The sequence below is a fragment of the Astyanax mexicanus genome, chromosome 1, assembly GCF_023375975.1.
Source record: "Astyanax mexicanus isolate ESR-SI-001 chromosome 1, AstMex3_surface, whole genome shotgun sequence".
Classification (NCBI taxonomy): domain Eukaryota; kingdom Metazoa; phylum Chordata; class Actinopteri; order Characiformes; family Acestrorhamphidae; genus Astyanax; species Astyanax mexicanus.
In genome coordinates, this window is record NC_064408.1 from 48,916,072 (window position 1) to 49,060,250 (window position 144,179).

Below are 144,179 nucleotides of genomic sequence, written 5' to 3' on the forward strand. Positions count from 1 at the left end.
TGTGTGTTTTGCCTACTTGTCTTGATCTTTGTTTTCTGGTCTCCTGTCTCAGCCTTTGCTCTTTTGGCTGGTTTGTTTGGATTCTCTGGCTCTCTTACTCTTTTATTTGATTGGCTAATATATGTTTTGTCCAGGGTGCAAATTATACAGTGACTAATTGGGGTCTTAAAATCCTTATAGGGTCTTGCTTGCTTCCTGTAATGTATACACTATGCACATGATAAATCAATTACACCAGCTAATGTAGCACACATTACACACTATAACCTTTATATTGAGTGGTCATAAACAATATATTATAGAGCAAATTCACCAGCTAGTCAATCCCGAAAAACACACACAATGATATTGGTTGTTAAAACAAAAACAACATTTTAACTTCATGGTTATACATCATTCTATTGATTCACAGCAATAATATATTTGACAGGTGTATCTGCAAATCCTTAAAAAACCTTAAAATGTCTTAAATGCAGCCACTGAGGGTTTTAATTTTTTTTCTTTTATTTATGCGTTTACTTTTGCGAAATTAATTCTGAAGAACTGCATTAATTTTCTGGAGATATTTTTAGCAACAGTTGGAAATCATGCATTACCACTAAATTAACTCTGCAACCGGTTTTCCTATCCTTACTATTCGTTTATCCTCATCGGTAGACATATTGTGACTTTATTGGTAGCCTGCAGAGAACTACCTGAGGGTACTGTATGTATAAGAAGTGTTTTACAGTTTTTTCCCAAATGTTTAAACCCATTTCTAGGTTCAGTTTCTCAAAACTCTAAACACAAACTGAAAATGATTAACTGCTTTGTTAAAACTCTACAAATCTCTAGCAAATCCGATTCCTTCCACCAAAACAACACACACAGTTATTTATATGCTTATCTCTTCCAGAGCATCCGAAACACTGACAAGATCAATTCAAAGCACTGTAATCAGAGGTATATGGTTATGTTTTTATGACTTCATATATCATTACAGTATCATGTATTTTGTTGCAAAACTGTAATTGTCACTATGTACTGTAAGTACAATGAGAAACATGACGAGGAAAATCAGTTCACATGCAAAGAGGTAACAGAAATTTATTTATAATTTATCTATTGGAAGGTCAGTGATTCTTAGGTGACCAAGGTGTACTAAATGATGCAATTTGTGTTTAGTGATTTGCAAAGCTGTGATTTAGAATGATGTTTTTGGATCTGTGTGCATAGTTCCACATTTTGTGTGTATACAATGTGGATACAATGCATACAAGTCAATGGAAATTTGTTGTCTTTCTGTTTTTTTTATATTTATTTGGTGCAGTGTAGGATGTTAATGTTGTAAAAATAGCTATGCCCCTATTGCTAGCATTGTAAGCCTGTTGGGAGCATCGGCTAAAAGCCGAATGAAGGAATGGAGGTGAGTTATTCAACAAACATTTGTACTAATGTTCTATCCTGCCAGCCCAGAAGCATTACAGACATTCTTAGACCCTTTCAAAGAAATAAGAGCAACTTGCGAAGGTTGCATATTGGAAGAGATGACACTTCTTTAAAGAGGTGATATAGGTTCAGTGAAAATTGTGACACTGACACCATCCGTCCAGTGGATAATTTCTTGTAATTGGATCATATTTGGCCTTTAGTCTTGCCACAAGCGAGGTGAACCTACAGCTTTAAGTTGTATCACAGTTCAAAAGCTAATAGCGCTCCATGCTTGAAAGCATGTATCGCTCCGATCGCTGTGTTTCCAGAACAAGACTAATGAAACCCATTTCTGATTATGAGGAAGACGTCTGGGGACGTTTCCAGGCCAGAGTCTCTCCAGCGCTCGCTGCGTTGTCTTTTGCGCAGCGGGAACGCTGTAATGTTCCCTGACCCCAATTTCATCTCCACACTACGATGCTCTTTGTGGGCGGCTTCGGCAGCTGATCGACTGCTCATCCTGAATAACTTATCTCCCTCCTACACCTTCCTACCCTGCAGCCCACAGCTTGCCACATGCTGCAGTCAGAAAGAGAGAGAGAGAGAGAGAAAGTGAGAGAGAACTACAGACAGTGTCATAAAACAAGACTGAGATTCTCCATCTCTATTCTAAAAGCAGTATCAGAATGTTAGAAATGTAAGACATTATATTTTACTTTAACTACTTCAATAATGTAAAAGTTTCTCATGCAAAGTGTGCATTAAAATATATATATATATATATATATATATATATATATATATATATATATATATATATATATATATATATACACAATTCTCTCCTCAAAGAGAGTCTCTCAGTAAAGACTCGTTTGGTGTCCATAAGCATCTTCTTCACACTGAAGGTACAATGCTAATGTAGCTAATAAGAACTGAAAGCTTATACACAACAAATTAGCGCTTAGCAAATTGCACGCCTAGGGCCCCGAGATCAAAGACTGCACAAAATATAAATTGCATGCATGAAATCTGGCATTGTACTTGTTTTCAAATATGATCAAATTGTTTGGACACATGCCTCAGTTTGCCCAGTTAGATTGGAATTTCTTTCATTCATCATTCAGGTCATGACTAGTCTTAAAAACAGTCAAAAGTTTGCATATACTTTCTCATTCAATGTTTTTTCTTTATTTCTTTATTTTATTTATTTTCTAGATTGTAGCTTTTAACTTATATAATGAATATTAAAGACAACAAATAATTGGAGGAACACATGTGGAATTACATAATAACAGTATATCTATCACTATCGCTTGGTCTAAACTGAAATGGTGATTTGAGGTGATGTGGGATGAGCTGGAGTTTCACAGTGTGAAGGAAACACAGGAATTATTGTTCAGCACCTTTAGAAACTCATTCAAGACACTAAGAAATCTATTCCAGGTGATTCTCCCTCATGAAGTCACTAAGATTAAAATACCAAGAGTTTGCAGATCTGTTCTCATAGCTAAATGTGCTACTTAGAAGAAAAATACAAAACATATATTCTGGTTTATTTAACACATAGTTTACAGAATAATTTCATGTGTTTCTGTATGGTCTTCAATATTCAATTTACAATGTAAAAAAATCATTAAAAAGAAACAAAACACATTGAATATGAGGGGATGTGTCCAAATTCTGACTGGTACTGTATAGTATATGTATATATTTGTATTTGCCTTTAAATTGATGCTGTGGTTTATGAAGAAGTGCAGTGCTTATGTGAAACATAGCATGGTAATTCTATATAGTTACAGACTATTAGTAATAGTAGATAAGCTTATGAATATGATAACTTTTACATACATTTTGTTTCTATTTTTAAATGTCATTACTTTGGACATTTGTAACTTGTTAATTTAAGAATCCCTGTATTATAAAACAATTCTACATAATCAAAACCTGGCCTGAAAATTTCTATATTTTTTTAGATAATTTCTAAAAGACTGATCTACTCTGATACATTTGGTGATCAAACTAAAATACTGTTACTTTCATCTGTTAAATGGAGTTTGTCTGTTTTTAGGATATAAAAATGGCCTTATCTGATGCATTTAATTTCAATTTGTGTAAAAAGAGTTTGTAATTTTGATTGATTTATGAAATATTGTTTCTATCTAAGCAGAATCTCAGAGAACAGCCTGTGCTGTAAGCAAAAAAACAAAACAAAAAAAAAACATTCCATGTCAAGTGGTTCTCCTCTGCGTCCCTGGGAGATTTCTGCGGAGTTTAGTGTTCTCCCTGCTCAAACACACCTGATTCGACACATCAGCTAATTAGTAAAGCCCTTCGAGAGGTGAATCAGGTCTGTTAGTGTACGGAAGAAGCTTGAAATCCCATTAGGAATAAAAAGCAAACTGTGCAGTGCTGAGCTCCCCTGAGACAAGGATTGAAACTACTGCTCTGCCAGAGAGAACAGCAAAATGCAAGATGCTGAGGGTTAAGTCCTGTGGGAGTTTCTGCATAACAGTAGTATCTACAACTCAGGCGTCGTTATGCTATGAAGTGTCTTCACTGGAGATGGCATCGGTACCGGGCCGATATCAGCAGAACAAATGAACAAATGTGGTCTGATCCTGTTATAGATCTCGCCAGAAATAGCCTGCACTCTCACTGTACTGTGTCATGTTGTTAAATTGTTCATTTTCAGTGGAGTGGTAGAGTGGTCAAATAGTTAAGAATGTGAGATAGATGTTAAAATGTAATTTAAGGAGCTCTAGAGTGTTAAGAAGGTGTTTAAATTGGCATTGGTGAATATTAAGAGTGTGGTACAGTGATGTGATATAACAAACAATATAAACCTCAAATACAGTTGCCTGCAGCTTTACAGGAATATCCTGCATCCTTCAACTAAAACAGATCCATTAACAGATTCCCCCATCCCCCCCAAATCATTACAGTTATTACCCAAAAATGTACATGCATCCAGGCCACTAGTAAAAATTGGCAAAGCAGTAAAATGCATCAGCATGTAAACGTATGATGTTGTTGATACTGGAGAGCAGAACATCTCCTCAAGACTCAAGACTTCATATACACTATATAAACCAGGTTATGTGTATGAATTCTCCTGTGCCAATGTCCATAGAAGAGGATAACTGCAAATTGTTGTCCAAAGAAAATCAAGTATCTAAATGTTTGTTAAATATTAGTTTACTACATAATTTGACTGTCCCTTACACTGTGTAAAATTTCTTAATGAACGGTCCATCAGAAATTCTTAAAAATTACCTAAAATAAATTTTAGATATTGACTTCCATAGAAAGTGAAGAAGGTTTATCTTTCTCCTGTATTTTTATTTTCATTGGACAGCGATGAAATGCTAATCAAGTGGCTTTTACCATATTCTGCACCTGTTTACTCAAGTGCAGTCGCAAAGAACATCAAACATTATGATGAAACTGGCTCTCATCAGGACTACCCCAAAAAAGGAAGACTAAGAGTTACCTCTGTTTAACAGGATGAGTTCATCAGAGTTACCAGCCTCAGAAGCCGCAAGTTAACAGCCCCCCAGTGTCACGTTCTGGCTCTGTTCCATGTCTGTTCTGTTCTATCTCAGTGTTTTTACAGCCCTCTTGTTTTTTTCTCTCCTCCATGTGCTCTGCTGTGTGTTCTTCCATGTCTCCACCCCATCAGGCACCTTTACCTTTATTTCATTTGTAGCTCCGCCCCCTCGTTACCTTTGCCCAGGTGTTCCTTGTTTTCTTTTCTGCCTTGTTTGTGTATTTGTAGCCCTGTGTTTCCTGTTTCCTTTGTCGGTTCTTGTACGTTGTTTTGCGTCCGTTTATGTTGCATTCATGTTTCTATTTGTACCTAGTGTTTTTTTTTGTTTGTTTCTTTGTTGTAAATAAATATTCCTTGCATTTGCGTCTGCTCTTCACGTCCTTCTCTGCAACAACAGTGACACCCAGATAGGAGCCCCCTAAATGTTTCACAGAGAAATTTGGTTTGTTTTCATAATCTATAACATATATATATATATATATTATATATATATATATATATATATTTTTTTTTAAACCAGTCACATACATACTTTTTTATATAGAAAGTACTTAATAAAACACCCAATAAATACATTTAATGGCACCTTTTACAACAGCTGCTATTAAGGTTTCCATATTGTGTCATGATCTCATACCATCACATTACATTATTATGGTTCTTTGGTGCATAATTGTGATTTAGTGTGAAGAAGAGTGTAATGACTCCTTTTTAAAGAGGTGCTAAGGCAGTTTTCTACAGAAACTGATATGGAGCCTCTTACTCCTGTTTATTTCTTAAGTTAATCTTAATCCACACCTTGTTTTGGATGTGTGAATGCAGAGAGAAAAAAAAAAAACTCAAGCAAATCAATGCTAAGTGATTATACACGCTTTTATGTTATGTGATTTTGTTTCCAGGAGTCACAGTGTTCATTTTCAAATAGCTCAGGAAACACAGCCTCATTTCGTGAAAGACCGCCTGAACATGAAAACGACGAGAGTATGTTTGAGGAGCTGAATAAGATTGGTGAACTCTTGTCCTCCCTCTCGAAGAATGCTGCTCTACTGAGGATGTGTTTTGTTTATCAAGTGTTTACTGTGAAACCCATTGTGCTACTTTAATGTGATGATCGCTGATAAATGCCCTCAGTCCCCTCACATACTTTCATTACAGAGGTCAAGTCTGTAATTTAGAGGTCATTTAAAAATGACTGCTATTTTACAGGTGCAGAATTAATGAAGCAAGAACTGACCTGCGGATATTGAACTGCATACAAACATGAAGTGCATGAAGTTAAACAAGCCTAACTGTATTATTTAAAGGTCTCAATTTGTTGTTTTTACATTAATTTTGCAGTGGCCTATAGTACTGTATGAATGAATCCCCTGTGAGCCAGTTTTAGTTTGGTGGAGGCGTGGCTGGGAAGAACGACAGGATTTTGGCTCTTCCTTATGAATATTTTGACATGCAAATGTCTCGGCTCTGATTGGCTAACAGCCTTGTAATGCTCCCTCCAGAGCCCTGCAGTAGCCTGTCTTAAGCAAAGGTGGGTGTGGCCATGAATCCTAATTTACAGGTTGATGTCAGTCTGTGGTCTTTTCCTGATTTACTTGTTTTCTCTTTTTTTTATTGGATAATATAGGCAATGGGGGTAGAAGAACAATGTCACATACAGCATGCATCTGCAATTCAGTGTTCTCCTGTTTCTCAAAAAGTATTAAATGCTTTCTAGTGAAATGACATCTTTCAAGTTTGAATCAAAATTGTGTATTCTAAAGATGTCCTTAACATTTGTTTTATTCTAAAAACTACGGACAACATTTCTCCCAAATTCCAAATAAAAATTATGTCATTTAGAGCATTTATCTGCAGAAAATGAGAAAAAAAAGATGCAGAGCTTTCAGACCTCAAATAATGCAAAGAAAACAAGTTCATATTCATAAAGTTTTAAGAGTTCAGAAATCAATATTTGGTGGAATAACCCTGTCTTTTAATCACAGTTTTCATGCATCTTGGCATGTTCTCCTCCACCAGTCTTACACACTGCTTTTGGATAACTTTATGCCACTCCTGGTGCAAAAATTCAAGCAGTTCAGTTTGGTTTGATGGCTTGTGATCACCCGTCTTCTTATTGATTACATTCTAGATGTTTTCAATTTGGTACAATCAAAGAAACTCATTGTTTTTAAGTGGTCTCTTATTTTATTTTTATTTTTTTTTTTTGTATATTAGGACAGACACCTTTCTTTTTCTGATTCTTTTTCTTTTATTAGAGAGAATAAAAAGGAAAGGATTTTGTGGCCTTGTCACTTCTCGCTGGCTTTTGATTGATTACAGGCTAATGCACCAATTCTGTATCTTGTACAATAATCCCAGCCCACAACCCATTCAATCTACCACCTATAGTGTAGATGATATCCAAATTAATGGTGATTGGCAAAAGTTGACATGGTAAAAATAGTCCTGACTTGATCTAATGTACCTGTATTATTATCTTCATTAACACTTTGGTGACAAGAGTTTTCCTACTTTCCTAATTTCACAGGTTTACCATCCCTTGCCATCTGGTTAGCAGTCCCAGGATAGAGCACAGTAAGTCTGTCCTATTTAATCACTTGGCTTTGGGATTTGCAAAATGATGTTCCATTCATGGTCATAGTTCTCTTGCTTTGGGAAGCATTCCAATTCCGACAGAGAGTCCACACAATTTTGAGCTGCTTCCAGTCACTGTTTTCAAAGGTGCTCTCCCGAGGCTTTCAGCAGAGTTCTCTCTAGGTGGGCTGAGCACAATGGTGCCTTTTTATTATCCTCAAAATCCACTGTTGGAAAGGTTTAGGGATTGTCCAGATCCTGCCCAAATTAATCCTTTAAAGGTGCCACAAAGGTTTCTATTACTATAGGTATTACTATAGAATTCCACTGTGGTGACTTAAAAAGACATTTACTGGAAGGTTTTAAAAACAGAACCACTTTGGATATGAGAATTTATGACTGAAGAAGGATGGGTTCCTCCTTTGAGTTTTGGACTGGCAATATGTAACACTGCCTAAAAAGTTCAGACTAACGTCTAAATCAGGGTTCATGTGTTTGTTACACTTAATACATTTGGTGTAAATGGTTTTGGTTTCAGACTGCCATGTCAGAACTGTGCTATATCCTGCTATCATCACCTATATGGGCTGCAATTCCCTGTATTTTACATTAATTGGTTTGTATAATGCTATCAGTTCAGTGAGATACCATTCTAGATTTTTTGCCAAATTAAAATTCTGTCTCCCTGCTCGACTGCAATTCGACTGCAATTTGCGTTAACAATCATCACCCTGCAGAACAAGTGTTACAGATTCCGCTCTGTTTATAAATAAAGGTTAATCTACAGTTACAGTAGGCAGGAATCCACAGCACAATCTGCTGTTGTGCCCATACTGCATTGGCACACAAAGGGAGGGGAGTTTAGGCACAATGCTGGCTCTTTCTCCTCCTCTGTTCTGTTGCTAAATGGTTCATGATTGCATGTCCTGTAACTGTTTCAAACCATCTAGACCAAGGGTCAGCAGTTACGTTTGGCCACGGGCCAGATATTTTCCAAGCCATTATGTGGTGGCCACAAAAAAAATAAATGTTTTGTAAAATTAAGTGTAATGGGATGGAGTGCTACAGTTGTTGAACCCAATTACAGAACAGTTGATCTCACAGCAGGTAAACCCAAGAAGAAGGGAAAAAAATAATAAATTAATTAATAAACACACCGCTCCTCACGCGGGATCGAACCTGTGTCGTCAGGGTCGCGTTCCAATACACTATTGCTGCCCCGGCTAGTGAACTGGGACACGGTTATGAAAAAAAAAAAAAACATTCTAAGGAGATTGGGAGCTCAAGAACAGGTGAAAAAACGAGAACCAGCAAAAACTATAGTCCTGCCAAGCGCGACAGAGAGACAATGTAAACAAAAGCTCGCCAGAGAACCATTTTATTTATTATTGTTCATTATAGTTCAAACAACCTCACAGGACATATGTTTGATGCTTGAAACACCTATTGCTGACCTACCCCTGATCTAGACAAGTGTTTTCTCACTGTAAATTAACAGGTCTGAGGTTTATTTGTCCAGGTGGAGAACAAAACTTTCGGTCAGACTAAATTTTGGTTCCTTGGTCTGGATCATGGTTTGAGACGCCTACTATCACACCTGCTATATGATTTGGACCAAACTGGAAGTCTGAAGGTCCTAACCAAACAAGGTAGGTGTGAAAGCACGCTAAGAATGTTCAGAAATATTACCGTGTTGCTATTTGTGCCGCACCAAAATGGGTAGTTTTTGGAGATAAAACAATTAAAAAGGCAAAAAATGCATAGAATTGATAATGGAAGGTAAAATCTGAAGAGACATGCACAAGTAGTCAACAGCAAAGTTGTTCCTGTCCAGGATTGTCTTGGAGCTAAAGTAAAATAAAATCAGTGTCAGGGGTTCATGATTGGAGTACCTGTCAGTGTATATATCTTTCCAATTACAGACTGACTGAAGCCTGTGATCAATAGTCATGACCAGATGCTGAGTACCTGTCTTTTGATGCTTTGCCAGGGCTGTAATACAGACATTTTCACCTCCCGCTTGTTTGGAGTCTTTGTTTCTCCAGTCATGCCTTCAATAAGGGAAAGGGATGCTTATTGGTATTCAGGACGAGTGATTTATTTAGCACTGGAAAACTTTGTTGTTGCTTTATCAGTTTCTTTCATGTTTATCTTCTTATACTGAGATGAAGCTCCATTCAAGTCTTAAAGGGATTTATCATCTTTAAGCATCTGGGTTGTTTTTGGGTCCTTTTTTACCAATGACAATAGTTGAATATACAATCATGACAACTCAAATAGTAATTTATATGGTATGGAATTGGCTCGGTCCTGGTTCATGTGATTGCTAACAAAAATAATTTGCGGTTGGTTCTATATAGAACATTTTTGGGAAAATGTTCTTTGTTCATTTGAGAAGCATTGCTTTGGACAAGGAGAAGTTTAATTTGCCTCCACGCTGTCCTCTTTCTATCACCTTGATACAGATTAGTATTCACCTCATCTATCCAGGTCTTTTCCTTCTGGCTTTTGTACTTTTTACCCAGATGTGGTCTGACCATTCTGTTCTTAAGTCTTAGAGGTTTTCATCTTGTGGAATTTGCTCTAAGAACAATCTACCTTTATGAAGAGGTCAGATCCAACACACCTGGCCCCGGTGTTCAGATACCCCTGAGTACATTGACAGGTGTGTTAGATTAGATGTCAGGATTGTACATCTTCAGAACCACCCAAATCTCATTCGGGTATATTCTTGCCACTATGGATGTATTGAACATACCTATGACTATATCTTGTATGAGGCATCAAGGCATCGTTTGTATGTCATTAACATGCGTCCTGGGCAAAGATGTATAGTAACAAAATAGAACTATTTTGCTACTTTACTTAAGTAGTAAAATGCTGTATCTGTATTATTTTTTCCCCCATACTTCCACTTTTACTTCACTACATATTTTTCATGAGTTTAATACTTTTACTCTGATATATGTTTTGCGCTCTGCATCGTTATTCATTATCAGGGGCGTCACCAGCTATTTTTAGTGGCTTTGGCACCGCCAATGATAATCTACGTTTTCTCTGTTAAGCGCACAGACAACATTAAACAGCGCTCTTTACTCTGTTCTGTTGTCTGACATGATGTCCCACTCCTGATACGTCCTGTGTGTCTGCGTGTGGGCGTATCGTAACAGCTTACCGTTTAGCTTCTCTTTTGGGCACTTTGTTTAGTGAGTTAATTTAAGACTTCATGTAAATGTACTCTATTCTGTTTATTCATGTTATTGTGCTGTTGCTACAGCCAAATGAAGTGTTATTTAGCCTAAATATCTGTGAAGTAATATAGACAGTATGGTACTTTATTCTGTAATAACTACACAACAGAGTACTTGTACTTTTACTTTCAGTTGAGTAGTACATTTTAGAATAAACTACTTGCAATACATACAGTATGTACAAAACATGTTAAGTGTGGAGCTTAAAGAACACTTTAACTACTTCTTAAGTCACTTGTACTTTTACTCAACTCTGGGTCTCTAGTACTTTATACATGTCTGGTCCTGGGTGTGCTGATTAAATGTTTGCCAAAACACATCGATGTTCATACTTGATATTTTAAATGTATCTCCTGTGGCTGCTTATGACGGGATTTCTGACATCATTTCAGTTAGAGGAGGGGCCAGTTACTTAGTTCCCTCTTTAGTAATCTTTCATGCACCACACAACTTGATTTAGGGTGTGTCAGAGTGTGTTTGGTATCGTAAGGGTGCAGAAACATATGCGTTGCGCAACTTGAAAACATGCAAAATCCGTAATTAATTACGGGTGTGTTTTGGGTATAACATGAAATAAACCAATCAGCATTTCACTTGTGATTCCCTTTAAGAGCCAGACGCACTCTGACTTCTGAATATGGAGGACTGGTATTTTAACGGCGCAGTGTTTCTGCTTTTCTCTGCAAAGCAAACTGACCTGCTCATTCACAATGCGAAGGTGTGCGAGCAGGTTATTTAGTGGAACGGCAATGTTATTTTATTATATATTTAGCATTTTGTTTGGGGTTGATGTAAAGTTGGGTTTGTGCACTGCTGCTTCTCCTTGTGTGTGTGTTTGTGTATTGCGTGGGAGTGGGATTGCACGTGTGCTGAGCTTGTACATACATTGCCTACTTAGAAGTGAACACCTGACAGTTGACTGTTGTCAGGGTTCTAATCAGCCAATGGGGCACCTGTGTTTTCCGTAGTCAAGATAGCAATATGCCAGAAATTTACCTGAACACACTTTATATCGACACTGATGGGTGTGGTGGTATGGAAGTATTCACAAATGTCTTTGCTATTTAAATGGCCCAGGTGCAAGGCGTGAATAAATAGACTGTTGGTGGGGTGTGAGCTAGCAATGAGCATTGCTACATTCCTTGCACAGGGTGTAAGATAGGGCCCTTAAACTTTTTTGCACAGTCGTCAGCCCAAATCCAAATGAAGGGACAACTAGTTTTGTTTGTGCGCACAGCCACAAGTATTGCCATCAGCCATTAGCTTGTTTTTGTCGAGTACTCAGCTGGCTTGTTCAGATGGTGAATAGTGTTATTTTGTGTTGTTCTCAAAACATTCTATTCATCTTGGACCACCTCCTAATGAGGTTTGAGTGATTGAATTACGATACATCCTCAAGATGCACTGTATCCTATTCAAACCTGTACTTTGTATCAACCAGGACGCGTTAAAAAGTTACTACTTTCACTGAACTTATGTCGGAATATAGTGAGTAGTGATTCTTTGAGATTGGTCATCCCTTGCTGTGGCCTTCTGTGGTCTGCCAAATGCCTTCTTACTTATAAATAATGCATGAAGCTGTTAATGCGTGTCTATGTCTTTTTATTCTGTATGTCTAATTTCTTCTCATTTTATAGTCTATGATTGCCTCCTTTACTGGTTTTGACAACAGCAACACTCTCCACATGCAAATGCTCCTTCGACTCTAGGTTGTTTGCTCGCTCTAACAATGCAAAAGCAGCTGTCAAATTACTTGTGTTCCCTTAAAATGTAAGGACTACATATAAAAAGGCTGTAATTCCAGCACTGTTCACCTGATACAGATGTATATACCTATAAATTAAAGCTGACAGTTTGCACTTCAGCCGCATGGGTTCAGTTCGAACCACAGTGGTGGAGTATAGAACTCAACAACAAATAATCTCAGTGTAATGCCAGTGTACTTTTTGTTCTTCTGTAATTCATTTAAATAGTGTTTCAAGTTCTCAATAATAGCAGGATAGCATAGCATCTGCGCTCATTTGTATTTCATTGGAATTGTTTTTTTAGTTGAATGCTTCACTGCCACAAAATATGGCAGCTCAGACCTTAAAATAGAGTACAAAAGCATTCAGCGAGTCAGATTGTACTTGGAGACCCTCAGAGAATACAGCAGGTAGGTGAAACGTTGTAATTATCGCCTCAAGGCTCATTCAAAAACACAGTTTATTTTTCCATTAGAACGGCGAGTCGCAGTGGGTCACAGCGACCCTTCACGGAGACCATGCTGATTTATTCACATTCACACATAATACATATTCACATGCACGCATGTTAGCGCTCACACACACACACACACAAGCGTGTGCACACTCGCACACACACACACACTCTAAAAATAATTCCATGGCTGAAAGTTTACAGTAATGTAGACTGGTGTGTGAAGTGTGGAAAGATGGAATTATATATGTATGAATGCATGGATGGATGGATGATGTATGGGCAATATTAATAGATATGTGAAAAAAAATAGATGGATGGATACATAAAATAGGGACAGATGGATGTGGAATTACTGTCTGTGTGCCTGTACTGTGTATGTGAGTGTAACATATGGACTGGTATATAAAGAGCAGACAGAGGGATGGATGGATGGATCAATGGATGGATGGATGGATTAATGGATGGACGTATAAAAAACGGATAGTGGGATGGATATTTAATGCGCAGATGGATGAATAATGGACAGATCAAGAACTCGACTGATTAAGTTGAGGTACAGTATTAAAGCCAGGTGGAAAGAGGTATGAAAAGAATTGGATGGAATTATTATAAAGACTGTACGGATTAATAGGAGCAGGAACTGATATTTACAGCTCTGGAAAAAAATAAGAGACCACTTAAAAATGATGAGTTTCTTTGATTTTACCAAATTGAAAACCTCTGTAATATAATTACGAGGAAGATGGAGGATCAAAAGCCATCAAACCAAGCTGAACTGCTTGAATGTTTGCACCAGGAGTGGCACAAAGCTATCCAAAAGCAGTGTGTAAGACTTGTAGAGGAAAACATGCCAAGATGCATGAAAACAGTGATGAAAAACCAGGGATATTCCACCAAATCTTGATTATTTCCCAGTCTCACATCTGAGGACAAATTCTCGCACCTGAGTTGTGGATTTCTGCAGCTCCTCCAGAGTGACCATGGGCCTTTTGGCTGCTTTTCTGACCAGTGCTCTTATTACTCAATTACTCAATGTTGCAGCTGTAAAATAGATAGGACAGAGGGTAGTCGGAATAAACAAGATCAAAAAACGTATAAAAAAAATAGTCCAAAACTCCAGTCGTAACTGTAGATCAAACACAGGTAAAGAGAAACGCTTAGTACCACAAAAATCCAACAAATCAGCAAGAAGTGAGTGCAGAGGTGGAGTATTTATAGGGAGGTGAACAGGTGAATTTGATGCTCAGGTAATGACTTCTTGGAGGAGTGATGTCGAGGTGAGGTGCATTCTGGGCATTGTAGTACAGAGACTGGAGAACACAGGCAGAGCTGCGTCGGAGAGACAGAAGCGCTTTCAGTGCCAGGTGTGACAAATACATTTAAGTTTGTTGTTATAAGGTGACAAAATGTCAAAAAGTTTTTTCACATTATATATTTTTTTTAATATAAAGAGTAGATAGATTGATAGGTGTTTCATTTCAGATAAGCTCTATCCTAAGTTTCAAAAAATAATATTAAACACTAGCTTTCCCCCAAAATGTATCTTATCAGACAGTTTTATTGTTAAATAAAAGTGATTACAGTAAAATATAGTAAAACTGTGAAGTCAGTAATTGAAACTCTCTGAACAAAGAAATAGGAAACGTCTCGGTTTCTTCAGGAGAGACACCAGCTCAACAACAATACATAATTGTTACATAATTAACTCAGAATGATGAAAGCTGAGAAAAACTCCTTGTCACAGTTTTGGGTTAGAGTGTTAATGTTCTGACCGCCTCCAGCTGTTGGGTGCAGTACACTCAGAGGCCTGCAGAGGGAGACTGATAAAAGCCTGCTGTTCTATAGCTTTTGATGGACAGGTCAAAAAATATAAGCTAAAGGCGGGCTTGCATATAACATTTTACTCCAATCCCATAATAGGAAATGACTGAAAATAAGTATGTGTTGTCAGTAAGAGAGGAAAAACCTAGAGAGAATACATTTATTGGAAGGAAGGAATCAGTTTCATAGTTAAATTGCTTAACACACATTAAAAATACAAATTCCCTACAGACAACCATAAAATAATCATCAAACTTATTTTCACTTATTGTAAAAAACAGCCACAAAATGTAGAGCATTACTAGCCAGCTTTTTGTTTTGCTAAAATATTTACTAAAAAGCAACTAAAAATGCAGACAAAAAAGAATAAATAAAAGTGAATAACATGACTAAACAACTACGCCATATTTATAGCCTATAGTCTTTATTTATAAGAAGTACATTTTATATTATAGTACAAATATCTTACTAATTTCTAATCTCTTACACCTACTTATTGGGAACAAGCCCTGAATCTTGAGCACTAGTTCATTGAAGGTAGCTCTTGGAAATATATGAGAATTGCCACATTTTTAATTGTTATTTAGAATTAGACATAATAAATGAGCTTAAGTCACACTTCTAAAACTAAAACCATAATCTTAAAGTGGTAGAATCAAAATTATTTGATCTACTATGGATGTAGGCCATGTTACTACAGGTATCCAGCATCATGAGAAGATTTAGGTGATATGATCATCTTATATATGGCAACACATACAGTTAGACTGATAACTATTTGTACAGTGACACAACCTTCATGATTTGGGCTCTGTGTGCCATCACGCTGGATTTGAAATGAAATAATTAAGATACCACTGAATATCTTATCAAACATATCTTATAACATGTTTAGGAATTGCAGCCATTTTTTCTACAAAGCCTACTTAATTCAGGGACTCAAAAGTAATTGAACAAATAAAATTGAACATAAAAATGCAATGTAAGCAATGGCTGTCTGAAATCTGGAACCCATGAACCCATCATCAAATTCTGAGTTTCCTCCTTTATGATGCTTTGCCGGACCTTTACTGCAGTCTCTTCAGTTGTTGCTGGTTTGTGTATCTTTCTACCTTTAGTTTTGTTCTAAGTGATTGAAATGCTGCCCAAGCACATTGTATTCCATGGACGTCCAGGACTTTTTGATTTCCTGAGCTCACCGCTGCACTCTTTTTTCCCCAGAAAGTACCAAACTGTTGATTCGGCCTCTTCTAACATTTCTGCTATCTGCTATCTCTCCGATGGATCTTTTTTTCAGACTAATGATGGTCTGTTTCACTTCCATTGAGAGGGTTTATTTTGTGAGTTCACAGCAACAGCCTTTAAATGAAAATGCCATACCTGAAATCAACTCCAGACCTTACACCTGCTTAACTGATGATGGACTAATGAGGGAATAGCCCATGCAGCCCATAAATCTTTTATCTTTTGAGATAATACAGCTCTGGAAAAAATTAAGAGACCACTTCAGTTTCTGAATCAGTTTATCTATTTTGCTATTTATAGGTTTATGTTTAAATAAAATGAACATCGTTGTTTTATTCTATAAACTACAGACAACATTTCTCCCAAATTCCAAATAAATATATTGTCATTTAGAGCATTTATTTGCAGAAAATAAGGAATGGCTGTAATAACAAAAAATATGTAGAGCTTTTAGACCTCAAACAATGCAAAGAAAAGAGCTCAGAAATCAATATTTGGTGGAATAACCCTGGTTTTTAATTCCAGTTTTCATGCATCTTGGCATGTTCTCCTCCACCAGTCTTACAAACTGCTTTTGGATAACTTTATGCCACTCCTGGTGCAAAAATTCAAGCAGTTCAGCTTGGTTTGATGGCTTGTGATCATCCATCTTCCTCTTGATTATTTTCCAGAGGTTTTTCATTTGTTAAAATCAAATCAAAATCAAAGAAACTCATAATTTTTAAGTGATCTCTTACTTTTTTTCCCAGAGCTGTATGTCCAGTTACTGTTGAGCTCATGAAATGAGGTAAAATGGTTGTAGTTCCTAAACACTTTATAGGATATTTTTGTTTAACCCCTAAATTAAACCTGAAAGTCTGCACTTCACAAATTCTCTTATTTGCTTCTATTCAAATCCAGTGTGGTGGCATGCAGAGCCCAGTCTATTTTACAACAGAGTTCTCCTCAAAGGAATTGAAACTCCAAAAACCAACTCCTTCATCCAGTTTGAATGTGTAGCCTGAAATTCAATCTGAGTGTCTACACTTTATGTCCATGTTCATTATATAACTATAATTGGAATATGTGTCTCTAAACAGATAATGATGTATCTTTAGGATTTTGAACCCCCTCACCACCACCAACAACTGGCCAGTGCAGACGGAGGTTTTTCCCTTGTGAAAAGGAAGTATAATATAGTATGTTCAAATTAGGTAAAGAATACTAAAAATGCATTTTCTATTTAAAAAACTTAAACATACATTAAATGTACTTTCTCTGTATTTCCATAAAATGAGTTTGTAAGCAATGTGCTTTAAATTATACATTGTGTTAATGGAGAAAATACATAGCGGCATTAAATACCCTTTTGCAATTAGCACTTCGGTGTTGTTTTTTTTTTTTTTTTTTTTTTGGCCAATAGCATTCAGGTGTACACAATATGTGCATTAATACCATACGCAAAGTATTACATTTACTATTTACTTAAAGGTATTTAAAAAAAAGATTTTTATAAACACATACTTAAATCTACTTTAGTTTGCAGAAGAAAAAAGCACTCAAAAGCACAATTTAATACTTTTATATTGTGTTTAAATAGAGCTTCATTACAACTGTTATATACTTAAGTTGCCATAAGTTGTTCCCAAATCGTACATTTAGTATGTATTTAAGTACATATTTTAATTTAAAAAAGTATGTACTTTTTCATGTTAAGTATACTTAAAATTTAAAAAATGTTACCTTTGGAACCCTATGGATGGATTTTATGTCCAAAATCGCACTTTGTGTTCTCAGCTTAATCACTCAGGAACGCCTTCATGCATCAGCATAAACCATAGGGCGGAACTTACTCTATCAAAAATTACACCCCAGTGCAGTAAATCTGCAAGAAATCCATTGGGAAATCTCCTAAAAAAAATAAGATCTCCTTCAAAGTTCCTTGATTTATTCTTACATTATAACTCTATTTATTTAATTAAAACAAATAATCAGTTGTATTTACATTCACAAACGAGTCTCTGAGTAAATCACATGATGTCAAACCAAATAATATCAGTAAATGACCCAAAAGTGTCCACAGAAAAAGTGTGAAACTAACTGCTTTATTCAAACTACTTTACTTTACTCACTACTTTATATAGTTTTTATTTTACTTGCACATTTTACTAAGTAGTTATTTTGCACTAAACATTTTTATTTATTTAGATTTAAAAGTTTACATTTTTGTATATAGTTTTCTTTGTGTGTCCTAAATAAAAGTGTTTTTCCTCATCATTTTGTGGAATAACTCTTTATTATAATATTTGTTGTTGTTATTATAAGCAGCTGAAAGTAAATATCTAGTATAGGAAATCAGTTTTGCTACTTGTTTTTTTTTAGACTGTAAGGTTTTTAGAAATCTCCATGTTTTCTAAAGGCGTCAAAATCAAGAAAAATAACTCCACCTGATGCTGTTCATGTATTTTATCATTATTAATAATCCATGAAATGAACTCTCATCAATATTCTTATGCTTTTAACTCATATACACTCTAGTTGAACCATTTTTGCACATATATCTTAGGTGTGAATATATTTAAAGTCTACACAAAAAAACAGGCGCTTGGTAAATTTTTGACCAAAACTTGTCCAGTTCCAGGAAAATATAATTCTGCTTCCTTTTACATTTTAAATGATTACATTTTTGAGCAGCCGTATGGCTTCTGGAGTATTTGATATAATTACTGTTTTATAAGACCTGAAAGAGGAACTTACAAAACAGAGAAAAAACACACCAAAACAGCCTAGGCTTCAAAGGGTTAATACACTTTTCTTTTACAAGGGTTCCACAGATTTTTGACAGGTTGAACCAATACACTGGATCTATTGACCAATAAAATTGCTTCAAAATGACTTTGAAAACAGAACAATCTTTGCACATTGACTTTCATTGAAACTTAAAATGTTTTTTTTTTTTTTACTCCTCTTGTTAAGTTGCCATTTTAGAGATACAATATAAAATATTGGGATATAAAAGCACATATTGAGAATCGATATGTTGTCATATCAGTTTTTTTATTGGATTTTTTTTTTTTTTTTTTTTTTTTTTTTTGCAGCTGCAGAATCCTAATGTAAAAATCAAACAGCGAACCGAGTGTCTGTTCCTTTCTCTACAGCAAAGCTATAAAATCTACCTCCCTCTCTCTCTCTCTCCGGCCTGTCTGCTGTCACAGAGCATCCTCTGAAACTCGCCTCGCATTTGATCCACTGCCGGGGTGATGGAGGGACAGGCCTGGAGGAGAGCGATGAAAAGGATCCGAGTGAAAATTAAATGGCTGTGTCTGGCCGTCAGCTCAGCGGGGGCTTGGGGTTAATCAGAGAGGGAGAGGGAGATGGAGGCAGAGAGAGAGAGGGTGGGGGGGGCTGAGGGAGGGAAAGAAATCTATTCATACTGAAGGACACAGGGACATCAGAGCTTGGTAAAGTGGCCTGGTTGCTCGAAGTTCAGAGAGACCTTTTGAACCACAAATCATCTATGAGTCAGCGTCACACAGAAACTGCCAGAACATATGTGTGTGTGTGTGTGTTAATGTGCCCGTGTGTGTGTGACTTTATGTCTTCAGGGCAGAATTCAATACCAATCTCCACTGAACCGAAATCACTACTATGTCAATGAAACCGCAGCATCACAATAAATAAGTAATTAGGTCCTGCCTGCTCTCCAAATCGGCATCCGAAAGGCAGTGTGCACATCTAAAAAACTGAGCCTAAAAAACTTTTTTTTTTTTTTTTTTTAGTAATACTTTATAATAACGTTCATTAATATACCATTAACTAACAATTAATAACTGTTATTTTTCACATTTTGAGAAACTAAAAAGTTGCTATCACATTTGTAAAAATTCTAAAGAACGCATTGGCAACATGATCTGCGACTGATAAACATTTGCCCGGTTTAAAATTTGCATTCACTAGCAATTTATTAAATGTTCAAATTCTGATGAGCTAATGATTTGCTAACATTTTTAATATAAACATCCATGCTGATAAATAAAAGTCATGGGTGAGCATTTATTAATATTCCAATTCTGATGAACTACTGCTTTGTTCACATCTACTGATCATTAGGTAAAAATATATTAATGAAAGTTATTATGAAGTGTTTCCGAATTGTCAGTGTGTGTATGATTTAAATCCATAATAAAGGCTATTGATGTTTTGAGTGATATAAATTATATATTATATTATATTATAAACTTATACTTTACTGCCCTCTTGTGGTCTGAACACATTTATTGCAACCAAGATTGATCAGCAACTCCTAACATGTCTGTTTTATGTCTGGTATTATGGACAATTGACAAGACACCAAAGGTAGACAGTAATTCTGTAATAGTGTAATTAAGTATTTATATATATATATATATATATATATATATATCTTTATTGAAGTATTTTCATTTTAGGATACTTTTTACTTCAGTATTACTGCATTTCTTATTCGTTTTGGTTTATTCAGATCTGAAAAAATGTCCAAACAAAAAAAGCACAAAGCAAGCGCACAAATCAGGGTACAGCACACACTTTATTTTGAATCGGTTTCATAGTAGCTACATAGTGCTGTTAACCCTTTAAAATTGTCTGTATTTCTACATAAATATTGAAAACAAGTCCTGAAAGTAGACAAAGAAAACCCAATTTGCAATATTTGGTAACGCTTTATGTGGACTGTCCATTATTGATGTCCCATAGAGGCTCAACTAACATTTAAATGTATATCTACTAAATACAGATGAACTCTCTATAAAACCTTTAGTTTATTTAGTTAAATAAAAAATATATATTTCTAAGCCTAACTTCAAACATTAATCAACACCTAAACCTAACCTTAACCTAAACCTTAAATCTAACCCTAATATTAAGATTAGAGTTAGGGTTAGATTTTGGTGTGATCGTATATTAAATAGAGATTCATTTACTGTCACCTTAGAATGCAGTTGCATTTAATAGACATCCAGTTCATGTTAGTTGAGCACAGTGAGCTTCAGTAACAGCCTCTACTCTTCAGAAAAAGCTAGGTTTGTGTAACAATTCTTATAAATGGGTTGCTTTCAGCCCCATAAGAACATTAGAAAGGTCACTTAAACGTTAGTTGATTTGTCCTGGCACTTCCGAAGATGTTCCATCATTCTAAAGGACTCAGCCCAATGCTAGGTTGCCATAGCTCACCATGATCCAGCATCATACGAATTTGAACTCCACACCATGACACCCTTCTTACTGGACATTTGTGACAGGTAACAACAAACTGTTAATTTTGGTGCTGATCATGGTGCTTTTAGACACAGTATAGCTGGTCAAACAGCGAGGTGTCAAGTACAAGTACAAAGCACAAATTCTGCTCCCTTATTTGAGTATACATTTTGGTAATATTTACTTTATTATTCATTATTATTCTAGTATCATTATTTAGTATCATTATTTAGTAACATTATTTTGGTATCGCTAACAATGTTGTAAATCTGTGCGTAAAAAAACAGTGTGGAACGCGCTCCACATTTCCTTAGATTTTCACATTTCGATTTTTTATGTTGTACACTACTTAGGGAGCCTAATTCTAAGTGAACAATGGTGTCGCCATGTTTTCCTGACAAAATCAGAGTTTGGATTTCCACACAGGACAAATGCAATGTCATTATACAGCACTGGGAGCTGCTGGATCCTATTGGCACAGTGCAGAAATCCCATGCCTCCAATAGGCGGCGCAGGCAAAGACACAGTCCCACAAATAAATAAACCCGGCGATTCTAAAATATGCATTATTACACACATCAGCCACCAGTACCATGTTAAAGAGGACATGAAACACTAAGTATTTAGTATAATTCACAAGATGTATTTTCACTCTAACAAATCTGATAAGTTTAACAGTTGTCAGCGAAGCGGAATTAAAATAATAAGCAATCTAAATGTCATTTTTTAAGTAAGGGCAGGGCATCTTGTCCCAGTGCTGAAAGTGACCTCACGAGGTTGGTTCCCGAACGCCTCACTACTATAATCTGAGTCTACCGTAAATTAATTCCTCAATAGATAATAAAATCCAAACCAAAACTCAATGCAGAGCGGCGGGGCACTTTTGTATTGCCCCTGGGTGTAGTAATACTGGGAGTAGTGAAATTTAATGAGAAACATTTACTTTCACTTTCATACCTCTTAAGCAGACAGCTGTTCTTCAGCGGGGCTTGCAGCGCTGAAGCGTGAGAATCCTCCGGTTAGCTGCAATGCTAGGGGTTAGGAGTGAGCACTTTCTAAACCAGGACTATATGAAGAAGAGAGGGGTTTGACTCAGGAGCATTAGCACCGGACAAATAAGCTGCAGTCCGAAGCTTTTTTCCTCAGTTCTTTATTTTTCCTCTTATCAGCTGGGGTGTACAGACCGTCCGACTGAGGGTAACGTTACTATGAGAGCAGCAGCGAGAAGTACCGTTATCGAAAGTCTAGATAAGCTGACAATTTAACGATAACATAGCTAGCGTTAGCTATTTTTCTAGCTATCTCACCATAGCTAGCCAACGCTAGCTAACTAACTAACGCTAACTAGATGAAGCTACCCAGTAAGCTTTCTAACTTCTAAACTGAACGGTTTATCAACCAAACAGCGCCTGGGTGTTTCAATATCCACTTAAATCATGTTCGTTTCATTCAGTCTTAATGGACTTTACATGTTAAATAGCTAAATGTATATAAACTAGCTAGTTAACAGGACCGCAGTACCTGCTGTTGACGCGCTGCAGGGTGTCTGCACGGCCCCACGTAGAGAGAGAATAAACACTCCCAAAACGTCTCTCTCTCAGAAAAGCATCTGAAAAGTCCTGCTCAGGTTTCTGCAGGAAAGATCTCTGAGTAAATGCTCCATGTTAGCCTAGTTCAGCTTCGTCTTCATCCATAATCTCCACAAACAATTAGCTCTTTTCCTCTAGCTATATGCCTGGGATCTTAAACCAACCAACCTCGTGACGTCACCAGCGCTGCACGGGCAACATGGCGGCGCCCTAGCTCAAACGTAACAAAAAAAAAAATATTATAATTTAGTGTGTAAACATTTTATATAAAAAATTCCCCCCAAAATAAATTCCATTATATTTAATCCCTTAGAAAACTTGTACAAACTGAAATGTTTCATGTCCCCTTTAAGAGTTATTATTAAAATAAAAGCTTAGGTACATATATTCTTTTTCTCAGTCAATATAGGGTATTTTAAGCTTGAATATAAGGTGGCCGAAAATAGAGGACCCTTGTAATTCCGCAGGTCTTGCTGCTGGGGGGTGCCGAAGTAACCAAAACTTCAGTTAAAAAAATATATATATTTTTTAAGTTAAACAAGCACTGGGTGTTAATCTACACAGATTTCTCTCCTAAAAAAACATTTATTTGGGTGAGTAAAGCTCTTACGTTTATTTACACTATGCTAAGATTTCCACAATATTTACTGAAATGGCCAAAAATAGAGGCCACCATGCTACATGGTCCAACTGTAGCCCAACTAGTGGGCTGATAGCTAATATCTAAATAAGCCCATCAGGTTAATCCAATTACAGTATACCATGTATAAATCAAATCCCACCCACAATAATCAGACGCTAGATAATGAAATCCATCCCACCAGCAATTACTCCTAACAAGATTTCACCATGTCAAAATAAACATATATATATATATATATATATATGTATATATATATATATATATGTATATATATATATATATATATATACATATATATATATATATATATATATATATATATATATATATACATATATATATATATACATATATATATATATATATAAAAACCTGTCTGGTTGAACCACAAATTGTCTGCAACATAATCAACAACACAAACACTCAATTATGAAACCGTCCACCAGTCCTCCCAAACCAAGCAAGTAGAAGCACACATTACTACCACAGCTCCAACATCACAATAAAACACATGGTTCATCTCAAAGTTAATCATACTTAAAGGTAATTAATTTGCAATAGACACTTAATTGGTGGGCATGTACGGCCATGAAGTGTCAGGTAAATCATCTTTTCAGGAGTGTATCTGCTATAAAAGTGTCAGATTGTAATGCTATTTAAAAAGTAAGAATTATTGCAATAAATTATTTAAAAAATAAAACGATATAGGCAATATTTATAGAGCTACACATACACAAGTAGTGGGTAATGCATATGTAACACAGAGCTCTGAGTTGTTTGTGTTTGTAAGCTTTGCTGAAGTGTTAAAAACCGATATATTTCCTCAAAATAACTCAACACACAACTATTAATGCCTAAACAGCTGGCAACAAAAACTAAACCCTACAGAAATATCTACAATAAAGTGAGGAGTGTACTTACTTTTGTGAGATCCTGTATTTTAGAGGGTGTTGCTTCTTTTTAAACTGCTAAGACATTGCGAACAAGTTATTAATTCAATAACTCTGTTAACTCCTGTTATGTTCTGGGTCATATGACCCGTTTTATAGTTTAAAGATCTAGGAAAAGTAGTTAAAAGTTTTTTTTTTTCAGTATGAAACTTCTTCTGCTTGCCTAAATTAGTGTAATCAACATATACTATGAAAATGGTTAATCTCACATATTTGCAACCACCCCATGCAAAAAAAAAATAAATAATAATAAATAAATAAATAAAACAAAATGTTATGTTTTAATGTTATATAAATGTTATCAATTGTGTTTTATATGTTGGTCTTTCAAAAGTAATAAAGTACTGATTTTTTTTTTTTTTTTTTAAGTTTGAACATATTTTTTAAAATAAAGAAAATGAGTAAATTATCCGAATTAAATTATTACCTGTCAGAGGTAAGGAACACCATTGCACTAAACACTGATAGAATAATTAGTAATGGAGTTAGTAAAGACATATTCCCACTGCTTGTTATGATTTTTGTTTCAGACATTTTTTTTGTATAAGTCAAACTGACCCAGGAACACCATTGCTGTTCCTGACAAATGAAAATAACAGGAGGGTTAAATGTCAAATGACATTAGAAAAGTGTTTGCATTACATTATGTTTTCCTCTAAATAGATAATGATTACCTCATTAGCTACTAGTTTACATCTTTCTAATCGTTCTAATATTGATGTAGACAGTTAAGTAACTTTTGTATTTCTGTACATATACTTGTATAAAGACACTGTTTTTGAAAACCTTGCCTCCAGGGAATATCTGCTGTATAGGAGCTATAGGTGATGTAAAAATAAATACTGTCCAGTTAAATAAAGTACAGCATGGGTCAATACACTGAGGGCGTAAAGAAATAAACAAAACATGTGTCTTGACCACTAGGTGGCAGTTATCAACCAGAGGGTATGATAAATGCACTGCAATTTTACAGAACATTTATTTCATTCCCACAGCATAGCATGCGGTCAGTAAAATGTGTTTTTAGTCCTTGAGGAACAACCATGCAGCCTCAGACTGGCAGAGATGCTCTGGATTTGTTAGGCCTATATGATGGTTCCAAGGTTGATGAGCATACCGTGGCTCTTTCACTGCCCCCACAGACAACCTTGACCTCTTCCACTCTCACAGAGGTCAGGAGGACAGTAATAAGGAACCTATTTATTCTGTTTTGTGACAGAGCAAGCGCAAAATTCTATCATCTGAGAACTAAGGATTGGTAGTACTCTTGGAGGAGCAGGGGTTAAGTACCTTACAGAACAGGAGAGTCTAGTATTTAACCCCTTATTTCCATACAGCACGTCCACTTAAAATTCCTCTCCTTTCTCAGGGAACTGTTTCAAGTTTCAAGTATTAGCTTGAAAGAACAGGGGGTTCAACACCCCTCGAGATACTCAGGGTTTAAGGGACTTGGAGGCAAACACAACCCCTTAAATTGTGAGTACTAGGTCAATATCTGTGGTGCACACTATGAAATTAGATCCTAAGATACCCTTTGACCCAGTAAGTTGCAGCTTCTGGTGTGAAGCCCTAACCACCCTAGTGAAAAAAAGCATTATTATGCTATAGTGCACTAAGGTGTGTTTGTAGACACATTGTTGCTAAAATGGAACAACTTTTGTTGTATTTATTATACTTTAATTGTATAAGATAGTTCAAAAGTCCTATTTAAATTGTGTTAACTGCACTTAACGGTACTAAAATGGAACAATTTTAAATATACTTAAATAACATTTTAAACATACTACTTCATGTATGTAACCCCATATTTTAAATATACTTACAGTCAAATTATAATACATGTAATGAGTATTACAACTGTATCACTATTATACACCAGGTATATTAGAAATGTACTCAGAATTTCTGTTAAATATATTTACATAAGAGTACAAATATGCTTATTGATTCTGTCTTTTGTAAGTAGCACACTTCTAGTATACATTGAAGGGTAAAAAAAAACTTTTATTATACTATACTTTTATTATACTGTACAAATTTTTTTCTATTTTTCTAAAATTTTCTATTTGACACTTAAATAATATTTAACACTGTATTATTTTTTTAATTACCAAATGTCATTTTATTTTATTTTCTAAAAAGTTACATGATACATTGTACTTTCAGTGAACTACAGTAACAGTTGTTTTTAACACACTTTGCTTAAAATGTACAAAAGTATAATTGGAAATAAGTATTTTAGAAGTATATTGAATTACATTATACCAAAAGTGTACTTCACAGTAGTCTAATGATTTAAAATACACTATATTGTACTTTTTAAAAAGTATGATCCAATTTTACTGTTAAATTTTTGATGAAAGCATAATATTAATGTAATTTTAATATATTTTAAGTAAGTGCATACATCTGCTATATATTATGTAAATATTAGTATATATTAGTATATATATAGCATACTTAGACACTTCTCAATATGTTTTAAGCACAATAAAAAATATATATATATATATATTTCCTCTCTTTCCGCTTTTTTCCTTGTGGAACTAGGAACAGTTTTAGAGTTTACACTGTTTTTGTATCATTATTAAATGCTTGCTCAAACAGAATTAAATGGCCAATAAAGATTGAAGGCTGAGTTAATTTAGCATTTCACAATAAAGAGACTTTTTTACTTTAGTAAAACACATTTACATGTTGTTAAGCGTTTTAAAAGATCTTAACACACACATCTGTTGCTGTGTTTGTAAAAAGCAATCTTTTTATCTCCTTTATTTGTTAGAAGTGTAACTGATGATCCCAGCAGATCAGTATTAGATACATTTTGAGTCGTTAAGCTTTTCCAATTGAGTTCTTCACAACTTTCTGTCCTTGGTGTGTGTAAAAATTGTGTGTAAAAAGCAACCTTTGTACCTCCTTTATTTTTTAAGAGTGTAACTGATGAGCCAAGCAGATCATTATTAGCTGTTTTGAGTCTTTGAGATTTTTCAATTTAATTCTTCATAACTTTCTGTTCTTAAAAGACTCATTCATTTCCCTGAGCAACGCATAAAAAAACGCATTGGTGAACTACATTTCACCTCCAGAACAGGGTCAAGGCTTTCCTTTCCATCTTAAAGGCTTAGCTGATGTTTTCATAAGCGTAGAGCTCTTTTTTATCCTAAAGAAAAAAGATCATGTCAAAAGCTCTTGACAAATCCGGCGCTGCTTTTGAAAACCTTTTCATTTCTGCATTGAGTACATTTGTTCAGTCATTCAGTCATCATCCACTTAACCTCTCTTTCAAGCATAATAATCACGACAGACGTAGGAGCACAGGGATGTGTCTGCAAAGTCCTGAATATGAATATCTTTATCACCACTGGAAGGGCTAGCGCAGGGCTTCTTAAGTCCAATATTAAAGTGACAGAACATACAGTATCTACAAGCAAGTCATCATGTGTTGATCTGAAAGTATGCAAGCATCAAGCGTAAACAACCTACTCACTGCCCGAAAGCAAGACATGTCCTAACATGACTAATATTCAACCTGACGAGTGAGATTTCCACCAGATTAGCGTCAGTAACATTTAAAATGCTCCACCTTATGTTTACAGTAAGTGAAACTCCACCTAACATATTTTGAATTTAGTTTGTAAGTATACCAGCCAAAAGTATTGTCTTATTCACACACCTCAGCTACACTTATACACTCTATCTTAGTTTTGTGTAACTTTTTTTGTTTGAAATCTGGGGTAAAATGGTTTTGGGGTGTAGTGAAACATGAAAGAGTACTACTGACCTTTTTTCTTTTTTTTTGTCGAAGAGCCCACCTTTGTTTAGAGGTCTGCACTCCCATTACATTACATTACATTACATTACATTACATTTGGCAGACGCTTTTGTCCAAAGTGACTTACAATAGTCAAGTACAAAAGTAATAGAAGTTAAAGGTAAAACATTTTTAGATAGGGCTTAAAGGAGGTCGAAGGGAAATGAGGGGATAGAGGACTGAAGGAGGGGAAGAAGGAAATGAGGTAAGAAGTAGTTAGTGTGTTAGAGGTGTTAAGAGAGTAAGTGCTCTTTGAAGAGCTCTGTCTTCAGGAGTTTCTTGAAGATAGCGAGAGATTCTCCTGATCTGGTAGTGGAAGGTAGTTTGTTCCACCATTGGGGAACTCTGTATGAGAACAGTCTGGATTGCTTTGTGTGAATGTTTGGCAAAGCGAGGCGACGTTCATTGGAGGAGTGCAGCGGCCGGGAGGTAGCGTAAGCCTTCAGGAGTGATTGCAGGTAGGAAGGAGCCTGTTCTGTCATCACCTTGTAGGCGATTGTAAGAGCTTTGAATTTGATACGAGCATCTGGTAGCAAATGGAGCTCAATGAGCAGCGAAGTGACATGTGCCCATTTTGGTTGGTTGAAGATCAGACGTGCTGCTGCGTTCTGCATAATTTGGAGTGGTTTTACTGCACAGGCCGGGAGGCCAGTTAGCAGGGCATTGCAGTAGTCGAGGCGTGAGATGACGACTGCTTGTACCAGGAGTTGGGTGGCCTGTTGCATCAGAAACGGTCTAATTTTTCTGATGTTATAAAGCACAAAGCGGCAGAATCGAGCAACTGAGGCCACATGGTGCGTGAAGGAGAGCTGGTCATCAATCATAACACCCAGGTTCCTAGCAACCTTTGTCGGTGAGAGAGAGAGAGTCGATGCTTATAGAGAAGTTGTGTTGAAAAGATGGGTTTGCACTCCCGCGTCAGAATATGTTGCGGCGCGCTAGAGAACTGAATTGTTATTGGCGGGAGCGGGAGTTTAATCAATCCAGGCAAAGCGGGAGCAGGACCACGTTAACATGTGGTCCCGCTCCCGCAAATTATTAAATCGCTAAGAAAATTATAATAATTAGCGGGCGGTAACGGGACAAAAACACATGGGACCGGGTAAAAAAAGCAGTCCCGCGCAGATCTCTTGTTTACTGTTAACATAAAGCCAGTGTTAAGTCTAGAATGTGTCTCCGTTGTAATAAACTAACAATAATCAGCACTCCACAGCGCTGTCGTTATATTAGTAAGGTACATTAATGTTAATCTCATTGATTTGTTATAAGTTAAATTTACCTGCTTCCTGTGCGTGGGTAACGTAAAGCTAAGCGCTCTGTTTCACATTAAAAGTCCACGCTAAATTCCGTGCTCTGCATTTTAAAAATAATTAAATGACTCCTCAAGACACAGAAAATTAATCGATCAATTTTTTTTTTTTAAATCAAGTAACTCGAATTACTTGAGGAATCATTTCAACCCTAGAAAACTGTAAAATTGAAAGATGGCTCTAGTACCCTGGTGGATGCCTCTAGCCTGGATACAATATGAGATACTGTTGGGCATGACGACAAATAGGTTTCTTTATGGTATCCTGCAGCACAGTTGCCCACAGATTTTGCAGCTGTGCCTGTAGATCCTGCATCCTCAAAGTTTTCTAAGGTCTTTATACTTATTTTCTCGGTTTAGTAATGTGTCTGCTCTTAAAGTCGACTGCTTCGTAGAGGCATCTCCCACCAAGAGGTAAACTGCACAATTGTTTTATAAGGCAGCGAAGGAAGCAACTTTACACTCTTTTGTGGCCAGTACCTAATCAGACCACACCTGAAATCATTTACATACCAGTCTGAGACTACATGCCGAGTTTTGCATCAATCTGAATGGGTTATATTTGCTGCTGTTAATGAGTGTTTTTGACTTAAAAATAAAAAGTTAAACTGGGTGGGTTAGAGTGAACTGAAAAACATTTAAGAGTATGATGGTAATTTTGTGGTTAATCTGGAAACACATGTTCTTTTAGTATTGTTTTTCTCTGCATGTAGTCCTCTTGAATGTTAAAAATACAATTTAGTTATTCTCAGAATAATCATAAAACTATGAAGGGAGCAAAACACATTTATAACCTTTTAAGTTAATTGCTGTGATGTAGCTTATAGCCAATAAATGCTTCTGACATCTGCTTCCTATCACCATCACTGAGAGTACGTTTGACCCGGTATTTTTCCTAGAATAGAGAATTTCACGCCAAACTACTTAGAATGCCATTGTTTGTATCTTGATTATCTTAATGGCATACAGACATTAAAAAATACAAACTAATAGTTAAATAGTTAATCCAAAAAAAAAAAAAGATTTTCTAATTAAGTTTATCTAATCAATGAAAAGTTAAATTTACACTTACACTGGTCCACTATAACCTATATACCTCACTCATTCACTGTCTGGAAAACTGCCCAAAAATGTTTAACTAGTTAAACTAGACCACTAGATCCAAAGCACGACATTTACAGGTCTCTCAGACCCATTCATGTTTTATTTATTTACGTTTAATTTAATTCAAACAAGTTTAACTCGATCCACTAGGTCCACTAAAATATGAGCAACAATTTTGTATGTATCAGTCCCATTCAGTTGTTTAAATATTAATCCATTCAACTGTATAACAAGCTTTAAACTAAGCTTAAAACAAACCACAATAATCCTTTTGACAGTTCAGAAAGTGAAAATTGGTCAAAATAGTCCAGCAGAATGCAATGTAAACTTTTATACTGGGGCACTAGAATCCTTCACTCTAAAATGTTTAGACTAGAATTTCCCCTCGGGATCAATAAAGTATCTATCTATCTATCTATCTATCTATCTATCTATCTATCTATCTATCTATCTATCTATCTATCTATCTATCTATCTATCTATCTATCTATCTATCTATCTATCTATCTATCTATCTATCTATCTATCTATCTATCTATCTATCTATCTATCTATCTAGACTAAGTTCATAATGCTGAAACTGGTTAAATTAGTCCAGCAGAACATATAAATAATAGTGAGGCACTAGAATCCTTTTATTACTCAAATTTTTTTAAGATGTTTTCACACATGACTGGAGTCTGCACCATCTGTTACATTGTGTACAATTGGTCCGGTTAGTTTTGGTTTCACAATGCAGTTTAGTGAGCAGACTATTGAACTTTACTACATGCTGTCATCTAAGTGTAATTACGATACATGGCAGTAGACAATAGCTATTTTATTAAACGCGAGATGACGACCAGAGGACCATGAAGTTCAGTGAAAAACTGTAGGTAATTCAGCCTTCTTAGAGGACGTCTAAAACAAAAAACACATGCACGGTTGTTCCGGACGAGAATAAAATCACAGAGAACCCCCCTGTTAAAGAGAAAATTATCTCAGGACCCCCTGAGAAACTAATCCCGAGATAGGGCTTTAGATTAAGTTTAAGTATATATTAAGCATATCTACAGCATAAAATTGGTTACATTAATTCAACAGAACCTTAAAATGCAAACATTTATATTCGGTCACTACAACATAACTTTTCCATCACTTTAAAACTTTCATTACTCTATAAAGTTTCCCAACAGTTTCTCAGACAGGGATTAAGTCTAGCCTTGGACTTTGTAACAGCACTGTAACTGGAGATTTTTCTTTGAAAGAAAAATACAGTCTATGACTAGGTTTATCCCTGTCCGTTACACTGAAACAAAGAGCCTATACAGTAAATTTACCAGCCAGTGCTAATCAACACTGTTAGAGTTAAATTAAAACTGAGTGGAAGTTTCTCAGACAGGAATTAAGCCTAAATTTGGACTACAAAGCATTTTGATTGGATATTGTCCACTAAAAATCAAATATGGTGCGGCACTTGATTTAACCCCTGTCTGGGAAACTTCCCCTTATAGTTTTAACGTAGCACTATCAGTGTTGATTTAACACTGAGGGAATAATGTACACTGTACTGTTTAAACTGAGGTAAATGTATAGTGTTTGTGGTTTAACGGTCGTTAACGGTCGCTGAGCGCAGGTTCAGTTTAAATTTGAACTTCAAAACACTGGAGATTCGAGGCGCGTGCTGATAGGGTCGTTCGCGCCAAACATCAAAGCAGAAGGTGAAGCGCGCGGCGGTAAACAGCAGAGTAGACCAAAGCAGCGCGAGGGCGAGACACGCGGCTCAACATCAAAGGCATCAAACGCGCAAGTCACAACAGCTCTACCGCCGAGGAGGAAGTGCTGTTTTTCCGTGGCTGCGCGCGCGAGGGGACAGCAGTCTCCTCCGATGCGCTCGTGCGGGCTACACGCGCGGCTTCATGTGGCCAGAGCGCCTCGGACTCCTCTCGCTTTCAGCCCGGACACAACCACGAACTTCCCATAATAACATGCGCGAGACCGGGCTGCCCCGCGCGCTGCTGCTGCTGCTGCACGCGACGCTGCTGAGCGCGGAGAGGTCTCGAGACAGCAGCGGGTTCCAGCACTCCGCCGCGCTGGACGCCGGGGGGAGATACGCGCTGAAGTGGAGCTTTGATGAGACCAGCATCACGTTTGAAGTTGAGGCAGCAACGAGGGGCTACATGGGGCTTGGCTTCTCTCCAAACGGCGCCATGGCTTCAGCTGATCTTGTGATAGGAGGTGTTGCCAACGGGATACCTTACCTCCATGTAAGTTCACTATACTGTCTTACTGACCACTTACTGTCTTACTGCAGGGGCACAGTTGCTTAGTTTTTTTAATGAAAATTTTGTAGATACTCAACTCTGGTAAAGTTTCAAATAGAGTGTGCACCATACTGCACAGTAAAATTGTTAGTTTCAAATTTATGTCATTTGCACATCATGTCAGGACACACAATCATTAAAATGCTTGGGGTGAGGCTCAGATAATCACTTTACAGTAATATTAAACGGTGCAACATAGCAACAATAAAAATACCATACTATACAAAAGGATACTAACTCTTGTGTATAGGCAAATTAATCCAATAAGATATACAGTTCTGGAAAAAGAGAGCACTTAAAAATGCAACAGGAGTGGCATAAAGTTATCCAAAAGCAGTGTGTAAAACTGGTGAAGGAGAACATGACAATATGCATGAAAACTGTGATTAAAACCAGGGTTATTGCACCACCAAATGTTGATTTCTGAACTCTTGAAACTTTATGAATATGAACTTGTTTTCTTTGTATTATTTGAGGACTGAAAGCTCTGCATCTTTTTTATTTCAGACATTTTTCATTTTCTGCAAATAAATGCTCTAAATGACAATACTTTTATTTGGAATATCGGAGAAATGTTGTCAGTAGTTTATAGAATAAAACAACAATGTTCATTTTTACTCAAAAATATACCTATACATAGTAAAAAAAAAAAAAAGAAAAAAAAGAGAAACTGATTCATAAACTGAGTTTTTTCAGAGCTATTTATATTTAAAGTGAATTAGTAGTGATAACCATAGCAGTAATATATAAATAAGTTTTAAACCGACTTCACAAGCTCATTTATGGAATTGGGTTCTCTCAATCCTTAATATTTTTTTCTTTTTAATTAAAAAGCAGTAATGTTAAATAGTGTAAAAATACACAGAAAAAAATAAAACAAATAACTACTATTAACTATTGAGAATGACTCTGCTGTTTTACGAAAGTACAGATGAAGCCAGAGAGTACTATTGCCTACATCTTCAAAAAACTCCTGGAAACTCTTAAAGAAAACTGGTACAGGAAGCATCAGGTCTGGCTGACCCACATGGCAACAACACCTTTAGCTAAGCTTAACACTGGACTAAGTCTCAGTTTCAGCATTGAAGAGAAGAATTATAGGTCTGAAAGGTAAAGTGCAGTAATAAAGTTGAGAAGATTAGAAAATTAAAAAGCAGCTTTAGTGGATCATCATACAGCACTGCATATAGGCAACTAAAAATCTTTGAGCAATAGTGTATATTCATTCTTAAATTTAGGGTGTCTGGTAGATTCCGGGACATTTTTCTGGGTATAAGAGCATTTACTGGTTTCCTGAGCAACCATGGTGCTGCCAATGGTGCTGATACAAGACTTACTGTGAACACATAAATCAGACATGCAAACTCAGTCTTTATCTGTCCATTTACACATCCTTAAACCAAAAAAATGCAGAATTAGAACTGAAGAGAGCTGAGATCAGAGACCTACAGAGTCCTAAAATCACCAGATTCGTCCACTCTGAAAAGAGACTGCACCACACTGCATGTTTTAAAAGTATTTTTTAGGATGCTCAGTGCAATTACAAATTCTCACTTTTATTAAACTCAGTAAGTTTATGAAGTTAATGAAGGTTATGGCCATATAGTAAAGTATAGTGTAATTATTGTGTCAGGTGTTTTCTGGACTGAAATGTAAGTCATACACTGCCTACACTAAATATATACTACACTGCCTGGAAAAAAAAAAAGTCACCACCCCCCAAAAAAAAAGGTCACACTATAATATTTTGTTGGATCGCCTTTAGCTTTGATTGCAGCACGCAGTCACTGTGGCATTGTTTCAGTAAGCTTCTGCAACATCACAAGATTTATTTCAATCCAGTGTTGCATTAATTTTTCACCAAGATCTTGCAGCAGCATTGATGATGGTAGAGTCTGACCACTGCACAAAGTCTTCTCCAGCACATCCCAAAGATTCTCAATGAGGTTAAGATCTGGACTCTGTGGTGAACTCTCAATCCATGTGTGAAAATGATGATCTCATGCTCCCCGAATCCTGAACTCTTTCACAATTTCAGCCCCATGAATCCTGACATTGTTATCTTGGAATATTCTTGTATCATCAGGGAAGAAAAAATCCATTAATGGAATAACCTGATCTATATTCAGTATATTCAGGTAGTCAGCTGACCTCATTCTTTCAGCACGTTCTGTTGCCAAACCTAAACCTGACCACCTGTAGCATCAACCCCACATCATTTACTTACTTAAATCCAATTGGAGACTTTTTTGACCAGGCAGTGTATATATTTTTTATTTTAATAGGAAATCAATATTCAAAATGAGTTGTGGAGGCAGTCCTTGCTTCTTCATTGTGGTTACTTGGGTTAATATATTTTTGCACTGCTTGCACTAACACAAGCTTCATGGGACATAATAAACCCTGGAATTTAACAGGAGAGCAGATTTAGAAATATTTTGACTTATAGTCCAGGTCAATCTGGATCCCCGATTGGTATGGTGAGTGATGGAAGAAAGGGAGGAGCTGGGGTGCATGTGGGTGTTTCATTCAGCTGAGAAGTTGGGGTATACTGTGGGAAAAATAATTATTTGATCCCCTGCTGATTTTGTAAGCTTAACCCCTTACATAGACAGTAGTACCAACCAGCAAGAATTCTGACCCCCATAAACAGTTTATGTGCCCATGAAAGTATTATTAATCTCGCCTTGCTATATTGTATAAAATACACCTGTCACAGAATCAGTACCTTCGATACAAACCAATGGGCAAGACTAAACAGCTGTCAAAAAACACCAGGGATAATATTGTAGACATTTCCAAGGGTATGATAGGCTACAAGACTGCAATCACCCTCACTTTGAAGCTCCATGCAAGATCTCATCTTGTGAGAGAGGGTAAGGATGATTCTTAGGAAGGAACAAGATGCTTGTTAATGATCTCAAGGAGGCTGGAAGCCCATTCACCTAGAAGACCATTAGTAACACACTTCACTGTAATAGATTGAGATCCTGCTGGCCATCTGTTTAAGAAGAATCATGTACAGGCCCATCTAAAGTTTGCCAGTGAACACCTAAACGATTTAGAGAAGGCTTGGCCGCATGTGATGTGGTCAGATGAGACCAAAACTGAGCAAGACTTTATTGCATTAAGGAGCTGATTAACGGGGGTTGTGAACCATAGAATTCTGAGTAAGAAACTGCTGGCTTCAGCCAGAACACTGAAGATAGGTGGTTGTAGATGGGTCTTCCAGCATGACAATGACCCAAACACACAGCCAAGGCAACAAAAGGAGTGATTTAAGAAGAAGCAGATTAAGATCCTGAATAGAAATAGAAAATAAAAAAAATCTGTGGAAGAAACTTAAACTTTCAGTTGCCAAATGACATCGATGAAGTCTTCAATTTGATTTGATTTGGGGATTTTTGCAGTGGGCGAAAATCCCTCATGGATGTGTGAAACCCAATGACCGACTAGACCAAACTAGAGTTTCTGCAACAAGTACTAAGTTATATTTTGCTAAAAGCTCAAATATTTATTGCACTTAATTGAATATACATTAGTTTATAACTTTTATTAATTGTGAATCTTTTTGGGGAAAAAAAGTGGAATTCGAGTCTTACAACTTATTGTTAATAAACTACATGGAAAACAGTGCATTTGTAGACTTGAGTAACAGATGCCTTAACCCTGTCTGTCTGTCTGTCTATCTGTCTGTGTCTGTCTGTCTGTCTCGGTGTCTGTCTGTCTGTCTCGGTGTCTTTCTGTCTGTCTCGGTGTCTTTCTGTCTGTCTCGGTGTCTTTCTGTCTGTCTCGGTGTCTTTCTGTCTCGGTGTCTTTCTGTCTCGGTGTCTTTCTGTCTTTGTCTTTCTGTCTTTGTCTTTCTGTCTTTGTCTTTCTGTCTTTGTCTTTCTGTCTTTGTCTTTCTGTCTGTTTTTAACCACCCCCATAAATACACAATATCTTCCCTTGACATGGTAATACCACAGCTACTTCTATTGAGCACACATGTTCTAATTAAAGAGCATTTTTTTGGTAGTTGATTTGATGGAATTTGACAGTCAAGAACAGTAACAAATAGATCAGCTGTGAAGTACCAGTCATGTCGGCTTGTGCTGCATTAAAGCAAGTCTTTTCACACCCATTACCTTTTCTAAAATCCAATTTTATTACCTTATAAAACTCAAAGGAGCAGACACTTTCTAGACGGCCTTAATTTTCAGTCTCAGCTGTTAATGCCCTCCAGAAATCTGTCAAAGGAGGCTTTTCCTACAGTAGCCTACTTACTGCCGTGATCAAAATGAGGAAGCCAGCCTGTTGTGATCTGGCTTACCATCAAACACTCTCTGCATAGCACTGGAGATCACAGTCAGCGTAAGCTTAAATTACTGCCACTGCATACGGCCTCTGTGTCTTTCTGAACAGAGAGCAGTACATCAGTGAACATGTTGTAATAGTTCTTCCTGAGTTGTCTGTTGGGTTTTTTGAACCAGTCAGATTTGCTAGTTCTAGCACACCAGTTTTAACTAGAGCTCTAATTTCAGATCAGGGTTTTATCAGTATTGATTCTTAGATAATTAACAGTGTTTTAGACTGGGGCACCAGCAGGATACAGGCTCACAACTAGGGCCACAACTACGCCTGTTACAATAATTACATTATCAACTTATTGTACAATAAATGGACTTGAACTCAATAATATATAATAATTGTGAAATTGTATACTGTGTATATTTGTATGTTGGATCACATACAGTGTATAACAGTATTTTACATTGTTGCACAATGACCAGTGATTCAATAACTTTGACTATATACAGACAGTGTGGACTTCAGAAAAAAAAGAAAAAAGCATACATACTGGTTGTTCGGATCAGCAATTTCAGTTAAATATATCGTAAAGCAGACAGTGATATTTGAGAAGTGAAATTAAGTTAATAAGATTTACAGATAGTCTGCAATAATTCTTTAAACAAAATCAGCCAACAGTACTATAAAGAGCACCATCAATAAAAGTCTTTTCTGGTCTATTTTCATACAGAAGGTGCACCTCATTATGCAACACTAGTAAGGAACAGGGGAGTCGCCATGTTTTCCTTTAACTCAGCAGGTCTTGCTGAGTTCAGGTCTTGCTACGGGGAGGCAGTGTTTAGTGTTTAGGGTCATTGTCTTGTTGAAGTATCCAGCCCCGACACAACTTTAACTTTCTCACTGATTCTTAAACATTGTTCTGAAGAATCTGCTGATATTGACTGGAATCCATGAGACCCTCAACTTGAACAAGATTCCCAGTACCTGCACTGAACACATTCCCACAGCATGATAGAAACGCAACCACATTTTACTGTGGGGGGCAGTAAAGCGTTTGTCTTGAAAATATGTGTTATTTTTCGTCCATGCATAAATAACCACCCTCAAAATAACTCAATTTTAATTTCATCAGTCCACAGAACCTTATTCCAAAATGAAGCTGACTTGTTCAAATGGTCTTTAGCATACCTCAAGCGACTCTGTTTGTGGCGTGTGCTCAGAAAAGGCTTCTTCTGCATTTCTCTCCCATACAGCCTCTTTTTGTGTAAAGTGCACTAAATAGCTGAATGATGCACAGTGACTCCATCTGCAGCAGGATGATGTTGTAGGTGTTTGGAGCTGATCTGTGGGTTCACTATTACTGTTCTCTCCATCCTTCTCCTCTGATTATCTGAGATTTTTCATGGTCTGTCACTTCAGGTCTTAACTAGAACTGTGCCTGTGATCTTCCATTTTCTCTCTATGTTAATCACAGTGGAAACTGACAGCTGAAATCTCAGAGAGCTTTACATCCTTCACCTAAACCATTAAGGGATGAACATATTAATGATCTTTTTACTGAATACAATCAGATCCTAACGGCAATGCTTAAGAATGATTAAAAAAACTTCTCTGGAAAGTAAAGACAAAGCAGGGCAAGCTATTCTTAATACCCTTGATTTTTTTGTCTGCAGGTGTCCTATTACTTTGGTTAATATTTATGTATTATAAGACAGTAACTGAACTGTCTGCTTACATAGTCCACACTCTGTGCAGAAGAATGGTCAGACAAGAAGATATGAGTGACTTTTAACAGGAGGCAGATTGTTATAGTTAGAATGCTGGGTCCAAAGCCCAAGGCTTGTGGGGTAGTTAACTACTAGACCGCGCGTTTGGGATCCACTATGTTTATGTACAGTACAGGCCAAAAGTTTGGACACACCTTCTCATTTTCAATGCTTTTTCTTTATTTTCATGACTATTTACATTGTAGATTCTCACTGAAGGCATCAAAACTATGAACACATGTGGAGTTTTATGTACTTAACAAAAAATGGTGAAATAACTGAAAACATGTTTTATATTCTAGTTTCTTCAAAATATCCACCTTTTGCTCTGATTACTGCTTTGCACACTCTTGGCATTCTTTCAATGAGCTTCAAGAGATGGTCACCTAAAATGGTTTTCCAACAGTCTTGAAGGAGTTCCCAGAGGTGTTTAGCACTTGTTGCCCCCCTTTGCCTTCACTCTGTGGTCCAGCTCACCCCAATTCATCTGGATTGGGTTCAGGTCCGGTGACTGTGGAGGCCAGGTCATTTGTTGTTAAGTATAAAACTCCACATGTGTTCATTCATAGTTTTGATGCCTTCAGTGAGAATCTATAATTTAAATAGTCATGAAAATAAAGAAAACACATTGAACGAGAAGGTGTATCCAAACTTTTGGCCTGTAGTGTATATACTGACATTTTAGTTCCTCTTTCCCGGCCCTGTAATCACGTTCATCTCTGGGGACAAAATCACTAAATTAGCAACAGCGCTTCAAAGAGAACACGATCATAATTCCACTATTTACACATTAAATTACTAATTATTAAGTTACAGGTTAATCTACAGCTATTCCGACCACCTGATGCTGCTAGAGCCCTGGCCGCATGTAAGGCTAGGAAACCCGGCTAAAGGAGGATTAGCTTAACCAGTGAAATGGCTAAGCCGCTAAGCTAACGGTGGATTCAGCCATTCAGGTCTTACTTATAAACTTACTAATAAAGTACAGGTGGAAACAACACTGAAACACTACTTAAAACAGTGTTAAATGTACTAGTTTTATAAACACAGGCAGCAGTAAGTGGAAAAAGAGAAAAGAATTACTTACATTTTTTACAGAAACTTCCCTCAGTGCCGACTCCTGTGCTACATCATTCAAATGAAGATCGATGAAAATTATATATTTTTTAAACACACCCCTAGTGTTTAAATAAACATTTTTGCTTTATCTTTTTGTTCTACATAAGATTAGAAATATCATTATAATATACTTACTTTTGTTGCCAGTGGTTTAGACATAAATGGCTGTGTTGAGTAATTTTGATGTTAGCTAATTTATGCTGTTATACAAGCTCTACACTGACTACTTTACATTGTATCATCATAGTGTTAAATCTTCAGTGTTGTCCTGTAAAAATATATATACAGTGAGTCCAAGAAGTATTTGATCCCTTGCTGATTTTCTTTGTTTGCCCACTAATAAAGACACTATCCTTCTGCACTTTTAATGGTAGATATATTCTAACATGGAGATACAGAATATCAAGACAAAAATCAAGAATATAATTTTAAAGAATATATTTTAATTAATTTGTATTTCAATGAGGAAAATAAGTATTTGATCCCTCTTGCCAAACACACTCAATACTTAGTGGCAAAGCCTTTGTTTGCAAGCACAGCGGTGAGACGTTTGTTGTAGTTAACCACAAGTTTAGCACACACACCAGGGGGAATTTTGGCCCATTCTTCTTTGCAGATCCTCTCTAAATCATGAAGGTTGGTGGGCTGTCGCTTGGCAACTCTGACCTTCAGCTCCCTCCATAGATTTTCGATCGGATTGAGGTCTGGCGACTGGCTGGGCCACTCCATGACCTTAATGTGATTTTTCTTGAGCCAATCCTTTGCTGTATGTTTAGGGTCGTTATCATGTTGGAAGACCCAACCACGGCCCATTTTCAGATCCCTGGCAGAGGGGGGGAGGTTGTCCCTCAGGATTGTGCGGTACATGGCTCCATCCATCTTCCCAGTGATGCAGTGAATCAGCCCTGTACCCTTGGCAGAGAAACACCCCCAAAACATTATGCTTCCACCTCCATGCTTGACGGTGGGCACAGTGTTCTTGGGGTCATAGGCAGCATTTTTCTTCCTCCACACATGGCGGGTGGAGTTGAGGCCAAAAAGTTCAATTTTGGTCTCGTCTGACCACAAAACCTTCTCCCAATAACTTGGTTCATCTTTCAAATGATCATTGGCATACTTGAGGCGCGCCTCCACATGTGCTCTCTTCAGCAGGGGTACCTTTTGGGCACTGCAGGATGTGAATCCATTGTTGCGCAAAGTGTTGCCAATTGTTTCCTTGCAAACTGGGGTCCCAGCTGCCTTCAGGTCATTTGCTAACTCCTGCCGAGTGGTTGCAGGACGATTTCTGACCGTTCTCAGCATCATTGCCACCCCACGAGGCGAAATCTTCTTTGGAGCACCGGGCCGAGGTCTGTTGATTGTCATGTTATACTCTTTAAACTTTCTGATAATTGCACCAATAGTTGTTACTTTCACATCCAACACCTTACTAATCTTTTTGTAGCCCATTCCAGCTTTGTGAAGGTCAACAATTCTGACTCTGAGGTCCTGTGACAGCTCTTTGGTTTTACCCATGTTGGAGACTTGAAATCTGTGTGATCTGTCTGATTCTGTGGACAGGTGTTTTTCACACAAGTGGTTAGTGAGAACAGGTGGCTTCAGGTCAGGTAACAAGTTGATTGGGAGTGTCTAACTGGTCTGTAAAAGCCAGAACTGCTAATGAATACTAAGGGATCAAATACTTATTTCACTCCATGAAATACAAATCAATTAATATATATTCCTTAGATTTATTTTCTGGATTTTCTTTTTAATATTCTGTCTCTCCATGTAAGAATACATCTACCATTAAAAGTATAGAATGATCATGTCTTTATTAGTGGGCCAACGAAGAAAATCAGCAAGGGATCAAACACTTCTTGGACTCACTGTATATATATATATAAAAATACATTTACAAACATGTAAGGGATGTGCTTACCTTTGTGAGATACTGTATGTTTAAAAATGTTTTATATACTTTGTGCCATTACTGTTTTTTGTACCATTAAATAGAGTCTATCCCATTGTGATGGCTCTTATAGGGCAGAGCATAACATTTTATACACTGCTTTGGCACTTCTCTGTTAGAGGGGCATAACCAAGTACTTTTTCCATGTTTTCCCACCACAGATTTAGGTGAACAAAGCTTTAAAATTCCTCTGAAATTAGTTTTGGTATCAACCATAATACTAGTCTCTACTCATCAGCTAATGATCATGACATTGAAGAGTCTTCTAAGCAGGGAAGCATGAAGCTGCAGTGATTTAAAATGTGATCACACACATGAAATATTTAGGCTTTTCTCCGCTCTTATTTTGTCAAAAATTGTGTAACTGGTTTATCTATGTATGACTACATATTTAACTCATGGAAATGTGAAGCATTATTTTTTTCAGGGCAGAGTTGAAACTTTCTGAAGAAACAAAGCACACAGGGCATCGATTTAGTGCAGTTGGACCCTGTATGTTTAAGGTGCACTTAGCTCTGTTTGAAAAATGATTCCTTTAATGCTGAGTCTTATAGCCAGGGGAAGTGGATGTTTACTTCCACATCTTGAGACGGACCCTGTTCCTATTCATGTAGAACACAAGTATACACCAGATGTGCTCCTACACAAATAATATGAGACATCTGCTGTATGCAGTGGGGTTTAAAGAATTTGGACAGTAAAGCTCTTTTGTTGTTGAGAAATGGAACTCCTGCACTTTGGGGTTCTGATGCAAATGATATCAATGCCAGTGGTGAAGCTCCAACTTGTAAATACTGTCTTCGTTGCTTTCTTGTCTAAACTAAGCAGCTTAGACCAAACTAAATTGTATTTGACCCTAGATTGCTTTTATTTCTCCCTCCAATTTTGAGATGTTAACAAATTCATGAAGAATAAATGATATTAAAAAGTGTCTTTATAGAAAGTTACCAGCCTGGGTTATCTTGATGGTGATAGGAAGCAGGGCTCGCAATACTAAATTACCTAATTAAACAAACAAACAAAAAAAGAGCAAGTTTCTTTTGTTTTATTTAGAGTTTAAGTGTAACAAATTTATAACATAAGCAGAGTTTATATAAAATTATATTGTATGAATTTTAAAATGTACATTAAAAACTATTATGAGGTTTTAAATATAATAAACTCTTCATTCTTATCAGTAAAACTTTAAGTTAAAGTTTAAGTTTGTGTACTTGTAAAATTTAGTATGCAGACATTTATAATAATTTATGGAACTTCATTTTAGAAAATATATATATATATATATTGAATACAGTTTGTTTTGTAAAGATTGTATTGTAACAGCATGACATTTCACACACATGAAAAGTACTAAAGTTTAGTCAGTTTTGATTTTTTAGAGTTAAAAAAATATATAATTGTGGATCATTTTATTAGTTTACCTTTACTGGTAATAATATTCAGAAATATGTGAAAAGTAGACTCTTTGTAGTTGTTCCACCAGCTTGGGTACGTACAACTAACTTAATACTATAATAATAAATGGAAAAAAAAATCTTTATAATGCTAATCCATGTAAAAGTATGCACACCTTCTGCAGTTCAGTTTGTGCTCTGTGATATACAGTATGTAGATATTAGCACCAGACTACTGTTCCAATTTTAGAACATCCTTAAACAATAATAAAATAGGCTTCAGATTATGTGTGTGTTCTGTTGTGTTTCAGTCCAAAAGACTTCTAGATCTTCCAGAACAAACCGCAGCTGGCACTCTCTGTCTCAGTCTTATTAGAAGCTTTCCATCTCCTGGAGTTTCTGGAAGTGGATTTTTCACATATCCTTGCCTAGACTGTGGAGGGTGTTCATGACTTTTTGGACCATTCCTCAAAAGTGTTTTGGTATAACAGAGATGATTCTTTGATCATTCTCCATACTTCCATAGTCTACCACAGTCTGGAACAAAAATGCTTTGGTTTTGACATGCCTAAAATCCAATGAGCCCTTAATGAATTATCATTTATCATTCAGCCTTTAAATGACTACTTTACTTAAGATGATCTTTAAGTTAGATGCCAACAAAAAAACTAGAATTAAGAATATACTGCATGTTCAATCCTGAAAAACACCTGCCTAATAGAGAACAGATGCAAAGTAATAGGACTTCATGATGCTGTATTCCACTCTAACCATGCCTGGCATTAGATATGGTGACAATAGATTTATGCTTAGCTACTCCCGAGAGTCCTATTCTATTGGCAGTACTTTACCACAAGCTGTGTCAGCAGTGAGTGCAGAATAAATTAACTTAAACATTCATTAAAATGAATTTTCACAAACCTTTGGACATATAGGGCATTTCTGTTTTAATTAATCCTGTAAATCTGTGTGAAAAAAAACAAATTCTGATGAGATTAGCATTTCACCAATTAATCTGAGCCATGCTGTACGAATTCAGCAATATTTTGGAGTCAACATACAATATCATTTAGCATACATTAGTGCTGTGCGAAATGACGATAAATATCGTGGGGGCAATAGAAAAGTGTCTATCTTGCTACTTACCTTCTATCGTCCCTATCGTTTCTACAGTAATTTAATCAATTATTCATGCAAATATATGAAGTAGGCTACGATGAAATGTATTGGCGTGTTCACTTTGCATAAACTCGGTTTATATAAGTGATAATAAAGTAATCTTCGCAAAAAAAGCTTCAGAATGTGGTTTTGCGACATGAAGCTGCTTTACGTTATTTGACGGATACTTTAATAAATGTTAATTGAGTTTATTTTAATAACTCAATGTAAATACTCATATAATTTTGAAAAAATTAGCTACTGCATCTACCTCATCTGTTTTCAATTGATACATATATATTGCTGCACTAAATGGTAGTAATTCTCATTTGTGAAAGTTGGGTTTAATGTCACTTTGAAATAAATTAAGCAATGATATTATTTGGCTTTTTTGTCATATAACTGAAAACATACTCAAATGTGTTATATCATGATATATATCGTTATTGTGGTATAAAAAAATCCCATATTGTGATATATGATTTTTCCCATATCGCCCAGCACTAGCATACATTCATACATAAACTCAATGAGTGCTATACTGTTATACTAACAAAAGTATTCCACTTTTGGAAGCAATTTTCTATCAAATCAAGGGCTTGATTGCTACAATTTAAGAAGTGTGGATCTGCTGGTAGTCCAAAATAGTTGATGCGTGGAAGAGGATTCCAGTGGCAACCTATGAAGCTTTAGTGACTTACACAAGGCACAGCAAATTGTCACTGTTATACAAGCTGTAAACTGACTACTTTACATTGAATCAAAGCATCTTATCTTCAATGCTGTCCTATGAAACTGTATGGGGTGTGCTCATTTTTGTGAGGTACTGTATCCTTACAGAGGGTGCTATAGACTTTAAGCTGTGCCTAAAACTGCTATATTTTTTTCTGAAATTAAAAGGGTGTCCTGTAGTTTGCTGTGCATTCACTGTGGATCTTTAACTCACTGTTGTACCTCATATCCCATTTCACTCGGCCTCCAGCCCAGTTATTTTATGTGAGCACTATGGAGTCACATCAATGTCAAAAATTGAGGGCGCAAAAATATAAGTGGGGTGCGCAAAAATACCAGGTGAAAAAAATTAACCTGCGTGTTTTAACATTTTGCGTGTGTAAATTAACTTCTCGTGAGCACAAATGTGAAACTAGCGAGCAAAAAAAGGAAATCGTGTGCGTGCTGAGGAAAATGTTGCTCTCGAGCTTCATTTTTCTCCTCTCGGTGCTTTTTTTCCTCGTGCCCTGCGTGAATTACCTGCAGCAGCAGTTTGTGCTCGACTGAGTTTATTGCGCTCGAGTTTTGAAAGGGGTGGTTTTGACAGTTTGGGGGCGGGGCCAGGGTTAACTCCCTTAGCGAAAGCTATTGGCTGATATCTCCAGGGTTCGTGACGGACCGCCTAACTCCACGAGGCGGAGGAGGGCGGGGGAAAGAAGGACAGCAGGAGAGTTAGCTAACTGGCTATGCTAACATCCAAACAACCCGCTCTCCGGCGCGACCCGCTCTGTCTGCCCGGGTTTACTGCCCGGAGTGACCCGCTGGGTTAGCGCCTAGAGCAACTAGCTCTCTGGGTGAACAGCAGGCGAGAGCCCGGGCATTAAACTCCAGCACACTGGAGAACGGGCAGTTTGGAGGTTAGCATAGCCAGTTAGCTAACTCTCCTGCCTTCCTTTTTTCCCCCGCCCTCCTCCGCCTCGTCGAGGTAGGCGGTCCGTCACAAACCCCGGAGATATAAGCCAATAGCGTTTGCTGAGGGAGGGGACCCTGACTCCGCCCCCAAACTGTGAAAACCACCCCTTTCAAAACACGAGAGCAAAAAACTCAGTCGAGCACAAACTGCTGCTGCAGGTAATTCATACAGCGCACGAGGAAAAAAGCACAGAAGAGGAAAAAAATTAAGCTCGAGAGCAACATTTTCTTCACGACTCCCTTTTTTTGCTCGCTAGTTTCACATTTGTGCTCACGAGAAGTTAATTTACACACGCAAAATGTTAAAACACGCAGATTAATTTTTTTCACCTGGTATTTTTGCGCCCTCGACTTCTGACATTGATGTGACACCATAGAGCACAGTCTGTAGCCTAAAGAGCTCCTTCTGTTGCTGCACACACATGTAATGCAGCTTGAGTTTGCTGTTAAAGGCGTTACATCTTTTTGACGTGTTTATCATAAACAATAAAACAGTAAAAATACTAATTATTATTAAGCCCTCATTTAAACATAACTCCGTTAGCATACAATTCGGAGTCAAATAGGGCCCATATAACATGTTAGATATGCAAGTATATAGACAAGTGTATTGTGGATCAACATTTTTCAGGGTTTTTCAGGACTAATGTTAAAAATTAGATGTGTAGAATACTCATTGAAAAAGTTCTGAAGCAACAAAATTGTGGGACGGCTTACTATGTTCTTCCACCAAAAGATCAGCACATTTTTTAAATGCCTGAACTGCTTCAACTCATTCCAACCCTTTTCCTTTTTCTGCAGGACTATTATGCAGATAGCAGCAGGGTGGTCCATAAAGACCCAGTGCAGAACTACAGGCTGCTGTATGGCCGAGAGAACCACACACACACTGTGCTGGGCTTCAGCAGAGACCTGGAGACCTGTGACCCCAACGACAGAGCCATCACGGTGGGTGAGAATCAGCCCGCTTAACACACTTTCTATATACAGCTAAGACCACTTAGAAATTATGAGTTTTTGATTTTACTAAATTGAAAACCTCTGGAATATCTTCAAGATGAAGATGGATGATCACAAGCCATTAAACCAAACTGAACTGCTTGAATTTTTTGCACCAGGAGTGATATAAAGTTATCCAAAAGCAGTGTGTAAGACTAGTGGAGGAGAACATGCCAAGATGCATAAAATAGTGATTGAAAACCAGGGATATTCCACCAAATATTGATTTCTAAAAAATGTCTTAAAACTGTATGAATATAAACTTGTTTTCTTTGCATTATTTGAGAGTTTATATAATAAAACAACATTTAAACAATGTTCATTTTACTCAAACATATACCTATAAATAGCAAAATAAGAGAAACTGATTCAGAAACTGAAGTGGTCGCTTAATTTTTTTCTAGAGCTGTATATTGTTAATATACTTGTTGCAAATTCACACAAGCCTATAAATAAGAATGTTTTAATTGAATATGTAAGGGTGAGTTTAAGTGCTAGAAGTAATTTTAAAGATTTTATTACTTCATTATAATTATTAGCTAATATTTAAAGCTTTATTGCTAGATTTGAAGGCTTCATTAGACTGGTAATTTGGCTCAGCTTTAGCCTAATTACAATTAGGAACAATTGTAAAGCTTTTTTTTTTTTTAAGTGAACAGCATCATTTGGCAGTTTGATAATGACAGTATTGGTGTGCAGTACGATTTTATGCGTGGATGTAGTAATGGGGTGTATTTCCTGTCAGCTGAAAAAGCAAGTGTTCCATGAGTTACTGTCATGGGTAACAGCAATACTCTAATGAGAAGTTAATTCAGCGACCCACAGTCTTACAATCACAGATGCTCTGTGTCTCTGAAAGAGAATAAAAAGAATATAAAAAATGATTACATTTACCCTAATTAATGCTGGCCTGAACAGTTTAGCATCATGTTTCTGGTTTCACACATACTGCTATTGCAATCAGAAAGCAAAGCATTTGGCATCTTGTTTTCTGGTTATAAGGTTCAAACAGAATGTCCTGTAAGTATCACAGAAGCAGTGCAGTAAGGGATTAATTTCTAGTTGTTTTTTTTTTGTCTAATGAGCAGGGCTACTAGCAGGAAAAGTTAGATAATAATACAAGGAACAGGAGTGCTTGAAGCTTTGCAAACCTATTAGAACTTTCTGTATTTCTGCATGAATATGACCTAAAACAACATCAGATTTTCATTCAAGTAAAGTCTACTTTCTCTGAAAGTAGATAAAGAGAACCCAGTTAAACAAATTAGGGAAAAAAATATTATATTTGGTCATTTATTTATTGAGGAATATGATCCAATATTATATATTTGAAAGTGACTGAAAAGTATTAGCAGTTAATTATTTATTATTATTTATTACATAAGTTAGGTGTTTTCAACCAATGGGATGATAATCAGGTGTGAGTGGGCGGGGCCTGTTTTATTTAATAAACAAAGATTTATCGGAGTCTGCTCTTCACAACATGTTTGTGGAAATGTATCTTGGAATGAAACAAAGGAGATTTCTGAGGACCTCAGAAAAAGAGATGTTGATGCTCATCGGGCTGGAAAATGTTACAAAATCATCTCTACAGTGTTTAGAGTTCACCAATCCATAGTCGGACAGTACAAACTGTGTACGAATGGAGGTAATTTAAGACCATATGAACAGTTAGGCAATATGACAGGTGATTATGGGAGTTTTTAAGATTGGATGAACTCCACTGTCATTTATTTTATAGCAGGTTTTAATTTTTTTTTCGTAGTTACAAACAGTTTCTTTTAAAATGCCACAGTTAACACAGTATACCCACAGCTCAGCTACACCAGCTAAATTAACTAATACAATCATCTAATGTCAAGGTCAAGTCAGAGCCTGTGTTTAGTACTTAGACTCTTAGACTCTTAGCAGGTTTTCATCAGTTTTTCAATACAAGTATGTGAGGATAATACATGTAACCCACTGGTTTTTATTAAAATGTTTACAGTCTAAAAACTTGCTGCCATCGATTCTGTAACAGTCCACACTGTGTTTATCTCCAGGGCAGTACCATGCGGGTGATCTGGGCGCTCCACAGTGAAGACGTCGGGCCGTCAGGGCCAGTGTATCATGGTATAAACAGAGGAAGAAAGAGTTTACGGTTTCTAAATCCAGGAACCAGCAGAAATGTTCCAGCTGGAATAGCTACAATGGACCTGCGCAACAATAACGTGAGTAATGTGAATAAGATTGGCTATAATGTGTTAGAAAGTGATGGAGAACATCACAAAATGGATGGGGTGCTAGCAATTAAATTAAATCTAAATTAAATTAAGTTTTAAATTAAAACCTTTAAATTTTTTAATGTTTTTCAAAGGTGGTTTGCCTTTTGAAAACTTCATTTCAAGTGATCTGTTTTCCTCCTAAGACAGGTTCCAGTGCCTGACAAGGACACAACCTACTGGTGTCAGATGTATAAAATGCCAGATGTGCAGCAGAAGCATCATATCATCAGAGTGAGTAAGACGTAATCGACGTAATCCTACCTTAAACATGTCATGTGCTGTCAAGCATGGTCATGACAGGTTATTATTACTACTAGCAGTAACTGTTATTACAGATACTGCAGTGTTTAATGTCTTGACAGGTTAAGTTATGGACAGATTTAAAGCCATTCCATGGTTATATCTCGTTTTAACAGTGCTTTGTAACTGGGTTCAGGTAAAATGTCTATGCAAACCTCCTATGTTGTACAAGTTTGTGTATACTTATTAAGAGAAACCTATTAAATCAGTGTCTACTGCTGGAGTCTCGTAGCTCACGGCCCATTTGTGGCCTGCAGAACGATATTTTGTGGCCTGCTGCTTAGAATCAGATTTTAGTGTTAGTGTGACCCTCAAAAAAGAAACACATTAATTTCAGTGGAGAGAGCTGCTGCATGCATGCTGGGTTGTGTTGCACAGCCCCGCCTCCCAGCAAAAAAGTTCAGCAGAGCTCAACTTTATTCAAATAAATCCACCCGCCACCCTGCGTCCAGCCAATCAGGGAACAGCGGACTGCGACTTCACACACATACGAGCCTCACACATACAGAACAGCTGCCTTTCAAACAAGGAGGAGAAACTGAAAAGGCGGAATACAGATTAATAAAACTATAGATCACACTGAGATTGATTAAAAAAGAAGAATCTTAAACTTATGATTGACTACATCTGTTGCTTCATTTGAATTTTAAAATGTCAGGTATACACCCACACGGCGAGCCAAGAGATCCGATGTTCTGTGGAGTTGTGCTACCCTGTCAAACCGTGCTACCCTTTTGTGTATTTTTAAAGGTAAAAATACAAAAGAAGCACAATATTTGATCATGTTTCCAGTAGAAGTTCATGGAATATTTTTGGATAGCCTAAATCACAGTATCAGGGTAAAGGTAACTATTACTAGAAAAACAATTATTTTAAAACCACATAAAAAGTAAAAAATGTAAGTTAATGCATGTGCAGTTAGTCTTTAGAAAGCACTTATCGATGGGTAGCATTACTCGACAGAACACCGGCATGGCAGAATGTGTTGTAAAAAACACTTCCTGATGCGACCCAGACTCTACCTCCAGCAGACCAACGCTCGCTAGAACTGCGACCTACTTTCCGACCTTTAGTTCTAACAGTTCTACAAGGACTACTGGTTCATTCTTTACAAACTAACATACAGACACTCTGGTAGAAGCTGGAAAGAGACCGAATATGTCTGTGAAAGCCAGAAAATGAGAGAGAAACTAATCCGCCTGAAACATTTATTACACTCTGCAACTGTAGGGGGAGCCCACGAGCACAAAATCTCAATCCTACCTAGTGGAGCTTTAAGGTTTATGTGCTATTTAAGCAGAATGTTTATATCATGCTGCATCTTAAAACTAAAATATGAGCATGTTTTTTTGTTCACATTACTACACTTAAATTTATATTCAACTACATTGTAATCCTAATTTTCTACAGTATACAAATATGTATACATCATATTGGCATCAGCAGATATGCCTATTACACATATTTTTAGTTTTTAGTTTATTTTAAGTAAAGAAGTTAAATTCTCCAAACATCTTTCTTTGTGTCTTTCCCACTTCAGCCTGTTTTGCAGCTCACCTGCTTATTATAACTTCTTTGAAGCTGCTATTTATGGATGATGCATCACTTGAATTACATGTTTCCACCATGATTAAGCAGCTTTTCCCAAAAACACTGAGCTTTTAAAAACTTCCTAATTAAAAGAGGACATAAACATGAAAGTTTCAGTGTTGGTGTTTCAGACGTGACTGAATGGGACTGTGTATTTAACAGTGTTTATATATTTTAAAAAAGCACAGGTTGTATGTTCTTTCTTCGTCTTAAATAGTGTGGGATTTGCGTTGGTGGATGATGGAAGAACCATGGCTATATTCATTCTCATTACACAGCACTTTAGCTATGGGCTTAGAACAGAGTACAGTAGTGCACTATTAGAGAGGTCATAAGTGCAGGATATTCAGCGGTTAAAGGACTGAACAAAGACTTCACAGTTCTGACTTTTACTGGGAGAGTGTTTGGTGAGAAAGATGAATCTGTATGAACGTTCGGGTAAATGAATTGTTTAATGTTAGCACCTTGTTTACCCTATAAAACCCTAATGTATGGCTGTTTTGTAGGGTATGTAGGATTTACTGATATCCCTGCTAATCAATTTGTCTTAGATACATTTAACTTCTGATGGAAAATAAATGCAGATATTTTCAATAGAAAATATGCAATACTTTATCATTTAAATTATTTTTTTAGAACTAGCTGACAGTTAATAACATGAATGCCATCATTTGATCTTAGATAACAATGACATCAAGCCTTATTATTCATGCATTTCTAATTTAAAGTTAACATAAGTGAATTAAGAATACCTTTACTTACTACACATGATAAAAATGTATCACTACCTAAATGTATCATGGGCATTATTGTAGTAGTTGCTCAAGACTCTTAATGTTGACTCAAAAATTGGCAGAGGAAGATTATATAAACTTTTTTTTACTAGAGATTATTTTACTTGTTTTACTGGCCTTTTTCTGATTGTGAAACGTGGATGTTTGAACTGTATGACATCAAGATTGACTAATGTCCCTTTCTCTTGCTTTCTCTCTCTTGATCTTTCTTGCTCTCGCTCTCTCACTCCTACTTTCTTACTCTCTCCCTCTCTCTCCCACACTTGCTCTCTTGCTCATTCACTCTTACTTCCTCACTCTCTCCTGCTCTCTCTCTTACACTCTCCCTCACTCTCACTCTTACTTCCTCTCTCACTCTCTGTCTCGCTCTCACTCTCTCCCTCACCCTTTCTCACTCTCTCACTCTCTCCTGCTCTCTCCTGCTCTCTCTTACACTCACTCTCACACTTCCTCACTCACTCTCTCATTCTTTCCTGCTCTCTCTCTCTCTCTCTCTCTCTCTCTCTCTCTCTCTCTCTCTCTCTCCCTCACTCTCTCCCTCACTCTCACTCACTCTCACTCACTCTCACTCACTCTCACTCACTTTCACTCACTTTCACTCACTTTCACTCACTTTCACACTCTCTCCTGCTCTCTTACACTCTCCCTCTCTCTCTCACCCTTTCTTACTCTCTCTCACACTTCCTCACTCACTCTCTCATTCTTTCCTGCTCTTTCGCTCTCTCTCTCACTCTTGCTCTCACTCTCTCCTGCTCTCTCTTACACTCTCCCTCACTCTCACTCTCTCTCTCTCACCCTTTCTCACTTCCTCACTCTCTCCTGCTCTCTCTTACACTCTCCCTCTCTCTCTCTCACCCTTTCTTACTCTCTCTCACTCTCACATTCTTTCCTGCTCTTTCGCTCTCTCTCTCACTCTTGCTCTCACTCTCTGTCTTGCTCTCAATCTCTCCCTCACTCTCACCCTTTCTCACTCTCACCCTCTCACTCTCTCTCTCACTTCCTCACTCTCTCCTGCTCTCTCTTACACTCTCCCTCACTCTCACTCACTTTCACTCACTTTCACTCACTTTCACACTCTCTCCTGCTCTCTTACACTCTCCCTCTCTCTCTCACCCTTTCTTACTCTCTCTCACACTTCCTCACTCACTCTCTCATTCTTTCCTGCTCTTTCGCTCTCTCTCTCACTCTTGCTCTCACTCTCTCCTGCTCTCTCTTACACTCTCCCTCACTCTCACTCTCTCTCTCTCACCCTTTCTCACTTCCTCACTCTCTCCTGCTCTCTCTTACACTCTCCCTCTCTCTCTCTCACCCTTTCTTACTCTCTCTCACTCTCACATTCTTTCCTGCTCTTTCGCTCTCTCTCTCACTCTTGCTCTCACTCTCTGTCTTGCTCTCAATCTCTCCCTCACTCTCACCCTTTCTCACTCTCACCCTCTCACTCTCTCTCTCACTTCCTCACTCTCTCCTGCTCTCTCTTACACTCTCCCTCACTCTCACTCTCTCTCTCACCCTTTCTCACTTCCTCACTCTCTCCTGCTCTCTCTTACACTCTCCCTCTCTCTCACCCTTTCTTACTCTCTCTCTCTCTCTGTCTCGCTCTCTCTCACTCTCACCCTTTCTCACTCTCACCCTCTCACTCTCTCACACTTCCTCACTCTCTCCTGCTCTCTCTTACACTCTCCCTCACTCTCACTCTCTCTCTCACCCTTTCTCACTTCCTCACTCTCTCCTGCTCTCTCTTACACTCTCCCTCTCTCTCTCTCACCCTTTCTTACTCTCTCTCACTCTCACACTTCCTCACTCACTCTCTCATTCTTTCCTGCTCTTTCGCTCTCTCTCTCACTCTTGCTCTCACTCTGTCTTGCTCTCACTCTCTCCCTCACTCTCACTCTTTCTCACTCTCTCTCACTCTCACACTTCCTCACTCTCTCCTGCTCTCTCTTACACTCTCCCTCACTCTCACTCTCACACTTCCTCACTCACTCTCTCATTCTTTCCTGCTCTTTCGCTCTCTCCCTCAGTCTCTCCCTCACTCTCTCCTGCTCTCTCTCTCGCTGTCACACTCTCCCTCACTCTCTCCTGCTCTCTCTCTCGCTGTCACACTCTCCCTCACTCTCTCCTGCTCTCTCTCTCGCTGTCACACTCTCCCTCACTCTCTCCCACTCTTGCTCTCCCACTCTTACTTCCTCACTCTCTCTCTCATTCTTTCCTGCCTTTTCTCTCTCTCTCTCGCTCTCACTCTCACTCTCTCTCTCTCGCTCTCTCCCTCACACACTCTCACTTTGGAGGCTTTGGATACTTACTTTCAATCTTATTTTCTTTCATTTATTTACAATATTAATAACAAATACTAAAATAAATATTTAGTAAATATTTTTTATGAACAGTAACAGTTACATGAGAAAACATCAGCATTACAGTAGCTAATCTAATTAAATAACTTTTAAGTTGTTGTTTAACTGTATCATTTTTTTAAAGCACTTTATAGAGATGATACTTAAGTGAAATATTCTATACACAGTTCCAATATATAAATTATTATTTTTATAGTAATATTTTGAACAGCCACACAAATATGAACAGAAGCACATCCTACTGTTACTGACCATTTTCTACCCACCTCATGTGGCCTGGATATAAATGTGTTATTTATGAATTCAGGGATGTGACCCAACCACACTGACCTAACCCACTGACCCCCTGACCAACCGCAGAGCAGCAGTCCCTGCAGGCAGGCTGGATCCCTACAGCTTTATAAGTCAAAGACTTGCAGCTGGTCCTGTAGCACTCCAGCATGCTGAGAATGTGTGTTCCTGTGTTTCCTGCCATTTGCTGTCCACCACGCATGTGTGGGATGGACGACTGGCTGGAAGTGGAAAATCCCAGCCACAGTGCCCTCGTGGTCTATATTCAGATCATATGGTCATTGTAGCCTCGGACCGTTCCATCCTCGGGTTTTGTACTCATTAAATTTATACTTGGAGAGCTGGTGAAGACATCTGCTTATGTGCTGTAACTTTGAAAACACTTCTTCCCTCAGTGCTGTGAAAAACTGGCTGCTTTTGATGTTTCTGATGACTTAAGCTGTTACGGCAGAGGGGTTTAACAGCATTATAACATTATATATGGAATTCAAATGGCCTGTATGCAGTTTTTTACTACATATCTCACATATGTACAATATATATTTAAATCCTAAAGACCACTGTACTATTTTATATTTTATAAAACATATTTTAGTTAAGTAAGACTCCTGTTTTATGATTAACACTAGGACTGATACTGACACTATTGTCGATTCAGTATTGGGCTAGTAATCAAATAATGTTCTAATTCAGGCCATACCAGGAACAGACAGTCTCGTAGATACTAGGCTTAAAAGGAGTGTGAGGGACAGGCAAGGTCAGTATCAGAGAGTCATCAGGCAAAGTAGTCCTACACTAAAAATTCAACAAAACAAGGGAGAAGGCAAAAGAAAGGTCCAAATTACAAAAAAAACGTTGGCAACAGGTAATAAATAGGCAAAAGACGAAAAACTACAAAAAAAAGGAGGGTCAGTAACGAAGTAGGCAATGAAATAGAACGCTTTGAAGAAATACAAGGAAATTTAGATTCAATACTCAGCACTGAACTGAGCAAACAGAGGGGTATACATACTACGGAGGACAGGTGGAGCCAATTAGACAGACAGACAGACACTTAATTGATCCCTGAGGGGAAATTATAGAAACACTACGTCCCTGGGTTGGCTCAAACCACCCAGCTCTTAGCTAACAGCCAACCGCGCTAACCGATTACACCACAGAGACATAGTAATTTGGAGGGCGAGAACACTATAGTGTCATGTGAAGTGAAGTGAAGTGAAGTGAGTGAAGTCAGGGAAGTCCAATGTGGGTGCATGCTGGGAAGTGGAGTCCTAATAGAACAGTTCAGAGTCTTTAGCAGGCAAACTGACAGCATCAGGACTGACAAAATGTATATTATTATTAATAACATTTAAGCATTTTTTTATCATTAAAAAGGTCCATACTGTGTAAGTGATGTTATATGGAGCACCAAAGGCTATTTGGGTTCTGATTGTCATGCCTACTACAGACCCTGTAGTTCTAAACAGTAACTCTTTCATTCCTGTCTATGGACAAACCCTGGTCCAGAACTACAATCCCCAGCATGTCTCTGCCAAGAGTCACGTGTCCGGACTCAACCAATCCTGTCTCACTTTCACGTTTGTCATCTCCAGGGTTTTAGATTGTGTTCAGGTGTTTGTAATTTACTCATGTATATAAACCCGTCTGTTTGTCATGTATGTTGTGAAGTATTCTCCCTGTTTATCAGCAATATACTGAGTGTTTACTTTCTACTGTCTGTATTTTTCATGTATGATCCGTGTTAGAATTTTTGACTAAGTTTTTGTCTAGCCTAGTTTGTATCTGTGATTTTCTGGTTTGTTGAATGCTGCTTCTGGCTTCTGGTTTCGTTTTTGGTTTGTGATGCGGCTCTAACGTTTTGGTTCATCCTCTCCGGGGGTTTTGATCCACGCTTGCTGTATACGGTCTATAGTGTTGGACTAATAGTGTTAGTTCTAGTTTAATGAATTGAAAGTGCGTTTTAAAAAAAAATTAAAAGTGTCACTCTCCCATGTTTTTCCTCTTCCTTCATTATGTCCACTAACTACAACTCCCATAATTCCCCAATGTATGATGTCAGTCATTAGTCACCAGCCCAGTCAGAGATATGCCATAGTTTGCCAGATATAAATCACTGGACCACTAAACAACCCAAAACTCTATAAACCCACCTCCTTGTTTACCACTTTGTGAAGTATTGCCATTTCTTTTGCATACGTAGTGTGTATCTGTATATTTTTTTCATGCTAACACCTGTTTTGACCCTCTTATCACTCTTTTTGATGTTTTTATTTTTGTTTTCTTAGCCTGCACTCTTAGTAAGTAAGTAAAATGTATCTATAGAGCACATTTAAAACCAAAGTGCTGTACAGTTACAATCCAGGAGAAATAAAATAAAACTAAAAATACATAATAACACAAAACATTAAGAAGCCAAAAAAGCACAACGATAAAAATACGTTTTCAGCCTTGTTTTGAAAACTGAAACTGAGGGGGCGGACCTAACGTCCAATGGTAAGCTATTCCAAAGTCGCGGTGCTGCAACTGCAAAGGCCCGATCAGCCCTGAGCTTTAACCAAGACCGAGGAATGGCCAAGACCAACTGGTCCGAAGACCTCAAAGACCTCGTATGGGAAAGAGGTTCTAATAAGTCGGCAACATAAAAAGCCCGTGCAGTGCCTTAAAAACAAATAAAAGAACTTTAAATTGGACCCTGTAGCAAACTGGGAGCCAGTGGAGGGAGGCTAAAACTGGTGTGATATGGTCCCGCTTCTTATTCCCCGTGAGCAGTCTAGCAGCTGCATTTTGTACTAGCTGTAATCTGGCTAGAGAGGTTTTGCTAATGCCATTATGAAGATAATTACAGTAGTCTAGGCGAGATGAAATTAGGGCATGAATAATCTCCAAATCCTGGGGTGTAAGAAATTATTTAATTTTGGCAATAGACCTGAGCTGATAAAAACTACTTTTTTACAACAGAGTTTATTTAGCTGTCAAACTTAGTCAGAATCGAAAAATCACACAAAGATTTCTAACTTGGGGTTTCACAAAGTCTGAAAGTGCACAGAGATTTTTCTTAATTAAATCACATGACTTGGATGGACCAAGCAGCATGAGTTCAGATTTGTTTTTGTTTAACTGGAGAAGGTTATTAGTCACCCAGAGTTTGGTTTTAAACTCTTAGGTTTTCAACTCTTGGCTGGTTATTTAATTTAATGTTTTGCTTTACATCTAGGATCCTGTTTTTGTTTATGCAGACTGGCTTTAACAGCCTCCATATCCAAGATTTTGGATGGGGAATTTTTGACTTCAGTCAAACAGAACCTTTGTAAAGCCAGGAACTGATATTGGATGAGAAGGTCTGGCTTTCAACCAGAGTTCCAACTCATGCCAAAGGTGTTCAGTGTGGTTGAGCTCAAGGCTCTCTGCAGACCACTGGACTTCCTCCACACCAAACTTGCCAAGCCATGTTTTCATGGACTTCGCTTTGTGCGTTGGGCGAGCATGTTGGAACAGGAAAGGGCAGTGGAAAGTTGGAAGCAAATGATTGTAAATAATGTCTTTGTCTGCTGTAGCATTAAAACCACTGCTGTTCACTGGAAGTAAAGGGGCAAGCGCAGACCCTGAAATACACCACCAGACAGATATAGGTTCTTGACTAAATGGTAAGGTTGGCACTGTTGGAACTAGTCTTTTCTTATTAACCAGCCGATCCAGATTAATCTATCAGACTGCCAGATAGTGAGGCATGGTTTATCATTCCGTACAATTCTCAATTTTGTAATTCAGTGTTTTGTCATATCGCCAAGAGTATCGCTATCGCGAAAATACCATGAAATATTTTTCTTTTTAGCAGGTCATCTGCTGGTATTAGCAATTTTTGTTAAATGCTTTTCAGGTTGTTTGTTTTAAAGCCAAAGACACATTTACATTACAGTACATTTATTCCAGTTATTATCACTGGCAATCTGGTAGATAATTTCTGCTCTTTTAATTACATTATACTGTTCAATCTCTTCCATTAAATCTTTCATTTATGCTCCAGGCATCACGTTGAAGTAATGTAGGAGTGAGCCTTCATGGCATTGTGAACTGGATGGGTGCACTCAGACCCAGCACTGCTTTGATGTGTATTTCTTTTATTAGACTTCAGCTGCATGTTTATCTTCTCCAATTCATCAGGTTTTAAAGCCTCAAAGCTGAAACGGCTCCCCATGCATGAATGAGATGAGAGGAAGAGAAATAAAGAGATGTTTGAATATTTATTCAGCCACTGTTTGGTCCCGTGTCCCGCTGCTCTGAGAGGAAACACTCTGGAGAGAGGCACACAGATCAGCCTGTTGGAAAGGCTTTTATTTAGAATTCCTGCTCTGACAGAAAATAATCCCCGACTGTGAGGAGCAGCTAATTCCAAAATCCCTAATTTCCTATTCCAGTGGGCTCAGGTCTAACTTTAGCTCACACGTCTGGCCCCTGCCTTCCTCACACGCAAACACACACACGCACTTATATGGTCTATGGCCTGTATATGTCTGTATATAGCTACCATTTTTTTGCGTTGCCTGGCCTATACCAAGAAATGTGATGAGACTAGGCCTAATGTATTTTTGTACCAGTTTAGTTTGCAAATAGGATGCATTCCGCTCAGTTGATATTATCAGGATTTTATGTCTCGGTTGGATTTTGGAAGAAAAGGGTAGACCACATGAATTCTGAAATCTTTGTTTGCCTTTACAATTGGAAACACATAATTGATGACTAATATTCTAATTCAACCTTAAAAAAAGAGTAATTTAAATGTTTACGTTTGTTTTAAATAAATACTACTATCTTTATTTCCATTTGTTAAATATCAAAAGTAAAAACTGTCTCATTACAGAATTACCTAAACATATTCATCATTCCAATCAGTTAAACTAGACACACCCAGTCTTAATTAAGCACTCTTGTTAATTACATTAATTGAATATTCCTTAAAATAATTTTTTCCAGGAGTGTGAAGTTCAAGAAGGCTAGAAGGCTAAACAGGTAGAACACTATGCCACAATCAAGTGAGCTGGATCTCAGAAGATGTAAAAACAGGGATTAATCTTCTCAGAGTGCCTGAAGTACCAATATCCCTCTTTGAACATTTCAAAGACTTGTTCAGGAATCTACAAATAAACTGAGAAAAACATCTAAGGCTTGCCTCATATAGGTTCAGTTTTCAAGCTTCCACTATAAGAATGAGCTTGTAAATGTTATCCACAGAGGAGCTGTGAGATGAAAGGAAATACTAAGAAAGGGAAAGAAAAAAATGTGTTTATGGAAGTTCCAATGCATCTTCGAAAAAGCTAATACAGCATTCCACAAAAAGGACATCGTAAAAACAGTCAGATAGAATAAGAGTGGGTTGATTTATGGTTTTCTACTAGGGATGTGTCGTATCATGTCTTACAAAATAATGTCATTGTGTCACGGGAGCCAAACACGGGCAGATATGAAACAAATAGTTTATTAATTACAGGATTAAGCAGATATGGATAGTCAGGGGCAGGCAGGGTCAGTAAAAGAATGGCAGCATGAAAAAATAACATACCGGAGCATGTTTAGGCAAAGGAGGTCATACGCAAGAATAAAAGGACTAGGCGAAAGGATGGTCAGTAAACAGATAAAGGTTAATAACTATAGAGAACAATAAGGAAACAAAGGGCTATGCAAAAGAGTGGTCAAAAAGAACAAAACGGTCGGCAACGAGAAAAACAAAGTACAAAGAAAACGCTAGGTAGAAGAGCTATACGAGACAGATTTAATGCCGGCCGACTAGTGAATAAAAACAGGGGCTATTTATACTAATGAGTCCAGGTGTGAGCAATGTAGAAGCAAGGTGAGCCGGAACGCTGAAGTGTCACGTGATCTGGCAAGTCCAGAGGACTGAGCACAGGTGAATTCTGGGAACTGGAGTCTTTCACAGGAGGACATTGGTAGGCAGTTTTGTTTTTGTTTTGTTGTTTATTGTAAAGCTTTAATATTTTGGTTAGTTACTGTTTACAAAATAATAAAAAGTTCTGATTTCTTTTTTGTTTGTTTGTTTCTATTGAATGTGTTGAACTTGTGTGCTAAATAAAACTTCAAGATTTATTTTGTTGTAGTAGTATAGTCTTGAAATGAGTAAAATATACTGCAGTGTTTAATTACATTGCCAGTCATATTGTTATCACTTTATTCATTAAATAAAGGTTATTGCCTAATAATGAAGGAAAAGTGAAATGTTACTCTTTAAGGTTGGTGCCCACTGGCCAATTAGGAAAAACATATATAATAAGGCTATTACATTGTCACTGTTAAAAATGATATTTTTTATTATTTACTTTTTCTCTTTTATTCTTTAAATTTTCTGTACTTCTAAACCTTTAATGAATGATTTCTGTGAACTGTTGCTCTGTGAAGTTCTGATCTTACAGACCTGTGTGCTGAATTTGCTCTGGTTGCAGATTGAGCCACTGATCCAGAAAGGCCATGAGAATCTGGTGCACCACATTCTGCTGTACCAGTGTGATAGCTCATTGAACGAGAGTGAACTGGACCTGGGACACAACTGCTTCCATCCCAACATGCCTGATTCCTTCACCACCTGTGAAACTGTCATCTTCGCTTGGGCCATTGGTGGAGAGGTAGGATAAAAATGATATCTTACTTGCTTACTAAACAAGTGCAATAGGAATTTTAAAACAATCACTACTCATACCAAATACAGTGCCCTCCAAATGTATTGGAACAGTGAGGACAAAGAAGATGGAAAATCAGTTAGAAACCATTGCATAAATATTGTCCATAGCCAGAAAAAACAGTTTGGAATGTCCTGAAGAAGAAAGTCGTCACTGGTGTACTAAATAACAGTTACTAAACAGATAAACCAAGGAAAACCACAGCTGTTGATGACAAACATTGTGAATTCTGTAAAGAAAGACAATCGTGACATCAGCAACAACCTCCAGAGAGCAGGAGTGAAGGTATCACAATCTACTGTTCACAGAACACTTCATAAAAAAAGTACAGAGGCTTCACCAAAAGATAAAAAACACTAATCACCAAGAAAAATAGGAAGACCAGGATAAACGGATCAGCCTCACTGTTTCAATACTTTTGGAAGGGACTGTATAAGTGTCATTCATAATGCTACTACATACTGCTACTAATGAAGCTATAGATTAGTTAAATTTGAATTTACATTGTTGTAACTCGTATGAGGAATTCTATTCAGTGAGCTGAATAATTCAGAGATTGCAGTACTTATTAAAAGTGGCATTTCTGGTCAAATTTGGAAGCACAGTTTGTTATTTTAGTTACAATGAGCTTTTTTATATTGTTTCTGTCAGATTGGTTTATTGAAAAGAGCAATTTTGTGTATTTTGATATTAAGCCTAATTTGCAGTGGGGGAAAGTCATTTTTATTGCAATTGTATATAATACAAATGTTGTAGCCATAGGAACAATAACTGTTTATATATTCTTTTACAGTGTCTTGCAAAAGTATTCGGCCCCCTTGAACTTAACATTTTGCCACATTTCAGACTTGAAATTGTGTTTTTTTTTGTGAAGAATCAACAACAATATTTTGGATATTTAAAACTTTTTTTTTTTTTAGAAATAAAAAAATAAAAAGTTGGATGTGCAATACTTTTGCAGGGCACTGGATATGCAATATACTATTATAATGACCTTACATAAAAATGTGTATCAGTGTTGGACATTATAATTGCCCAAACCAACCCATTTACAGGTCTCAAATTAATACCTGTAGTAATAATACCTTGTAATTTGTGCATATTTTTTTCTGTTTCAGGGATTCACTTATCCACCACATGTGGGAATGTCAATAGGAACAGATATTGATCCGGTCTATGTGCTGATGGAGATGCACTTTGACAATCCAGCCTTACAGACAGGTACAGCTCTAAGCTTCAGGGTGCAGTCTTTTACAACCAACCTACTTAAACAGTTTAGCAAATAATACTAGTGTCAATCCTGTGGAGTGGAGTGGAGTGCACACAATTTACTTCTGTTCAGTTTCTTCTCTTCTATACATACTCCTTCTCATTACATATACTTTCAAGGATAATGAGAATATCCAATATCCATATATTCGGCTTGCAGCAGTGTTACTATGAACAGCCACATTGGAATTCATGCAACATTTATGTCAAAGAGAAATGAAAGGAAGGCTGTGAGGAGAAGTGAAAATGGAGGTGACCAGATGGGAAAATGGCTGAAAGCAGTAAATGAGTGTTTCATTTCCAAGATAACAAGGCAACAGATCTCACAAATATTAAAAATGATGTATTTGCTCTAATAATATCAAAAGGCTTAGAATTTCGAATGAAATGTTCAAACGCGGCACAGGACGTTGCCATAGAATGCGGCTGCAGAGAAATAAAAAGCTTAAAAAAAAAGTTTAAAGAAATTACACAAACAAAACAGTGTCATGTTTAGTTTTTTGGGATGGGATGTTGTAACGGGGCTCGAGCTCTTTTATTAAATGCTTGAAAGCAGGGTTTTCTCCTACTGTCATCATGAGATACGCCATCTTTTGGATCTTGTTGGAACAAACAAACAGTGAGCCTGATTGTGGCGCTTTATTAAAAACAAAAACAACAGCATTACTTTAACTTATTAAACTACAAATATTTATTCCTAAGCATATTACTGGAGTCAATCACTTAAAAATAAATAAAAATAATTTCCCAGTATTATTGTGAGAGGACAGTAATAAAAGTGTAGTGTGGTTTAAGTCTGGCAGACTTAGGTCATTTTGTGCTGAGAGAGAAAGACAGACAGAGACATGATGTGAGAGAGAGAGAGCGAGAGAGAGAGAGAGAGAGAGAGAGAGAGAGAGAGAGAGAGAGAGAGAGAGCGCCTAACCCTGCGTTTACACTGGAAAGCAACAGACGGCCATTAGGTTCCTATGGCAGGGCGCGATTTCAGTGCAGCGCCGGGTGACGACAATTTGAAATATCTGCATTTCTGCACACGCTCTCTGCGCTCTATAGGGATTGGACAACGAAACTGAAACACCTGGTTTTAGACCACAATAATTTATTGTCCCGACGGACAGTTCTGTTGGAAACAGGAGAGTTGAGGTGCACAATTCTGCCGTAATTTGGGCAGCCGCGGTGTTATGTTTTTTGGATACAATCCGGGTTAGAACCCGAATATCCCTTTTAGTCAGCTTCCTCTTGCGTCCACAGTTAATCCTGTTGGATGTGGTTGGTCCTTCTTGGTGGTATGCTGACATTACTCTGGATACCGTGGCTCTTGATGAATCACAAATGCCCCAGCAAGATTGGCCACCAGGCTGGACCAATTTAGCCATGAAACCTCCCACACTAAATGACAGGTGTTTCAGTTTCATTGTCCAACCCGTGTAGTTACGCATTATGTTTATTATTTCCACAAGTCTCGTACTGTGTATTCTGCATGCTTTTGCACAAACCGAACCATAACCCTCGTACCATGACAGTTGGTAAAGAAAACATGTACAGTTACACCCCTAGTGGATGCAAAACTTTACTTTTTTGTGAGCTTGAGAAAATTCTTGGTGATTAGCTTTTATGTCTTATGTGCTTTTGGCATGGATAAAACAGAAACTTTTGAAACTGCTTGTTTACACGTGTGTCGGTTACACATCGCAAACTTGGATACAAGTTACACATTAAAACGCACATTACACATTAAAAAGTCACATTAAAAAGATGTGAACAGCCTATATTAAAATAGGTTTGGTCCACTTTCACATGTTATGTGAACATAGCCTTAGTGACTTAAATGATTTAATGTCAGGTCAATGCCGAGCTATATAAGGTCAGAGCGAGATTGAATTTTCTGCTACTGGTTATAATACTGCTATTGGATATGTTGTACGTCATCTGTCTGGCTGCTTCTGCTTATTGTTATGGGCAACACCATGTTATTCATTTAATTTGTTCCAAGATCTAACCGTTTTATTGATTAAAGACATTGTTACCATGTGTGTTCTTACACGAGTGAAGTTTCTAACTGGAGTCGCATGCTGAACAGTTGTTTTCGTTCTTTTTTTTCTTTCCGTCTCTCAGATGTGGTGGATAGCTCAGGCTTGCGATTATTCTACACCCCTAAGCTGCGGACCTACGATGCCGGGGTGATTGAGACAGGTGTGTGGGTCAGCCTTTACCACATGTTGCCTCCCGGCATGGAGGACTTCATCACAGAGGGACACTGCACTCAGGAGTGCCTGCAGGAGGTAAAATACGTATAAGATGCTCCCAGATAATACGTCTTTACACCTTTTTTTTTTTTTTTTTTTACAGAAACAGGAAATCTATTGTACACAGGGTTTGTAATTAAAAACCTGGAAAAACCATGGAATTTAAAAATAGCAATTTCCAGGTCTGCATAAGTTTTGGAAAAATACAAATACCCAGAAAGTTTTGGAAAAAATCTGTTTTTATTTATTTTATTTATTATTTATTTATTTATCGAAATCTATTTTGAGCTAACAAATACATCAGCTCAGAGTTATTTCAGTAATTTAACTCTACACAATGGAGCTCTCAGGATCTGAGACATATTTTATTATTAAATATTGTGTGTCAACATTTTATCAAATTAATTTTAGGCCTACTATAATTAATTTTGATTATAATTTTAGTTAATTTTTGTTTGCATTTTCCATGTCTGCACTGATATTTTAAAAATCAAAATGGTCATGAAAATGTGTTTTTGTTAAAAAGTGTATGAACCCTGTGTACACATTTTTTTTCTTGAACTGACATGCACAACAGTTCCCCAACAGGCAGGGGAAGAATTCTGTATACTGCAGCATAGGGTCAGTTGAGAGACTGGCTTAGAAAGAGTCCCTAATTGCACTACTAGTTGGCCAAATATGCCTTTAAGTGAAAAAGCAGGGGCATAAGCTGGATTGCCCAGTAACCCGCCAGAGTTTTTCCACAGCGATTAATAGTCAGGACGGCTGCCTTGACAACAAATGTCCCCCATTTTGACTATGATCCCCCCCACCTCAGAAAAAAGGCTGCATCATGATGAAGAATTACCCCTGTAGGTTCAATATTTCACTGGGCAATCCACTAACATATTTAACATAACTGTAGTTATTATATTTAAAGTGGCAGTCGTAGCCACTTTAAATAGCCATGTGGCATTATATTTAGTTTCTAAACTGAAAGCAGAAGCATTTCTGAGTGGAGAAGTGATAAAACACTGTGTTTAATGGTACCAGTGTGCTGGAACGATCATCCCTGCCTAATATATTCAGTCTTCACTCTAAAAGAAGACCGCATCACACCCGCCCAGTTTAAAATGATTCTTCCACGTGCAATTACCCATTCTCACCAGAGAGGGCCCTAAATCCCAAAACTTACGGACATCAGCTTTAACAAAAATATGTCACTGAACCATCTATCACCTTTTGCTACGTCCCCAGTTAACAAACAAGAACTGGTGAATCACCAGTGAATCATTGCCATCCAACAAAGGCACCACCTTGTGAGCTTTACAGGAGGATAACTAAAAACTATTGGTCTGTCTTAAGCAGACTTTAACATATAATCAGTTAAAAGACTGTCAACAGGAACAAACCACCTCTTAAGCATCATGTGAAACAATGTGTAAAAAAACAAGTTTTACACTCAAGTTACCTCTAGTCTGAATCAGACAATACATCTGCAACCTTGAAGCATTTTCCCTCTTTTCCCTTGCTTAAGCTGGATGGATTTTGACCTCTGCCTTAAACCCATATATGGAGTAAACTTGACATAATTTGACAATTTCATGCAAAACTCCAAAGATGGGCCAGACAAAATGATTAATAATTTTGTTTCAGTTATGTGATGCTCATTCAAACTCACTTGTGGCAAGTAACATGTGTGGGCAATAAGAAAATCACACTTGAAACCAGATAAAAAGGAGAGAAGTTGACTCTTTTACTTTTGCATTGTGTGTCTGTGTGTGCAAAACTAATCATGTAGAACAGAAAGATGGGAAGAGAACTGCCTGAAGACTTGAGAACCAAAATTGTGGAAAAATATCAGTCCATCTACAGAGTTCTTGATTTTCCCTTGTCCATGGTGCTCAACATAATCAAGACATAATCGAGACATATAAAAGCTAGACAGCAGTTCGCTAAGATGTCCTTGAGTAAGCCAAATCCTTTTGGGAAAACGTTGTGTGGACTTTTCAGACGAGACCAAGATTAAGTTTTTTTGGGACGCACTTTATTCTACTGTTTACTGAGAACAGAATGAGGTCTACAAAAAAAAGAACACAGTACCTACAGTCCAAAATGGTGGATGTTTAAAGATGTGTTGGGGTTGTTTTGCTGCATCTGGCACTAGATGTCATGACTGTGTGCAAGGCCTCATGAAATCTGAAGATCACCAAAGGATTTTGGGTCGCAATGTAGGGCCCAGTGTCAGAAAGCTGGGTTTGAGTTCAAGGACAGTCATGGGTCTTCCAGCAGGACAATGACCCCAAACTTACTTTAAAAAGGACCCAGAAATGGATGGAAACAAAGCACTGGAAAGTTTGATAGTGGACAGCAATCCAGATCTAAATCCTATTGAGAAACACCGTTTGAATATGACAGACTTGAAGCAGAATGCAAAAGAAGAGTGGTCTAAAATTGCGTTTGAGAGGTGTAAAAAGCTTTTTGATTGTTCTAGGAAGTGATTTTTGAGTGAAATTACAACACACAGTATATGTATAACAAAACGTGTAATTGCATTTATTTTGGGACGAAATGCTTAATTTTTTGGAAACATTTGAGGGGTGCCAACCAGTGATGTCAGTAACGCATTACTTAGTAACGTGTTACTCTAATCTGACCCTTTTTTCAGTAACGAGTAATCTAACGCGTTACTATTTCCAATCCAGTAATTAGATTAAAGTTACTTATTTAAGTCACTGTGCGTTACTCTCTCTCTCTCTCCACCTCATCTCCTCCACAAACACACACACACACACACCGCTCCCTTACCCATTCCCCCTCCGCTCTTCCCCAATCACACGCGTCTCGCTTTCTCCCCTGTCTCTTTCTCTCGCGCTCGGCGTGTCTTTAGTTTCCGCCCGTTTTCGTTTTTCGCCAGTTCTCGGGTTTCGCCAGTATCTCTTTATAAAGGCGTTTTTTTGCGGCCACGTCCCAATTCACTAGCCAGGGCAGCGGTCTGCCACAAATTTGATTGGCAGAGGAGAGCGTTTAAAGATTTTACACCACACGTGATTGGAAGTTCACTGTGGCGCAGAGCACATATACCGTAAAGACAAGAAAAGTTCCGGTGCTTTAAATGAACGCTGTCAGAATTAAATCCTTCTCAGTAGTTGGGTCCGGTATGGGTCCGTATTGGAGTCTGCATATATGTGATCCCTGGTCTAGACCATATACACGGTTCTGTTTTATAAAACCACTCCTTGCTGCCCTGCAGAGAACAACAAGTTCAATGTTCAGTTTTACAGTGTTAAATATGTCAGGTCAAGAAAGACTTTCTTTATTTTATATATTTTTTATAAAAACAAGTATTTATGTTTAGTAAAATCAAGAAAGACCATATTTTATTTTTTATAAAAAATATATTTATGTTAAGTTAATTTTTTTATTTTTATAAAAAAAAACTTATTTTTTTAGCAAATAGTTCAACTTAGAGATAAATTGTTGCTGTTAAAAATGCATTTTCCAATAAAGGGAGTATTGGCAAAACTGGTTATAATGTTTATGTTAAGGCGGCGCCGCGGCAGGAGGTGGTGTCTGCAGCTGCTGAAAGTAACTAATAAAGTAACTTGTAAAGTAACTTAGTTACTTTTAAAATCAAGTAATCCATAAAGTAACTAAGTTACTTTTTAAAGGAGTAATCAGTAATCAGTAATCGGATTACTTTTTCAAAGTAACTATACCATCACTGGTGCCAACACATTCGGCCATTGCTGTACACACTAGTGACACACAAGACATATGAAGAAGAAAAAAAAGAGTTTTAAAATCACTGCTTTAACCCTCTTACTTTCTCTCCTTCTCTCCTCGTCAGTCTCTGGAGAGTGAAATGCCCAGTGGGGTGTCGGTTTTTGCAGCTCTTCTTCACGCTCATCTGGCAGGCAGGGCCATTAGGACCAGGCATTTCCGTCAACAAGTGGAGCTGCCTCCTATGGCCTTAGATGACCAGTTCGACTTCAACTTCCAGGAGTTCCAGCCTCTCAGTCCTGAGCGACAGATTTTACCTGTTAGTATTGCAATGTCCACACAATCTCAGTATCCTACATTCTCTGCTTATTAAAACACAGGTTATTAAACCTCAGTTAACTGCCCCTGTGGGATCTCAGTGTCTGAGCAGAGAACAGAAAGCATCTCATTACATGTTTTAATGTTCTTACATTATATACCATGCAGAAGCCTAAATCCATTAGAGAAACTGCTTCTAAGTCATTAGAAACATGTGCTGCTACTCAATAATCAAATAACAATTATTTAATCCTAAATTATTTAATTATTGTAGCATAGCAACATTTGTTTAATATTTCAGTTTTTTTTTTGTTAAATAATAGCACAAATGTATTTCTGTCTTGCTTTAAAAAACTATTACAAAACTACACGATTTATTGAACACTCAGTTAACATTTTAAAATACCAACAGAAACAAATAAAGCATAAAACATTTCTGCATTGCTGTTCTAGTTACACAATCTGCTGACGAACAAATAAATATAAAAAAAACTGATTTTACCGGAAATGCTGCAGTATGACAAAAACGAAATTTGGCATTGTTTGATATGAATTATTTAGTCTTTCCAATTATTTTGCAGAGTACTGAAAGTGCTTTTTTTGGTTCCAAATATTCTCTTTATTTTCCGTAGGTTAAATTATATTCTACCATCTTTCGCATTATAGTTTATTTGCTTAGATGTTAAGTTTCATTGAAATGTAACAGCATTTTATGTGATGACTATAACCTGTTAATTTTGGTCTTAGTTTTTGATTTGGGAAAGGAATGAGGTTGTCTCCTTTATCCTATGCATAGACACATTACTTTAATTGTCTGAAGTTTAATTTTCTCTTATGCAAAGACAACAGTGGTGAAGGGAATAGGAGGAAAGTGAATTGGGAAGACAGTTGTGCAGAAACAATAAGGCCGTACACCGGGACTCAACAGAAATGCGCATAGAAACTGTTAAAGTGTAGTGTAAAGCTGTTTAAATACTTTTTTTTTTGTTTGTTTTCTGTACCTAGGGGGACTCGCTAATAACAGAATGTGTATATAACACCAAAGGGAGAAACAACATGACTTGGGTAAGATGTTTTGGTTTTTGACAGGTGTTTGTTAATGGAGTTATACAGTCCAATCAGAATATTATGTACACTCCCTGGTTTCTACTCATACTGTCTATTTTGTCGGCTTCTCTGGACATAATCTGTTTCTCTATATACTTTATTATTCTTCATTTACCCTGTTTTTCAATGGGCAGGACCACCACAGAACAGGCATTACATAGAGGATGGCTCATTCTCAGCACCGCAGTGACACTGCTGTATTAGACACTCCTACCTAGATGCTCCAAACTGCTGCACACAGGTTGCTTTTGACTAAATGTTTGTGTTTATATTGGACTCTTCTCAGTCCGGCAGTGGCACTGGGGTGATTAAGAACTCCAGCAGCACTGCTGTGTCGGATCCACTCATACCAACACAACACGTACTAAACCGCATCCACCATATCAGTGTCACTGCAGTGCTGAGAATGACCCACCACCCAAATAATACCTGCTCTGTTGGATCCTGATTATTGAAGTAATCAGGGTAAAAGGAGGAATTGAAAGTATGCAGAAAAACAGATGGAGCACAGTCCTGGAACATGGAAAATATTCCAATTTAAAGAGCTAAGAAATGTTGTGCATATCAGATCTCTCTCTCTCACTCTCACTTTCTCTCTCTTCCTCTCTCGTTCTTTCTCTTTATTTTTCTTTTGTTTAAAAGTCTGCCATGTCTATGAGCAACAAGAAAATAGGACTATACAGCTCAGTAAATTGAAAACCTCTGGAATATAATCAAGAGGAAGATGGATGATCACAACCATCAAATCAAGCTGAACTGCTTGAATTTTTGCACCAGGAGCGGCATAAAGTTATCCAAAAGCAGTGTGTAAGACTGGTGGAGGAGAACATGATGCCAAGATGCATTAAACTGATTAAAAGCCAGGGTTATTCCACCAAATGTGGATTTCTGAACTATTCTATTCTTTATGAATATAAACATGTTTTCTTTGCATTATTTGAGGTCTGAAAGCTCTGCATCTTTTGTGTTACTGGAGTGGTCTGTAAATTTTTTCTTGAGCTGCATACAATTATAGTTGGTGAGTGGAGTCAATGTTGAAAATGAGGTTCAAACTACAAAATGTCATCACACTAATTGGTTGCTAATTGGCTGTATTCCCAGTTCTCACTGTATGATCAGGGTAAATTACACAGTGCAGTGTTTCATAATAAGAATTCATAATGAATTATTAGTCATGTTGTCCTTTTTGAGACTAATAGAATAGTTTAATGAGAATATCCAAACAGAGATTAGCGTAGGAGTACGCTTGAATAAATTTTCATAAAAAAAAAAAAAAAAAGAGCATTAAAATGGGGGGAGGAGGGGTTGTCTTTCAGACCTGTGTGCTGCTGGCTCTTGGCTGAACAGTGTGTCTGCAAACAGCAGATGGATCAGGCTCCTGGCACCGGCTCATACAGGCACATCAAAACGAGCTGCAGTGCAAAGGAACAGAGCGTAGACTCTGAGCGGCTTTCCCTCTGGAGACCTTCCACCACTCATAAAAGCAGCAGCCAGGACATTGGACACTGTATTGACAAAGCGGCTCAGGCTAGTAGGGCTGCTTTTCAGTTAGCACACAGCTCGCTACATACAGCTGGCAGACACTAAACCTGATCCCAGATCAGCATGCAGAATGTGTCTTTAGTACGTGATATGCAGAGTCACAACAGAGAGTAATTTGCTGTTATGTGTGTACTGACAAGCTCTAAAGAGCATGAAATGTGATATGACATGTTTGTAACTGCTTGAAATAAACAAATTAAAGGTATAGTTCAGTAATAAATCAATCATGCTGTATTCCAAAAGCCCAGAAAAACTGTATTTAAGGGAAAGTGTGAGCATTTTATCAATGTCTCGTTCATTTAAATGTGGAAGTATGAAGCCAAAATGATACTTGGCTGAAAATAGAGCAATACAGTATATATGTATAGTATTTTGCAAATGTTTTAGGCACCTGTGAGAATTTTTTTTTTTTTTTTTGCTTCTTATCGGAGATTAAAGTGTTTATTAGCTCAGTAAAACACCAGCATTACAATAAATACAAACAGCAATTTTACAAAAAGCAGAGTTTTTACAGCCCTGTTTTCCTTAAAACATCTCCTATTATCTCCTCATCTGAGTTTAATAGAGTTAAATTGGTAAATTTGTTAAATCAGGTGAGCTGCTAATGGAACTGAACATATACACATGCTGGCTGAGGAGCATCCAGGAGAAATCTATATCGAAATAGAACTAAACTTTGTTCTACAGCTTGGGTCACAGGATATAACATACTTATAGTTAAAAATGAGAATTCCTTTTTACGTTTTACTGTATGTATGTTTATTTGCACCTATTCAAATCATATCTGGTGCAGGCAAAAACATTCATATTGCTGAGATAAATGGATCAGTGTAATTTGCTTTGGTGCCTAAAACTTTTTCACAGTACTTTATATTAGCATTGGGATGTATTTATTCTTTCAGTACCTTCGAAACACCAGAAATCATTAGCCAACATCAAGTCCTGACTTTACTTATGCATGCTCTCTTGACTGAATACAGTCTGATTCTCACAGCAGCATTCTAACTAGGCGTGTAAATCTCTAGGCACCTTACGATTCGATTCGATTCAATTCAGAGGTCTGTGATGTGATTATAAAGTTAATATTGATGCATCTTGATCAGGGCCGGATTAAAAGAATGGGCTGAAAGGGCTGCAGTCCCGGGCCTCGCCACTAGGGGGGCCTCCGGTCGCTGAATATCAAATGACAAAAATTAATTAAAAAAAACGAAAATTACAAGCAATAAAAAAGGAAAGAGCGACAGAATTATTACAGAAAACACCCAAATTAACCAACGTGGAGTAGTCAGCCTGCTGTAGCAGCTACCACCAGCAAAGACGCGCTGCGCTCTCTCTCTCTCTCTCTCTCTCTCTCTCGCTCTTCCGCAGCGCGGAGCTGAATTCAGCGCGAGGCTACAAATATAAAACTCAGTTTAGTTAAATAAATGAAGATGAGTAAGGACCTGTAAAGTTAATCGAATATTGTCAAATGTAAAGGAAAGGTTGAGGTTGTGATGAGCTGTTTGAAACTTTTATTCTGCGCTCTATCAAAAAGCCTTTGATTGTGTTTTAAATTAGTTTTTATTTCATATGAATTATTGTTTTATTAATTTGAAATAATTTTATTACATTATTGATTAAATTATTTTTTTCTTCATAAGATATACATTCTTTATTTTTTATGTATCCATTTTAATGATCTTTTTAAAGTGTCCTATTTTTCCTTTTTTGCGTATATATTTTATTCGTCTGTAGTAAATGTCAATTTTAATTATTTCTAATCAACCCACACCCCACACGATATCATCGTCCATCGCAATGTTTCCCTGTAAATATCGTCAACTGCCAATTAAAGAGATATCGCCCAACCCTAAATTGAATTGAAATCATGTTACCAGTTCACTTTAAATGGTAGTCTGTTATAGATTGTTACTGTGTACGCTGTCGCTGATGTGTCAGTGTGTTTGTGTGAGGTCATGCATCAGAACATGAAATTAAGGGCCTCATCCTGGTAATTAGCCCCGGGCCTCAGAAAGTGTTAATCTGGCACTGATCTTGATACACCTTTTCTTCTATACAGGATATATTTTACCTTACTGCATGACTTCTTGGTACTTTTAAAGTAAAGTATTTGTAATGATCCATAATGAATTTCAGTATTTCATAGGTTTTTTGACACTATTTATATTTACAGTATTTTTGTAATGATGTATAAACACACAAAATATATATAATATAGGGTTATTAAAAGCAGATAAAATATAAATAAAGTGTAGCAGAGAAATAAGACAGAGACCAAAAATCATGCTGCTTCATTTTTTTTTTATGACTTAGTGAATATCATCTAGCAAAGATCTGAAAGTAAATAATATGCTGTATGCTATATTATTTATTCTGTAGAGAATGACCTTATTGGACTGTAATGTGTTTTCTGCAGGGTGGCCTGAGCACACGGAATGAGATGTGCTTATCTTACCTCCTGTACTACCCCAGAGTCAACCTTGCCAGGTGTGAGAGTCTTCCAGAAATCAGGGGTCAGCTCAAGTTCATCGGAGTTAAACAAATTCAGAGCCCGCTGACGTAAGTGCTAGCCCCTCTGTTTCCTATAGCTAAAGCTGATAGAAGTATTTACCACATTCTTCTTTCTGCAGGTGCACAAGTGTCAAACCTAAAGTAATGGCAGTAATGAAAAGTAAAACAAGTAATGAAATGTCATCCAAAAGTCATCTTTTTGTTCAGTAACATTATCTTGTGGTCAGACACAGACTAGTGATGAATTGAATGGTGGTAAAAAAATTTAGTCTGTAATTGTGCACACCTACAGTGCACCAGTAACATAGATGGAGCTTATTGCCGGATCAAATCCTGTTCATGTAGCTTGCCATCAGCTACTGGAGCCCTGAGAGAGAGCGAAATTGGCCGTGCTCTCTCCCTAAATCACTCCAAAGAGTCGCTGCGCTTTCCTCCGAGTGCACTGTGATGCTACACAGCAATGCTTCATTCATCAGCTCAAAAAGAGGCGGTGGCCGATTTTACATGTATCGGAGGAGGCATGTGCTAGTCTTTACCCTCCTGGTGTTGGAGCATCACTAGTGATGGTGGGAGTCCTAAAATTAATGAAAAAACAATGAAATGAGACCTTTAAAAGAAATTGGGCAAATTATCTTAAAAGCTATTTTTTAGGCTATATTAGCTATTCCTTCATAAATCCATCATTAGCCAAGCAGGTAAAAAGGACATAAAATAAATACTAAAGAAAATAAATAAATAAATGAAATTCTAATAAAGCAGTTGAGAAATGTGGGTGTATGAAAAGATATGATTATGGTACTTTTGTTACTCTTGGACTGTGAGGTATGCAGTATCCAGCAGCAGTGAAGGGTATTGAATAATGTAGCTTCAGAATAAACTAGATGGATCTACGCTCAGAAGAAAATACATTACTCTGCCAGAAGACATAACATTCATAACAGATCAGACACAAAGCTGACCTAATGGTACATAGTTTTGGACCTAATAAAGTAGGGCAGGCAGTAATTATCTAAGATGAAGGGGTGCATTCAGACAAACCATTAACAATGCTGCATTCCGGGCACCAGCCCCTATTAAGGGCTTCGAGTTTGCACGAACCTGTTGGGGAAAAAAAAAAAAAAAAAAAAGCTGCACTGCTGGTTACTTTGAATAGCAGCTGTACTTTGCAGATACTAAAATATGGGATGTGCCAGTCGTAGCTGGTTAAATGCTTTATAAAATCCCTGCACTTTTATCCTTTAAGGATTACACAGCCAAGACGCTTGTGCTTGTGCTACTGGAAAAGAAATAATAAAAGTTCATTTTTTATGAGTGTTAGAGTTCCCGCAGGTCCTTAAAAGTCTTAAAATGTCTAAAATTAAAATCTGGGTAGTTAAGGTCTTAAATTAACTGTGAATTTGCCATAGATATTACATTTTCAGACGGTGCGTTTAATGTCGGAAGGAAAACACAGTGGCCCAACATCTAATCCAGGGAGAGAACTAAGGTTAGCAAAGAGCTATCCAACATTAGCGTCAAGGTAGCTAGCATACTAAATTTAGCTAGCTAGAGTGAGCTAGCTTACGTTACCAGGGATAGAACTAAGGTTAGCAGAGAGCTATGTAACATTAGTGGTGAATTAACTAACATATTAACTTTAGCGGCAGGCTAGCTAACATACTAACTTTAACTAGCTAAAGCAAGCTAGCTAACATTACCAGAGATAGAAGTAAGGTTAGTGAAAAGCTAGCTGTCATTAGAAGCAAGTTAGCTAACATACTAACGTTATCAGGAAGCTAACTAACATTAGCAATGAGCTAGTTAACGTTACTAGGGATAGAACTAAGGTTAGCGGAGAGCTATCTAACATAAGTGGTGAATTAACTAACATATTAACTTTAGCCGCAGGCTAGCTAACATACTAACATTAGCTAGATAAAACAAGCTAGCTAACATTAACAGAGATAGAAGTAAGGTTAGTGTAAAGCTAGCTGTCATTAGAAGAAAGTTAGCTAACATACTTTTTTATTTAGCAGGAAGCTAAATAACGTTAGCAATGAGCTAGCTAATATTACCAGGAATAGAACTAAGGTTAGCGAAGAGCTAGCTAACATTAGTGGCATGTTAGCAAACATACTAACGTCAGCGGAAAGTTACCTAACGTTACCGGGGAGAGAACTAAAATGACTACATTTTTAGGTATTTAGTTAGATTTATTGAAGTGTTAAAAAGGTCTTAAAAAGCATTAAATTTGACTTTGAAATGGTGCAAGAACCCTGTTTTAGCTACATCTTTGAAAGGCAGATTAATGAATTTGGTAACTCAATGTTAGTATACTATTTCAAAAGTCACAGTGTTAACTCTTTGAAGATTATCACAATTTTTTTTTGTTTTATTATTTGTATCAGCACATATGCTGTTGCATATGATTGAACTTCATCACTCCCTAGAAACAGAGGACAAACTGTTTGTCCAAGCACCCGACACATCTGGTCTATTCGTGGAAATCTACCCATGTCTGGTGCTAATAAACCCACAAGAGCAAAAAACAGACATGAAAGATAAAGCCACAAGATGGAATCCCCGCAGTGCACACTCACTTTCGTGATAAATAGAATTACCTACAGACGCGGCCAAAAAATATTTGGACCCCTGAAATTCTTTTTTTTTTTTTTTTTAAATCACCATTTCCCCCAGAAATGTATATATATATTTTTTTGCATGTTTAATTCTTATGTTTGCGTTGGTCTGATGCGTCTGATAGCATCCCACAGCGAAATCAAAAATTTAATTGGATAAAATAATTAACATAAGAAAAAGCATTTGGATTTTATACATCATATGATGTTTTTTTTTTATTTGCTTGTCTGGAAAGTAATAGTTGCTAGCAAGTAGGGCTGCAAGGATTAGTCGATATAAACAACAATATTGATTATTTAAATATGTAGACTACAAATTTCATTGTCGACTAATTGTTAATTTGTAACAGTCTCATATTACACAAAGTGCGGGGTACGATATTGCTTTTTTTTTTTTAAACAAAATTGCTTTTTTTTTTTTTTACACAAAATGAAAGAAAATAAAAGACCCTCAAAAAAATAAATATGCTTTAATACAGTCTTGTGCTTTCTGCCAAAAAGTAGTTCCACAACAAGTGAACTATAACAGACCTGTAACTACAAAACGATGTATGGTTTATACAGGGTAACACCAAAAATGTTAGCTTGAAATCAAAATTGGGGATTAAGGGGGTTGGTAAACATTAGGAGCGTGAAATAATGCTAAAACTCTCCTCTCTTGTTCCGTGGAGTCGTCTTCATGTGAAAGCTGCACGCTTGTGATCATTTCTGTTTGTTTGATTGGTGGTGTCTGTTAGCTAACTGTCAGGCTAGCTGCGCCTGCAGGGCTAGGTTAGGTTAGCATAGCTTACTTTAGCTTAGCTTTAGCTTAACTTAGCTTAGCCTCTCTGGTTACCGTTCCAGCTATCAGACTGCGACCGAGGTAACTGATGAATTGACAAGTCTGCGCTGCAGGCTGCGGGTGAGCATGTCTTGGCTCGGTGCTAGCTTGTGCTAAGCTAATGTTCCTGCTGCGGCTCATGCTGGGGAGGTGATGATACTAAAATGTTGTGTGTGTACATGATGTTACACAGCAACGCGTCTGCGGAGTGATACAGATTTAGTGTGAGAATGTTGTGCTGTTTTCACAAATGTCAACCCCATTAAAACACTTCAGTCTACCAATCAGATTGTGAGGTCGGAACTAACTGTTGTATAATACGTATTTAATCACTAAATATCAGTACTTTCCATGTTTAAACAAAATCTAGATTGCCTAAAATGCCTTTTAAATTTCATATCAGATTTTAATTTGTTGCAGCCCTACTAGCAAGTCTAAAATCCGTATAAAAGTCGTTGCGTCTGTGGTGGAAAATAATGACAGGAAGAAAGAAATTTTCAGAGTCTCTGAGTCTTGATCAGAATGAGTAACAAGATTTATTGAGAAGCCACACGTACCGAATACAGAGTGAACTCCTGCCTTGCAAGAGTGCCATGCTCTCTTTATACCTTTTAGATCCTCCCATCCCTTACTTCCCAATTATGGGCACAGTGCCACCATTGTGACACGTCAACTTCTTCTGACAGGTGGTATGACATAATCCCTTAGTGAGCATATCAGACTGGTTCTCAAAACACCGCAAGCAGAAGGAAAAATGACCCTGGCGCCAGAATTGTAGACAGAACAATCCGTGACGTGCACACATACATAGACACACACAGCTTTCCCCAGATAGAAAAACTCTCACTCAGCATCTTAGATATGCTCCTGAGTACACATTATCATCGCATGGAACAAAAAGTAATATCATTAATAGTCGTCATTGTTTATGAATCATCACACGTCATTGATTATGAATCATTTCAATAAACACCTTCCATCACACTCCCCCCTTTGATTCTGAATCAATAATAATTTTTTACAGATAATTTTCTTTACCTTCATCAAACAAACGGTCCAGCCTAAATGCAGTATCTAACTCCATTGTATCTACTGCAACTTGCAGGAACTGGCCTTTCTTCTGCATATGGCGGAACAAAAATTAATAGATATATATTAGAAAAGAGTAAAAGTACATCAACAAATAAAATCTCGATAGATCAACACATTTGCAACCCATAGAGAGAGAGAGAGAGAGAGAGAGAGAGAGAGAGAGAGAGAGAGAGAGAGAGAGAGAGAAAGAAAGAAATAAACTAAAGCCAGTCGAGGGCCAGAGAGAATTCCTCATACTTCATCCAAGCAGTTATACATTTTGCAAATGACATGTGATTGTACAGAACTTATCAATATGATTACGTCAGCAGAGTCCAGTTAACAGCATGTTGTCCAGTTTTAATGACGTGATCCGCTCCAGCCTGTCTGAGCAACAGGTTCTTATCATGATGTTGTTCAGCACTGTGTCCTTCATGAACACAGCAGACAGTCCTTAAGCGTCCTAAAGTCTGTGAGAAGAGGAAACAGAGGAAAAGAGTGGATGTAAAGATCTTCTGGCTATCTGAGGAGAGGTTTCCAGCACTTCACTCAGATAACTTGTTGTCTCCTAGTTCATATGCACTGGTCCCAGAACAGCAGAACAGCAGTGAAGCTTCTCTGCCACTCAGGGTCACATTCTCCTCACAGCTCTCACTGTTGATGAAAACACTCTGACCTTCCTGATTCCTGAAAAAAGTAAAAAAAAACAACCTCCAAAGCCTTGTCATAGTGACAGTTAAAAAGAGAGCAAAGATCATAAGGTCTTTAAGTGAATTATAAAGTGAACAGTAAAAATAATAACTGTATATATAAATGTATAAAACATTTAAGAATAAGAGTGTGAAGGTGTGGTTATCTCCAATCACACCCTTCACTCCCCCCTTCTAGACCAAATGGAATCATCCAAGATTCCATGATGGTCTACATAACGCCTAAGAAGCCCCGGGAGTCATGACAAGTGTCCGCATACAGAGTATGAGAACAAGTGTTTCTTCATCTCAGCTGTGGACATGCTGGGGCCTATTGCACACCAGTCCCCACGCCGGACTCTCCCTGCCTCGTCATGCCCACCATGGATCTGAGAAGATTCATAAACAAATTTTACTACATTAACTTTCTCTTTTTTTTTTTTTCCAGAATTACAACATGAAGTTTAAAAGTGTTAAAATCAAGTCAATGTTTTTCAACATTGTCACTGTTTTCGCTCTAGACTATAGAATACATAGTCTCAACATTTATTTATCAAATGCCTTCTTATTTTCTTTTAACCTTTCACATTGTCTAATTTAATCTTCAACCACAATAATGTATATATTTTTTATACATTAATTAGACATTTTCTTACACTAGATGCTGAGAAGCTGATCTACACCTTTGTTTTGATTAGAGTATTGTAATGCATTATTCTCTGGATTACAATTATTATTCTCTACAATTTACAAATTACATCGTGGTCAAAATGCTGCAGCTACAGTTCTAACTCACACAAAAAAAGAGAGAAGATTATTTAGATTGGATTTTAATATTCATTTAGTGTGAAAAGTGTAAAAGTCTCTTAATGGCTTAGCAGCTAAGTATATATCAGGACTCCTGACAGATCGACAATTCCAGCTCATTTGTTGAGAACATTTAGCGTTGCATTCTGTATTTATGCACCAAAGATTTGTAACTCTCTATCAGTTTATATCCATCAGGGATCACCCAGTTCTTCCTTTGAAGCACATCTAAAACTTATTGGTGCACTTCAGATTAATCTTAGTTTTATTTATTTTAAAATATTTTGTTATGTGCCAAAATTCTTAATGCCAATCTGTAGACAAACAATCCTCAACTTTACACATACTCAGAAATCCTTAAAGCATTGTTCAGAATATTTAGTCTGATTAGTGCTGTTATTTGAGGGCGAACACACAAAGAGCATAAAACACCCCCTTTTTATTTTAGTTATTGAGTAGAGAGTTCAGTTCTTCCAAAACACTGATGAGTATGATGCAGTCAGTGCATTTCCTCTATATCCTTCGTAAACTTATTTTCCATCTGTTAACTTGAGTCTAAAAACATTTGGCTGATGTTAGAATTTAAATGTGTGTGGAGTTGTGTCCACAAGCTGTTGTAGGCATGGTCCACCTAAGTTTAGACTAACTAGTTCCTATGACAGTGATTTTGAAGCTATGAGCTGCAGTGGTCCTGTTTGAAGTTATTGGCCTAATATTTATTTTCCTTGTTCAGTTCCAATATATATTTTTGCGAACTGTGCTACCTGTAAATTAATTGCAAAAAATAAAAACATATTTAAGTTTCACTTGTTTGGCATAGTTGCAAGACTGTTAGCTGGTGGTTTAGCAAGCTAGTTATTATTATATATATTGAATTAATTTAGCATTAATATTAATGCACATATAAGAGAAAGATTTCTATCTTACCCTATATATATATTTTTTAAAAACTTTTGGAGCAAGCAAAGCTCTTTTTGTAGTTGATAGTCTACATTGATGTATTAATAAGATTTTAAATGGTTGATTTTTATTTAAGCCAGCATGCTTGGTTACTTTAGCTAGTTACAACTACATCTGAGTTTATATGTATTAATTTTGTCAAAAGCCAGTAAACAACTTCCCTTACATAAGCCTTAATGGAGATGATTGTTATTAAAAATGTTTTATACAAATCATAGTCATTAGGCAACATAAATTACATAATGTAAACCTAAAAGAACTTTTCAGTAAAAAAAAATTGAGGGCCAATAAGTGATAGGCCTCTAATGTATTAATCTGCCCAGCAACCATGCTTGGCTACTGTTTACAATGAAATTAAAGATTTTTTTCCTGAACTAGATATTATTATTATTATTAACACTATTTAAAAGAGAAACAAAAATAGCTAAAACCTCCCGTTTTTCCTTAAAAAGAAAGGTAAAACAGTCATAATTTGAGTCACCACCAGATTTAAAGTTTAACCAAACATGTTCTACATGAGGCATAAACATCAAAAATGAAATAAAAATCACTCCTTTTAATAAAAAAAGAAACAGGCATAAAAATAAAAATAAAAAAAATCTGGTCTCACGTCTCTGTTGCTGGCTCAGGCTGAGGTGTGGATCCACTGGGCTGATTGGCTGATGGGGGTGGGTGGTGTTGATGGTTGAGCAGGTGCTGTCTGAAGCGGTCTCTGATCGCTCAGTTCTTCCAGATCTGAAACCAGTTTCCTGGACCAGTGCTGTAACATTTCAATCACAGCAGGTCCGGTGAAGACGCAGTCCAGCCATCGACCGACAGCTGTCTCTCATCTGAGACTCTCCTCATGAAGTGCTCTGGTTCAGATGATGTTCACAGTACTGTTGCAGAGGACCCTGTCTCTGAGGGTCAAAACTCCTGTGATGAGCACCACCCCCGCCTTCTCAAACACCCAGAAAACAGCACTGAGCAACAATCAGTCAAAAGAGAAAAATCCCTCCAAAAAAAACCTTAAAAGAAAAAAATAATAATAAAAAAGAAATCCTGAAAGGAATTCTAACATGGTTAAAAATTGTTTAGCCTCATGAAATAACTAAAACAAAAATTATTTCCAGCCAAACGATGCTTGATATTTCTAAACTGTATAAACATTAACATTATATTGTTGTGCTCTGATGGGGACTCAAAATATAGCCAAGAATATGCAAGCAAGTTCTTCATTGCGAGAAATAGAAAACATATGGAAAGCAAAACAAAAAGCTCCATTTTTTTTTTTTTTTTTTTTAAAACATCTGATGTCTCCTTGTTTAAAAGTCAGAAAGAGAGACCCAATTCACTGCAGCTCGTAATAGATACAATATTAAGTTTGTCAAATTAAAGCTTTCCAAAGAAAGTAAGATCTTTCCTTACTGGTTTCTAAAATCTACCATCCTCATTAAGAGAATCAAAAGATCAGCATAGACTGAGATACATGAGAACCACTAGAGAAATTAGATATGTGTATTCTTTAAATCTCATTCAGCTGAGACTGAGCTGAAATCAGTCTCAATAAGAAAAGAATAATAATAGAAAAGGCCTAAACCACATGAAGACAGAAGCTGTGTTCAGAATGGCTCACTCATTAACTCTTTCACTATGTAGCATTTTCTATTTACTAAACGAATTATGGAACAACCAAACAATAAACCATGTTTGTCCTGCTCTGAGGACGTCTAATACAACAGCACTGCATTGCATTATAGTATATTTTGGAATTTCTAAATTTTGTGATGCATTAGGTTTTTCATAGTGAACTATATAGGGAACAGAATGTACTGCTGCGGTTTTTAAACAGTATTGCAAAAATGGTTTTACACTATATAGTGCACTATTTCTGGAATAGGGAGCGATTCTGACACAGCCACACACACATTATATTCATCATTAGATTCGCTTATAGAATATCAGAGTTAGACAAATGTTAGAAACATACACACTTACACACACGCACAGACACACACACACACACACACACACACCAAATGTGATAGAAGATAGCAGAGAAGAGATGTTTTGTCTATCTCTCTCACTGCTTTATTCAACACACGCAGAAACACACACACACACATTGTATCAAAAGCCTGGAATCCTCATCTCTTTTCTGTTTCAATCAGGGATGACTTTCACAATGTGGACATTTGTACATAACTCATCACTACTATTTAAACATGAAGCAGTCTCACATATTCACTAAACTGTCATCCTCAGAATTCTACAGCATTCTCCATAAAGATAATGAAACATGTTACATTGAACAGTTCCAGCATGGCTCAATATTCTGCCCTACTTTAATATATGTATATTGGGTTTATATGCTAATGATTCCAAAACCTTTGAACAACACTACATAAACACACACACACACACACATATAGTCTTGGCTCATTTGATTGAAAAGAGCTGTATCATGAATTTTTGGATTAAGTTTCAATTCTTTAGTTACTTGGGATCCCATTTTGTTCTCTCATTCGATTTTAATGACTCAGAGTAATTTAGCCCCAATAATCACGTCTCACCTTCCTTCTTCTATCCCTGCTTAATACACAATCAGTACCCTGTACTATTAGTATTATTTATGCACTCCTCCCCACGGTCCCGGGACCTATTACTCTAATGACACGTCTATCAATAGAGGCCTCGCTATGACCAGGCTAGTCTTCTCTTTAACTTCAAAGATATATTTACATACATCAATAAAGGCCTCGCTATGACCAGGCTAGTCTTGTACACCGTCATGTAACTATACACTGTCCAGGGCGGAGTGCTGAAGGAAGGATGGAGGGGAGTAAATTAATTTAAGAACAATTTTTACATTTAAAATTTCCTTAATGAGTAAATTAGTTAACCTGTCACTCACCACCAATGTTTGTTGATGAGGCCTGGATTTGCGAATGAGGGGTGAGAGGCCGCACCTGCCCCCGCGGTACTTCGTCCTTATTCTGTGGAATTTTCCCTTGCTTCTGGGGCCCAGCTGTTTTGCTGGAGAGCGTCCTCGGCAGGTGCTTAGTCTCTCCCCCTCCGCCGCAAGACCATGCTCATCCTGTTCCGTGACGCCAAATTGTGGTGGAAAATAATGACAGGAAGAAAGAAATTTTCAGAGTCTCTGAGTCTTGATCAGAATGAGTAACAAGATTTATTGAGAAGCCACACGTACCGAATACAGAGTGAACTCCTGCCTTGCAAGAGTGCCATGCTCTCTTTATACCTTTTAGATCCTCCCATCCCTTACTTCCCAATTATGGGCACAGTGCCACCATTGTGACACGTCAACTTCTTCTGACAGGTGGTATGACATAATCCCTTAGTGAGCATATCAGACTGGTTCTCAAAACACCGCAAGCAGAAGGAAAAATGACCCTGGCGCCAGAATTGTAGACAGAACAATCCGTGACGTGCACACATACATAGACACACACAGCTTTCCCCAGATAGAAAAACTCTCACTCAGCATCTTAGATATGCTCCTGAGTACACATTATCATCGCATGGAACAAAAAGTAATATCATTAATAGTCGTCATTGTTTATGAATCATCACACGTCATTGATTATGAATCATTTCAATAAACACCTTCCATCACACGTCTCTGTACCACACTTTGCATGAAAATAAGAAAACAAAGAAAACATCTCCAGATATGGACTTATGTTGCTGTGTCCACTGTGCTCAATGATATTAAAAGGCTTATGCCCGGATCAGACTACACGATTTTAGCCCGATTTTGACCCGATTTTGTCGGTGCAGACACATTGCGTGCGTCGGATCCGAATTTCATTGTCGCGAGCGACAAAGGTCCGTGTAGTGTGACAGTCAAAGATCAGTAATTTGACGCGAGCGACGCTGTCAGAGCGTCCGACGGAAAGACTAGCATGTTAAATTTTTTTGTATTTTATCGCCTAGTTTGACATGCTCCGCGACGTGCTGCCTGACTCTGACCAATAGGAAGACAGAGCGTTCTGTGGCGCACAGATGTAAACATGGGAAAATAAAGTTCGCAGGACCAGAGAAACAGAAAAATACGAAACGAAAACGAAAATAACTGCTTAATCTGACATAGTGAACATTGTGAGGGACAAAAATGTCGTGTAGTCTGAGCTTGGCATAAGTAGCTAAAGTCTCTGGAGGTGGACAGAAGAGGAAAATAAATGGACAGTTGGGTAAAGAACCGAAATCAGCTTCCAGACAAATTCACCCTGACTTGCAGATGCAAGGTACAACAGTATCAGCTAACACTATCCATCACCATCTGAAAGAAAAGGAATGCTATGGTAGGAGACCCAGGAGGAACCCACAGAGAAAAGACAAAACCTGCGACCAAAACAGATCTTTTTAATAGGACACATTGTTGCACAGACATCCAAAATGAGGTCTTTACAGAAAAGAACTGTCTTTCAACCACTCACTCTCTCTCACTCGCACCCAATAATCAAACATGGTGGAGTATTAACATGTTTTGCCACTTCTGGCACTGAATGACTTTACTGTATGTATGACATTAGGAAGTCTGAAGACTAGCCCATCATTTTGGAGTGTAGTGTAGGGCCCAGTGTGAGAAAGCTGGGTCTCACCCAAAACTGAAGACAAAACCAGAAATCTAAATCCTATAAAACAATTGAAGAGAGATCTCAAAACAGATGTTTAGATATGGTATCCTTTAAATACAGTGTTGGGCACGTTACTTTGAAAAAGTAATTAGTTATAGTTACTCGTTACTTCTCCAAAAAAGTAACTGAGTTACTAACGGAGTTACTCCACTATAAAAGTAATTAGTTACCAGTAAAAGTATCTATCGCGTTACTTTTTATTACTCGCCCGTCAAAAAAAAAAAGGAAATCAATTATGCATTTACTATTATTATTAGAAAAATAACAAACGAAAATAAACCCAAAATGTTGACAAAAATATAGTCTAACGAATTTCAAAAAAACAAAACGAAATTCTCCACACAACCAAAGAAAATTACTAAAACTTGTAATACTGAAAAAAAAACGGAAAAAACGCGTCTGGGGATGAAATTTAACAAACCAAGCCACACTCAAAAGAAATATGTATATATAAAACAAAATAATGGACAAAAACAACAATCTAATGACAGTTAAATGGTATTAATATAACAGCTTCACCAAAAGAGAATAGAGCTTAGATCGGCCCAAAACGTGCACGTTCTGCCAGAGCCCGACCCAACCCGAACCATGAACTGTCATTATGAGCCCGAGCCGACCCGATCCGCCCCATAAACTGTCTGTTTTCGGTCTGATTGAATGAGCGAAATATAATCAGAATTATGTTAATTAACACTGTAACATTGAAGCATAGAACTATTATTTAATTTAAATGATTTTTAAGAACAGCTAAAAACAGTGCTGCAAGTCAAACGCGGAGGAGTTCACGTGCGCCCAGAGCTACGTGATTACATATTTCATTTTTATTATAGTTTAATTTTATTTTGTTTTTATTTTATCTGTTCAGTAAGTTTTTAGGGTGGGCTTGCTAGTTTTTATTAGTTTTCACACATCTCACACACTGTATCTGCTGTTTCTCTTTCATCTGCCTGGCGCTCATATTGTAATCCCATACATAATTGTGCAGTTTTTCAGTGTTTTCTGTCGTATTTTGCTGCTAGCGCGAGCGCTTTACACAAGAACTAACGCCACGAACCACGAGGCGCCGCGCGCTCGGCACAACACCGCCCGCTGTATAACTCCGCTGTACAACAGCGCTTATAAATAAATTAAACACGAAAATGAGGGTATTCTATCAGTAATTTCAGTTAGTTTTAGTTAGTTTTATAAACACAAAATATCGTTCGAGATAGTTATGTTTTTCCTTTTAATTACCGTTTTTATTAGATTCAGTTAACACAAATGTTTTTTCACTTTCAGTTTTCGCTATTTCGTTCGCTTTAGTGAACAATAATAATTGGTTACATTGTGATTATCACACCAGAGCTTTATATAAAATAAAAATAGGAGCCCGATTTCGGGTCGGTCCTCGGGTCAGGTGGGATTCGGGCAGAGAATCTAAGCTCTAAAATAGAAAGCAGCAGCACCACAAAAACCGGAGCAGCTAAAAAGAGCTTAACGTCCTTAAATCGGAACTTGGGTTGTCCACGGCAATCACTGAATTGATTAGAGCACGCAAATCGTCACAATTGTGCCTCACTTCACCACGCCAACCCACAGGCACAGCGGCCAGAAGCTCAAGTTCACCGGACAGAGGAGGGGTTAACCAGGGCAAAGCGAAGTAAAAAAAAAAAGTTAATAGAGCGGCTAAAGTAACGTGCAGTAACTGGGTGTTGGACATGGTAACGGCGTTATAGTTACAGTCAGAGTAATTAGTTAGTTTACTCGTTACTGAAAAAAGTAACGGTGTTAGTAACGCCGTTAGTTTTAACGCCGTTACTCCCAACACTGTTTAAATATGAAAGCCCTGGAGCAGTCGGCAAATAAAAAGTTGCCAGAAATTACATTAAAGAGGTGTAAGAAGCTCATTCTTTTTGAATGAGCTTCTAACGGTGCTAAAAGCAGCTGAATGTGATCTTTGGTGGGTGTATATGGGTATAAAGCCACAAATAATTGGGCTGTGAAAAGAAATCGCATTCTCCAGCATGAAGGAACTCCTTCCAGTAGTGTTGAGAGGAGATGGAACTATTATTTGTACATTATTAGTACCTAATATAACAATTGCTCTTATGACTGAATGCAATGCTTTACAATCTAGTGAAAAGCCTTCTCAGGAGAGTGAAGGATGTCTTGACAACAGAGGGGGGGAATCTTTTGGATAAAACATTGAGCAAGCAGGTGTTTTGGACATCAAAATTGTTCAAAATTAACTTGGTTCCAGGCAAATGCACAAAATGATTATAAAAAACTCATTCAGAGCTTTCAGTGCAGCCTGAGACCAGCCTTCAGTATTTAATTTTGAGTAAAAAAAAAAAAAAAAAAACACCCTAGGTATTTTATTATGTTATAACAATCAAATTGCAAAAGGAAAATATTTTTTTCGAAAATATTCGAAGATACAGAAAAAAGGTGGTTATGGCCACCATGCAAGACCTTATAGACCACCAAAAATCCGCTCCCACTTAAACATAAACAGCACTTTCAGCTTCAGATCAAATCAACCCCAGGTGTTTGTGTTTATACGTCCACTGTGGGAAGATCTTTATCATCCAAATCAGCATCGCTTTTCATGCTTGGTATTGGTTTACTACTGTTGGCTTTTTGGATTTTGAGCAGAAAAGTATGAGCTGTCCAGGGCAAGGATATTTGAAAAGCAAGTATACACCTAAACTATGTAATGTTTTTAGTGGTAAAAAAAAGGACTTAAAATACTTTGAATACATATTTAAATACTTAGAATCATAAACGTTCCAACCTCTGAACTTTCAGTCTGTTAAAAAAAAAAAAAAAAAACGAACAACAGTAGTCTTCTGCAGAATCCCCTGAAAGAGAGTCTCATAAAAAGAGAAGCTGTAATAAGAGTAACGAGCGGTTTAGTTGTTCAGGGTTCTGTGTAGTTTTCTTTTCTTAATGCTGGTAATTGGATGTGTCAGCATTAAATAAATTTAAATGCAGTTTACTCTGCATAGCATTGAATAAATTAAATATAATTATTATTGTGGCAAAAAGAAATTGAAAAAGAAGTTGAAATCTGAATTAAATCAGCCTACCAGCCAGTCTCGTTAAAGTGAGAAAGTTAGAGAAAAAGAAAAGCGGACAGAAACCAGGGAGGCAGGGGGCTTGAGAAATGCATTAAAATGCATGCATTTTTGATTATATGCCTATGCACATGTGTTTGTTTGCATGTGAGGGAGCATGTTTGTTCATTGTAGGGGTGTGAGGTGTGTGTTTGTGAGTGTAAGTGTGTGTGTGTATGAGTGTGTATGTTTTGGTGGGGGTGTGCTTTGAAATGGAAACCATCTGATGGGCCCAGCTTGTGTGTTTACTTCCCCTCCTGGGCTTGGTTCGTGCTTAGTTGCAGGAATGAAGTGGATTTTCAGGGCTTACAGTCGACTCGATCACGTATATGGACACACACAAACACACACACTAACCTCACGAGAATGTAGTGCTTTAACCAGGCTATTTACATAGAGTACAGTTTAAAACATACACATTATGTTTAGTGCTATGGAGTCCAGTTATATTTATTGTGTCATTGAATTGTGCCCACTGGCTATTTTACTCAACACACACACAAAGAGATATATAAACACATGAAGAATCATCCCCCTCATCTGGCCCAACATTACAATGGTGTTTGTAATCAGTGTGCGATTTCCCAGCACTACCTCTCCCACTGTGGCCGTAGCTGTGTAAGCTGGGATAACTGTGTGTGAGTCTTTCACCCTCCCCGTTTTTCATTGTCCAATTTTTTTTTTTGACGCTTTGCATATTTACATACAGTAGTTATTAGTAGTAGTAGTATAAGTATACAAGTATAAGTGAACAAATTAACCCATTTCCTTATATACAAGTAAAAACGGTTTGCATTTCTATTTAGATTAGCTTTTCGTTGTAAGTAAAATGTTTTCTAACACTTTATTTGAACAGTCCATTGTAGATGCTTTATAGACAGCCAACTAAAGCTCAACTAAATGTCTTCTAAACTTCTATTAAATGGCTATTAAATGAACTACTAAACTGAACTCTAGGGTGAAAGTAAATTACTCTTTATTGCATGTAACTGTACATCTAACGCTAATCTTAACATATTAAACATCGATTTTAAGGTTAGATTTAAAGTTAGATTTAAGGTTTAGGTTCAGGTTTGAGTTGAAGTTAAGCTTAGGTGTAAGGTTAGGTTCTATTGAGAATAATTTACATTCAACTTAGTTACATTTAATTTTATTGTAAAATGAATGTTTGTTGAATATCTAGTATGAGTCTAAAATGGACCATCCAAAAAAATGATACAAAATGTTTAACATAAATTAACATAATTAGTCATAGCTAAAACTGAAAGGAATGAAACAATTTCAGTTTGTATTTGATGGGTTCAATCCAAAATGTATCAGAAAACATATACCCATCCTCTGAACTAGTATTCTAAGTATTGAGTTATCTCCTGTAATAGTATTGTGTCTTTTTCATTGCATTATTTACATTTACAAAAAATCAATTAGCTATATACATTATACATAGGAACACAATACATGGAAAGCTGTCTATTTGCAATTATTTACTTATATTGGGGGGGACAAGTGTTTTACTGCTTTAGACATTTTTTATAATAATTCTGCATTTTGGATTACTTCACTTGTTTTGACAAAATATAAGCAAAATGATAACCAGTACTAAACCATTTATTTTCCATTTTAGAAAAAAAAAATTATATATATATATATATATATATATATATATATATATATATATATATATATATATATATATATACACATACATATATACGTATATATTTTTTTTTTTTACCAATTTTAATGAATAAAACTAAGCTAAAAATCCTAGTTTCAATAGTATTAAATCATTTTAATAAGGTTCCCACTGTGTTGAAAAGGTCAGAGTCTGTTTCATATACAAAAAAAAGAACAGTTATGTAAGTTATGTAACAAGATCAGTTTGTTAATATGCTGAGTGTTTTAAATGTATGGATGTGTGTATCTGATTTTCTTTTCTTTTTTTTTCCCCTAGATTCTCTAGTTGGATCTTGCATTCACAATAATGTAGCTCAGCAAACTTAACAGGAATTAGTTTTACTTTGAGTTCACTTCAGTTGATTGTGGATTCAACTCATTTCAGAAGCTGAAAAGAAAAAAAAATACATTTAAATGAAAATTGGTAATTAGTAGAAACTGAACTGCGTGTCCATTTGGGCTATAGTGTTAATTGTTCTCCTACTGTTATTATCACTGCACCTGTACTTTATATAATAACCGAATAAAATAATTTACTATAATCATTTTTTGCAGAACCTGGCCTTTCATGATTAAAAGCCCCAAGAGATACAGCAACCTGTCTTTCACTGAAGCCATGGACAAGTTCCGATGGACCAAGAAGAGAGGAAAGGCCTTCAATGAAGTCGTGCTGAATCTCCCTATGAATGTGCGCTGCAGTAAGATAGGCCAGGAGGAGTGGATGGTGAGTGGCCAAAAAAAAAAAGCAGGCATGCCTCAATTATATGTCAGAAATATCCTCTGATACACAAATCTTAAAGAGATCAATAATATCTGTTTAAATAAATATATATAAATATTATGACAAATTAAGAGACCACTTCAGTTTCTGAACCAGTCTCTTTTATTTTGCTATTTATAGGTTTATGTTTGAGTAAAATAAACATTGTTGTTTTATTCTATAAACTACAGATAACAATTCTCCTAAATCCCAAATATTATATATTTATTTGGTGGAATAACCCTGGTTTTTAATCACAGTTTTTATGCATCTTGGCATGTTCTCCACCACCAGTCTTACACACTGTTTTTGAATAGCTTTATTCCACTTCTGGTGCAAAAATTCAAGCAGTTTAGCTTGGTTTGATGGCTTGTGATCATCCATCTTCCTCTTGATTATATTCCAGAGGTTTTAAATTTGGTAAAATCAAAGAAACTCATTATGTTAAGTGTATATAGTGTAGTTGCTAGGGACTTTTCTACAAGTTGCATAGTAATGGACACACACTCTTATCAGAAGTGGTTTAGTATTTGTTTAATGCCATCAGGATACCAGTTACAAGTGGTAAAAAATTTGAAGAGTTGATTAAACAGGTGGAAGGAGGTATAAATCTTACTAAGTTGGAATTAAACCTGTGGCCACATCTGTCCATCGTTGGACAACCCAAACTCAATCACTAAAACACTGAAATGTTTTCCAGTTTCCTGTTTGTCTGCATGTACTGACATGTATCTGTGGCTGGTAAAAAGGTTTGAGTCATTCTTTTTGATGGTCAGAACATTATAATAAACACAGCTTTTAAACACATGCCCAGTAGTCTGAATAGAGCTGCTGCTGCTGCTGATGGCTCTGACGTCACCCTTAACTCTTCTCTTTCTGTCTTTTCAGATTCAGGGCATGATTGTGTCTCCGCCGAAGCCCAAAGCAATGGAACCACCTGCTGTTGCAGTGTGCATGAATGGCTCTGAAGCTCAGCTGCATTCTATAGTCCCTTATATTCTCATCATCACAGGCCTTCTGTTACTGCTGCATATTCACTTACAGCTCTAACTTCTGCACACACCACTTATTCCCCTAAACCCCAGCATAGACCTGCTCTCACTGCTCTCACAAACTTTACAACACTTATTTTAAACCACTTTATCACTTTTATGACAGTTCTTCAGAAGCAAAACCAGATCCAGTGTGCACTCTGTCACCATGTGTGTGAGTACACTGATTCACTGATTCACCCAAATTTAACAAGACGCCACATGAGTCACCCCAACCGCACTCCTCCCTTCTGACAAAGAGCCATTTATATGTTTTAGTTGCACTACAAAGCATTGTTTGATTTATCACTCGAGTCTCTCTCTGTTGCTGGAAGCTCACAAAGACTGCAGCTGTGTTTCAAAGGGCCTATTTTCTTTATTCCTGTGCTCCATTCTGAATGAAGTGAGCAGCGAATAGAAGCATAGTCACACCATCATTTACGATTTAACTGTGTGAAACTGTGTTTTCCAATTAAATCTGGCAGGGTCTTACCAATGAACCTGCTGTCACACAGTGGCTTCTAAAAGTATTCATACCCCTTAGAATTTGTTCACTTTATCAACCACAAACCTAAATGTACTTTATTAAGATTTTTGGGCTCTATTTTCGCATTGTGTAGCACATTGGTCAATTAAGCATTACACCGCTGGATTTAGAGAGTGTCAATGTGTCTTTGGTATCGTAAAGGTGCAAAAATTATGCCTTGAGAGGCTCAAAACGTGCAACAGATATGTACTAATTTTCTTAATAAATCATGGGTGTGACGTGAAATAAACCAATGTGTGTGTCACTCGCCATTCATACCCTTAAAGAGGCGGGTGCACTCTTACTTTTATGCGTTAGTATCTTAACAGTGCTTAGCAGAGGATACTGAACTGCACGTTCACACTGTGAAGGTACGCCAGCAGCTCAATTAAAAGAACAGCAATGTTATTTTTATTCTTTATTCTGTGTATTGTTGAGTTAAAAGTCGGGTTTGCACACTGCAGCGTGTCTATGTGTGTGTTTTTTAATGAGCGAGGACGTACATGCGCTGAGGGTGCACAGTGTGCACGGAACTCCGGCATGCCTGAAATAGGATTGGTTGACTGACTGTTGAATGTTGTCAGGGTTTTAATCAGTCAGTGGCGCACCTGTATTTCATGCTGCCATAAATTTACCTGAACACACCTTACTTCCTGACCAATACCCACATTGGCGTAAAGATATATGTTGACAAAATAGCAACGAGCGTCTCAACGTGCCTTGCACAAGGTTTACGATAGGGCCCTTTGAGGGATAGAACAACAAATAGTAGCACATAACTGAAGTGGAACAAAGCTATTCAAGGTTTTCTTATTATTATTTTTTTTTTTTAGAAAATAAAAATCTAAAAAGTGCGACGTGCAGAAATATTCAGCCCTCTTATATCAGTACTTAGTAGACACACGTTTCGCAGTAAAAATTTTGGGTTATGTGTGTACCAGCTTTGTGCATCTAGAGACTGAGATTTTTGCTCATTCTTCTTTGCAAAATAGCTCAAGCTTAGCCAGGTTGGATGTCTTTTTTTTATGTCTTTTATCATTTCGTTCCACTGCACAGTTATGTACTACTTGGTTTTGGTCTATTACTTAAAATCTCAATAAAATATGTTAATTCATTTTGTCATTTTGTGGTTTTAAGTAAGTTTAAGGGGTATTAATATATTTTTGCAAGCCACTAGATATTAGGTGCGCAACATCTGGGACCAAACTGGAGGTGGTGGGGAGAAAGGAGACGAAAAAAAAACGCATTACTGCAAGCAGAGAGGGGCGTGTATAGGGGAAGGTCTTATAAAGACATGAGGAAGCTGGTGATTGGTTGATATACGAGTGACGAGCACCTGCTAGAACTAGCACTGAAACTTAAAGTTCTAAGAAGTTCTTTTTAATATAACACCCCAACATGTTGGATTTTGAAGTCAAGAGAACCTTGCCAAACATCACTGTCCAACATCTATCTGTATACATTTTCATGATGTTTGGATTTGCCAAATACTGTATAAGTCATTGTTATTGTTATAGACATTGCCCAAAGACATGTCTTCTGATACATGATTGTAAATTAAGCTGTGGTAAACTCTACAGTCTTTTTTGAAATAATTTAGAAAATAATACATTTATCTGACTGTTTAACTACAATGCCATCATCTCAGGTGTGGAGTAATTCCTAACTTGGACATCCAACCAACCTCAGTTATGAGGTCTGAGAACAAACAAACAGGTAATTTGGGTGAATTAAAGAATATTTCGAATAAATGCTAGAGGAAGTAGTATCCAATCAAATTTGACAGAGTTCTCAAAAAGTAATCATAACCAGTTGCAGTGAAGTCCCTCAAATCAGGGACTGTGAACAGAAAGTGATTCAAACTGCACAAAAAAAAAACTCAACTCAAACCACCTGTTTTTGTCCAAAAAGATGTTTTTTTTTTTATTTATCTGGTGATAACTGTCCTGATTTTTAGACATTCTAGCATTAACTGCCACAGAGTTACTGTAAAATCTAAAGTATAAATAAATAGAATAATAAAATATCCCCTTAAATTATCTGTGATTGTAATTAACAGCACCATCTAAAATCATCAGAGAATTTTTTTGCACCAACGTGAACACACCTTTTAACAGTGAACATTTCTAACAAATAAAAGCAACACATCCGATTATATTGACTATGATTTAAAAACTTTTGACTCACACAGCCTGTAAAAACAAAAAAAAATGTATAATATCTTTAAGATTCATCAAATTTTCATTTTTTGTATCAGAATAAAACATTTGAATGTATTTTTGTTATTCAGTTATCTAATCAGAATAATTCCTACATAACATGATTCCTTCCACAATTATTCCGACATGCTGCCTTATGTACAAGCCATTACTTACCATATTTTCTTTTTTTTCCCCTTTTTTTAAAAATATTAAATGTAAAAATCTAGATGCCTTTACTTTCCCTCAAGTTCTTGGCCTTTCACTTTCAATTAGAGCTGTTATAGCACCCAAATATTCACTGCACTTTTCTTTCAAAACCCCAACAAGAACTGCACTGAAAACATCAACTACATCCCTTTATTTAATCTTTATTTTTGATTTTCAACCATATTCTAATACAATTCTAACATTGAATTCCAACAAACCTACAATCAGAACTTCAGTTTACACACACAAGATTAGGCTTTTCATATTATTCATACTAAGTGTGTTTCTCATAAAAGAAATGCTGGCATTCTATCAGAAAATGTAACTTTTTACTCAAGACACAATAAATGTTTATTTCTTAAATTGTTTTGTTTACTTTTGTGAAACATTCCTTTAAACAAATGGCAAGTATTAACTTGTTAGTCTGTTGAGAAATAAAAAAATAAAATACACATTCTGCCAGTCAGGGTTCATCTCTTTAAAGTTTTTGGTGAAAATGTGTAATTGCACCCAACATCCCAAAAAAAATATTTTAAAATATGCATTGTGGTAGATTCTCTTTTCAGACCAGCTCTTTTCAGTTCTAATTACAGTAAGTGTATTTTTGGTTTAAGGATGTATGAATTAGCAGATGAAGACTGAGTTTGACGTTTGATGTTAGCAGTTAGCAGCTCTTGTATCAGCACCATGGTTAATCAGGTAACTAGAAAAAGTTCTTATAGCCAGTAAAAGGTTCTGGGATCTACCAGACACTATGTTTTTAGATTGAATGTATAATGGTACATATAATGGATTATTTTAATATTTTATCGCACTATAAGGCGCTCCTAAAATCCTTTAGTTTTCCCAAAAATGTCAGTGCACATTTTATTCCAAGGCATCTTAGCTAACTGTGCTCGCAATTTCCTCTTTCAGAGGTGAGTATTATCAGCCTGTAGCCTGCTGCTAACGCCAGCTAGCACTGTTGGAGCAGTTAGCCGCTAATGTTAATGCTCCAGCCTTAGTGCTGGAGAAATTCGGGAATCTAAGCTTACTGTAAATAAATGGAAGCGCTTTACTCCCACAGAAAAACAAACATTTGTGTAGATTAACATCCAGCGCTCATTTGAAAGTCTTTTTTTTTCCATTACAGTTTTGTTTATTTAGCTTAGCTTAGCTTTACTTAACTTAGTTACCTACCCCACCACCACCAACCACCCAGCGGTGAGACCTGCTGAATTAGAAGTTTCTTATAGTGTCTCTTAAAATGCGCCTTATAATCCAGTGCACCTGGTGTATGGAAATAGAGCAGAAAATAGACGTTCAGTGATAGTGCGCCTTGTAATCCAGTGCACCTTATAGTGCGAAAAATATGGTACCCTCTTTCCACTCAGCAACACTGCTGCTTTCAATTTAAAAAAGACTGCTGATTTAATGTCATCTACAAACTAATTAACAAGTTTGACCACATATTGAAGGTTGCCTGCATTTTCTAAGGCTTCATTCCACTCAGGAACATTTTGGCTTACACCGTGCAAATTTAATAATCATTAGAACATACCCTCTAACTATATCAGAAGTATCCAAAAAGTGTGCCAAAGTATCGGCAAGTAATCAAGCAAGTTATTCTTTTTCATTGTCTAGAACATAACTTTCTGCATGCAAATGAATCTGAATCACATATTTCTCTGCACTACATCACAGAATTGACTACGGTTAGCATGTTTAAAGAATGTTTAAATGCAAAAATCCAAATAACAAGTAGGGATGATGTGTAAATTGTAACTAAATGTACATAAAATAGAATGATTTGTAACCCTAATAGATCCCCATTTTATTAAAAAAAAGAGCAGAACACATATCAAATATTAAGAGTAAGACGTATCATTTAATGAAAAACATGAATTCTTGAGCTCAAACTTGATGGAAGCAACACATCAAACCACATCAAAAAGATTGGGACAGAGCTACAAGAGCCTGGAAAGGTAAGTTGTGCTTATAGAAAACAGCTCACATAACTCATGACATTACTGTGTATAAAAAAAAGAGGCATTTTAGTGAGACAGAGTTTCTCTGAAGCAAAGATAGGCAGAGGTTCACCAGTCTGCCAAAAACTGTTTAAATATTTTGGAGCAACGCAATACAATGCTGTAAAAAAAAGTACTTTTTTGTTGTTTTTTTTTGCTTTATCATACCTACTTTTCTTGAATCAACAAACACATTTTGATATCAGACAAAGATAGCCTGAGTTGAAATGATAATCACATTTATTAGGCGAAATAAATGTTCCTAAATCTAATAACTTGCTAATGCCACCCTTGGCAGCAAAAACTGAGATCAAGCATTAACCATAACTGACAATGAGAGCTAATCATGATCGGCTAGTTTAAAATCATGTTACAGCATCTCAATCATACTTTGACCAGGACACTCCAAAACCATAACTTTGTTCAGCAGTGGTATTCGCCCTGGAACTCTCCCATGGAGACCATTTTTGCCAAGTCTCTTTTTTAGTTTTGGATCATTAACACTGACCTTAACTGAGGCCATCAGTTCTTTAGATGTTGTTCTGGGTTCTTTTGTGACCTCATGGATGAGTTGCCCATGCCCTTTTGGAGTAATTTTGGTAGGCCGGTTACTCCTGGGAAGGTTTATCAGTGTTCCAGAGTCTTACTTTTGGATCAAGTAATTTGTAACCTTTTTCGAGAGATAGATTATCAATGACTGTTTTCTCATCTGTTCTTGGATTTATTCAAGTCCAAGCATAATGTGTTGCTTCTTGAGATCTTTTATCTGGATTCAAGTTGTCAGACAGGTTCTTGTGTTTTCTTGATTCTACAGCACTGGCAGCATTTCGGTTATCTAGATAACTCAAGTTATATTTAGCTATTATTATGGTTTGTTTGATGGTTGAATAACCAAACGTTTTACATTTAAGAGCATTTTTTTTATTTCTTCCACAATTGTGCTTTCCCATCTAAACTTTAATTAAATGTGCTGCTGCCATCATGTCCTAAAGAGTTAATGTTTTTAATAATATAAATAAATTTTAGATCTTCAACATATTATACGTGTTCCATGTCGTATTGTGAAAAAAATAGAGATCTATGATATTTGTAAATCATTGCATTCTGTTTGTATTCACATGTGTTCACATTTACCACAGTGCCCCAACCCCAATTTTGGGGGGGAATTTAGGTTGTATGAAAAATGTTCAATGCAAATTCATGATGATATCAATATTATGTTAGTATAGAATAATATTAAGCATTAATGCATACTAAGGGTTTGTGAATGGTAATAATATGTGGTTCTAAATAGTTAAGACAACATATCCCTGCAGCCTTGTGAAAAGATTATTGGGTTTTTCACTGATGGTTTATGGTGATGTGATTATGCTGGAGGCTCAGGGCAGTTTTATGTAAGTCCACTGTTAGCGCCTGGGCGTCCCTGGTACAGCGCGGATCACCTCGCGCCAAGGCCTCCAGGCTCCTGCGCTGCCTCGTACCCGTTGGCCTTACTGCCAGCATTCTTTTCAGAAAGGAGGCTGACTTCATCATGCCTCTCATCTTACTGTTTGTGGAATGTAGCTGGAGATACCTGTGGAGCTGCTGAAAGAGGGGTAAGGGGCTGTTTTCTTGTCTTGTTCATTGTGTTTCAGGACGCAGGGGTGTCCTGCAGGGTCTCAGAAAGCACATTGCTCAGTCCTGCCCTGCTCCAACACACCTGAATCAACATCACAGCTCCTGACCAAGCCTTTCTGGAGGAATTAATATTTTCCATTTACACTGATTTTGGGTTTCTTATAATAATCACTTGTTCTTTTTCTTAATGACCCTCATTCTTATTCTCGTTCTTTCTTTGTATCTTGTTTATTTTTTTTAAATACGTATGCTCTGGGACAGTTGGCTGCATCTTTAGGACTGATATATGTAAAGTAGCTCTGTTCTTACTGGATAAAATTGTCCCGCTTTCAAAGAACAGTCAAAGTTAAAACACTCTTTACAAGATCAGTCTTAGTTTACTGTAAAATCTAATTAGTTCACTAAAAATGTTAAAATAACAAAAACATGCAAACAAATTGAAATACAGCTCTGGACAAAAAAATAAAAGACCACTTAAAAATGATGGGTTTCTTTGATTTTACCAAATTGAAAACCTCTGGAATATAATTAAGAGGAAGATGGATGATCACAAGCCATCAAACCAAACTGAACTGCTTGTATTTTTATCCAAAAGCAGTGTGTAAGACTGGTGGAGGAGAACATGCCAAGATGCATAAAACTGTAATTAAAAACCAGGGTTATTCCACCAAATATTAACTTCTGAAACTTTATGAATATGAATTTGTTTTCTTTACATTATTTGATGTATAATATGTTGTACCAAACATTGTTTTTTATTATACATTTGTTTACTGACCCTTTAATTAAACTATCTTGACTCTGGCTATACTTCTGACTTAATATTGCCAACTACTGTCCACTCATACTAACTACTATTTGAAACAACTAAATTTCAACCAAAAAAAAGTCCTGTAGGTCTATCCCAAATATCTCATTTATGTACATTGATATTTAAAAAAACACTGATTTAGGACCAGTTAACCTGTTTTAATGACCTGATGCCTCCTTTTATAATGGCATAATTCTACATCCATGCATGGGTGGCCTTTTTAGCTAACATAAAACCACACTCAGCAGCAGAGAATGTAAAAATAAAATGACATACAAAAATAAAATGACATACAAAGTGAACTCATAGGGGAAATGGCCTGGTGGAAATACAATGATGGTGATTTAAGGAGGGAGACACACCCAGAATGCAAATAAGGGCTGCCAGGAGCCAATAGAAAAGGTGAGAGTTTTGTCCATCATCTTATCAGCGTTGCTGAACATATGGCACACCCTAACCACACTGCTACCGTACTCTCAATGTTTTCTATCGCTCATCTTATGTATCTGTAGGCCTATAAAAAAAACAGTAGTTGAACTGTTGGTTTAGGAGAACCCTAAATACAGGCATGCAAAGAGCCTATACGGCCACAAGTCCTGTCTAAAGCCAGAGACGGAATGCTGCTACTGAGCATGCTCACATTGCAGTCTTTATTAATACTTCATTTTTATTTTTGAGTTATTTAAAATCAAAACAATAAGTAAAGTCAATTTTTATCTGGCAAATTACTGGATCTTAGCTGGTAGTAAAGTACATTTTGTTTTTCTAACTGAGTAAAGTTCACTTACTTATTTAAAGGCACACTATTCAACCCTTGGTTGATTTTCTTACAAGGCTTCCCCTACAGGCCAGGAGAAAATTCACGCCCCCCTCCCCCCCAAAAAAAAATCACAACATGCCCCGTAGGCAATGCTAGAATCTCTATAAACAAACTGTACAGCGGGCAAGAGTTTCATTGTTTTTATTTTTACCAGACATGGATATACTTTAGAGTAGTCTGAGGTTAAATGAGTTTTGATGGGAGCCATGAAGCTCCTTCCTGAACACATCCTGTCCAGGAGGGAGGAATAAAAATCACTGCCCGCCCACACTAAAAACTGATTGGCTGACTCACAGACTCTTTGCAGGAAACAGGCCAATCAGAACCCTCTATGTTTTGCATGTGCTTCATGAATATGCAATCAAGGGAAGTGCCTTTTTCTCCCTCTCCCTCTCTTTCACACACAGGATTGGGGGAAAGAGTCTGCGTCACCTGTGCACGCGTGTTAGTTTCCAGAAGATTTTATCTGACCTGTGGGCATCAAAGAGCCGTTATTGATATGCGGTAGACTCTCGCGATTTCAGGGAGACTTGGACTTTCTGCTAGTTTTGTGAATTTTAAAGAGACCAAGAAACAATTAGATCTTATACCAGTTTCTGATTTATGCAGCTCATAGTGAAGCACACTTCAAACCAAATCTGTAAATACATACATACCTGAACTGAACTTCACTTATGAAGCAAGTCTGCCAAATAGAAAGCGTTAAAAAGGCATTAGCTAGACCTAGCATTAGCTAGTACCAAAACAGCAATGCCTAACCAGTAAGCTGGCTAGCTAACTACAGTGATATAGAAAATGTTTGGGCACCCCTGATAATTTTCATGATTTTCCTTTAGAAATAATTGGTTGTTTGGATAAGCAATGTGGTCTTGCAGAACCGGAAGTGCTCTCAGCTCTGCAGCTGTGGATGAGGAGAAAAGACTGTGTGGAGTCGTAGCAGAAGGAAAGAGGAAGTGAGCTGCACGTCTGTTTATTCTCACTGATTTCTTTCAGAGAGGGTGAGCTACAACAACAGAGCAGCCAGTGTGTCGGTCCCCGCGGCTCTGCTGCAGTGTTTTTCTTGAGGTTTCAGGACTCTTTTAGGGGAATGCCATATGGGAAGCAGCAGCATGCTTAATGATTTCATACAGCATGTAGCTGTTTTTAGTTAGCGTAGCGTCTATAGCTTGTTTGGCTGGAAGTGGGGTTTAGTGCGGGAAGTCGTGGATAAAGCAAACAATAGGCTCTTGCTTCCAGCTACACTTGGTCTGCTCTGTGGGACAGGCTTGTGAGGTGATGGATGTGCTGAATGGACATTAGGAACAAAACGAGGGAAATATCAATAGTAAAAAAATAAATAAATAAATAAACAATCTTATTATGGACTAGCAGCGAAACAGAATCTCTTAATCAGAAAAGACAATAATTGTACCCAGTACGGCCTTGTGGTGGATTTACACATGCGTCATACTTTACGCCCTCACTCACCACAGCCCCCCTACCCCCAAATCTCTCTATCTTTCAGTTCAATTACTACACAGTTCTCATTCAAATCAAATAAATTTAATATTAGTGAAAAGTGTATATTCAGTATACAGTGGCTTGCAAAAGAATTTTTACCCCTTGTACTTTTTCACATTTGCTCACCTTACAACCACAAACTTAAATGTATTTTATTGAGATTTTAAGTGATTTTATATTTTTATAAAATTAAAATCTGGAAAGTGTGATGTGCAAAAGGTAACAGAGTCCAGCCATGTGCAATTTAGTCTCAGTATAAATACAGCTGTTCTGTTCAACCTCAGTAGTTTGATAGAGACCACTAGTGAACGAACAGCATCACAAAGACCAAGGAACTCACCAGACAGGTCAGTGATAAACTTGTGGAGATAAAGGTTAAAGCAGGGTCAGGTTATAAAACCATATCCCAAGCTTTGAGCATCCCAAAGAGCACTGTTTAATCCATCATCCAAAAATAGAAAAATCATTCTACAACTACGAACCTACCAAGTCATGGCCATTCACCCAAACTGACAGATCAAGCAAGGAGAGCACTGGTCAGAGAAGCAGCTAAGAGACCAATGGTCACTCTGGAGGAGCTGCAGAAACCCACAACTCCACAAAGGTGGGAGAATCTGTTCACAGGACAACTATAAGTCATGCACTCCATATATCTGGCCTTTATGGAAGAGTGGCAAGAAGAAAGCCACTGTTAAAAGAAAAATATAAGAAGTACAGCAAACATGTGGAAGAAGGTTCTGTGGTCAGATGAGACCAAAGTTGAACTTTTTGCCTAAATACAAAATGCTATATAAAGTGTGTGGCTAAAAAGTAACACTGCTCATCACCCTGAACACACCATCCCCAAAGTGAAACAAGTGAAACATGGTGATGGCAGAATCATTTTTATATTTGCTAAAAATTTTGAAAACCATGCATAATTTTCATTCCACTTCACACTTAAGCAATACTGTGTTATGGTTTATCACTTAAAATCTCTTAAAATACATTTAAGTTTGTGGATGTAAGGAGACAACATGTGGAAAGATCAAGGGGTATAAATACTTTTGCAAGCCACTGTAGTGTATTGTGGGACAGTGGTGTAACAGCATGTATGTATTGGGTTAGGATCAGTGGTGTAACAGCATGTAGTAGTTAGGATCAGTGGTGTAACAGCATGTAATAGTTAGGATCAGTGGTGTAACAGTAATGTATGTAATGAGTTAGGATCAGTGGTGTAATAGCATGTAATGGGTTAGGATCAGTGGTGTAATAGCATGTAATTGGTTAGGATCAGTGGTGTAACAGCATGTATGAATTGGGTTAGGATCAGTGGTATAACAGCATGTAATTGGTTAGGATCAGTGGTGTATCAGCATGTAATGAATTAGGATCAGTGGTGTAATAGCATGTAATGTGTAAAGATTAGTGGCATAACAGAATGCAATGGGTTAGGATCAGTGGTGGAACAGCATGTAATGGGTTAGGATCAGTGGTGTAACAGCATGTAATGGGTTAGGATCAGTGGTGTAAAAGCATGTTATGAGTTAGGATCAGTGGTGTAACAGTAATGCATGTAATAGGTTAGGATTAGTGGTGTAACAGCATGTAATTGGTTCGGATCATCAGTGGTGTAACAGCATGTAATGAATTAGGATCAGTGGTGTAACAGCATGTAATGAATTAGGATCAGTGGTGTAATAGCATGTAATGTGTAAAGATTAGTGGCATAACAGAATGCAATGGGTTAGGATCAGTGGTGTAACATGTAATGTGTTAGGATCAGTGGTGGAACAGCATGTAATGGGTTAGGATCAGTGGTATAACAGCATGTAATTGGTTAGGATCAGTGGTATAACAGCATGTAATTGGTTAGGATCAGTGGTATAACAGCATGTAATTGGTTAGGATCAGTGGTGTAACAGCATGTAATGGGTTAGGATCAGTGGTATAACAGCATGTAATTGGTTAGGATCAGTGGTATAACAGCATGTAATTGGTTAGGATCAGTGGTGTAACAGCATGTAATGGGTTGGGATCAGTGGTGTAACAGCATGTATGTATTGGGTTAGGATCAGTGGTATAACAGCATGTAATTGGTTAGGATCAGTGGTGTAACAGCATGTAATGGGTTAGGATCAGTGGTGTAACAGCTTGTAATGGATTAGGATCAGTGGTGTATCAGCATGTAATGAATTAGGATCAGTGGTGTAATAGCATGTAATGTGTAAAGATTAGTGGCATAACAGAATGCAATGGGTTAGGATCAGTGGTGTAACATGTAATGTGTTTGGATCAGTGGTGGAACAGCATGTAATGGGTTAGGATCAGTGGTGTAACAGCATGTAATGGGTTAGGATCAGTGGTGTAAAAGCATGTTATGAGTTAGGATCAGTGGTGTAACAGTAATGCATGTAATAGGTTAGGATTAGTGGTGTAACAGCATGTAATTGGTTCGGATCATCAGTGGTGTAACAGCATGTAATGAATTAGGATCAGTGGTGTAACAGCATGTAATGAATTAGGATCAGTGGTGTAATAGCATGTAATGTGTAAAGATTAGTGGCATAACAGAATGCAATGGGTTAGGATCAGTGGTGTAACATGTAATGTGTTAGGATCAGTGGTGGAACAGCATGTAATGGGTTAGGATCAGTGGTGTAACAGCATGTAATGGGTTAGGATCAGTGGTGTAACAGCATGTAATGGGTTAGGATCAGTGGTATAACAGCATGTAATTGGTTAGGATCAGTGGTGTAACAGCATGTAATTGGTTAGGATCAGTGGTATAACAGCATGTAATTGGTTAGGATCAGTGGTATAACAGCATGTAATTGGTTAGGATCAGTGGTGTAACAGCATGTAATGGGTTAGGATCAGTGGTATAACAGCATGTAATTGGTTAGGATCAGTGGTATAACAGCATGTAATTGGTTAGGATCAGTGGTGTAACAGCATGTAATGGGTTAGGATCAGTGGTATAACAGCATGTAATTGGTTAGGATCAGTGGTGTAATAGCATGGAATTGGTTAGGATCAGTGGTGTAACAGCATGTATGTATTGGGTTAGGATCAGTGGTATAACAGCATGTAATTGGTTAGGATCAGTGGTGTAACAGCATGTAATGGGTTAGGATCAGTGGTGTAACAGCTTGTAATGGATTAGGATCAGTGGTGTATCAGCATGTAATGGGTTAGGACCATCAGTGGTGTAAAAGCATGTTATGAGTTAGGATCAGTGGTGTAACAGTAATGCATGTAATAGGTTAGGATTAGTGGTGTAACAGCATGTAATTGGTTCGGATCATCAGTGGTGTAACAGCATGTAATGAATTAGGATCAGTGGTGTAACAGCATGTAATGAATTAGGATCAGTGGTGTAATAGCATGTAATGTGTAAAGATTAGTGGCATAACAGAATGCAATGGGTTAGGATCAGTGGTGTAACATGTAATGTGTTAGGATCAGTGGTGGAACAGCATGTAATGGGTTAGGATCAGTGGTGTAACAGCATGTAATGGGTTAGGATCAGTGGTGTAACAGCATGTAATGGGTTAGGATCAGTGGTGTTACAGCATGTAATGGGTTAGGATCAGTGGTGTTACAGCATGGAATGGGTTAGGATCAGTGGTGTTACAGCATGTAATTGGTTAGGATCAGTGGTATAACAGCACGTAATTGGTTAGGATCAGTGGTATAACAGCATGTAATTGGTTAGGATCAGTGGTGTAACAGCATGTAATGGGTTAGGATCAGTGGTATAACAGCATGTAATTGGTTAGGATCAGTGGTGTAACAGCACGTAATTGGTTAGGATCAGTGGTATAACAGCATGTAATTGGTTAGGATCAGTGGTATAACAGCATGTAATTGGTTAGGATCAGTGGTGTAACAGCATGTAATGGGTTAGGATCAGTGGTGTAACAGCACGTAATAAGTAAGGATCAGTGGTGTAACAGCATGTAATTGATTAAGCATTTTTCACCTGGTTAGATACAGCTCGTAAACATATTATCACCCACTACAACACTTGGATAAGTGTTGGATAATGATAAGCACAGGTAGCAAAAGTGAAACTTAGTGAAAGCACAGATGTCTCAACTTAAACACAGCAGCTCAACATTGATCACACGTGTCTACTAATGTGAAGAAACCATTATAAACCAGTACAAGGAGCTCTGGTCGTTGAGGTTTCACTATGGACAGAAACAATCAGAGAGGCAGTGTAAGAGTAAGAGGAGGATGAGAGGAGGTAAGAGACTAAGAACAATAATTTTAATACGAAATTTGGGCAACAATCATAGACCATGTTCTTGTCCACAGTTTGACAATGCAGGAAAAGGGACTTCAAGTTCAGCCCAGCCTAAGCAGATTCACTGTGTCCACCATAGTCTGAAGATTCAGAGAGGAGATCAGATAATTGCTTTTTATTTTCATTACGTATATGTTTGCATTATGACTCAATAAAAAGGTGTTTCATTACATTCATTGTGTAATATACTTGTAGGACTAGTTACTCCACTATAAAAGTAACTAGTTACCAGCAAAAGTAACAATTGCTTTACTTTTGTGTTACTCACCCCCGTAACACCTGCCACTATGTATGCGCTCTAAACACCCACCCACCTATTTTCTCTGATTGGCTAAAGACGTAATCTTACTATACCTTAGCCAATCATTATCGTTATCTCATCCTCCCCTCCCTTGTGACTCACACACAACGCACACACACACACTTGCACCTTTGTCTGTATGCACAAAGTTAAAAAAAAAAAAAAAAAAAGTTTATTGAGCTGCTAAAGTAACGTGCAGTAACGAGGTGTCGGAAATGGTAACAGCGTTATAGTGACAGAGTAATTAGTTAGATTATTCGTTACTAAAAAAAAGTAACGCCGTTTATTTCAACGCCGTTATTCCCATTACTGGTCTTAGTGTAGTGTGGTTCAGGTCTGGCAGACTAGATTGTTTTGTGGTGTATTATAACATTGCAGAGAGAGAGAGAGAGAGAGAGAGAGAGAGAGAGAGAGAGAGAGAGAGAGAAAGAGAGACGGAAAAACAGAGAGAGAGAGACTGAGAGAGAGAGAGAGAGGCAGTATGTAGTGTGTTATAGGTCAAGAGTGTAACTGTATGGAGTGCATTGTGGGTCAGTGGTGGTGTTACAGTGTTGTGTGTAACTTGTGTGGAGTTTGTTATAGTATGGAGTGTTAGAGGTCAGAGGTGTGTCAGCAGTAAAGTTGGTCAGTGGGGTAACACTCATGACTTTGGAGAAAAAACAACTGTCTGGATCTCACCTGCTATACAGTGACTAAACAGTCAGCAGACAAGCTCTCTCTCTCTCTCTCTCTCTCTCTCTCTCTCATTTTCTGAAAGGCTGGTGTGGTTTAATGGCTTGTGGAACTCTAATACTGTACACAATCATTCATTATTACACTGGAATCCAAACACATTTTTTCCAGTCTGCCCACACAGGTTGTGATGAGTGTAGATGCTTGTAGTGGAACGTTGCAGGCAGGTGAGAGTATGGCACAGCAGTGAGAAAGCTAACACACCATGCCCTGTAGTGCCAGCATTGCCAAGGTGACTTCCTGTTCTCTTTTCTGGACTTGTATATTGAAGATAGCCTATTGATCCAGTGGCCACCTTAAAATCACAGGGACTTCCTATATGGTAGTCTGGTTGCCCTATGCTAAAGATAACATACAAATCAACCTGTCTGAGTCTGGTTACACATAGAAACAACAGACATAATAAGTAATCTTTAGAAATAATGGCAACAATAGTCAGTAGATGGTAGAAACTGGCACTGGGATTTATTTATATATATATATATATATATATATATATATATATATATATATATATATATATATATATATATATATAAATTAAGTTATTGCTCATAATTGAAAAAAAAAGAAAAAAGAATCTGCAGATGGGTCTTAAAAAGCCACATTTTAAAATCTGTCCACACCATGGCATTGTGTCGCCCACTGTTGGACAAACATAATGAGTGACTCTTCAGTGTGTAAAAATGTTACTTCCTTCTATCCCAAACCTTAACCATATATATTTTTTTGCTTAAGTAATAATAAAATATCTGAAAATGTAGCAATCTGTGAATTGTGGGCTGATGCCAATATACTTTGCCTCTAATGTATTTTACTTTAGATTATTATTTAACCTTATTTTCACAGAAAAAGTAGAAGTACTGGCTAATGATATGCAATTAGCATACCCTGTGACTTTGTTTTTCTTTACTGGTGAAAATCTCTCTTTGGTTATGTGTTAAAGTAATAAGAAATTTTGTTTAAAAAAAAAATACATATTATGGAAAGTTTAGCTATTCATTAAGAATTCAATCAGAAACATTTCATCTGATCTGGTCTAAATGGTTAGTATGTATGTTATATATTGTAAAAGTTTATATATAAAGTTATATAAGTAGACTTTATGACCTCGGTCCATATGACTTGCATCTTTTTGAATGTCTCCACTTTACGTTAAAAGTGGGGAAGCTTAGTCTTTAATGCAAACAGTTCTTTGTCTTAAAAAATAATCAGATACAGAAGCAGGTTTGAAACAGTACGAACAAACAGAATTAAATTGAGAAAATAAGTCCATTACATGAGAGATGATGTTCAAATTATCTCGAGCATCTAAGTGATAAAGGTAAATGAAGCAATAATTAAAATAGTATGAGGAAGGTTGAGGAAGAGGTTAATCCTATTGGGAAAATCTGTCCTTTAAGCCAGATCAGACAGCCAGCAAGCTATTGTTTGTTTAATTTGTCATTGGGTTAACAGTGTGGTGCATTATTGGTCAGTAATGTTAGGTGTAATGCTTTCAGATAGGGTAGGTTTAGATTGTAGCATCATGGCTCTTTAAAATTAATCAGGTAATCACAATAAGGGTTCAAATGTTACATGTAATAATAGTTTTGATTGGTTTATGGTTGCTAACTTTCACTCATCACTAATAAGGATAATAAAACACTTATGGAATTAAAAAAATAATAAAAAGTCATTGACACATTTTTTTTTTATTTTACACATTTTCTAACCAAATTATTATTTAAGATACTCATGCCACTTTATACAAATGTCTTTAGATCTCATTTAAAGCACAGAGTGGGATTATTTAATATCTGAAAAATTCAACGCATCAGTAAGCAGTGATGCTGGATTTTCATGCAAAATACATTTAATCACGCCAAAATAATGTGTCCAGTAATTGCCTGTGGATTTGGTTTCACAGCCCCACAGCACAGAGTTTGAGCTGGTGTATAAGAGTTCTGTAAGGTAAACCATTGTTTTTGTACTGGAGATTTTACTTCTAGGCATGTCCAGCAGAGGACAGTCTTCACTAGAATATAAAATGACTCAAAGCAGGAAAGCTCAAAAAGATGTTTTTAGCTTTCAGTTGCTGCCAGTAATGGATTTAAATACAGGAAATGCAAACAGTGATTTTGGACACACACTAAACTTTAAATTTTGGTTCATACTTTCAAAATCACTTATTGGAGCATTTGTTAAAAGTTTGATGTGGTTTGTAGTTTGGCTCCTTTTACTGGGTGATAAGTTGCAGTGTACACTGCTTTACTATTTATTATTTAAATTTAAATTTCGCTATAACCATTTTAAAAAAGTGCAAATATGACTCATGGGCATTTTTTACTATTGCACATAAACCATTCATTTGCATTCTCCATCTCTTTTCTTTACCTTCATCTCACTTTCCATTGGGGGCACACTAACTTCCAGCACCCACCCAGAAGTAGATTTACGTTCTGAGTTTGCTTTTTCATTCCAGTCCTCAGTGTGCTAATTAGCTATCCATGCCAACATTGTTCAACAAAAAGTTTTAAATAAAAACATTATTTTCCTTTTTTGTGTTATTTTTGTTATTGTGAGCTGTGTAGCCTTTAGCTTGTTAATAAGCTAGAATAATAAAGTAATGGAGCTGTACCATTAGTCTCCATACGTACATGTGGTGGGGTTCTTTAAAGCATTAAGTGAAGCAAATCAAATGGTTTGGTTTTGATTGAAATACTAAACATTTCAAAGTAGTAGCATGGTGGCATCATATAGTGCATATCGCATCTGTCCAATGAAAAACCTCTCAATTCATGAGATTTTGATTTTGAATTGTCTTCTTTTTTTTTTTTTAAATAAGGTTTTAGTATTATACAGTTTGAACACACACAACTGTCCCATACATTGTGTCAAAATTTCTAGATGAATGGACTAATAGAAATTATACAAAATGATGCTAGCGGTTAGCCGCTAATAATAATGCTCCAGCCTTAGTGGAAATCTGTATTTCTAAGCATACTGTAAATAAATAGAAGCGCTTTACTCACCCAAATAAACGGTTTTCAGGAGAGAAATCTGTGTAGATTAACATCCAGCGCTCATTTGACTTGTCTGACTCATCTATTTTTTCTTTTAAGAATTACAGTGTCGTTTATTAATAGTGCGCCTTATAGTGTGAAAAATACACTCAGATATGAAGATAAATGGATGAAGGTAGTTTGCAGCTATGCTTTGGGAAATGCTGTGAGCTACATTTTTTTGATAGATTTGAAAATGGAATTTCACCTGGTAACAAGGATTTCAGAGCATGTTCTGCTATAAAAAATGAATCTGGTCCCTGTTCATTTTAGAAAATTAAGCAATAACAACTCCTAAAAGGGCTTTTGAAAAACATATCCTATTATAGTGGGTGGGGATGTGGAATCATAAATAACAAGAACACATTGAGGAGTGAACAGTTTACGTATTTTAAAATAGTTATTTCTAATAATTCCTTTTCAATTTGGAAGGTCAATTGCGCAACAAATTTCATATGAACTCTAATGAACTTTGTGTAATATTCCCAGCATAAGGAGTTGAAGACTAGCACATGACTTTTCTGACACATGTGAAGCCTGTCAGCACCTCTTTTTAAACTGCAGCTGATGCAGCATCACTGTGCAGCCAATGGGCTTAGAGGAAAGTGTTGGATCCCCAGCTCTGATACAACAGCTAACAGACACCTGTGCTCACAAATATCACACTAGGAGAAAAATTCCATCAACCCACACCTGAGAGAACAGAGCCAACAAAGTGCTGATGGTGATCACACCTGATGATTAGCACCTTACTACGATGGGCCAATCAGAGCCCCCAAACCATATATTTTTAAACTGGTCAGATGCTACATCAGACTTTTTCTTTAATATGGATTGTTTTAGTGGACATCTGGGAAATTACTACAAAAATTGTTGCTTATAACATATAGAAAAGTCACAAAAATGTTACTTTAGTCATTTTTTCCACACATTTAGTTCCTCCAAAGAGAGCAAGATTTCACAGTCTCGTAAACTGCGTCTCTCTCACAGTCAGACAGTGAAGTTAAATGTCCCCTTGAGTCATCCTTCCTCAGAGCCATGCTGTTTTTCATGTCTGGGTGAAGAGGGTTTTCCTCTGTGGCTGAAGAGCTGCTGTGAGGATGTGTGGAGGACGAGGCAGGCTCTGCTCTGACCTCACAGTCGCTCTGCTGTTCCAGGTCGGGAGGAGCAGTCAGGGAATGAGTCTGTCTGCTCACTTTTACTCATCCTTGCCTTTCTTCCAGGGCAACATGAGATTATGTAAGAAGAAACAGGTTGAAGGAAAGCTGAAGAATTGACTTAGTGCCTTAATAATTTGATATCCATATTTATCCTGATAGAAAATATTTCAATAGCAGTGATATATTTTTTCAATATTTTAATATAACTCAGAGTTGGTGAGGGCATGCCAAAGTTCTGACATTAATAACGTAAGACCAGAGTAACGCACAGATATAATTTCCATTTAATATCAAACTGCAGAACTTACTCTATCTAGCCAAAAAAAAATTAAGAAAACAGTGATTAATTTAGCTCTGAAAAACAATTAGCTTGCCCAGTTAGCCTTTAGTTAGCCATCTCCACAGACAGCAGGAGGATGTTAGCTTAGCTAGCACTGGGCTAACATCTGCATCCTGGAGTTGTGAGGGTGAAAACTGAAGACCAGAGTGAACTATAGCCATTATCCACATATCGTATCAAACCACAGAACCTTCTCATCTAACATCTGTTAATAAAAAACAGCCCGGAAATACTGTTAGCCATTAGCCATTTTTGCTAATCCTCTATTGTGGCTTTCATAATAAACATCCTGAGGCCAGCTCCTACTTGTATACTAAGAACAAAAAAAACAATCCAATTTGTTTCATTTTATTTGGACTTTACTAAGTAAACTTTTGATCAACATATGGTCAAATATCTAAATTCCCTCAATATTTGCATATTATTTTTTAAACAGGGCTGGTTTATGTTATGTTTCAGCTATTGATATAATATGTCTTATAGTGTAGTTACTCTAAGTCATATTCGAGTAGCCTAGAATCTCCTAAAACATAACCTCTAGCATGTCTGTCTTCTATAATGTTTTTGTCCTTTAGGCACTGCACCATTAAAATACCAATCTGCCAAAGTCAGAGCACACCTGGCTCTTAAGAAGTAATATCAAGTGACACGCTGATTGCATTGTGCTCAAAACCCACCCATAATTAATAGAAAGAATTGATACATGCCTTTTTTGTGCATTTCGACCCGTGCAAGGCATGTTTTTTTTTTTAAATCCTCATGATACCAAAGACACACCAAAATCAATACAAAAAAAATAGGGCCTACAGATGTAAATAAATATTCTCTTTTCTGATTGGCTGTGCTTTGTTGTGTCTTATTCAAAAAGCATTGTGTGATAAACACTTTTTTATAACATCAGTGAAAATAGGTAGATGTAGACTTTCTTTAAACTTGGTAATGTAATAACTATTCTAGCATTGCTGTAGGAGGCCAGTAGGCACTGTTGGCTCCTTGATTCCCTTATCTAATTTGATTATCTGTAGGAAGGGTCGATGTGTTCCAGTCTTATGTGGTGATTATATCACACTGAGTTTAATCTGTTCATTAATCTGTTCCTACACTGTTTTGACAACCAGACAGAATAAGCTCATTAGAACTACTTTAATAATCAGGACTGTTACATATTGATATCATGCCACTGCTGGCATTATTGATATGTCTAAAACGTCTGCCCATACTAGAGCAATAAGAGCAATAAGATGTTACTCTGCAAAATCCCCACTTCCATTTTTTCATGTATGCATGTAACACATTAAATATATATATATATATATATATATATATATATATATATATATATATATATATATATATATATATATATATATATATATATATATGGATTTTTTATAATAAATATATATATTTTATAGGATTTTTGTCAATTTTCTGTCTGACAATTCACTGCTAAATCCTGAGGAAACAATACTAAAATCATAACTGTAATTGTAATAAAAATTATAGAACAATAGTCAAGGAAATCTGCATCTGTCAAAATATAATGAATAAAATCATAAAATTGACTTTCCTGAACTTTATTTTAAAATCAATACAAATCCTAAATACTAATCAATCAGTTCATGTCCTCCAAACCTTTAGTTTTGTTATGTTTGTCTGTTTTTAAGTCTATTTTCAAACCTGCAGAATTTGGGTTGATTCCTGTTACTGATCTAGAATTTTTAAGTGGAGTAGAGAGAAAACAGGCAGCTTCTCTAAATGTCCTGTTGGAGATTTCAAAGCCCTTAAAGTTTTCAGAATCTAAATAAGTTATTTTACTGCAGAGAATAAAGGACAAGGCATGATAATAGGTTAATTTACATTTTGATTTACTATGTGTGTACTATAAACCTCTAGAATGTAATCAAGAGGAAGCTGGATGATCACAAGCCATCAAACCAAGCTGACCAAACCGCTTGAATCTTTACACCAGGAGTGGCATAAAGTTATCCAAAAGCAGTGTGTAAGACTGGTGGAGGAGAACATGACAAGATGCATGAAAACTGTGTAAAAATCAGGGTTATTGCACCAAATATTGATTTATAAACTATTAAACTTTATGAATATGAACTTGTTTTCTTTGCATTATTTGAGGTCTGAAAGCTCTGCATCTTTTGTTATTTCGGCCATTTCTCATTTTCTGTAAATAAATGGTCAAAATGACAATATTTTTATTTGGAATTTGCGAGAAATATTGTCCGTAGTTTATAGAATAAAACAACAATGTAAGTAAAACTATGGGTTGCTGACTTTAGTTTTGAACTTTATATAATGGAAAGATTGAGTCTGCAGTCAGATACATTCCTGGTTCATGTTTGATGCGGTAGGTCCTTTTTCAACCTTTGTTAGGAATTTCCTGCTCCCTTCATTTCTTAACGTTGACGTTATCACCAAAAATTCAGTGTGGTGTAGGCAGAGGGGTGGCCGGCGCTGCTCCTGCAGTCTGATTGGTCACCCTGGGTGCCACCCTATTTTTTTTTTTTTTTCTGTTGCTGGCTCATTTTTCGATTTTCTGCCCAGTCATCTGGGAGACAGTAGCTCAGTGTGTGACACCGGCCGAGTGACAGAGAAATATATTTAGCAGAACTGGAACATGGCTGTAATGTTTCCTCCATGTCCTCTCTGGACCATCCACAGATCTAAATACAGACAGTAGATGCTGCATGTGGTTCAGAAAAGCATGGCTGTGGCATTACTGTTTTGCCATGGATGCTGCCAGAGTGCTTTAAGTACAGTACAACAGTACTGCCTGAACTTTTTATGACACAGGCTAGAATTAAGCAACTGGAAGAACGTAACAACTGACCTTTATCATACAAGAATAACCATAGGTCAGTCCTTTCTAACTTTTGGGAGAAATAATTTGTTCTTTTTTACATTTCAAATAAATAATGTGCATTATTTAGACATTTAGATTTTTTTTTATCAAAGAAGGCAATTTAAATCACCCACAATAATAAACTAGCATATGATTGATATATGATTGTTAAAACTGTCACTCAACAAAACCATAAAACCAAAAAAAGGTGACCAACAGTTTAATAATAAGAAATAATTACTTTTGTAATTAGTTCTAGAATAGAGGATGTGTCATTATGACAGAGAACAATAGCCACATGCAATAACCATATACATCTACTGAAAAATATTTGATCACTTAAAAATAAGTTTCTTTAAATTTTACCAAATTAAAATCTCTGAAATATAATCAAGAGGAAGATGGATGATCACAAGAAATCAAACCAAGCTGAACTGCACCAGGAGTGGCATAAAGTTATCCATAAGCAGTGTGTAAGCATAAAAACTGTGATTAAAAACCAGGGTTATTCCACCAAATATTGATTTCTGAACTTCTAAAACGTTATGAATATGAACTTGTTTACTTTGCACTATTTGAGGTCTGAAAGCTCTGCATCTTTTTTATTTTTTATTTTTCCCAGAGCTAAATTTACCGGTATGTATACCTATGCTTCCAATGACTAGCATTGTCTTTCAGGTGTGTTCATTCCCAGGAAAAATAATACCAAGAAAATAATGTAGGTTAATTAGGGTAAAACGTAAATGAGAGGCGCACATTGGCTTATAAATTGAACTGCAGAAAGGTCATGACCGCACTTTAATGTGTAACTACACGGTTATTACAGTCACTTTTAACATGTAATGGTGTAACTACTGGTAATGCATTGTTACAGATTTATTACAGTTGTAGAGATGTTTAATTGTATTTTTGTTTAGTTACATGTGTACCTGCATGTAAAATTGCAGGTGTAATTAAATGTGTAATGATGTGTGTGTGTGACTTTCACATGTAAAAGTTTCTGTGGAATAAGTGAAGTGTAAAAATGTATATTTTAACAGCTCTTGTCTGGTATATAATTAGGATTGTGATTGCTTTTGGATACTTAAAATCTTTGTTCAAATTTCATTATGGGAAGATAGACGAAATATTTCACTGTTTCTAACTGACTCTGGTACACATGTGCAATTACATAAGCTGTAAAACTGCAATTGATCTCTAAAAAGGCATACTTCACCAGTAGTTACAAGGTTATTCATGGTGTAACAAAACAGACACTTATTATAAAGTTGGACCAAGTCCACCTAGAATCCAGCGTCAGTCTTGCTTCATGAAGATATCCTGGTAACACTTTACAATAAGGGTACATTAATTAACAGTACTTACTACAGAATGTCTCAACTAATTACTAACTGACATTACGTTACAAAATCATTTAACTAATGTCTCAATTTATTATTATTTATAACATTATGAAGCATTAAAATGTAGTCATGTTTAATAATGTCTTAACTAGTACCAATTTAAAATTAATCTAGCCTTTACTTAACTATTTAACAATGTTTATTACTGATATAAGTACTGTTATTTGTGACCCTCATATAAGGGGTATCCTCATATAAGACTTGTAGATCACTGTAACAGTTTGTTGCATTGTTAATTGTATGAGTGTAACTTTTGTACAGGCTGCTTTACCATTTAAGGGGGTAGGTTAAGTTATTGAAAGTTAAGGCAAAGACTGGTGCATTGTGGGTCAACTTTAGCTCCGACATTTAAGGTTTGTTGTGGCAATTGAGCTCCATGTAAAATGTCAAATGTTGTACAGCATTTATGTTTTAGTCCAAACTGTTGTGGTTATGGCAGCAAAATATGGACAAAATCATTGTCATTCAGCAGCAGTATGTGGTCTGTATAAAAAGTAACAAGTGTGGGACAGAACTGGGTCATGACTCATTCGCTATCTGGGAAGCTAATTTCTGTTTATCTATTCTTTGCCTGTAAAAATAGACTTCTGTCCAGTTACACACCCCTCTGAGGTCACGTTTTTATTTTTAAATCCCATTAAAAGGAGCATTTTTGATTTGTGCACACCCCCACACAGGAAGTTTATAGGCTTAAATTCACCATTCAAAGGCCACTTAAAACAGCCCTAAAATTTAAAAAATGTTCACCACTCAGAATGACAATTTGGTCAATTGTTTTACAATCTACATCAGTTTATCAGTTTTAAATATGATATATCATGCAGTTATTCAGTTATGTCTTGTTTAAATTCTTTGTCTTTGGTTGAGGAAAAACTTGGGTTTCTCAAGTGAAAATAGTTCGGTCATCAGCTGAGGATCCCTATTTGCCTTTCACCTGTTTTGACTTTGTTTTGCACAGAGTCTGATGGTGATATGTTGCTCTTCAGTATCAACACCACCATAGGCTCCTGTCACCATCATGTTTGACCTTTTTGGCTTCAACCAGGGCTTGCACTAGTGACCTGAGTTTTTGTAAAATTAAATTTGGGGGTTGTGCATATAAAGAATCAAGACTGTTTCAAAGCAACCTTGGGTGTTTTGGAGTTTAACTGCGTTTGCATGTTCAGACTGCATGGAAATTAGATTCATTTTGTCTGACCTGTTGCACTAATCAGACTGAATTTGCATGTTTGGACATCATATCTGCATTTCCTTGGACCATCTGACTTACATATCACTCTGTATCTTTTGAGGCCTTTGTTTGTCTCACTTTGAGTGTCCAGACTAAGATGCATCTGTACAAATTTGGGTGCAATCTCAATCTGCACCTGTTCAATCTGGACACAATCTAGCTATACCATCAAACAAACTAATCCTTAGTTAATCAAGATTTCTTTTGAAGGACAAAAGCAGTTCACTACTTTAACTTTCATTGTTATGTAATAGTGCCCAGATTTATACAGTTTGACATTCCTTGACCCTTTAAAGGAATATTTGTGTACAGTTAAAAGAGTTACTTATTACTGTTCTGGCTTTCTAGGGGATAAATAACTCTAAATAACTTTTGTATAAATGTTTTACAATCCAGCAGTTCTTCATGCTGGGGCTTAATAGGAAATAAGATACTTGGACTGTTTTGTAATATGTAGAACTCTACCTGTTACAAAACAGTATTACATAACAGAAAGAGAAAAAGGAAAATCCGTTATTTTAAGACAGACCTGTTGGATCCACACTAAATATAAACTACTTGAACCTGTAGTCAGTTTAAGAGGTTTAAGTGAGCTTGGAGTTGCATCTTCTGGCCACTCTAATTCCACTCTTTTAATTTAGCCTGCATGATTTATAAGTAAAAGACAAATATTATGGAGTGTTTGATGAGGTATTTGTGTTCTTGACTGAGGCCTCTATAAAAGGGTTTGGAAGTTCTGCATGTCTGAATATGTGTAACTTCATTCCAGTGTAGATCTCGCCAGATGTGCCGCAGGTTTCTGATATGGACAAAATATGGACAAAATCATTGTCATTCAGCAGCAGTATGTGGTCTGTATAAAAAGTAACAAGTGTGGGACAGAACTGGGTCATGACTCATTCGCTATCTGGGAAGCTAATTTCTCTTTATCTATTCTTTGCCTGTAAAAATAGACTTCTGTCCAGTTACACACCCCTCTGAGGTCACGTTTTTATTTTTAAATCCCATTAAAAGGAGCATTTTTGATTTGTGCACACCCCCACACAGTAAGTTTATAGGCTTAAATTCACCATTCAAAGGCCACTTGAAACAGCCCTAAAATTTAAAAATGTTCACCACTCAGAATGACAATTTGGTCAATTGTTTTACAATCTACATCAGTTTATCAGTTTTAAATATGATATATCATGCAGTTATTCAGTTATGTCTTGTTTAAATTCTTTGTCTTTGGTTGAGGAAAAATTGTTCCAATTCACTTCCCTGGGTTTGGGTTTCTCAAGTGAAAATAGTTCGGTCATCAGCTGAGGATCCCTATTTGCCTTTCACCCGTTTTGACTTTGTTTTGCACAGAGTCTGATGGTGATATGTTGCTCTTCAGTATCAACACCACCATAGGCTCCTGTTACCATCATGTTTGACCTTTTTGGCTTAATAGGAAATAAGATACTTGGACTGTTTTGTAATATGTAGAACTCTACCTGTTACAAAACAGTATTACATAACAGAAAGAGGAAAAGGAAAATCCGTTATTTTAAGACAGACCTGTTGGATCCACACTAAATATAAACTACTTGAACCTGTAGTCAGTTTAAGAGGTTTAAGTGAGCTTGGAGTTGCATCTTCTGGCCACTCTAATTCCACTCTTTTAATTTAGCCTGCATGATTTATAAGTAAAAGACAAATATTATGGAGTGTTTGATGAGGTATTTGTGTTCTTGACTGAGGCCTCTATAAAAGGGTTTGGAAGTTCTGCATGTCTGAATATGTGTAACTTCATTCCAGTGTAGATCTCGCCAGATGTGCCGCAGGTTTCTGATGGCAGTATTTTTAGGTTCGCCCCTGGATTCATGGGAAATAAACTTCTGCATTTACCTTTTCCTGGGGGAGAGGAAGCAGGCAGCGGCCGAGAAGCCCGCAACTGTATTAGAAACCTACATTCCTCAAACGGCCAATAAAGAAAGAGTTCTAATGTTCGCCGCCCAAGCGAAACTTACACAACACACACAGCCGGATACATCGACCCCTCCGCGGAATGCAAACTTTACTTTGGAACGAGCATGTTGTCTGCCTCGCAGCCAATCTGTCCGCATGGCAAGTGTGTTTGCAGTGTGTGTGTGGGTTTGAAAAAGGCCGTATGTTTGAGAGGAGCAGAAGATCAGAATCTTCTCCCGCTGCCCAAAAGCTCACATGCCCCGACATCCTCAGCACAGTGCAGCTCTTATACGAAGATAAATACTGATGTTTTTCAGCATCACCTGGACATCTGACAGGCCCACAGCCATTCACCACAGCCCTTCTGGAGCTGGATGGCTCACTGCTGGTCTGAGCCAGCTTTCCTCCAACACCTTTGAAGCCATTTCCTGCCTGTTGGAACACTCTGTGCCCTGGTTTTGTTTGGGGAATTCTATCCTGTGCTACGTGCCGCAGCTTTGTTTGGAAACAGCGCTGTGTTTTGTCTGCTTTCATTATTAGAGTGTTGAATTATGTTTATTAGACCTTTTCGCACTCCTTTCACTGTTTGTGAATTTTCAAGAAGCACACTCACTGACTGGTAGTGGAGAACCATGAACATTAATGCTAAGCTTTCAGTTATGCAGTTCAAAAGACTCAACTCCATAGTTAATTCCAATATATTATTGTCCTTTATTTTTATCTTACCACCACTATTATCATTACATTAGTACACCTGAGCATTAAACTTTTTTTTTTTTTCTTTCAACTTTGAGCATGTTATGCCACGGTCACCTTTGGCTTGGTTTTTATGTTTTGTGTAATGTTTGATTTAATTATTTGTCTTAACATATACATATTTGATTTGATAAAATGACAGTAAATTATCTAAGCACCTTGTGTTATAAATTGTTAAGTGTTGAATAAGTGGAAGTAAAAGGCAGTAGTTTCCAATAAAGTGGCCAGTGAGAGAAAATATGAGGTAGGAGTTTCCAATAAAGTGGACAGTTATGTGTAAAAGTTATGTTTCTATTAAATTTAATAATAAGTGAATATTTAAGGTTGGTGTTTCTAATAAGGTGGCCAATGAGTGGAAGTACAAGGTAGGGGTTTCTAATAAAGTGGCCAGTGAGTGGAAGTATAAGGTAGGTGTTTCTTATAAAGTGGCCAGAGAGTGGAAGTACAAAATTGGGTTTCTATTAAAGTGGCCAGTGAGTGGAAGTATGAGGTAGGTGTTTCTAATAAAGTGGCCAGTGAGAGAAAGTATAAGGTAGGGGTTTCTAATACAGTGGGCAGCAATTGATGTTAGATAAAAAAAAAACTGATGTTTTGACCAAAATCAAACAACACTTTTTATATTAAAAGCTAAAATGTATAAAAATATATTAACTTAAAAATAACTCATATTAGTAAGGACAATAACTGATAAAAAAAAAAGATTGGGATTGAGACCCTTGAGACCCTTGAGACCCTGCGTCCTCATATGCGGACATCCCATTTCTGCTTCTTTGCACCATTATACTTAATAATTTTGCAAAACTTTAATCCTTTGGCCTCGTATGGACACACTGCTGTATCATCTAGTGGTCACATGACAACATTCATCACTTAATTGATTGAAATCAAGAGGGTGGGAATCCCAGTCAGAGGTTTCTACAGCCAGTTCAGACAGAAACATGAGCCAGATACAAAACTCTCATCCAATTTATGTTTGAAACTATTCTCCTGATGTCTATTTGCTCACTGTCGAAAGATAAACATTTGTCTTTGGACTTATTGGGTGAAAGATAGTTCTTAAATTTTAAAATAAACAATTTCTAATTGAAGACATTGTTTTTTGTTTGTTAGATCCTAAAGTCAGGGTCTCAGGAGGTTAATGATATATGGTTATTTGAGGAGCTCAGTTGAGTGATATAGCTTGGTTTAGTATTAAGCCTCAGTAGGGGAAACGTCTCAGTCTTAAGCGTGATCAATTTGTGTGGGATTAGTTTCTGGAGATAGTGTTTGAGGTTGAAGGTTAGTGTTAGGGCGAAGGTCAGTGTGCTGTAGGGATTCTGCAGACAAAGGGAGAGGCTCAGGATGGTGAGGATTCTGCTCTGGGCCATGTGGAATGTGAAAGATTTAAGGTGCCAATGCGAGTGACGCACAAAAGCGAGAGCAAACAGGGAGAAACATCATGTCCTGTCAGCATCCGTAGAGATTTTCCCCTAGCCTCTGCCCTTTTCCATACGCCAGACACCTACTCAAATGCACCCCCCATGGCTTCTGGTAATAACAGCAGTTTACAGTAAGTGATAAAAATGAAGAATTTATTATGTTATGAGATGACCACTGACCTATTCTATATTTCATTTTACTTTATAGTTAATTAGAACTATATCGCCTTTGGTTGGAGTACATATAGAATATACATAAAACAAGCATGTATGTATTATGTATGCATAACGTATGGCTCTTTCTTTAGTAGTCATCCTACCCTCTGCAGTAGTAAGAAGTAAGGTGAGGACCCTCAGTCAGCAATAATTGCCTACATTTGGGAGGCCATTTACCACAGACACAAGATACAGCATTATTAGAAGCTGTACTTCATTAATAACTAAAGGTGAACTAAGGTTCATGTCTTTGTTACAATGTATATATTTGATTCAGTTAGTTTTGATTCCACACTGCAGTTTAGTTAAGCGGATCAAAGAACTTTACTACATCTTCTCATCATCAGCTACGTAGAATGCATCTTTCTATACTTAAAATTAAAAATATATATTAATTGGTTAACAGAATGGGTTGTAGATAGAGCTGAATGTAGTTGAGTTGCCAGGTGTTGTGACTAATTCTAGCTCTCTGTCAGAACAATCCAACTCTCCAGCACAAAACCAATTCTTTTTTATACATGTAATATTTGCATTCTTGCATACATATTTGTGGGGTTTTAAGAAAGTAGTCACTGTAATTAATTAATTGTAACACATATAGTGAAGTTTTTTATAAGTACTAAAGTACTTATAAAAAGTGTTTAATGATATACATTCTATAATCTTTCTGTATCTTTAATAATCGCCAAATCTGGATGCAATTTTAAACGCAATTTTAAACCTTCACTGCATTTTAATGACAAGAAAGAAAACTATATATAAGCATATCAATAAGGTTTTATTTTTTATTTACAAACATTTTCACATTGTCTTAAAACAAATGATTTTCCCAACAATGGACATGGTATTCTAATAAATTACATTGGATCTAATTTCATATTGAGTGTTTCTAATAACTATGCAATTACAACTGAACAGAACATGTAGCATTTATGTAAATACTGCAGATTTATTCACTGTTACCAATGCACTAGAGTACAGCTAATTTAATTCCATGTGCATTACCTGGTTTTGACTTATAACATGTTATTAGGATGTATTTACTGTCTATAACAGCAAGTACGTCACAAGTAGTAGTAAGTACACCATTATTAAAAGAAACTTTAATGACATTACACTTTTGCAGTTCCCAACCTAGTTAGCCTCAACACCTACATCATGATGACCAAGAAGCAGAAAAGACTCTGACTGGCACAAAATACATGACACATAATAAAGCACAAAAAAAATACAAACAAACTATTAACATTACATAAGCAAGGATAAAATAATAAATAAGCGTGATGTCAATATTTTATCATCTAACCCTTATTAATTAATGTAGCACATTTGAACACAAATATTGTATTTCAATACTGTATCCTTTGCTGGACTGTAGATCAGAGAACCTTCCAGTGACTCACAACAACTCTCACATATTTGCTACCAAACACACACTGGATATGACTCTCCACCACAATGATGTCACAGTGGATTGCATGGAAGGAAACTGGAATAAAGTGACTGGTTGAAGGAGCGAGGGAGTAGAGGAAAGAAGGTGAAGAGGTAAACAGACTCTCTGCCCAGAGCGTGAGATCATCTTTGCCGGCATAAACCATTACAGCGTCCGTCGCTCTGACAACAGACACTGTTTGTTGTTGCAATTAGGCATTACAGTACAGTGCAGCCAAAACAGAAAGTGGCTTTGAGCTGGTTTACTGTGTGTCTACTGATCTAAGATCAGCACTCTTTAAGAAATCACCTCAGTCAGGCCCTGGAAAGAACACCCAGAACAAACTGTACAGAAACGCTGCTCCCATTCAGTATGAATACAACTGTATATAAAATGATGCCCGCCATGATCCTTAATGCATCACTAAGCATTGATGTGCCCATTACCATGCCATCAGTTCACCAGCAGTACCAGCGTGACTAGTGACTGCATACCAGAAATCATGTCAAATTTCCTAAGACTCTTACACTTAAAAATGTAACAATATAAACACTGAACATCATACTCCTTTTGAATTATTGTCTTTACAGCCAACTACTTTCTTGGCAGTGTAATTGCAAAGCGTATTATTGCAAGACGTAGTATTACTTCAATACTGTACTAAAACACTGTATCTGCTGGAGTATTATTTTTACTTCACTACTGTACTCAAGTACTAAAATGTTGTATCTGTATCTAATGGAGTATTCTCTTTACTCTTTAGTTCTCTAATTGCATATGCACTCTTTCATATTTTAGATGTCTTCAGTATTCATCTACAATGTTGAAAATAATATAAATAAATAATAAAAATATAAGAAAAACAAACAAAATTAGAAGGAGTGTATCTGAACTTGTACTGGACTGGGACTGTAAATAGAATAAAGTAATTTACATTTCTTTGCAGATACAAATATAACATGCAGCTTAGCCAGGAAAATCTGTTGTTTAATTAACTTTCATTTATGGCAAAGTCAGGTCATTTGATTGTTTATATATGTAGATTTTCACTGGATATATGTGGACTAAGCCATACATTATTATATGCTATTCAGTGATGGCATAGGTACTTTGAAAAAGTCATCTAATTACTGATTGCCACTAAAAGTACCTTAGTTACTTCATGGATTTCAAAGTAACTAAGTTACTGTTAAGTTACTTTTAAGTTACTGCTGCCGCAACATAACAGTTTTGCCAAAACTCACTTCACTGGAAGCTTCACTCCACCTTTGTTCTGTTAATGTGCCACTGTGACTCTTTAAAATGTTTCTTTAAATTTGATGTTATGTGTTTGAAACTTTATTGCCATACTGAACAACAAACCTTTTTACTGATCATCTTTAGCTAATACAAACTCGGAATAGTGTCTGTGTGTGTTTCGTCCATCCTTTAAATATATTTTTCATTAGGAAAATGACAAAAAAAAGTAATGCACATTGATGTCACATCCTGGCCCTGTTTCCTGTCTGTCCTCGTGCCTGTGTGTTCCCCACGTGACCTGTGCCCCTGTGTTCTGTCTCAGTACTTTTCCACCTGTGTCTAATTTGTAGCTCCGCCCCATAGCCCCAGGTGTTTCCACTTCCCGTATGTGTTAAATAGCCCTCCTGTGTCAGTGTTTTCTGTCGGTCTTTGCACCTTCATCTGTTGTTTTGTCTATCTGCGTTCTCAGTTATTTATCTCCGTGTTTATTCCTCGTTATATCCTTGCCCTGTTTAGTTTAGTATTTATTCTGTTCCTCGTTTGTTTCTTGGTTTATTACTCCTTGTTTGTTTAATGTTAGTTTATCTCTCGTTTGTTCCTTATTTATTGCTCCCTGTTTATTTCTTGTTTATATCATTACCCCTCATTTGTTTTGGTTTGTTTCTTTGTTCTTTGTTTACTTCTTTGTTATTTATTTAATAAATTATTTATCCTTACCTGCAAATACGTCAGCCTCCTCGTCTCCCTGCCTGACAAGTGACTTGGATAAGTAACTTTAATCTGATTACTGAATTATAAATTGCAACGCACTAGATTACTTGTTACTGAAAAAAAAAATGAAAAAAAAAGGTCAAATCAGAGTAGCACATTACACAGTAATGTGGATGTGTTACTACGTGTATACTTACTGATAAATTTATGAATGTGTTATGAAGTAGGCTGTTATGAATGTGGTGTGCAGTCTCCGTTCATATAAAGTGTAATCATTAAATGATATATCTTTAGTATAAGAGGCTTAGTGTGTGTGCATGCTTACTGGCTGTGTGTGGTACTGTGCTGCAGGTGTGCTAACTGATGCAGTGAAGGGTCAATTGTCACGGGTCAGAGGTCAGAGGCCATAGGTCAAGGCTGAGAGTGCAGAAAGGCCCAAACAGAAGTAGGAAGTGACTGTCTCTATCTATCCATCTACCTCTCTCTCCCTCTCAGTAACACACACACACACACCATAGTGTGGAATCACTGTTGAGCCACCTCCGCCACCCCAACACCCACACACCAACACCCCTTCATTCCCACACACTTTCCCTGTGTGCAGAATACATTTGCACGCATACTTTCCCCCAGTACTACAAGCTGTGTTTATTCACAGCAGCTTGGTACTTTCGTCACATAATACCCCCTTACTAACTGAGGCTACTCCGCTTCCGTTTCTCTTTTTATTCCACCCCTTTCCTCTCTCTCTCTCATTCTGTCTCTTCACTGGAGAAAAAAACATGTCTAGAAAATCGCAAACAAGTGTCTGAGGAAGCGAGGGGGAGCTGAACTGTTACAGTCTAGCATCTGAATGTGAGACACTGTACTGTACATGTGGGGGTTTAAATCCACTCCTGCAGACAGTTCCACCAGCTGAACTTGCAGTTTAGGGTATAAAATTTACCCTAAACCACATATTGAATGTAATTGAATTGAAGTGTAAAACCAGCAGTGTGCAGAAATGTAAGGTGTATCTTAACCAGCATTAAGTAAAATCAGTAGATTACCAGTAGATAAAAACACTGTCATAAAGGTTGATATTTCTAACTTTCTGCAGCCAATCAGAATATAAACATAAACAAGGCATATTAAACTAAAATGTGAAGTTGCTTGTGTTTTTGTCTGGACAGTATACAGGTGTCACGGCTGCGGCAGGGAGGAACACGGAGAGTGGACGCAAATGCAAGTAATATTTATTTAAAAGAGAAAAACAAACAATAAACAGAAAGTAAACGCCACCGAAACAGGTGCTAATAATGTACAAGAACCAACAAACTAATACTGAAGACACAGGGGCCTAAATACACACACAAGGCAGGAAAGGAAACAGGAAACACCTGCAGCAAGGTAACGAGGGGGCGGAGCTACAAATGAGCACAGGTGAAAACAGTCTAACACAGAGAAACACGAGCACAGACGGGAAACGACAGGGAACAGGGCAATAATGGCAACAGGTCTGTCTGCATAGTGTTTTTTTTAATGATCAACATACCATAAGGCAGGAAAAGGTTCAAAGTTAGTAACTTGTAAATGATGAAGCTAATTTGACTGATGCATCAGATTACTGTTTTGTGATGATTCAGCAACATATTGTATGATTTACATTAAGATTGTACTCCTTCCATTTTTTTTAAGTTAATTTATATTAAATCATTTTATTCCATTTCATTCCCAGTTTGGAAGGCCAGTTACCCAACTTCTCTTATTAGGACTCCTTCTATTACTAGTATACATATCTGGAATGTAACAGCTGTTCAATTTACCATTTTTTCAGCATTTTTCCAGCATCACTGGGTAATCAGGACAGAGGGAGGAAATCGCAGCGAATCAGCTTAGTCTGCTGGAGCACTTGGATCCACTGTATTAATAAACGTCTATTTTTATACATAAGTGGCCCTTGATTATAAGGCACCTAAGTTAACAAAACTAAATCTTAAAAATAATAATAAAAATATTGAGCACTGGATAATAATCTACAGAGACTTTTCTCCTGAAAACTCTTTATTTAGGTGAATAAAGCGCTTTTATTTATTTACAGTAAGCTTAGATTTCCAATATTTTCAACAGCAGCGGTTAGCAGCAGCGCTATCCATGGATAGCAATGCTTAGTTCTAGTAAATGCTGGCAAATAGTGCTACACTGAGAAATCCTGAGTGTTCCAGTAAGCCAGGGTGCTATAAGCTAGCGGTTCTTCCAGTCCAATATACTTACCTCTGAACAGTAAAAGAGCAAGCGCTGCTGTAAGCGGATAGTTCTAATACTGCTCCAGCCTCTGTGCTGGAGAACTAAACTGAACTGCACTGCACTTCAGCAGAGTGGCTTTAATGCTCCTTACAACCGTACTGGTAAAATTCATACAAAATGCGCTGTGGATTAAAAGGTGCACTGACGATTTTTGGGAAAAATGTAAGGATCTTAAATGTGTCTTATAGTGTGAAGAATACAGTAATTGTAGAGATGGGCTGTGCTGTCTGATTAGCGTCTGTCTGTGTCTTTATCCTTTTTTTTTATTTTTGACCAATGAAACCAGAAAACTAACAAATGTTAATCATAAGTTGAAATATGTCACTGTAGACACTGCCAAACCAAACACCTTCAAAATGCCCACCCATGATCACACTTTTTATGGCTTACCTACTGTTACTTTGGTACAGATTTTAAAGTACTTACCTAAAAGATATGATAAAACTTGTTTTTGTTTGATAAAAATGTGTTTGGTGCAACAGATTTAGCAGAAGTAGTTTTAGTTAACACAAGTTTCAAATTAATTTTAGTAGCTTGTAAGTTTATGTTTAAACTAGGCTATGACTGAATTTATGTTTTTGGTGATTGCCCACCACAGCTGACCAAAAGCCTTATCGTAACATATTGGCTCTTGTCAGATTCACTTAGGTCTTTAAAACTGACTATTTCTTGGCATGCTGACTACAAGAGCTACTATTTCCTTACATACACCCCTTATACACCTTGGAAAATCAACCTCAATTGCTTTATTACTTGTGTGTGGTTTTAAAAAGATATTGTTTATAACTTCATAAGAAGGGCTGGAGTCAATGGGAGCACTATAGCAGCTTGGTTCTGTACACTTGGTTCTGTACATTCTGTAAATTTGGTGTACAGTGTACTGGTGTGCAGAGGCCTCGTCCTCTTTCTGCCACACTGGAGCATGCAGGTCAGTTTCCCTCAGTAAGCTGTGACCTGAGGCTATTTACAGGCACTTTGTTTATTCCCCCTCCGAAAAACGCTCCCTCTCTTCTCAAACCAGTTTGAGCCGACGCGCTGCTGGACATAGCTTCAGCATCAAAAGATATTTTTAATGAAGTGGTCAACAGTTGGTTGCGCAAACATTCTAAAGTAGCTTAAGAAAACAAGCCTGAGAGAGAGAGAGAGAGAGAGAGAGGGAGAGAGGGAGGAAAAGAGAGAGAGAGAGAGGCCTTCTTATGTCCAGTGGAATGTTCACTAGGCCCTGAATCCACACCCTCTGTCACACACACGCACACAAGAGCTCTTTGTAACCACTGACTGACCACATGGTACACCGGCCTGCTCTGGAATTCTGGGCCTGTTTGACTGGTAGCATGCAGAGGCTGTTTATTTTCTTTGAAATATTTCAGCCCTGCGAGCGTGTGTGTGTGTGTGTGTGCGCGTGTGCGGCTCTATGCTAGAGGTCATTTTACCTGCTAAACCATATCCTGTGAACCTCACAGTAAAGTAAAAATAGAACGAGTCTTAATCAAGTTCCTTAAATAAGTTACAGAAGTGTTTCTCTTTCATTAAGGAGTCTCAGTTTCAGCGCGACGGCTTTTCTTTAAGCAGCCTCCAAAGTGATTACGAGAAATAACCTGAAACCTTATTTAACTTCAGCTTCAAAAGACGTCAAGCTTGAACCTGATTCGAATTCCATCCCATAAGCCAAATGTAGCAGAACTGCCAAGTCGATTTTGCACTGTAGGCTAAAGTAGCTAACAATTAACGGAGGCTTTTTCTCACTGTTTATCACGTAAGCTTAGAAACAGACAGCAGAGATAACTGTAACAGGTATTACAAATCTATAAAACTGATTGAAATCAAAAGTGTAGTTCTGTCCAAAGTGGTTTGAATTGGACAAGCCAATAAGGAACATCAGTTAAGTACTATAAACTATTTACATCTGTAATATGTTCTGATTTATCTATGAACCAAACAATGAAATATTATGCATTTATTTTATTTACGTTAGTATTTTGATTTTTTTTTTGTATTTCCTTACAAATAACAGACTGTTCAAAACTCCACAGTGAGAAGGCTGTATGTATATAGTGTGGCTAACGTTTACTTCACGTACACCCACCAATATATTAAGATATTAATATATTGAGAAAAGCGTGTATTAAGCGACTTGTACTCTTTAAATCAAAGAAATCAAAAAAAGGTTTTATAATAGTACAAAAATAGCATTCAGAGTAAATCTTAGAATACATATCTGCTTGAACATTCGCATGCAAGAATTCATAAGTTTTTACTTGGTTTAAAAGGTGTTTAGACTGATGAAAAACATTTAGTAAACTATTTTAAAATGTAAAATAAATATAAATATTTAATAAATATTTAAAAATGTCAAATAAACTATTTTTGGTCCTTTACAGAACCCTTTTACCTAGAGTGTATGTATTGCAAAATGTTAATGTGAAACGATAAATGAATAAATTCACTTTTATAGATTTGTATCGCTTATGTATAAAATACTGAAGTTTAATGAAGGAATAAAAGGTTTTTATTACATAATAAAACAGATTTGTTGGACGGGCTTATAGGCTTAAACATATTTAGAAGGTATATAACTCTATATAACTTCTGTAACATGGCTCAGGCCTAACTATTTGGGCCTCTCTCTGGGGTTTATACGATGTGCTACATAATTTGCACCTCATAAAGTCTTTAAATGTGTTACTGTTTATCTTCCATTGGAAAGAGTTACTTGTGTACAATGACCTTCTTATAAAGAGAGGAAGAGAAGTAGCCTAAAACCAAGTCTGTTTGAGCAGCAAAGTCTTTCTTGGTAGTTAAAGGTTCCCTATTATCTTTCAGGCTAGAGCTATAGGGCTAATGTAGCTAATAAATAATACAAATATTAGGGCTGTCAATGTTAAACGTTAGCGCACATGATTAATTTACATTAAAAAAAAAAGTGTTACTTATTTCAAATTAATTACACCACCAAGTTAAACCCCAATTTCTGCCGTAATTTGCCCAAACAAACTCTGGAGCGGTTTGCTTGTGGTGAGAACGTCATCTGGTCTTGATCCGAATAATCTATCAAATATATTATTAGTCTGATATATTAGTCAATTATCATAGAATATTGTTGTGATTATTCTTATACATTTTTTTTTTATCAATTGACACAACTACAAAATATAGAAAGCAAATTTCCCAGCACTAATTCAACATTGAGCGTGCTAAATCTTAGCACTTCTGGTGCTAATTTCATACCAATTGTGTTGATTTATAAGTGGTAAATGTGCTGTGTACAATTCATCAATTTACATTGTTCGTGGTCCAAGATATGAAAAAACGATCTGCTACTGGCTCCGTTGCTTTTGTTGTTTCTGACACGCAATGCCACACATTTACAAACATTTGCTTATATATGAAATTGGAATAAGCTATGACAGTTAAAAAGAAGAGCATCATTCATCCTAAAACCTACATTTTTGTATTTACCCTTTTCTCCTTTCTCCAGATAGAACTATCAGTGATCCTTAGCCTATAAAGTGTCAGTTGCACTTATTTAAAAACATTCCTAACTCCCAGACTGAAAAGACTTTGAAAACTGAAAACAGTAAAGAATTTATGGGGAGAAATTGCAGGGGTTTTGGGTTATTGGGCCGTGTTTGAAGCTTGTCCACCTCTGAAGGTAACATATTCCACCGCAGTGGCTTAGGGTGTTTTTTGGGACTTGTTCCCAAGCCATGACATTTCATGAAAACACAGCTCTCCCTTCATCTTTTGGCCAGGAAGACCGAGACAGGAGGAATGTTCAGCTCCTGCTCTATAAACAACGATGCCACTTAACAGGCCAGCTTATAGAGGATTTCTGCCATGCCAGAGTTCCACCTAATGCTGCGGTCCTCTTCCGGAAGGCCTCCTAAAGCAGAGCAGAGAAAATCTTGGCCACGAGAAAATGATTAAAAGGCTTCTGAAAGGCCTAATGCGGATCATTCACTGCTGCAAAACATCTTAAAGAGCTGTGGTGAAACGTATAAAGCCAAAGCCTGAGGAAATACTTATTTACATACACACACACAGAGTTTTGTGCAAACTCAGGAATCACATATGTACATCCATATATGTATACTACAAAGTGCTCTTATATGCCCAATTTTTCTATTTATTGCGCTCTGGGGTAGAACAGCTTTAACTAAACTTTAACTAGATAAAGTATCTCTCTCTCTCTATATATATATATATATATATATATATATATATCTATCTCTATCTCTAACTCTCTCTAACTATCTAACTATCTAACTATCTAACTATCTAACTATCTAACTATCTGCCCAAATATACGTGCTGGAATACAGAATCTTTTGCTATACAGCTCTGGAAAAAATTAAGAGATCAGTTCAGTTTCTGAATCATTTTCTCCGATTTTCCAATTAATAGGTATATACCTAAATTAATGCCAAGTAAACAAGTTCATTCATTACGTTTTAGAACTTCAGAAATCAATAACCCTGGATTTTAATCACAGTTTTCATGCATCTTGGCATGTTCTCCTTCACCGGTCTTACACACTGCTTTTGGATAACTTTATGCCACTCCTAGTGCAAAAATTCAAGCAGCTCAGTTTGGTTGGATGGCTTGTGATCATCAGTCATCCTCTTGATAATATTCCAGAGATTTTCAATTTGGTAAAATCAAAGAAAATTATTTTAAGCGGTCTCTTATATTTTCTGGAGCTGCATTTACTTTTTACTTTTCTGCACCAGACAGCTCGGACCCATCAGAGGAGCTTGCGTGGTTTATTAGTGCACATTTTGGTGTGTTTAGGTTTATGCCTGTGTGAAAACAAACCAAACAGAGGGAGAAAATGCTAACTAAACTAAGTAAATGAACACATTAACTGATCCAGACCGTAGAAATCAGCTACAGGTGAAAAATTAAGTTCTTATTTAGAAATGTATTTTAAAATCCATAAGTGCACACACATTGGAATTAAGACAAAACACATAATAGAAACACTGTGTATTATGTGAACATTTCCAAGGGATGACAGTATAGTCGTAAATAGGACTGAACGTCAGGCTGCACATTACAATGGTCATTGCTTCAGGTGGTGTGTGAGGCATTCCTGTGTTTCGGAGCTTCTGATAAAGGCCAGCTGTCTGGTCGTGGGAGCGCTTCTATTCTAGGTGGATGAGATGGAGAAAGGCTGCTCGTGACGCAAATGCTTTTTTGGATTGTGCTCATGATAAATGTGGCAGCGGCTACATACCGCTCGCGCTAAGCTCATCTTTGGCAGACCGTCCCAAACAATTACAATGACTTCACTCCTCTTCAGCACTACAGGAAGAATGTCTGCGTGTGTGTGGGGGGGCGGTTCTGTGTGTGTGTGTGTTTGTGTGTGTATATGTGAAGTGTGTGAAGAGCTGCTGGAGGTTGTTTGTAGTATTTTGGCTGGTAGAAATTCCTGGACTTGAGAAGTAAGTGATCCATGATGGAGGAAGGCATGTCTGCTGCACTAATGCAATGCAACGCTCAGCTAAGCTCATTCTCTGGCCTACGCAATAGTCCTGTTTCTCGATTTTGAATCTGGACGCCGGGCCAAATACGTGTGCAGCAGCACGTCCGCGCCGCAGAGTGAAAAACGCCCGCAATTAATCAGCCACACACCCGAAAAAGAAGAAAAAAGGAAGTGATTAGGAAAGCTTGTGGTGAATGAAATATCCTGATTAACCAAAATAATCCCAAACATGAGCTAATGCAGGCCCACGTCCTTTCTGTTTTCTGACTACACAGATATTTGAGCACTACTTGGGCAGTCATCTCATTATAAAGGGGCCAGGAGTTCACATACGGTCATATATAATAAACAACTGTATATTGTTCCCTGTCAGAGCTTCATTTGTTATTACTTAATCAGTGCTGTTTGTGTGAAGCCAACTTTGCTTTGTTGGTCTTGTAGGGCCCTATGATTTCAACCATGCGGAAAACATGGACTAAATCATGGATTTAATGAAAAAAAAAAAAGGAATTTAGATATAAATCCAGAAATATACACAGAATTAGAAAATGTACACTGGCGCTGGCGTTCTGACTTTCATGCACATCATATTAACAGACATCCCAAGTTGCAAAAGTTGATTTACTTTTATATGAATTAATTTAACTTTTTTTTAATTAAATTTACAGTATTCAGAGGCAAAATGAGTTTTATCTTTTTTCTTTTTGTAAGGCCCTGCCTCTGCTTTCCTTTTTTTGGAAAAAAAAAAAAAACCCTTTATTTGACAAAAATTAACAGTTACAATATCACAAAAAATTGCACAATATCAAAAACATTTCATATCATATTACAATAACTATTAATATTGCCTCCGCCATGATCTGCTTTCTCTCACTCACTGAACAAATCCCATCCGGGAGGGGGGAAAAAACACTGCCCGCCCACACTAAAAACTGATTGGCTGTCTCACAGACTTTTGCAGAGAACAGGCCAATCAGAACCCTCTCTGTTTTCTCTCTCTCCTTCCCACACGCGATTAGAGGGAAAAAAAGTCTGTGGCCTGTGTGCGCGTTTGAGGCACTCGTTCTGAATTCCGGGAGATTATATGTGACTCGCGGGCATCAGGGAGCCACTACCGAAATGCGGGAGACTCCCGCAGTTTCAGGGAGACTTGGTTTGTCTGTATTAATCATACAGTATTTACAGCATCGGTTACTGACTGATGTTCATTTCAGGGAGAATTTACTAAGTCTATGTCAGTTCACGCATTTATTTCCTCCTCAGCTAAAATTCAGTTTAATTGTACCGCTTAAACTTCTTGATGAATCCAGAGCATTAATTACAACTAATTGGATTATTTTGAATCACCTGACAGCACTATTAAAAACCAAAAAAAAAAAAAAACTAAATGTGACCAAAGACTTCATCAACTACAGTTTCAGCTAAACGTTGATTTACTCACTGAATCATTGCTTTAAGGGCTTAAGATGTGTTTTTGAAGAGCTGAAGTTCAGGCTTGTTTTTCTCCTCCTGGTACACTGGAGTGACCCGAGGTAAACCTAAGTAAATCTCACACAGGCCGAAACGGAATGTCCGTCTTCAGCTCAAACACTGTCAAGCTCAGTGCAAACACCCCCAGCCCTTCAGCAAGGCAGATCCCCACCCCTCCAGCCCATGATATTCCCAAACACTAGAAAAAGAGGAATTTATCATGGTGAAAACACATCCTCCAGCCCCGGAGATGCTGTTTGCTCAGCAGAGACCTCCGTCAGGGTAAGAACGCCTGACAGGTCTGGAACTGGCAGCTCCAACACTAGAGCATTTCTCCTAAAGCAAAAACCCCAGGTGCTCACTCCCCACCACCCCCAACCCCAGGCCAGCCTTACTCAAGCAGAATGACTGTACGTCCTGCTCTAATCAAAACATCCAGTGTGCATTTACGAGTTCTAGTTTGACAAGGAATACCAATTCAGAATTAATCTCTGAGGGTCCAAATAAACCCCCACAATTCTGTTCACCTCAGCTCACTCTCACAACTGCACACCTAAAACTGGTAGTTTTGTTATTTGTGATTTTCTTTAGTACTCTATAAAAGGGTAGGGCCATGTTTATCATGCTAGGCATCTCCTCTTCATTTAATAGCATGATCTGGGAAGTGAGGAGATCAGTTTTGGACGTTTTGGGAGAGGAGTGAGTAATGTTGTTCCTTTTTTGTCTGATTCTAGTTTAATTCTAGTTTTTAAACATGAATTCTTTGTTTTCTTTGTCAAATATTGTTTCATGTTTCATGATGTACCAAATGTTTTGGATTGGTGGAAAGGTCTGATTGGTTGATTGGTGGAAGGTTAGCCCTGCTGTTGTGATGGATGGAGTATGTTGTGTGGCATTGTCTTTACTATTGTATCAGTCACTGTATACAATTTCTGCCAAACAAAAACATTGTGTCTACAAAAATGCCAACTTAACAGCAAAAAGGGGAAAAAAGTAAGTCAATGTAAAAAATATTGTATTAATTTATTTTTGAAATCTTTTCTATTGGACCATTCCTCACAAATGGACTGTGATCAAGTGAAATGAAAAAATGACCATATAGTACCATATAAGCTGCATACATTGTGTACAAAAGTGAATTATTTAAGATTCTGAGTGGAGCAGGCCTTATAATCAGGAGATCACAGGAATGATTTCCACATTAATGCCACAGCCATCCATTGTCAGCAAAAAAAAATGAACTCACTGGATGAAAAAAATGATTTTCCACTCCCCTCATGCAATGCTAGCTGATTTTTGAGCAACATATATCATTAACTTGGGTTGTATTGAATTTAAGATCCTGAGGAACAAAAAGGAACCTTGGAACCTCTTGAACTTTTTTTTTTTTTTTTTTTTTTTTTTTTAACTTATAATCATTTATATTCCTGCTAGAAATTACATGATCATGCAAAAACCCAAGAACAAATGAAAGTAAAAAAAAAAAAACTATTTAATTTAATGCCTAACATGCACATTTGAAAAGGGAATAATTAATGCTGTGACAAAATCTGCAAAATAAGCTTGTGTCTATTGGGTTAAACATTTTATATTGATTTTTAAGGGTGATCTTATCTCGTTCATGTAAAGGCCTTATACTGTAAAAGCCAATTAGCCTTATTATTATTGCTTGTTGTATTAACCAATGCTGTTTAGTATAATGTACTTACTCCTAAGTTGAATTAAATTAAAATGTAATTACTTTAACAAATTACTTTTAAGTATTTTAAATGTATTTTTGATTAGTTTAGCTTGCTCTGATGTACCATGTCAGCAAACATAACTCAAATTCACAGTAAGGGTAAGTTATTATGTAATTCTATGATTTATAGCCATGTCAATTCAGACATTTAATGACCAACATTAACTGATGCCATGATAAGGAATGAATGATAACTTGGGCTTTTAACCAACATATAGCAAAGAAATGGTTAAAAAGGTCAGACATTTAACCATTACATAAGATATACTGTACACGTATGCATGTATGATATACAGTATGAACATGTATGCACGTGCTGCATGTTCTAAACCTGACCCTAGACCACAGAGCACTCTATATGCCGTGACTTGGTTTAATGGTAAGTGTCTCTTTATCTCAGAAAAATTATACCCGGGCCCACCCAAAATAATTGCGCCCGGAGAAATTTGGTCTAAGGTCTGAGTGAGCAGATCTGTTAGACAGAAACATTTAACTGTAAGATTTCATAGCGTGCCTGCCATGGGGAGTTACTGCATGCAGCCAACAGACGGTCTCTGACGAAGGTAAACCAGGTGAATGAGGTCATCTCCATGTGTGTGTGTCTGACTGTATGTTCGTGTGTTTGTTTGAGGCCAAATCATCCATAAAAATTAGAGAGATGTAATGCTGAACTGCAAAATAAGAACTACAAAAGCTTTTGTAAAATGTACGTATTTTTGTAAAAAAAAAAATAATAAATAAATAAATAAAAATCATGAAAGATCAAAACCACTTACTGAGGTTACACTTGTTGGAATAGTATGGAAAATGTGAATGTAAGCATTATATAATGTGCTAAAAAAAAATCTATATATCTTTTTTTTTTATTGCATACAGTGTGAAGCCAAAATAATGCATGTCCCAAAAATGCTTGGACAGTAAAGCATTTAGCACTCCAAACATTCTTTACTGGAGACAGGACAGAACTGCAGACAGGCCAGTCCAGTATTAAAACCCACTAATTTAAAGTCTCTCCTTTAAAACGTGTGTAGCATGTGGTTTTGCATTGACCTTAAAAAAAAAAAATATGCATAGACGCTACTGGCTTGAAGGCAGCATATTTTGCTCTTAGATCTAAATACCTCTGCAATAATGCTGTTATTGTAAAGTTATTGACAGTACCGGCTACAATTAATCCTAATCAATAACAGGATTTTAAAAAGCCTTGGATCTTTCAGCAAAACGTAATTACTAAGTATAAATAAGTGTATATTTTTATGTTGTATTTATTTTGCTGATTTCAGAAATCCAAATACAGTACTTTTTTTATTAATGATGTGTTGTATTTTGAACAGTCACTGACCTGAAAGAAAGGTGGTTTAGTTTAGAAGTCATTGGAAACCCAAATATTGCAAGGATATTTAAACCTTCTTTCTGCACCCATTATATTTAATCATTTTATCAGCTTCACTGAGCACATAGGGACTCCACAGGACCACCAGAGAGCATCTATTATTTGGGTGGGCCCTATCGTTCACCCTGCACAAGGCTTATTGTGATGCTCGTTGCTATCTTACACCCTGTGAACAGTCCATTTTCAGGCCTTGCTCCTGCACTGTTAAAATAGCGTCAGAGTTGAGGAATAAATCTACACTGACGGGCGTGGTGGTCTAGAAGTGAGGTGTGTTCAGGTGAATTTCTGTCGTGTTTCTGTCTTGGCGGCGGGAAACACAGATGCGCCACTGACTGATTAAAACCCTGACAACAGTCAACAATCAGCTGCGCAATCATGTCTGAATCACCGTGTGCTCAGTGCTCGTACACCCCTACTCCTTACACGCATAACTATACATGCCGGAGTGCACAAATCCAGCTTTTAACTCAACAAAAAAACTGAATAAAGAAAAAATAACATTGCTGTTCCCTTAAAGGAGCTGCTGGTGTTCCTTCACAGCATGAATGCTCAGGTAAGTTTCCTCTGCTGAGACACGGTGCTGTTAAGATACTAATGCGCCAAAGTTAGAGTTCAACTGGCTCTTAAAGGGAATGACAACTGGAACACTGATTGGTTTATTTCAAGTTACACCCAAAAAACACACCCATGAATAATTAAGAGAATTAGATTAAGCCTTTCGCTCGGTTCCAGCAGCTTAACAATACAATACAAAAAACACACCAACACTTCCTAAATCAAGCTGTGCGATGCACAATTGACCAGTGTGCTATAGGTCACTAAAATAGGGCCCTGTATCCACTCACTGTCCACTTTAAAAGACACCCCTACCTTGCTTGTGTCTGATCCATGAATAACAGCACCACACACACTAACCCACCTGTAGCATTGGTGAGCACTGGTGGTCCTGAAAGGTGACACTGACACAGTAATTCCACTATTTTTACCTTTCCAGAGGCTCAAACTACTAAACCAGAAAAAAAGAAAATGTACATATGAGAACCAGACTCACAGCATGAATGCGCAGGTTTGTTTCCTCTGCTGAGACGCGTAAAAGTGCAGCACTGTTAAGATATCAACGCGCCAAAGTCAGAGCACACCTGGTTCTTATATGATAACTGGCACACTTTTATTATTATTATTATTGTTATACCCAAAACACACTCATGATTAATTGAGAGTTAGATTGTGTTTTTTGCGTGACACTGTTTTGGGATTGCACAGTAAAAAAAAAAAATAATACTGACATAGTAATTCCACTATTTTCATTCTTTTTTTGAGCTTTCCAGAGGCTCAAACTACTAAATCAGCAAAAAATCTGTGTACATATGAGAACCAGACTCAAGTTTTTTCCCAGTTTTCTTCAGGGCCCTGCGGTATTTAGATATAAATCTGAAACTCACAAACCACAGCAGAAAGCGAGAGGGTATTTCCCGGCTTTCCTGCTGACCTCAATTCAAGGTGCCCACCTATGGGTCAGTGACATCACCACAGAGGTGTGCACATGTTCGCACAAATCCACACACACCATAGTGTGCAAATGAGAATGATCCCTAGAGTCAGGCTTACCATGCAGAGCCTGCAAGAGTGCAAAAAACATTAGCTTAGCAGATTTGCAGACCAATTACCACCCACACCAGCCACACTAATGAGATGTGGGATTTCAGACCCAGCTGCAAGAACACACACCTAAATGACTCACTCTCTCCATGCAAACAAAGGGAATTACGTTATCGCAAGTGTTTTCGCAGCTACCCTGCCTGATGGAGTTGGCGTAGCCCTAATCATATTCTGCTAGCCTATGCTATAGCTACTTCAGCTCCATGCCGGGTACTTCTTCGCTCATCCAGGCAAACTAAAAAAAAACAAGAAAAAAAACAACTTGGACATAATAAGTACCACAATTGTATTGTGTGATTCGTTAAGCTTCACTAGGTTCACAATGTTGGTTTACGAAGCAAGAAATGCTAAGGAGGTGGTCATCATTCATAATTTTCTTACTGGACTAGGAAGAACTGTAGTAACAGTAACAGTGGGGTGTTCTTTACCATTTAATAGAAACCATATTTAACAACTAAAGTTATTCAAAAATGTGTAAAATAGTACATTTAAAAAAACAATAACTGTCTAATGCAAAAGTTTAGACAGTTAAATAGACAACATTGGAAACTGTATTTTTCGCACTATAAGGCATAATCCTTCCCCCAAATCTTCCCCAAAAATCTTCAGTGTGCCTTATAATCCAGTGCACCTTATGTATCAATTTAACCAATCAGGTTGTTAGCGCTGAGGCTAGCTTTCTCGGTTCAGAGGTTAGAATTATCACCTGTAGCCTGCTGCTAAACCCAGCTAGCACTACTGGAGCAGCTTTACCATTAGCCACTTACCGAGCTAAGCACTAGCTCTTTTATCATTCAGAGGTGAGTATATTGGACAGTAGTCTGTATGTTTACCATGTTAAATAAAACTATATGGGACAAACCGCTAGCTAATACCGCCCTGGCTTACCGGAACTCTTAGGGTTCTTCAGTTTAGTGCTGTCAGGCAGCATTAGCTGCTAACCACGGCTAGTGCTAATGGTTAGCTGATAATGCTAATGCTGCTGCACACAGCCTTAGTGGCAATCTGTAAATTTACGTTTACTGTAAATAAATAGAAATGTGATTTACTCACCCAAATGAATAGTTTTCAGGAGAAAAATCTGTGCAGATTAACATTTAGTGCTATCCATCCATCCATCCATCCATCCATCTCGTTTGACTTTAAAAGAAAATGTTTTTTGTTTTCTTTTTACTTAAATTAGCTTAGATTTACAGGTCTCGCCACCCAGCAGCAAGACCTGCTGAATTTAGAAGGAAAACATGGTGACACCCCTGTTACTTACTAGTGTCTCATAATGCGCCTTATAATTCAGTACTTATATGGCCTTATGTAGGAAAATAAAGCAGAAAATATACATTTACTGACAGTGCGTGTTATAATCGGGTGCACCTTATAGTAAATACAGTAAATTAAACATTTTGTAATTTATTGTAATTGGTTGACTCTAAAGTCTTTTAGAATTTTACAAATATCTAAATTGTCAGTGTGGCCTTTGCAAAAGTAATACAAACGCTCAGATTTATTTCTTAGACCTTCATTAGTACATTCGTCCTGAGGCATGCCATCAATTGTAATTAGGAAATGTCATTTGAATCGAATTTCAAAACTACATATAACTCTTTGAACCTTTTACTAACACTCATCAAACACTGGCTGCTGTAAGCAACTGTCTAAAGATCTAAAAACAAAAGTAATTGATACCCACAAGTCAGAGGAAGGCACCATACATTAATAAAGACCTCCCACATCACCATCACCCCAAGTAAGAGAGAGTTAGTGTTAGTTAGGGCCCCATATCAATCAGAAGATGAAGTAAAACTATGCCTAAGGACATAAAAAAGCAAAAAAAAAGATTCCACAGAAGAGTGAACTGTAGAAACAGCAGTCAGGTAAACGTGTGCTCATGCTCAAGGCTGGATTGTTAATAAACAATATTCTAGGAACAATAGCCATGTGAATATTTTCATATTTAGATGTTTTCTACACTATTAAAAGCTTTACAGTACCACACATGAACTAACTCAGAAGCAGAAAAAAGAAAAGTGAACATATATTGATAGTTGTAAATCTTTCAGTAGTTCTGGTATACTGGTTTTATTTTCCCTCTTGCACTTTGAAATGCCAAACACCCCAAAAGTTCTGTTCCTCTCCCTATGAGTGTTGTTATCCAAGTAGAAACAAATAGCAAATGATTGAAGCTTTTGTGCTTATTATCTTAGAAAAGTGATGAATGGAATTGTACAATCGATCCACAGTTCATAAAAAGTTGCTTTTCAAACACTAAACGCCCTAAATGTTTCATTCGAGGTATTGGAGGTCTTACTGGCAAAAATAATTTCAGTCCAGCCCTTTTTAAAAATACATTAATACTAGGCATTAAAGGATAATATTAATGCATATTGAAATTTGGATGGTTTTATTTGTTAATTGGAGAACCAACAGAAGTTTAACTTATAAATTGCAATTTTAATATTTTTAATGCCTTGCCTTCAACTGTAACATATTGGAGATTCATATTTTCCTTGTATCTTACCTGTGCACTAGAATATTTGAGAAATATTTATTTGAATTATTCCATATTTTTTCTTTTTCAGAATCATCCCCATCTGCCATATGGCCAATATTTCAAACTAATACACAAGGACATTTTTATTGTATACCACAACAGGACCAAGCAACACTTGACACTGGTCGACACCAAAACACTAATTAATTGATTTAAACTTGTTTTTTTATATATATATATTTATATCTCTGTAGCTTCTAAATGTGTGTATCAGAGTAACATTGGTATTAGCCTATACATCAGGGCTCTCAAGGTTTGAAGTTTGGTGGGTGTGAGATTGGGGGTGGGGTGGGTTTTTGGTGGTGGGGGTGCGTGCAGTTCCTCAGTTGTTCACCGACGTGTGTACTGTAGAATGACCCTCACATCTCCCTGATATAAATATCACATTTTATTGTGCTACAAAAGGCAGGGTAACTGTGAATTATGATGTACTCAAAATGTTATCTGTTTAAATAGCTTTCTCTTAACTAAAAAGAAAATAGAAGTCTAAACACTAGGCTAAAGACTGACCTACAAAGACTAGCTGTTTCATATTAAATAGACAAACATTAACTGAGGCAGAAACTAAATGCATAGCAGGAGGTTAGAAGCCACTGCATTTTTATAGCTTGCTTCTCTGACTCCAACTAAGGTAAACATTAGCTAACATTAACACAACCTCAACACAGTGTAAAACATATATATGCTTATTTGTGGTATACTGGTGAAACAATCAAGATAAAAAGATCTTTTTACTAGTATTAAAAAAAATAAAAAATTATGAGTACCCTTTAAAAGTGACAGTTATCGTAAATAATGATGACATTGATGATGTAGTATGGTGCAGAACTATAGGTCATAAATTGATCAGTTATTAGAGAAAAGTCCTACATTTTTGAAGGAATTGACTTTGCATTTGAATTGCATTTCCTTACATTCTTTTTTTACTGGTTTTAATGGAAATTTTCATTTCCACAACATTTCGATTCTAAAATAAAGTTCACAGCAAAGTTTCACCTTGTTTTAATGAGCATGTCAGGGTCCAGCGAGGAGAGGACGCGGAGAGCGGGCGCAAATGAGAGTAATATTTATTTACAACAAAGAAACAAAACATCAAAAAATAGGAACTCTGGATACACAGAAAATGAACACAACCTGAACTGACTCAAACACAAACAAGAACCGACAAAGGAAAAAGGAAACACAGGGCTATGAATACACAAACACAAGGCGGTAAGGAAACAAGGAACACCTGGGGAGAAGTAACAAGCGGGTGGAGCTAAAGATGAAACACAGGTGAAGGCAGACGATGGGGCAGAGACGAGGAAGAAGACACAGCAGAGAACATGGAGGAGATAAACAAACAGGAGGGCATTAAAAACACATTGTATACAAGGTAGGACCTACTAATAGTTAATAATTTGCCCTACATTTGAATCCATGTTCAAAACACAAATGTTTATCTCTTTAAAAAAAAATTTAGATTAGAAGTGGCAGGTCTAGGCCGAGGCCAAAGATGACTGGCGCGAAGCAGGCGAATGACATCACAGTCTCAATATTCCCAGGCAACTACGAGGTCAGACTAGGACCCCATCAGCTGTTTCTTCTCTGTTTGACCTAGATGAGTTCATAGAAATACCAGCGATGTTGCATCACGTGGAGATAAATCAGAGTGACCCAGAGGCCTGACTTGAACCCCTGACACACTGAGCCAATATCTTAAGGCATTTGGCTCTTGGCTGGCTTTCTGTTACAGGCATCAGTTAGCTAGCATGCTCCTCTAGGCTTGCAGAAAGGAATTAGCTTTAATTTCGCGGCCTTGAGTCCTTGTATGTCTCTGCATCAGAGAGAGGGTTAGCGTTGTGGCTATTTCCGACTCTCACCACAATCGTGTGTGGCCAAGCAGCCTCCGGACCTCCACGGCTTTTGTTGGACCTGTTGCTACGCTACTACGGTATGGCATGGGCAAATAAGCCATAGAAATGCAAGTTATCTAGCGGTGGTATTCATGGTGTCAGTCACTCTTGAGCAAAGTTCATTTCCTGTGCCCGTGGTGTAATGTTTTATTCTCATCCGCTACGGTTTGGTTGAGTGTTGTCAATAAACTGTGGAGACCCCCAACAGAATATTATATTTATCACACACACGGACATCTTCACACTGTCTTCCTGAACACATTTGCTTCTGTCTTTTGCGTCATCCTACCACACACAGACTCACCAAACTACAAGCCTCACCAAAGCATGGTTGCCATTGAGTGTAACAACCACCATATACACAAATACGACCACAAACTCATCTGGCAAATGAAGCAGCACACAGACTTCAACCCTCCCTCATAAACCAGAACAGGCGTAAAACCTACCATCCTTGTGGTTACTCCAGT

The 144,179-nt window shown here is 37.1% G+C and overlaps 1 protein-coding gene across 1 annotated transcript; it reads left to right on the top strand.

Annotated features, from left to right (window-relative positions):
* Positions 1-32,385: 32,385 nt before the first annotated feature.
* moxd1 (monooxygenase, DBH-like 1) lies at positions 32,386-93,470 on the top strand. Its single transcript, XM_007233468.4, has 12 exons — positions 32,386-32,919; positions 47,139-47,285; positions 49,379-49,546; positions 49,748-49,831; positions 61,385-61,564; positions 62,737-62,839; positions 65,003-65,169; positions 68,963-69,154; positions 70,159-70,218; positions 74,219-74,361; positions 91,246-91,414; positions 92,339-93,470. The coding sequence occupies exons 1-12, from the start codon at positions 32,572-32,574 to the stop codon at positions 92,498-92,500; spliced, it is 1,923 nt and encodes a 640-aa protein (XP_007233530.3). The 5' UTR covers positions 32,386-32,571; the 3' UTR covers positions 92,501-93,470.
* The last annotated feature ends 50,709 nt before the right edge of the window (positions 93,471-144,179 follow it).

Bases quoted from the DNA above. Each gene is read 5' to 3' on its own strand.
- moxd1 (XM_007233468.4), top strand. From the start codon at position 32,572: ATGTGGCCAGAGCGCCTCGGACTCCTCTCGCTTTCAGCCCGGACACAA. The intron at 32,920-47,138 runs GTAAGTTCACTA...CTTTTTCTGCAG, and splicing joins ACGGGATACCTTACCTCCAT to GACTATTATGCAGATAGCAG. The intron at 62,840-65,002 runs GTACAGCTCTAA...TCCGTCTCTCAG, and splicing joins CAATCCAGCCTTACAGACAG to ATGTGGTGGATAGCTCAGGC.